The sequence below is a fragment of the Meriones unguiculatus genome, chromosome 17, assembly GCF_030254825.1.
Source record: "Meriones unguiculatus strain TT.TT164.6M chromosome 17, Bangor_MerUng_6.1, whole genome shotgun sequence".
Lineage (NCBI taxonomy): Eukaryota > Metazoa > Chordata > Mammalia > Rodentia > Muridae > Meriones > Meriones unguiculatus.
Genome location: NC_083364.1, coordinates 4,649,639 through 4,793,817, shown reverse-complemented (window position 1 = coordinate 4,793,817; position 144,179 = coordinate 4,649,639). Strand labels below are relative to the sequence as shown.

General features: G+C 40.6%; 1 long non-coding RNA gene and 1 pseudogene across 1 annotated transcript; both read left to right on the top strand.

Moving 5' to 3' along the window:
* Positions 1-85,474: 85,474 nt before the first annotated feature.
* On the top strand, positions 85,475-135,587 carry LOC132648722 (uncharacterized). The gene is made up of 4 exons (XR_009587103.1): positions 85,475-85,583; positions 93,538-93,705; positions 117,584-117,701; positions 131,593-135,587. It is a non-coding gene; the product is annotated as an uncharacterized LOC132648722 (long non-coding RNA).
* LOC132648721 (isocitrate dehydrogenase [NADP] cytoplasmic-like) lies at positions 117,708-125,143 on the top strand (annotated as a pseudogene).
* Positions 135,588-144,179: the final 8,592 nt, after the last annotated feature.

Here is a 144,179-nt window from a genome sequence, read left to right as displayed (position 1 = left end):
ACAAGTTTGGGTGATTGTATGTGTGTGTGTGTGTGTGTGTGTGTGTGTGTGTGTGTGTAAGTGTGCCTTGAAGGACAGGGTGTTAGAGAATCTAAATGACTGAAGTGTTGGGCAGGAGTGCTGTGCAGGCTCCAAAGGGATTTCAGGTGCTTGAGATCTTTCCAGGTGCAATTCACTTGTGCAGATTCCCTAAATACCTCAGTGGCCTGCAGGCCACTGGTATTCAGCTCTGTCTGAGCTCCAGGAGTTACTTGCCTGAACTCCATTGGTAGACCCACAGAACAGTGGTTTCAATGTTGAGAACACTGGCCCTCTATTTCCCACAGTGGGTGCGTGGGTGGGAGGTGTCTGACGTCTGGCTGCTAGCTTAGAAGGACCCTGGCTCTGGAGCTCTGCAGGCACTTGGGGGCGCACTCACTCTCTAGCAGGTCAAATCAGAAAGCACAGGCGGTTCCGTCTGTTCTCTTAGTTTGGGGCCGGCTGGGTCAATGCAGGTGTAGGAGCTCCTTCAGCTCAGTGGTGCTGCAGCTGCTGAACTTAGGAGTCCAGCTGCAGCAGCAGAACTGGGAGGCCAGTCCAAGTGCCTGCTGGGAAGTCCTGGGGAGCCACAACAGTTGTCCGTAAACCTAGGTGGCCCATCTCCTGGTGTACCTGGGTGGTTTGGCAGGTCTGGCAACTTTTTGGCTGTCTGCCACTGGGGGTTTGGCAGCCCATACAATCACTGGCTGGGAGGCCCTGTGGAATTTGTACAGCCTCTGGCAGACCTGGGACCTGGAAGGATGGTACTGTGGATCTGGAATTGACTTGGCAAGGTGGTACAGCTGGCAGCCATGGCTGAGGAACTAGGCGCCCTGCCTCTGCTGTCTCAGTCCCCAGGCAGTAAGTTCTGTGCTAAGAATCTCTGGAGTCTCTAAGAATCTCTGTGGGCCAGCTCCGTGGAGGAGGGGAGGAGGAGGGAGGCCGGAAATGGGGAAGTGCAAGCAATTTGACCATCCTCCGTCCCCAGAGAAGTCCAAGGGTGACCTGAATCTAAATGGTCTCAGCTCATGTGATGTCCCCTCTCATTCAGGAAGCCTCAGTGTTGATTTTCTGGCTTCAGTTACCCCTCCACTCACCAATTTCAGAGTTTCAGATCCTCTGCCTCTTAGGTATGGTGGGCATTGATCGCCACCATCTTGGATCCCTTAGGTAATTAACATCTTTTTTTTTAATTAATTACACTTTATTCACTTTGTATCCCCCCATTAGCCTCTCCCTCCTCTCCTCCGGATCCCACCCTTCCTCCCCCTTCTTCACACATGCCCCTCCCCAAGTCCACTGATAGGGGAAGTCCTCTTCTCCTTCCTTCTGATCTTAGTCTATCAGATCACATCAGGAGTCATCTTCTGTGGCCTGGTAAGGCTGCTCCCCGCTCAGGGGGAGGTGATCAAAGAGCAGACCAATCAGATTATTTCAGAGGCAGTCCCTCTTCCCATTACTATGTAACCCACTTGGACACTGAACTTTCATGTGCTACATCTGTGCAGGGGTTCTAGGTTATCTCCATGAATAGTCTTTGGTTGGAGTATGAGTATGAGTCTCTGGGAAGTTCCCTGTGTTCTGGTTCTGTTGCTCTCCTTGTGTGGTTCCCATCCTCTCCAGCTCTTACTATTTCCCACTTCTTACATAAGATGCCATGTACTCTGCCCAAGAGTTGGCCATAAGTCTCAGCATCTGCTTTGATAGTCTGCAGGGCAGAGCCTTTCAGAGGCCCTCTGTGGCAGGTTCCTAGGTTGTTTCCTGTTTTCTTCTTCTTCTGATGTCCATCCTCTTTGCCTTTCAGGATGGGGATTGAGCGTTTTAGTCAGGGTCCTCCCTCTTGATTAGTTTCATTAGATGTACAGATTTTAGTAGATTTATCCTATATTACATGTCTATATGAGTGAGTATATACCATGTGTGTCTTTCTGCTTCTGGGACAGCTCACTCAGAATGATCCTTTCTAGGTCCCACCATTTACCTGCAAATTTCATGATTTCTTTATTTTTCTTTTCTGTGTAATACTCCATTGTGTAGATGTACCACAATTTCTGCATCCATTCTTTAGTTGAGGGGCATCTGGGCTGTTTCCTGTTTCTGGCTATAACAAATAAAGCTGCTACAAACATGGTTGAGCAAATGTCCTTATTGTGTACTTGAACCTCTTTTGGATATATGCCTAGGAGTATGGCTGGATCTTGAGGAAGCGCTATTCCTAGTTGTCTGAGAAAGCGCCAGATTGATTTCCAGAGTGGTTGTACGAGTTTACATTCCCACCAGCAGTGGAGGAAGGTTCTCCTTTCTCCACAACCTCTCCAGCATGTGTTGTCACTTGAGTTTTTCATCTTGGCCATTCTGATGGGTGTAAGGTGAAATCTCAGGCTAATCTCCCTAATGGCTAATGAGGCTGAGCATTTCTTTAAGTGTTTCTCTGCCATTCTATATTCCTCTACAGAGAATTCTGTTTAGCTCCATACCCCATTTTTTAATTGGATTACTTGATTTGTTGCTTTTTAACTTCTTGAGGTCTTTATATATTCTGGATATTAGCCCTCTGTCAGATATAGGGATGGTGAATATCCCTTCCCCATCTGTAGGCTGTCATCTTGTTCTGACAACAGTGTCCTTTGCTTTACAGAAGCTTTTCAGTTTCATGAGGTTCCATTTATTGATTGTTGATCTGAGAGCCTGTGCTGTTGATGTTCTGTTCAGGAAGTTGTCTCCTGTGCCAATGAGTTCTAGGGTCTTCCCCACTTTTTCTTCTAACAGATTTAGTGTGTCTGGTTTTATGTTGAGGTCTTTAATCCACCTGGACTTTAGTTTTGTGCAGGGTGATAAATATGGATCTATTTGCATTTTTCTACATGTAGACATCCAGTTAGACCAGCACCATTTGTTGAAGATGCTTTTTCTTTTCCAATGTATTGTTTTGGCATCTTTGTCAAAGATCAGGTGTCCATAAGTGGGTGGGTTTATTTCTGGGTCCTCTGTTCGGTTCCATTGATCCACCATTCTGTTTCTATGCTTAAGATCAGGGATGAAGATACCTCCAGAAGATCTTTTATTGTAGAGGATTGTTTTAGCAATTCTGGGTTTCTTGTTATTTCATATGAAGTTGAGAATTTTTCTTTCCAGGTCTGTGAAGAATTGTGTTGGTAATTTGATGGGCATTGCATTGAATCTGTAGATCGCTTTTGGTAAGATGGTCATTTTTACTATGTTAATCCTGCCTAGCCATGAGCATGGGAGATCTTTCCATCTTCTGATATCTTCTTCTAATTCTTTCTTCAGAGACTTGAAATTTTTTCATACAAGTCGTTGACTTCCTTGGTTAGGGTCAAACCAAGGTACTTAATGTCTTTTGTGGCTATTGAGAAGGGTGTTTTTTCCCCCCTAATTTCTTTCTCTGCCCTTTTGTCTTTGGTATACAGGAGGGCTTTTGATTTTTTTTTTTTAGTTAATTTTGTATCTGGCCACTTTGCTGAAGGTGTTTATCAGCTGTAGGAGTTCCCTGGTAGAGTTTTTGGGGTCACTCTTGTATACTATCATATCATCTGCAAATAGTGATAATTTGACTTCTTCATTTCCGATTTGTATCCCCTTGATCTCCTTCAACTGTCTTATTGCTCTAGCAAGGACTTCCAGAACTATGTTGAAGAGATATGGAAAGAGTGAGCAGCTTTGTCTTGTCCCTGATTTCAGTGGGATTGCTTTAAGTTTTTCTCTGTTCAGTTTGATGTTGGCTATAGGTTTGCTGTATATCGCCTTTACTATGTTTAGATATGTGCCTTGTATCCCTGATCTCTCCAATACTTTAAACATGAATGGATGTTGGATTTTGTCAAAGGCTTTTTCAGCATCTAGGGAGATTATCATGTGGTTTTTTTTCTTTCAGTTTGTTAATATGGTGGATCACATTGATGGATTTCCGTATATTGAACCACCCCTGCATGCCTGGGATGAAGCCTACTTGGTCATGGTGGATGATATCTTTGATGTGTTCTTGTATTCCGTTTGCAAGTATTTTGTTGAGTATTTTTGCATCAATGTTCATAAGGGAGTTTGACCTGAAATTCTCTTTCTTTGTTGGGTCTTTGTGAGGTTTAGTTACCAACGTGACTGTGGCTTCATAGAATGAGTTTGGTAATGTTCCTTCGGTAATTAACATCTTAATAAAAAAATAATACCCAGGTTGAAGTTTGCTGCCTTGCTGTAGTTTGACAATGACCCCACACTTTTATCTAAAATTATACAGGATGTCTTTGAAGCTCTTCACACCACAGGTCAAGGTAGAGAAGGTGAATGGCTTTATAAAGAGCTATTTTAGCAAATTAATGGCACAAACACAAACTCACCAGACAAATGATGCTGCAGTAAACCAGCTCTCCTGTCATACAACCTTGCTTCACTAAACTATAAGGATAGCAGCTATCAGAAGCCTACCCCTACCCCAGGAAAAAACTCCAGTAAGAAGAAATGCATCTATTTCTTGTTGGCTGTGAGAACAAGTATAGCTAGCAGTGTCTGCGACTAACTGCTAGGTGGCAGTCAAGGTCACCAACAAACAGTCAGAGCTGAACTGACAGTGGCATTCAATATGTGAGGAAAAGGGGTCCACCGAGAAAACTGTAAACTGTTCCCACATGTCACTGAGTAAACAAAAGCAAAGAGGAAGATTAAGAGTTAACCTGACACTCCAGCCAGGGAAGCAGATCAGAACCTTGCTCTGCCTTCTTCAGAGACGTTTCCTCCTGCAGCAGATGGGGAAAAAAACAGACCCACAGCTAGACTTTATTTACAGCATGAGGAATTGGAACACTCAGCCCTAAACAGGGTGTTTTCATCAAATGCCTCCCCTAAGGGCACAGGAAACCTCAAAAGAGTGTGAGAGCCAGAGGGGATGGACCACACAAAAGAAACAAGGCCTTCTAGACACAGCAGGAGTAACACATGTATGAACTCACAGAGACTCTGAGGGAGTCTTAAGGGTACAGACCTACCTCTTAAGGATAGGCCTCATGTCCAGCAGTAGATTTCCAACCTAAAATGAACTCAGTGCAAAAAGAGGGGGGTGTTAAAATGAAACAGTTTGGGGATGGAAAGATGACTCAGATTAATAGCACTGGCTGCTCTTTCAGAGGACTGGACTTCAATTCCCAGAACTCATGTGGAAGATCATAACTGGATGTACCTCCTGTTCCAGGGGATTTGATGGCTTCTTCTGGCCTCTGGGGCACAAGGGATGCATGTGACACATAGACATATGTATGGGCAAAATACATATATATATATATAATAGTTTGTTTCACTAAACTATAAGGACAGCAGCTATCAGAAGCCTACCCCTACCTCAGGAAAAACCTCCAGTAAGAACGAATGCATCTATTTCTTGCTGGCTGTGAGAACAAGAGAACTCAGTATAGCTAGCAGTGTTGGAGATGCTTGAAAGGTCATATTGGTACCAAGCAGTAAAGATCACGAACAAACACAGTCAGAAACCAACTGACTGTGGCAGCCACCTATCCCTAACTACAACGATCTGCCTGATTGGGCTGGACATGATAGAGAATATGAACCTTCCACTGGCTAACCCCATGATAACCTGTTGGTATAATGTTCTTCTAAAATGTATTCACCTTACCCTTGTTCATTTAAATGCTGATTTCTCACCCCCCCCCGGTTTCAATCCGGATATTGCATTGTGATACTCATTCTAAGCATCCTGTCTCAACTCTTGTGTAAACAGGCCAAAATAAAGTAACTAGACACAATGTTGAGCTGGGAGGAGCCAAAGGACAGGAAAGAGGGAAGGAGCTAGAGGGCAAGAAATGAATGGGAGGAGAAAAGGTGAGAGGAGAGCTAGGAGAGAGAGCTGGAGGAGAGATCTTGGAACAGCATGGAGAGATGGACTGAACCTAAGACATCACTAAATGCAAGTATAATGTAGGAAATCTAAATGTTAGGAAACTATGAGGGCTTGGAGGTTTAGGAGGGAGTAACTATTGCCCAGCATTGTGTTCTAGGTTAACTAAATAAACCCAGTCTCTGTGTGGTGATTTGGTTATACAGCTGTTTAGGATTACTAGCAAGCATTACCAGAAGATATATCAATAGTAAATATTAAATGCCACCTACAACAATAGCCCAAGAAACGAACCAATCTCAATAGAGGTTACCTGAGTGGGTGTTCTGCTTCTACCACAGCACTATACAAAAACACTAGATGAGCAATTTGATGGCTTTTCCTTTCCTGGAATGTCCACCTTCTATCAAGAGTTTCTTTCACTTTCCCTCAATTTCACACTTATTTGTAGTTTTTTTTTTTTTTTGTTTTTTTTTTTTTTTTTTTTTTTTTTTTACAAAAGTTGCCTTGACCATGGTGCCTCTTCACAGCAATAGAATAGTGAGTAAAACAGCCCTTTAAGCAGTTTTTTCATGCTTACAACAATCAATCATATATTAAATCTCGGCTTCCTCTTAGACCTGGAATTTCATCAAACTGCAAATAAGCTCCTACCAGTCTTTCTCTGAGTTACAGCTCTCGAATTCTACCCAGAAGTGATTCTAGTTAATTCTAGTGGCCTTTGAACCCTCCTGTGCATCAGGACCCTATCTAGTACTCCTCACTCCCTCCATCACTAAGATCTCAGCTCTTTTATTCATTTCCTGGTTTAAATATATAGAGACAGCATACCCCACACGTAATCCAGATAAGGTTCAACTCTCTACTCTATCCCAGAGACTCTGAGAGTCTCCCCACAGCCAACCCTTGAGACCTCCTGGGGACTTTAAACTCTTACATAAAAACAACACAAACAGGTGAGACTACTCCTTCAGTGGTGTCCTCCTGCCTCCAATGCCCCATATAAGATTCTGTGGTGGATAATACTCTCTTTGGTGACAAAGGCCAAGTATTGAAATTCCTGCTCTATTGGAATTCACATTGTTGATTTTAGAGGGAGCCCAGATTTCACACCATTGCAACTGCAGCTGCTGTGATGGACATGAACTTCCTCTCTCAACTTCCTCTTTTTGATTCACTGTCTATTCAGCCCCAATTCAAGAAATTCTTCTCTCCAATCACCTAAAGCATGCTCTCAGTCTCAGCCCATCACTTAATAATCCCTAGATCTGCCTAGTCATCTGTATACATGCTGTCCCTGCCCCTCAGAGCATAGATGGAAATTGATGATGCAAATCCTTTACATGAAAAATCATCCCTTTCTTTCTTTTTTCTCTTTCTTTCTTTCTTTCTTTTTTTTCTTTCTTTCTTCTTACTCAATAGTCTAGAAAAAAATTCTATTTCTTGCAAAAGAAGTTATTTAGTTGAGGTGTGTCTACAACATATCAGCCAAAATTCTTGTTAATCACCTGTCTCCTATGCTCCCATCCATCTTTGCATCCTTTCAGTCCATTCTCTTCTAACCCAGTCTCCTTTGTCTCATTTAAACAAGAAAAGGATTATGGCTGTGCATTCATTATTGAGGTTAGGCGAAACATTCTCCAACCTGCTATCACAGTCCTATTAAAAGCCTGTCCTAGAAGCCATCCTTATGTCTGTGGATTTATTGCCTATGCAGACATCTTCAGGTTCAACTAGAATGAGTTTCTTTGATTTATCCACATTTACACTTATAGAAATCTCTGGAAACTGACAAGAGCTGGGACCAGCATCCACTAACTGTTATGACTGGCAGAATTGGGTGGCTTTGTAAGACCCTTAAGTTCTTTTTGTTTGTTTTGGCTTTGGTTATTCAAATGGGCTTTCTCTGTGTACCTGTGGCTGTCTTAGCACTCATTCTGTAGAGCAGGCTGGCCTCGAACTCACAGAGATCCACCTGCCTCTGCCTCCCAAGTGTTGGGGGCTGGTGATCCTTAAGCTCTTAAGGGGCATCACTTTTGGAAGTAGACCCAAGGCTAACTCAAAGAATTTAACCTTTGCCTCAAAGGCAAGCCAACAGATGATACACACACACACGCACGCACGCACGCACGCACGCACGCGCGCATTTGAGAGAGAGTGTGTGTCTTACCATGTGGTTGGGCTGTTCTTTTTTTGTTTTTGTTTTTAATTTGTACCCTCTGTCTCAGCCTCACAAGTTTTGGGTTAATAGGTGTTGTGACACAAAGCCTAATAAATGTGTTATTAAAATCAGTTATGGGTCTGGAGAGATGGCTTAGTGGTTAAGGGCACCAGCTTCTCTTGCAGAGGACCTGGATTCAGTTCCCAGCACCCACATCATGGCTTACAATTGTCTGTACCTACAGTCCCAGGGGATCTGACACCCTCTTCTGATCTCCACAGACACTGGGCACTTATACAGTATTTGTGTATACATGCAGGTATGCACACATATAAAATAAAATAATTTTACAGATTAGTTATATAGTGTATTTTTCTTTTGAGAAAAACTAAATTGCAGCTGACAGAGCAGGCTGTATTGACAGAGCAGGCTCTCTCTGGTGTCAACCGAATTTGCCAACTGTGCGCAAGGTGGAGAGAAGATGGCCCTGACTCTCTAGCCTGAGTCTAGACTCAGCCGCTTGATGTAGAGAACACCATGAACGATGTCTTCCCAGCCAGGGTGTTGTGAAATGCTTTTCTTCTCCTCAGTAATCTCCTTGTGGTCATAGCAGCAGCCCAGGTGTCTGGCATCATACCAACATTCAGTGGACAATTCCAAAGATGATGTCTTTTTGGCTGGGTGTCTGGGGAGCTAATCTTCAGTGCATCGGTTGTTGGAGAAAAATAAAACGAAGTTGCTCTTTTGCTGTGCCCCCAACCCCAACTCCATATCTGCCCCCTCCTATCCTGGAAGGGTGGAAGTCCACTTAGCCTCTTTTTTATTTTATTTTTATTTTTATTTATTATTTATACAGTATTCTGTCTGCATGTATACTTTCATGCCAGAAGAGGGCACCAGATCTCACTATAGATGTGATCCACCCTGTGCTGCTAGAAAGTGAATTTAGTACCTTTGAAAGATCAGCCAGTGCTCTTAATTTCTGAGCCATCTCTCCAGATCTCAAATTGATTATTTTTGAATCATAAAGTTCTGGGACTGATATTTACATATTCTGCATCCAAACCAAACATTTAAATTTCTGGTGCTGTGGAATCAAATCTGGAACCTGTGTATTTGAGGCTAGCACCTGACTGTTGGGGTCCATCCTTAGACCTGAAAGAGTCCTGTTCTGGTTTTCTGGGTACAAATAGTTCTGTATTCATAAGAACCACCCCACACTTGGAAGTGTTCAGTAAAGGTGTGGCCCCACTCTGACACTTCCAAGTACTGCCAGCTTCCAGAGGGAACACATGCTTCCCCATTACAGAGGCCCAAGGCTCTGCAGTCCATCAAGCATCCTCTAGGCAATGAAGGGTCTCTGTCAGGGCCTTGCAGGGTCTGAAGACCCAGGGTTGGTACTCCTGCCATGGGGGGAGGGGCAAGTTGACATGTTGCCTGTTTTTGTCTATGCCATGAACAATTGTTAAGTGGTTGGAAAAAAATGTTGAGAGAAGAATGATATTTAATGGCATGTTTTATATATACATACATATATATAATGTTTTATTATATATAATATCTTTTAATATATTATATAGTGATATAATATGTAATAGTTATAACGTAAAATACAATATATTTGTTATATATATCTATATATTACACCTTATATACAATATATTTATATATTATATTATCATATAGATTATGTAGTATATACTATATAGTAAGTATGTACATATACTATATACAATGTATATATACTATATCCTACATATATTACTATACATAGTATATAGTATGTACTACATAATATATATGATAATATACAATATTATGTAATATATATAATATATGATAACATAATGTGTAATATGATATATAATATATTAAAATGTATACAATATATAAGAATATATTATATATATGTGATAAGTGTCCATAAATAGAATCCACTTGATCCCAGCCCTGTTGTTGATTTATTTCTGTCTCATTTGATACTACTTGTGGCTGCCTTCCCACTCCGATGGCAGTTGTGGGTGGCTATGGTGAGCATTACATGGCTGGAGAACCCTAAAAACAAAAAGTTTTCATGAGCTACTTCCCAAACCTGGTCTCAGAGCTTTATCTCCCTGGGCTCTGCCTCTTCTCTTTCCCCATGGTGATGGTGACATAGTGGCTATCCGAAAAAGCCCGTGGGCCTCAGTCTTGAGATGAGTGTCCCTCGGTGGCCTTGTTAGGTTGATGGTGGTCCAGAAAGGAGGGAATTGTCAGCTTGGGGGACGTCTGGGCTTTTCTCTACTTAGCATAGAAACACTGTACTCTGCTCTTCTCTACTTAACCATGAAACACTGCTTTGTGCTCTTCTCTTCTTAGCTCAGAAACACTGCTTTGTGCTCTGCGCTACTTAGCCAATAAACACTGCTCTATACTCATGAATACTTAGCACGGTAAAACTGCTCTGTGCTCATCTATATGTATCCAGGAAACACTGCTCCATGCTCTTCTCCACTTAGTCAGGAAATGCTGCTCTGTTCTCTTCTCTACTTAGTCAGGAAACACTGCTGTGTGCTCTTCATTATTTAGCCTGGTATTACTGCTCTGTACTCATGTATACTTAGCTCGATAACACTGATCTGTGTTCTTCTGTAGTTAGCCATGAAACAGTGCTCTGTTCTCTTTTATACTTAGTTTGAGAACACTGCTCTGTGCTCTTCTCCACTTAGCCAGGAAACACTGCTCTGTTCTCTTCTCTACTTAGCCAAGAAAGATTTCTCTGTGCTCTTTTCTACTTAGCTCTATAACACTGTTCTGTGATCTTCTCTATTCGCCAGGTAACACTACTCAGTGCTCTTCTGTACTTAGCCCAGTAAGAATTCAGTCTGCACTACTCAACCAGGAAACAAAGCTCTGTGCTCTTCCAATTTAGCTAGGAACCACTGCTTTGTGCTCTTCTCTAATTACTCAGGTAACACTGCTCTGTACTCATGTATATTTACCTTGGTAATGCTGCTCTGTGCTCGTCACAACTTAGCCAGGAAAAACTGCTCTGTGTTCATGTATACATAGCTTGGTAACACTGCTCTGTGCTCTTCTCTACTTAGCTTGATAGCACTCCTCAGTGCTCTTTTCTGCTTAATCTAGGAAACACTTCTCTGTGCTCTTCTTTTCTTAGCCTGATAACACTGCTCTATGCTCATATCTGCTTAACCCAGTATGACTGCTCTGTGCTCTTCTCTGCTTATCTCAGTAACACTGCTCTGTTCTCTTCACAAGTTAGCCAGGAAACACTGCTCTGTGCTCTTTAGCTCAGTAACACTGATCTGTGCTCTTCTTCAATTAGCCAGGAAACACTATTCTGTGCCCTTCTGTACTCAGCTTGGCATTACTGTTCTGTGATCTTTTCTGTTTAACCAGGAAACACTACTCTTTGCTCTTCTTTACATAGCCCAGTAACACTGCTCTGGGCTCTCCTATAGATAGCTCAGAAACACGGCTTTGTGCTCTACACTACCTAGCTCAGTTACACTGCTCTGTACTCATGTATACTTAGCTTGGTAACACTGCTCTGTGCTCTTCTTTATTTAGCCAGGTAACACTTCTTGATACTCTTCTCTACTTAGCCCCATAACAACAGACTCTGCTCTACTCACATAACCAGGAAACAAAGCCCTGTGCTCTTCTCTACTTAGCCCAGTAAGACTGGGCTCTCTTCTGCTGAGCCAGAAAATACTACTCTGTGTTCTTCTCTACCTAATGTTGTAATACTCCTCTGTCATCTTTTCTACTTAGCCCAATGAAACTGCTCTGTGCTCATCTAAACTTATCTCGGTTACAAAGCCCTGTGCTCTTCATACTTATCCAGGAAACACTGCTTTGTGCTATTCTCTACTCAGCCCTGAAATTCTGCTCTGTTTTTATCTATACTTAGCTCCATAACACATCTCTGTGCTTATCTCTACTTAGCTCAGAAACACTGTTTTTTGCTCCTCTCTACTTAGCCCAGTAATACTGCTCTATACTCATGTATACTTAGCTTGGTAACAGTGCTATGTGGTCTTCTGTACTTAGCCAGGAAAAACAGCTCTTTTCTTTTCTCTACTTAGACAGGAAATATTTCTCTGTGCTCCTCTCTACTTAGCTTGGAAACACTACTGTGTGTTCTACTCAGCCCAGTAACATTATTCTGTGCTCATCTATTCTTAGCTCAGTAACACTGCTCTGTACTCTTCTCTGCTTAGCCAGGAAACATTGCTCTGTGCTGTTCTCTACTTAGTCCGGTAATAGTAACACATCTCTGTGTTCATCTCTGCTTTGCCCAGTAACACTGCTCTGTGCTCTTCACAACTTTGTCAGGAAAAACTGCTCTGTCTTCATGTATACATAGTTCAGTAACACTTCTTTATGCTTTTTCTCCTTTTCTTAGTCAGAAAACACTAACACTAACCCTAGCCATAACACTATCTCTTTCAATAACACTTACCCAAACCTTTACTCTCACCCTAATTCTAAACCTAACTGTAATCCTAACCCTAAAACTAACCCTGTGATCAATGTACTGTATTCTAGACAACACTTCCAAATAAGAATGTTTCAAAGATTCCTGATATACCAAGTTTTCAGATGTACACAATCTCCAGAAGCAAATTACTTCATATTGTTATAAATGAACTATTTGTTTGTGCTAAGCCACTACATGTTGCATTGCTTAGAAATGTAACCTTAACCGTAACAATAACCCTTACCTTAACACTAAAATTATCCCTAAATCTAACCCTTTCCCTAACCCTACACTTACCATAACCATAACACTTCCTCTAACCCTAAACCTAACCCTAAAACTAACCCTAACAATAACCCTTACCCTAACTCTAACAATAACCCTTACCCTAACCCTAACACTATACCTAACCCTAACTGTAACTCTAAACCTTAATATAACCTTAACCCTAACCTTAACGATATCACTAATCATAACTCTAATCCTAAGCCCAACCTTAATCCTAACCCTTACCCTAATTCCAACCGTAACATTAACTTGAACCCTAACCCTAACCCTAACTATTGTTAACCCTGACCCTCATTCTAATTCTAATGTGACCCACATGAAATGGGCTGTATTTACTCTTTCACACAGGAGTGATTTTGTACATGCAAGACATCTAACAAGTGCACTGATGTATCCAGACACCTTAAAGAAATGTTTTGTGTGCATACTGTTTTGGTACAAAGGCTTTCTTGTTTTCTGGAAAGATCCAACATGATTTTTTGCTAGAAAACCATAGGCAGAAGTAACAATACCACTGTATTCCATGTACCTGCACATATGATTGTTCCTACAAGTGGTCAAACAGATGATTGGAAAGTGCATTTGTGCTTAGTTATACAATAGTGCATGAAATGTTCATAGATGTATGAAAACACCTTAAAGGAAAGATAAGTACCTTTTTGGAGTTTATTGTTTCTCACAAAGATGCCATTTGGTTAATTGCTTAAACAAGCTTAGGCAGAAATAAATGTACTGTAGCAGCTACTGGCTTTTACATAGAAAGGTTTGTACAACTCTCTTAATGCTAACAAGGTCATTGATGTATGACTATTTATTAAACAAATGTTTGGAGAGTTCAATAATATTTAGTTATAAAAGTGTTCACTTTATCTCCAGAGACACCACGTGGACAATGGCTGAGCAAGTATAGGTAGAGGTCAAAGTACTGTATTCTAGACTATGCTTCCATATAAGAATATTTCAAGGATTCCTCTGATAAACCAAGTTTGTGGATGTATGAAAACTCCTGAAGCAATTGTATTTTATTGTGCTAAGCAACCATATGTTGAATTGCTATCCAATGCTTGGGCTGGCAATATGAATGTGAACCCTAAACCCAATTCTAACCCTAACGCCAATTCTAACACTAATCCTAACCCTAAACTAACACTAAGCATTACCCTAACACTAACATCCCTAATGCTAACCCTAACCATAAACTTAACCCTAACTCCAATACTAACTCTAATCTTAAACTGAATCCTAACCCTAACATTAAACCTAATCTCAATCCTGATAGTAACCCTAACCGTTACTCTAACCTCAAAAACATAACCCTACCCCTTACTCTAAACCCCTAACCCTAACCCTTACTCTAACCTTAAAAACATGACCCTACCCCTAACCCAAACACTAAACATGAGCTCTAAACCTTACCCAAATCCTAACCCTAGCCCAAAACCTACACCTAACTCTAACCCTACCCAAACTTTTACTCAGTCTTCCTAACCCTAATCTTGACCCTAACCTTAACTCTAAAAGTCTAACCCTAAACCAAATCCTAACCCTAAAACCATCCCTATCCCTAACCGTATAAACCTAACCCTAACAGTAATGCTAACCCTAAGGGTAGCCTTAACCCAAAATGTCACTATAACCATAACCCTAATCCTCTAACAATGATCCTAACCATAACCCTAATCCTTACACCTAACCCAAACCTTAACTGTCTAACCCTAACCCTAACTGTAATCATAATGCTAACCCTAAGCCTAACCCTCTAACCATAACCCTAACCCTATCCTAACCATACCTGTAACCCTAACCCTAATCCAAACCCGAACCCTAAACCTAACCCAACCCATCTAACCCTAACCTTTACCCCCTAACCATAACCCTAAACCTACCCCTAATCATAATCCTATCCCCTAATCCTAACCCTCTTACCCTAATCCTAAACCTAACCCTAATCCTAACCCCTAACACTAATCCTAAACATAACACTAAACCACTAACCCTAAACCTAACCTGTTGGTATAATGTTTTTTTTGAATGTATACAGCTTACCCTTGTTCATTCAAATGCTGATTCCTCTTCCCCACTCCCTGGTTTCAATCCAGACAAGCATCACCCCTCTCAACTTTGTGTAAACATGTCAAAATAAAACAACCAGCCACAATGTTGAGCAATGGAGAGGAAGGAGTGGGAGGCAGAGAAGGAAAGAGGAGAGGAGGAGAGGAGAGGAGAGGAGAGGAGAGGAGAGGAGAGGAGAGGAGAGGAGAGGAGAGGAGAGGAGAGAAGAGAGACCCGGGAGGAGAGGCTAACGGAGAGGTCTTGGAACGATGTGGACCGGACCTAAGATTTCACAAAAAGCAAGTATAATGGGTGAATCTAAATGTTAGGAAACTATGAGGGCTTGGAGGTTTAGGATGGAGTAACTATTGCCCAGCATTGTGTTCTAGGTTAACTAAATAAATCCTAGTCTCTGTGTGGTGATTTGCTTATACAGCTGTTCAGGATTAACAGCAGTGTTACTAAAAGATAATTAATAGGGGGCTGGAGAGATGGCTCAGAGGTTAAGAACACTTGCTATTCTTTCAAAGGCCCTGAGTTCGATTCCCAGCAACCACATGGTGGCTCATAACAATCTATTGTGGGATCTGGTGTAGAGGCAAAATGTTGTATAAATAATAAATCTTAAAGAAAAGATAATAGTAAAAATTTAACAACAACCCTACCCCTAACCTCTAACCCTAACTTTAACACTAACTCTAAGACATCTGTAACTCTAACCCATTGAATCCTAACCCTAACACTTAAACTATCCCCTAACTATAAACCTAACCCTTACACTAACCCCCTAACCCTAACTTTAACACTAACCCTAACATATCCGTAACCCTAACGTTTAACCTTAACACTTAAGCGAACCCCCAACTTAACCCTAACCTGTCTAACCCTAACACTAACCCCTAATCCTAACACTAACCCTAACCATAACACTAACACTAAACCTAACCAACCTAAGCCTAACACTAACCTGTCTAACAATAAACCTAACCCTATCGCTAACCCAAAACCCTAATTCCTAACCATAAACAGAACCCTAAGCCTAACAATAACCCTAACGGTAACCCGACTAGGACTCCAACCTTAACTGGAACCCAAACCCAAACTCTAATTCTAACCCTAACCCTAACACGAACCCCAAAACTAACCCAAACCCTACACTTAACCCTAAGCCTATCACTAATCCTAACCCGAACCCTAACACAACCGTAACCCTAAACCTAATCCGATCCAAACCCTAACCCGAAAACTAATCCTAACCCTAACCTAAACATAATCTTAACCCGAAAAACCGAACCCTAACCCTAACCCTAACCCAAAACCTAACCCTAAACCTGACCCTAAGCCTAACCCAAACCCAAACCCTAACACAACCCTAAACCTAAACCTAACTCTAAACCTAGCACAAACTTAATGCTAACCCAAACCCTAACCCCGTTACACACAGCAATGTATCTGATCTAAGTTGAGAAGAAAACAGAGCAATGATATCAAGTGTGGCTGCCTGCAGCCACACTTAGATACCACCTGAGGAGAGGGCTGGGAGATAGAGAGAACAAGGCAACACGAAGAAGGACACCAAGTCATTGATCAAGGTGCCGATTTATCGAAGGGAGAGCCAGCTATATAAAAGCAGGAGAGAACAAGGAACTTCTTTATTGTAACATCCATATGCATCAGCTGGCAGCTCATCTGAGGATTCACTCAAGGTTGCATGGATCACTCAAGGTTACACAGAACCAACTATCTGGTTCCCAGGGTAGCTCAGAGCCTGCTTATCTTGTTCCCAAGAACTATGCAGAGCTTGTCTGTCCCAAGAACAGAGCTCCCTAATACAAAGCTTGCCAAGATCAGTCTTTCAGAGGCTGACTGACTGCCAAAGTCAGAAGGCAAAATTTTATTTACCAGAGACCACTACTCAAGCTCAGCGCCAGATACACACTCCATTTTGGCTAATTCGAATCCACCCTGGCTGCCACAATTCCTCCCTTTCAAATTAAAACAAAAGGACCGTGCCTGTCTTAGGTGGGGTGATTCCAAATAAATACCTTACCCGTCACTGGAGAATCCCGCTTATAGGGAGATTTCCTGTCTTAGGTGAGTACTTATCGATCACCCGTTACCCGTCATTGGCTAACCAGCCCGTTCACAGGAAAGGAGAGGTTAAAGCTGACGTTTGAGCTGGGCAAGCCAAACCCCCATCTGGGGCGAGGGATTTACAGCATGCTGCCGTCCAATGCCAAAAGGACTTTGTGTGTAGTGTCATTAAATCTAACCTGGCGCTGTTGAGCTGAGTGGACACATTTGGCAATTATAAAGATGAATAGTACCAAACCAGCCAAACATACATAAATGAAAATCCAGGATGGATCAAGAAGCTTCTTAAAACGTTCCCAGATGCATGTCAGAAAGGAAGAATCTGTATCCAGTGGCTCCACAACAATTTCCTGTAACTTAGTAAGATCATTAGCAAGTTGAGCAGATAATTGTACATACTCTAAGTCCCATTGGCCCTTAATTAGAGCAGAAAGTTGTTGTCTAGCTAAAGACATGTTAGTAACAGGAAAAGAGGTAAGACAGAACTTACCATAGTGAGGATCACAATAAATTTAGACATGCTTTTTACTACTTTAATTTCTTTAGACAACAAATCTATTTGTTGTTGCAAAACCAAAATGGCTTGATGAAAATGATTATTAAGAAGCAATTGAGTTTGATAAGCAGTAGCTGTGATATTAACTAACTGATTTAATGCTGCAGCAGTAATGGTATTTTGAGAAAGAGCCACTGCAGCCATAACTCCTCCTGGGAGGACGGCTAGAATAGCTGCTGTAACAGCCATAGTAATGCCGAAACCTCTTTTAAATCTAGTAACAGTCATAAGTCCAACTTTATGATAATGATCTGGGGAAACAACTGGTACCCACAAGCTAGCAGATGTTCCAACAATTCCTGCAAAAGGAAAAGTAATATTCCAACAGGAGGAAATTCTGCAAGAGGGTATAGAACACTTAATTTCTGCAGATACCAATGGACTATTAACTAATAAGAAGAAAAAAGGTGGTTTTAAACAAACCTTAGCAGGATAAAGAATAAGATTAACTTTTGGAGTTGCTAATAAAGGTTTGCCTGTAATAGCATTAAAATGCACAGTACCATTTTTTACAATGGACGTATTAAAAAAGCAGAGAGAGAGATCTAATATCCATGCAACTCAACTTTCCGTATAAGTAATATGGGCCCATTACCCATTGACACTTCATAGGCACGCCGTTAGCATCAGCCTCAGGTTCAGTGTGCTGTCTGACCCATAATTCTGGTTTATTTAATGCCTGCAAGGGCTGATGAGGAGATAAACAATAAACCCAGGGTAAAGGAAGACCTACAGAGGTAGAATAAATACTTCCTTTAGAGCAACTAGATAACTCTAACAAAGCAGGCTGATCAGTTAAATTAGAATAGCCAACAGCAACTCAAAGGTCAGTCAATATTAATTCATTCCCCAAATCTGGCTTTAGCTGATAAGTATCAGCATGTTTTCCATAGTAAAGTTGAACACAAAGGAGATAGTTTAACATAAGAATGTCCAATAAGTGAACCAGCAAGTTTAAAACAAACTGAATCAGTAAAATTATAAAACCCAGAAATACCTGTAGAAGTATCTACAGAAGAAAAAGGCAAACCTAAGCTATCATTGCTAGAATACAAGGCAGGAAAAAAAGGTACACTAACATGCACAGGGAGAAGAATAGGGGGGTTGGGCACTAGGGCCCAAAGATTTAATTCGGTCTTCACTGAATGAATCAGCTGCAACAGGATCAGCAATCTCACCACTTGAGGAATGATCTTGGTCCTTGATGTAATCCACTTGTCGCACCAGTCTCTCTGGCAGCCATCGAGCAGCATCCTCATCCTGTGAAAAAACACAAACATATCCTCGTCCCCAAATCAAAACGGGGTCGGGTCCATGCCATGAATTATTTAAAGGATCCTTCCATTTAACCATGGCATAATGGCATGCCATTTTAGGGTGCCAAAATAGTTCAGCCTCAGATTTGCCATGTTTGTCCAAGGTTAAAAAATTCAACATAAAAAGTACATGATTTAATTGAGCTCTGGATGAATGAGGAGGACATAATTTCCCCTTTTTTGTCTTTTGTAAATAAATCTTAATGGTGGCATGGGCACGTTTAACCATGCCTTGGCCCATAAGATTATAAGGAATACCTCTTACATGCTTAATATTTATTTTTTTACAAAAAATTTGAAAAATCTTGTTGGTATAAGTTGGTCCATTGTTAGGTTTAATTGGTGTGGTACACCAAGAACAGCAAAGGTAGCCAAATAATGATCTATAACGTGACAAGCAGCTTCTCCAGAATGCAAGGTAGCAAAAATAAATCCTGTATAGGCATCAGTAGATATATGGATAAATTTTAATTTCCCAAATTCCATAAAATGAGTCTCATCCATCTGCCATAGCTGACCTGGAGTTAACCCTCGGGGATTAACCCCAAGATGAGGTACTGGGCGTAAGACATCACAATTGTTAGATTTTTTAAAACAATTTCTCTGGCTTGTTCTTTGGTAAGGCCATAAGTTAAACATAGGGAATGACTATTAAGATGATGCATTTCATGAGCCAATTGAGCTTTTTGTATGTGTGTTTCTTGAGCCAAGGTTATTAAGGCTTCATCAATAGTCTGGTTACCTAGAACAACAGGTTTAAGGAGGCCAGAATGAGCTCTAACATGAAAATTGCAAAAGGATTATGACGGGCCGGAATAAGTCCTTGATTTAAGTGAACATTTGATTAGCACAACTGGTAGAAAGAATCTGACCTGCTGTTTCAAGCTTAGGAACAGCTTGAGCAATATAAGCACTGTCAGTAAACAAATTAAAAGGCTCAAAAATATGTTGTAAAACTGCGTGGATGGCTACCAATTTTGCAAGTTGAGCAGATAACCCTGGAACTTGAAAAATAACTTTTTGTCCATTGACAGTATAGCTAGCTTTTCCTTTAGCATTACCATCAGAAAAATAGAGCAAGCATTTTTTAAAGGTTTATTTTTAACTATGGTAGAAAAAACATCACTATGTAAAGTAAAAAAATGAATAATCTTATTAGAAGGGTAATGATTATCTAGTTGTCCTGTAAATCCAGCCAAAGAAAGCAACCACTCATCTGAACTGGCATAGAGCCAATCAGTCTGAGCTTTACCATATGGTATAATAATCTTGGAAAGCTCAATTCCAAAGTTCTTGCCTGGGTGTATCCCACCACAATGACTTGGGCAATAGCCTCATAATATGTCAAAATTGCTTTATTGGGACAAGCTGACAAGTGGATCCACAATAGAGGATTAGATTGCCATAACAATACAGTAGGAGTTGACTGTGGTTGAAATACAAGCAATAGAAAAAGAGTGTCTGGATCCCAATACGTCACAAATTGATCTTCTAAACCCTTTTTCACTAACAATTGTAAACGGTGATTAATATTTACTATTGATTTATCTTCTGGTAATGGGGCTGTTAATCATAAGAAGCTGTATACTCAAATCACCATACAGAGACCTGGGTTTATTTAGTTAACCTAGAACACAATGCTGGGCAATAGTTACTCCATCCTAAACCTCCAAGCCCTCATAGTTTCCTAACATTTAGATTTCCCACATTGTACTTGCATTTAGTGATAGCTTAGGTCCAGTCCATCTCTCCACCTCGTTTCCAGCTCTCTCCTCCAGCTCTCTCTCTCCTAGCTCTCCTCTTGCCCCTTCCCTTCCACTCATTTCCTGCCCTCTAGCTCCTCCACTCTTTCCTGTCCTTTAGCTCCTCCCAGCTCAACATTGTGTCTAGTTGCTTTATTTGGAAGTTTACACCAAGTTGAGGCAGGATGCTTAGAGTGAGTATCACAATGCAATATCTGGATTGATACCAAAGGTGGGGGGAGAAATCAGCCTTTGAATGAACAAGAGTAAGGAGTATACATTTCAAAAGAACATTATACCAACATTTCTCCCTTTAAGTCCAATAAAAGGCTCCTTTTCTTTCAATACAATAATAATTATGAAATTATGAAAACTGTTAGGTAAAATCTACATGTGGAATGTCCTGTCCATGTGTATTTAGCAACGTAGGATAAAGTTATCTGATTATCCTATCTATCTTGACAAGTTAAAAGTTCTATACCTAAATCAAGTTTTATCGTTATTGGTATTACCTACATGAAAAGCTTTCTTAACCTCTAAACAACTCAAGGTTAATTGTGGCACTATAACTATTTGGTCTCCAACCCCATCAGAGACTTGAGAAGGAATAAAATTAGTTATTAGAGTAAATAAGAAGTGCATGTTAGCAACTTCCAAAAAATAAAAAATTGACAGAGACAGTTTGCTGCCTGAACAGTCACCCATAACTCTGTGTAACCTTGGAGCATCATCTTCAGCCTTCAGGCTCAGAATATTTGACAGACATATATGTGAAGCAAGAACTGTTTAGGACTTGCTTACCTAAATAGTTTGGAGTTTGGCAGTCTACTTGTCCTGCATTTAAGTTTGCCCATTTTTGGCAGAATTTGTCTGTCATGAAGCGAGGGTATTTTCTTTACTCTAGTGGCTTGTTTGCCACACTTGAAGCCATCTCCATATGGAGGTTCTTTGATGCTCAATATTTTCTTTCAGGTAGGCAGGTGCTGCCAGGAGATGACTTGTCTCATTGTCAAAGAATCTTTAAAATAATAAAGACACTTTTAAATGCCATATTCTGTAGGTCTCTGAAGTTTTTGAAGACTACCTATCTTTATGTAATTAATCTGTATACAAAATCATATCTATCTGTTAAACCTAGGATGAATACTCATGTGATAAATTAGACTAGTGTCTGCCATGACTATAAGTTCAATAAGTAGCAAATAAATTGCATTACCTAATACCTTAACGCATTTTTAATAGCTGTTTAAAAATATTGGAATTAACCATAATTTTCTATCAATATACTAAAGCTTATACCAATGTATTAAAAATAGACTTATTTTTGCATCAATATGCAAAATCCTATACCAGAGTTAAAATTAACCTTATTTGGGAATAACAAATGAAACCCTAAGTTGAGTAGATTCAATAATCTACCTTTTTTTCTATTTCTAGAAGATATCCCTGTATAATCCTTGTTTCTCTTTGAATAAGACCATTAATAATAAACATCTCCCAATGACAATAAAACTTTGTAGCTATAGCAAACAACCAAAAACATACCCAAAGCCCTTTAAGGAAAATTGGACACCGTTCTCTTGGATTTCTTCTAGCTGACACTTTGGGCATGTAGAAATTCTGTAGGGGCCCCAATAAAATTGGGAAAAAAATGGTTAATTAAGCAAGCAATAATATTTGTGGTCCAGTCTTTGAATGTTGAGAAATTTCAGACTTAATAAAAGTCCTCTTTGGTACAGTCTAAAATGCTGGACCAATTAAGATTAGTAGCTTTCTTCAAAGTTCTTTTGGGAGCACAGGCTTTGATGAGAAACAGCAATTGAAGTAGTTGAGGCAGGAACAAGCAGAATGCTGGAACATGCAAGATGCTGGAACAGATGTGTCCATGTCTCAGCATGCTAAAGAATGATTCTGTTAGGTTTGATCCAGCATCTCTGGTGTCCAGTTCTTTTTTTCTACAATCATGTAATTTCTCACAAGCATTATAGAGTTCTAAAATTATAAATGTATGAGATGTGCAGGATGAAACTAAACTGTAAGCCAATTTTATCTATGCAATTAAAAGGTTAGCATAATACATTTTGAGGATATTATAGCCACGGATTTATTGGCCAACTATTGTTGCAGTTTTGAAGACATATTTTATGTCTCAGTTTTAGAGTTGTTCCCAAGTAAAGGGATCAGCAATATAAGTTGCCATTATTATTGAACATACAATCATTATCATGTTGAAATAAAAACAAGGCTGGATAGATTAAAGTATCTTTTTGGGCTCTTGCATGCCTGTTGTATTAGGCCAAGTTGTTACCTATTTCCCTAGAGAAGCCTTCCATGAGAGACAAGATTGTTGCCTTGAGCAATAGAAAATGCATGTTTTAAGGAAACTTTATATAAACTCCTTTTTAATTTAGAATATAAGCATAGTATAAGATACCGTAGGTATCTTGTACCTGTTTTGAAATTTAGCCCTAGATTTTTATATATGTTGTAGCTATTTGTCCCATCCCCTTGTTTATATAGAATGGGTAGTTATGCCTTTGTAGCCAAACTTTATATAAACTCCCTCTTAACCTTTAGCATTTAAATATACCCTAGGCATTTTGTACCTGGGCTTTTCATTTCCTCTTACCTTTAGCATTTAAGCATACCCTAGGCATTTTGTAGCTGGGCTTTAGATTGATAAGCATACCCTAGGCATCATGCACCTGGGTTTTACATTGGTTGTGGCTATTTTTTGGCTTGCCCTTATTTATACAGGATGGGAAGTTATGCTTTTATAGCCAAACTTTGTTTAAACTCCCTCTTACCTTTAGCATTTATATAAACTCTCTTGGCATTAGCATATAAACTCTCTTACCCTTAGCATTTAAGTATACCGTAGGCATCTTGTACCTAGACTTTACATTGATAGTGGCTATTTTATGGCTTGCCCCTTATTTATAGGGTGGACAGTTATGCCTTAATAGCCAAACTTTATTTAAACTCTCTTAGCATTAGCATATAAACTCTCTTACCCTTTGCATTTAAATATATCCTAGGTATCTTGTACCTGGATTTTTACATTGGCTTTGGCTATTCCTTGGCTTATGCCCTTTCTGATATGGGAAGGACAGTTTTGTTTTTAAACATAGAAATATAATTTTTGAGTTTTTAGGACTAAACTAGGTTGGCATGTACTTTGCCATCTTTAAGCCATCTTTTGTGTCTTTTTTACATCAGGCATGACCACCATTTTTCTCATGTGAAAATGTCTCATGTTTAAAAGGATAAGGCAGTTTCCAGAGCAGTGTAACATTATTTCTCGTTACATAACCCTAAAAATGATGTGAATCCCATTTAGATCAGTAAGGACATAAGAATTTACATGGTAACCTTAAGGAACATTTTGTCATTTTGAATCTTAGACTATCTCTGCAAATGGCTAAACAGCAGGAGTTGCCATCCTGGCTTTTATTATGTAAATAAGCTTGATCCAAAAATCAGAGATCTGTCTGTTTCTTTTTACTTTGTGTTGGGAAGAAAGGCATGTGCCTTCACCAACTTGTTTAAATATTTTTTCTCAAATTAACATTGATGTAACTCAAAGCCTTTAAATGAAAATCAAACAAAGAGACAAGAAAATTTTAAGTTTGGGATCAGTTGTGCCAGTTTACACTGTAACAAACAAAGCCCAGTTGGTTATTTTAGTTGATGTTTCAGTGAACTGGCGGACCCTTACCAGAAAGAGCTGGCAAATACCTTGCAGCCAGAGCTTTGAATTTTAGCCATTGTTAATCTAATTATTAGGAAGAGTGCCCCTTTTTCTTATCAGTAACTTAGTATTCCAATCCTTGTCTTTTCCCCCATTTTCTCCTTGAATTTTCTTGGAGAAGGCATGGAGACACCATTAATTGTATTGCAACCAGATCCATGAATATGACAGCCAAAATGAAGCCAAAAGGGATTAAAACACCCTCTGCCATGGCAATTTTTTGTTTTATATGCAGTTTAGGCCAAACTCTGTCTAGAGGTTTGTCTGACTCCAGTTCCTTTCTTTCCTGCCAGGGCTGTGGAGCTGAGCCAAGCTGAGCCAGCCACAGTATAAAGGAGCCATGCTTGTTTACCCCTCAGTTAAACTGCAGCAGCTGCCAGTTTTGTTATGGAAGTCTCAGGTCTGCCCACAGGAGGCTGTCTTTTGCTCCTGGGCCTGTTTAAGAGTCTCTCTTAAAGAGACAGTAATTGACCTGGGAGTTTTTAGGTTTTGAGTTTGGGTTTATGTCTGGGAGCTTATTCCCCCCACCAAATTATGATAAAGTATGATTTAAAGGGTGTGGATACTTAGATTAGTTGGGTGCCATTTGTTGTAAACAGTGATTAATATTTACTATTAATTTATCTTCTGGTAATGCTGCTGTTAATCATAAGAAGGTGTATACTCAAATCACCACACAGAGACTGGGTTTACTTAGTTAACCTAGAACACAATGCTGGGCAATAGTTACTCCATCCTAAACCTCCAAACCCTCATAGTTTCCTAACATTTAGATTTCCCACATTATACTTGCATTTAATGATATCTTAGGTCCAGTCCACCTCTCCATCTCATTCCCAGATCTGTCTGCCAGCTCTCTCTCCTAGCTCTCCTCTTACCCCTTACCTCCCACTCATTTCCTGCCCTCTAGCTTCTCCCCTTTTTCCTGTCCTTTGGCTCCTCCCAGCTCAACATTGTGTCTAGTTGCTTTATTTTGGCCTGTTTACACAAGAATTGAGGCAGGATGCTTAGAATGAGTATCACAATGCAATATACAGATTGAAACCAGAGAGTATGTGTGTGGGGGGAGAATCAGCCTTTGAATGAACAAGGGTAAGGTGTATACATTTCAAAAGAACATTATACCAACAAACAATAATGCATCTCAAGCCTCTGGAATCAATATTCGGGAGGAGGTAGGAGCTGTGTCCCCTTTAAGAATATTTAATAATTGCACAAGTTGTCCAGTAGTTAATTTCAAATATGGCCTAAGCCAATTTATATCTCTGAATAATTTTTGAAAGTCATTACGGGTCAATAAATTATCTTTTCTAATTTGTACTTTTTGATGTTTAATAGCTAGAGGAAATAAATTAAAACCTAAATAACTATAAGGAACTCTAATTTGTACCTTCTCTGGAGCAATTTTTAATTTGGCTTGAGATAAAGCCTCAAACAAATCTATATAACAAGCCATAACATTTTGAGCTATAGGAGAGACTAGTAAAATATCTTCCATATAATGAATGATATAAACAGAAGGCCATTTTTTCCATACTGGACTAAGAGCATTAGCTACAAATTGTTGACATAAAGTAACTTCATAGGTTCCTTGAAGTTAATAGAAGAGAGACTAAAAGCAAATCTATGGCAATCCTCAGGATGCAAAGGAATGGAAAAAAAGCAATCTTTTAAATCTAAAATAATCTTGTATGTGTTTTGAGGACTCCCACTAGGTGATGGGAGTCCTGGTTGCAATGCTCCCATAATTATCATAGTCTCATTTACCTTTCTTAAATCTTGTAATAATCTATATTTTCCAGATTTCTTTTTAATTACAAAAATGGGCATGTTCCATGGTGAATTAGAGCAAACAATATGCCCTGCCTGAAGCTGTTCTTTAACCAAATCATGAGCAGCCTGCAATTTTTCAGTTGTAAGGGGCCACTGGTCCCTCATCAGAGATCCAATCAATCTTTTTTGCATGGGCAGGAGGCTCTACAGTGGCCCCTACTCAAAAGCCCCTAGGCCTTTTCTTTTATTATTTTCCTTAACAGTAATTGGTAAAGGAGCACCTTGAGAATTTTTTCCATTCCTCATCCAGGAAGATGTCCTTGCTTAAGCATTTGTAATGTAACAGCATCACTAGGTGAACACATCATAATTCCCATCTATGATAATATATCTGTACCCCATAAGTTAACAGAGAGGCCAGAAATAATGAAAGGCCTAATATATCCGGAATTGCCCTCTGCATCACACCAAAAAAGCAACTCTGCACTTTGTTCTGTATTTTGGAAATGCCCAATCCCCTGCAGATGAGTAAGTATAGGTTCTTTTGACCAAGAAGCAGGCCATGCCTCCTGAGCTGTGATGGATACATCTGCCCCAGTATCCAATAGCCCATTAAATCTCTTTTCTTTAATCCACAAATCTAATTTTGGTCTATCCTTAGAAATTTGCTGGACCCCATAGGCTCCAGTAGATCCAAAACCCTTAGAACCTCTCTCAGGCTTAGCAACAGCAGTCTTCAGGGGCAATGTCCTGGGGTTGCTCTGATAAGGGAAGAAAGGGGTTTGAGGTGGTCTGAGGTACAAATTTCATTGCCCCATAAACCTGATGTTGGGAGTTGGGGGCCCAAGGCTGGCCCCATTTCCTGTTTCCCTGATTCTGTCCTTGGTCATTTTGTCTTGGGTCTGGAATGGGTTGTCCATCCTTGGCAAATTTAGATTTACATTCATTGGCCCAATGCTTTCCTCACTTGCATCTAGGACAAATACCTGGAGATCGAGGTTGAGATTGCATAGGACAATTTCGTTTAATATGTCCAGTCTGTCCACAATTAAAACAACCTCTTCTTTGCTTATTTCTTTGCATAAACATTTTCTAAACCGTGACACCTTTTAAAGCAGCAGCCATAGCAAATCCTTGCTGGTAAGCAGGTCTAGTGTCAGCACATAAATGAATAAATATACCCAGACAGGTCAGTTTTGGCTCTATAGGGCCGAATGGCAGCTTTACAAGCTGAACTGACATTTTCAAAAGCCAGTTGTTGCAGAAACTGGATTCCCCCTTCTGGATCCCCAAAAATCCTACATGCAGCTTTTAACAATCTGTGCACAAACTCCTGAAAAGGTTCATCGGATCCTTGTTTAATACTAGCTAATGCTGAGCTCATTTCTCCTTTGGAGGGTAATTTTTGCCAGGCACAATGGGTGGCAGCTGTAATTTGAGTATAGACAGCAGGAGGGTAATTAATTTGATTAATTTCCTTCATATTGTCCCTCTCCTAATAACATATCTTGATTCCAGGCAGGATTTCCAGATTGAACATTAAGTGTGACAGTCCTGCAAGAATATTCTCTAAAATCTGCTGACCACAGCAAATAGTCTCCTCTGGACAGTACTGCATGTGTAACAGTCTTCCAGTCTAAGGGAGTCAAGTTATTATCTGCTATGGTTTCAAAAAGAGCTACAGTAAAGGGAGCTGTGAGTCTATATTGTGAAACTGCTGTCTTTAATTCTTTAAGCTGTTTAAATTCAATACTAACATGTTGTCCAATTTTATTACCTTGTGGATCCATAACCTCTACCACCGGATATGCCATTGGAAACTCAGAAAAATCTTCCCCTTTTCTTTTTGCCCTGTCTATAACCTGTTCTGTAGGTGACATAAAATCATGTTTCTTTTTAGTTTGTTTAAATGGAACCAACTCCTTGTAGGATGGTGGGCCTTTGGTTTTAGGAAGAGGCCAGTCAGGATTATGATATTTAACAATCTCTTCCTCTAAGTCAGCCTCATATGCTCTGTATCTAAATCTTCTTCTTCACTAGTATCATCCTCCTGAATTTTTTGTACTGCTTTCTGGGCTGACCCATACAAGGTTTTTTTTTTTTTTTTTTCTCGTTTGAGGTTCCTTTTCCTTTTTAGTCTCAGCAGATCCACCCAATCATCTGGATCAGAAGATCCCTGAGATATTTTTTTATCTTTATGTTGGGACATTTTTTCCCTAACTTCTTGCAAGTGGGCTCTAACTGAGACCATAGACTCCTTAGTATTTGCATCTGATTTTTCTGCCTTAAGAGCCTCATTTGTTAAAGCCCACAATGCAAAAGTTATAGTTCCAGCCCTTTGTCCTCTTATCCTTGTTCCAACTTGGTCCCAAATAGCTAAATTCTACTTTCTGGAAACCAGGGACAAAAATAATCAACCTGGTCTAAAATTTTTTTGCAAAGTTTTTGTTTTAAAATGTACTCCTTGTGTCTTAAGAATCTGTTTTAGGGATCTGATAAATCCCATCCTACTAGTTCCTTGTCCCATGAGGGCCACCCAACTCTTACCTTAGTCAGTTGATTTGTGCATACTCCTGTGGTCTGTATAACTTGCCTCAGCTGATCCTCCATCTCAAATCCCAGGTTTTCAGCACCACCTGTGGCTGCCCACAGCCACACTTGGATACCACCTGAGGAGAGGGCTGGGAGATAGAGAGAACAAGGCAACACGAAGAAGGACACCAAGTCATTGATCAAGGTGCCGATTTATCGAAGGGAGAGCCAGCTATATAAAAGCAGGAGAGAACAAGGAACTTCTTTATTGTAACATCCATATGCATCAGCTGGCAGCTCATCTGAGGATTCACTCAAGGTTGCATGGATCACTCAAGGTTGCATGGAACCAACTATCTGGTTCCCAGGGTAGCTCAGAGACTGCTTATCTTGTTCCCAAGAACTATGCAGAGCTTGTCTATCTTGTTCCCAAGAACAGAGCTCCCTAATACAAAGCTTGCCAAGGTCAGTCTTTCAGAGGCAGGCTGACTGCCAAAGTCAGAAGGCAAAATTTTATTTACCAGAGACCACTACTCAAGCTCAGCACCAGATACACACTCCATTTTGGCTAATTTGAATCCACTCTGGCTGCCACAATCAAGCAACAAAGAGAAAAGTGCAGAAACGTGTTTCCAAGATAAGAACAGAAATGCAAAGATCGACATTAAGTAAGTACAGAAGAACACAAAGCAGTGTTTCTGAACTAAGTTGAAAAGAAAAAAGAAAAGTGATATTTAGCAAAGTACAGAAGAGCGCTGGAAATAGTTTCTGAATCGGGAAGAAAAAATGCAAAAAACAGCATTGTGAACTATGTACAAAAAACTTATAACAACGTTTCTGGACTAAATATAACCCTAACCCTAACCCTAACCCTAATTCTATCCCTAAACATAACACAACTGTAACCCTAACCTTTACACAACTGTATCCCTAACCCTAACCCTAAGCTAACACAGCAGTGTCTGTGAGCTAAGAGGAGAAGACAACAGATCAATGATATCAAGCAATGTAGAGAAAAGCACAGAAAAGCAAGATAGGAACAGAAATGCAAACAACATTGTAAAATAAATACAAAAAAACACATAGCAGCATTTCTGGACTAAATCTACCCCTAAACCTAACCTCAAGACAACCCTAAACATAAACCAAATTCTAACCCTAACCCTAACCCTAACCCTAACCCTAACCCTAACCCTTACCCTAGCACTACCCTAATTCTACCCCTAACCTTAACCCTAGCCCTAACACAGCAGTGTATTAGAACTAAGTTGAAAAGAAAACAGAACAATGATATCACGCAATGTAGATAAAAGCACAGAAACATGTTTCCAAGATGAGAACAGAAATGCAAAGAACAGCGTTGTGAACAAACTACAGAAAAACACATAGCAGTGTTTATGAACAAAGTTGAGAAGAAAGCAGAAAAGTGATATCTGGCAAAGTACAGACGAGCCCTGGAAAGTGTTTCCAAGACTAGAACAGAAACACAAACAAGAACATTGTGAACTATGTACAAAAGAACACATAGCAGCATTTATAGATTAAATCTAACCCTAACCCTAAATTAACCCTAACCCTAAATTAACCCTTAACCTAACCCTAAACCCTAACCCTAATCCTAAACTAACAATAACACTAACCCTAACCCTAACCGAACCCGAACCATACCCTAACCCTAACCCTAATCTAACCCTAACGACTAACACTAACTGTAACCCTAACCCATAAACATATTCCTGACACTAACACTAACCCCCAACCCTAAACCTAACAATAACCCCTAAACTTAACCCTAACCCCTGAGCCTAACCCTAACCCGAACCCTAAGCCTAACACCTAACTCGAATCCTAACCCTAACCTCTAGCTCTAACCCTGATCCTAAACCTAACACTAACTTAATCCTAACCCTAACCCTAATCCCTAACCCTAACCCTAAACCCAAACCTAACTGTTGTTGTTGGTGATTAACATTTACTAATGATTAACTTTTAGTAAAGCTTGCTGTTAATCCTCAACAGTTGTATAACCAAATCACCACACAGAGACTGGGTCTATTTAGATAACCTTGAACACAATGCTGGGCAACAGTTACTCCCTCCCAAACCTCCAAGCCCTCATAGTTTCCTAACATTTAGATTTCCCACATTATACTTCCTTTTAGTGATATCTTAGGTCCAGTCCATCTCTCCATGCTGTTCCCAAGATCTCTCCTCCAACTCTGCTCCAAGCTCTCTTCGCCCTTTCTCTTCCCCACTCATTTCCTGCCCTCTAGCTCCTCCCCTCTTTCCTGTCCTTTGGCTCCTCCCAGCTCAACATTGTGTCTAGATGCTTTATTTTGGCCTGTTTACACAAGAGTTGAGACAGGATGCTTAGAATGAGTATCACAATGCAATATCTGGATTGAAACCAGAGAGTGGGAGGGGAGAAATCAGCATTTGAATGAACAAGGGTAAGCTGTATACATTTTAAAAGAACATTATACCAACATTTCCCTCTTTAAGTCCAATAAAAGGCTCTTTTTCTTTCAATACAATGTCGTAGTTGGTTATTAATATTTACTATGGGCTTAACTTCTGGTAACGCTGCTGTTAATCCTCAGCAGCTGTATAACCAAATCACCACACAGAGACTGGGTTTTTAGTTAACCTAGAACACAATGCTGGGCAATATTTACTCCCTCCTAAACCTTCAAGCCCTCAGTTTCCTAACATTTAGATTTCCCACATTATACTTGCTTTTTGTGAAATCTTAGGTCTGGTTCATGCTCCAAGTCCTCCAAACTCTCTCCTCCAGCTCTGCTCTCCTCATGCTCCCCTCTCCTCGAGCTCCTCCTCCTTCTCGCCCTTTCCTGTTCTCTAGCTCCTCCCCTCTTTCCTGTCCTCTGGCTCCTCCCATTGCACAACATTGTATCTAGTTGCTTTATTTGTGTCCTGTTTACACAAGAGTTGAGACAGGATGCTTATAGTGAGTATCACAATGCAATATCCATATTGAAACCAGAGAGTTGGGGGTGGGGAAATCAGCATTTGAATTAACAAGGATAAGGCATATACATTTTAAAAGAACATTAAACCAACAATACAATAATAATTATGAAATTATGAAAACTGTTAGGTAAAATCTACATGTGCAATGTCTAGTCCAGTATTTAGCAACTTAGGATAAAGTTATCTGTTTATCCTATCTATCTTGACAAGTTAAAAGTTCTATACCTGAATTAACTTTTATCCTTATTGGTATTATCTATATTAACAACTCAAGCTAAATTGTGGTACTATAACTATTTGGTCTTCAACCCCATCAGAGACTTGAAAAGAAATAAAATTAGTTATTAGAGTAAATAGGAATTGCATGTTAGCAGCTTCCAAAAAATAAAAAATTGACAGAGACTGTGTTGCTGTAACAGTCACCCATAACTCTCTGTAACGTTGGAGCATCATCTTCAGCCTTCAGGCTCAGAATATTTGACAGACGTATATGTGAAGCAGGAACTATTTAGGACATGCTTACCCTGTCTTGGCAGAGTTTGGCAGTCGACTTGTCCTGCATTTAAGTTTGCCCATTTAGGCAGATTTTGTCTGTCATGAAGCAAGGGTATTTTCTTTACTCGAGTGGCTTGTTTGCCACATTTGAAGCCACTCCATATGGAGGTTCTTTGATGCTCATTATCTTCTTTGAGGTAGGTGGGGTGCTGCCAGGAGATGACTTATATCATTGCCAAAGAATCTTTAAAATAATAAAAATATTTTTAAATGCAATATTCTGTAGGTCTCTGAAGTTTTTGAAGACTACCTATCTTTATGTAATTGATCTGTATACAGAATCATATCTATCTGTTAAATCTAGGATGTATAGTCCTGTGATAAATTAGACTAGTGCCTGACATGACTATGAGTTCAATAACTAGCAATTAACTTGCATTACCTAATACCTTAACCCATTTTTAATAGCTGTTTAAAAGTATGGGAATTAACATTGACTTTCTATCAATATACTAAAGCTTATACCAATGTATTAAAAATAAACTTATTTTTGCATCAATATGCAAAATCCTATACCAGAGTTAAAATTAACCTTATTAATAACAAATGAAACCCTAAGTTGAGTAGATTCAATAATCTACCCCTTTTTCTATTTCTAGAAGATATCCCTGTATATTCCTTGTTTCTCTTTGAATAAGACCATTAATAATAAACATCTCCCAATGACAATAAAACTTTGTAGCTATAGCAAACAACCAAAAACATACCCAACCCCCTTTAAGGAAAATTGGATACCATTCTCTTGGATTTCTTCTAGCTGACACTTTGGGCATGTAGAAATTCTGTAGGAGCCCCAATAAAATTGGGAAAAAATGGTTAATTAAGCAAGCAATAATATTTGTGGTCCAGTCTTTGAATGTTGAGAAATTTCAGACTTAATAAAAGTCCTCTTTGGTACAGTCTAAAATGCTGGACCAATTAAGATTAGTAGCTTTCTTCAAAGTTCTTTTGGGAGCACAGGCTTTGATGAGAAACAGCAATTGAAGTAGTTGAGGCAGGAACAAGCAGAATGCTGGAACATGCAAGATGCTGGAACAGATGTGTCCATGTCTCAGCATGCTGAAGAATGATTCTGTTAGAATGATTCTGTTAAGAATGATTCTGTGTCCAGTTCTTTTTTTCTGCAATCATATAACTTCTCAAAGCATTATAGAGTTCTAAAATTATAAATTATGAGATGTGCAGGATGAAACTAAACTGTAAGCCAATTTTATCTATGCATTTAAAAGATTAGCATAATACATTTTGAGGATATTATAGCCAAGGATTTATTGGCCAAGTATTGTTGAAGTTTTGGTTGGAGACATAGTTTTATGTCTCAGTCAGTTTTAGAGTTGTTCCCATGTAAAGGGATTAGCAATATAAGTTACCATTATTATTGAACATACAATCATTATCATCAAAACAAGGCTGGATAGATTAAACTATCTTTTTGGGCTCTTGCATGCCTGTTGTATTAGGCCAAGTTGCTACCTATTTCCCTAGAGAAGCCTCCAATTAGAGAGACAATCTGGTTACCTTGAGCAATAGAAAATGCGTGTTTTAAGGAAACTTTATATAAACTCCTTTTTAATTTAGAATATAAGCATACTGCATGTATCTTGTACCTGTACTGAGGTTTAGTCCTACATTTTTAATGTATGTTGTAGCTATTTGTACTATCCCCATTTGTATATAGAATGGGCAGTTATGCCTTTATTGCCAAACTTTATTTAAACTCTCTTAGCATTAGCATATAAACTCTTACCCTTTGCATTTAAATATATCCTAGGCATGTACCTGGATTTTTACATTGTTTTGGCTATCTTTGACTTGCCCCCTTTTTGATATGGGATGGACAGTTTGTTTTTTAAACATATGAATATAATTTTTGAGTTTTTAGGACTAAACTAGGCATGTTCTTTAAGCCTCTTGTGTCTTTTTTATATCAGGCATGACCACCATTTTTCCCATGTGAAAATGTCTCACTTTTAAAAAGATAAGGCAGTTTCCAGAGCAGTGTAACATTATTTCTCGTTACATAACCCTAAAAATGATGTGAATCCCACCTTTAGATCAGTAAGGACATAAGAATTTACATGGTAACCTTAAGGAACATTTTGTCATTTTGAATCTTAGACTATCTCTGCAAATGGCTAAACAGCAGGAGTTGCCATCCTGGCTTTTATTATGTAAATAAGCTTGATCCAGAAATCAGAGATCTGTCTGTTTCTTTTTACTTTGTGATGGGAAGAAAGGCATGTGCCTTCACCAACTTGTTTAAATATTTTTTCTCAAATTAACATTGATGTAACTCAAAGCCTTTAAATGAAAATCAAACAAAGAGACAAGAAAATTTTAAGTTTGGGATCAGTTGTGCCAGTTTACACTGTAACAAACAAAGCCCAGTTGGTTATTTTAGTTGATATTTCAGTGAACTGGCGGACCCTTACCAGAAAGAGCTGGCAAATACCTTGCAGCCAGAGCTTTGAATTTTAGCCATTGTTAATCTAATTATTAGGAAGAGTGCCCCTTTTTCTTATCAGTAACTTAGTATTCCAATCCTTGTCTTTTCCCCCATTTTCTCCTTGAATTTTCTTGGAGAAGGCATGGAGACACCATTAATTGTATTGCAACCAGATCCATGAATATGACAGCCAAAATGAAGCCAAAAGGGATTAAAACACCCTCTGCCATGGCAATTTTTTGTTTTATATGCAGTTTAGGCCAAACTCTGTCTAGAGGTTTGTCTGACTCCAGTTCCTTTCTTTCCTGCCAGGGCTGTGGAGCTGAGCCAAGCTGAGCCAGCCACAGTATAAAGGAGCCATGCTTGTTTACCCCTCAGTTAAACTGCAGCAGCTGCCAGTTTTGTTATGGAAGTCTCAGGTCTGCCCACAGGAGGCTGTCTTTTGCTCCTGGGCCTGTTTAAGAGTCTCTCTTAAAGAGACAGTAATTGACCTGGGAGTTTTTAGGTTTTGAGTTTGGGTTTATGTCTGGGAGCTTATTCCCCCCACCAAATTATGATAAAGTATGATTTAAAGGGTGTGGATACTTAGATTAGTTGGGTGCCATTTGTTGTAAACAGTGATTAATATTTACTATTAATTTATCTTCTGGTAATGCTGCTGTTAATCATAAGAAGGTGTATACTCAAATCACCACACAGAGACTGGGTTTACTTAGTTAACCTAGAACACAATGCTGGGCAATAGTTACTCCCTCCCAAACCTCCAAGCCCTCATAGTTTCCTAACATTTAGATTTCCCACATTATACTTGCGCTTAGTGATATATTAGGGCAGTCCATCTCTCCATGCTGTTCCAAGATCTCTCCTCCAGCTCTGCTCCAAGCTCTCCTCGCCCTTTCTCCTCCCACTCATTTCCTGCCCTCTGGCTCCTCCCCTCTTTCCTGTCCTCTGGCTCCTTTCTGCTCAACATTGTGTCTAGATGCTTTATTTTGGCCTGTTTACACAAGAGTTGAGACAGGATGCTTAGAATGAGTATCACAGTGCAATATCTGGATTGAAACCAGATAGTCAGGTGCAGGAGAAATCACCAACACCTAACCCTAACCCCTAACCCCTAACCCTAACCCTAATCTGTAACCCTAAACCCCAACACTAACCTAACCCTAACTCTAACCTAATACTAACCTTAACCATAACCCTACCCAAATCCTAAACCTAACCCTAATGCCTAACACTAACCGAACACCAGCCCTTAATGCCTAACCCTAACCCTAACATTAACCCTAAGTCCTAACCCTAACTATAACACTAACCACTAACCCTATCCCTAACCTTAACCTTAACCTTAACCACTAAACCCTAATTCTAACCCCTATCTTAACCCCTTACCCTAACCCTAACAATAACCTAACCCTAATCCCACCCTAATCTTAACCCTTTCCCTAACCCTAACCCAACCCTAACCCTAATGCTAACCCTAACTTTAATCCATAACACCTAACACCTAACCCTTATCCTTAACTCCTAACCCAAACCTTAACCTAACCCTAACTCTAAACCAAACTCTAATCCTAACCCTAACCCTAACCCCTAACAATAACAATAACCCTAACTCTAACCTTACCATAACACTACCCTAACTCTAATCCTAATCACTAACCTAACCCTAACGTCTAACCTTAACCCCCTACACTAAACCTAATCCCTAACCCTAACCCTAACGTAACCCAAACCTAACTTTAAACCTACCCAAATCCTAACCTAACCCTAACCTAACCCTAACCTTAAACATAACCCTACCCTAAACCTGACCCTAACCTAACCATAACTCCTAACTCTAACCGTAACCTAACCCTAAACCCTAGCCCTAATCCCTAAACCTAACACTAACCTTAACCTAACTTTAACACTACCCTAAAACTTACCCTAACCTTAACCCCTAACAAATAACCCTAACCCCTAACTCTAACCCTAACCCTAACCAGTAACCTAACCCTAATGCCTAACCCTAACCTTAACCCTAACTTTAACTGCAAACCCCTAACACTAACCAGTAACACTAACCCTAATATATAACATTAACCCTAACCCTACCCTAATCCAAAACTAAACAAAACCCCTAACCCTAACCTAACCCTAGCCCTACCCTAACCCTAATCCTAACCCTAACCCTAACCCTAACCTAACCCTAAGCCTAACTCCTAACATTAACCCGTAACTCTAACCCTAATCCTAACACGTAACCCCAACCCTAACCCCAAACCCATAACCCTAACCCTTAACCCTAACCCCAAAGCCTAACACTAACCATAACCATAACCATAACCTCAACCCCTAAACCTAACTCCTAACCCTAATTCTGAATCTATCCTTTACCCTGACCCTAACCTATAACACCTAACACTAACCCCTAACTCTAACCATAATCCTAATCCCTAACCTAACCCTAACCTCTTACACTAACTCTAAACCTAACCTCTATTCACTAACCCTAATCCTAACCATAACCCTAATTCTAACCATAATCCTAATCCCTAACCTAACCCTAACCTCTTACACTAACTCTAAACCTAACCTCTATTCACTAACCCTAATCCTAACCCTAACCCCTAATCTCTAACCTTAACCCTAACCTAAACCTAACACTATTCATACCCTATCCCTAAACCTCACCTAACACTAACCCTTACCCGATCTCCTAACTCTAACCTAACCATCCTAAACCTACCCTAACCCTGACTCTGACCCTAATCTAACCCTAAGCCTAACTTAACTGTAACCATAACCCTAACCTAACACTAACCCCTAACCTTAACCCTAATTCCTAACCCTGACAATGACCCTAACCATAATCCTAACCACTAACCCCTAATCATAACCCCTAACCCTAACCCCGCACCCTAACCCAAACCCTAACCCTAACAATAACCAAACCCTAACCTTACCCTACCTTAACCCTTTCCCTAATCCTAACCCTAACCCTAATCCTAACCCTAACCCATCCCTAACACTAATCCCTAACCCTAACCCTAACCCTAACCCTAGCCCTAACCATAACCCTAACTCTAACCTAAACCTTACCCTAAAACATAAGTTAACCCTAACCCTAACCTAACCCTAACTCTGACTTTAACCCCTAACCCTAACTCCTAACCAGAACCCTAACACTAACCCTACACTCTAACACTAAACTAACTCTAACCTAACCGTAACACTAATGCAAACTCTGACCTAACACTAAACCTAACACTACCCTAATCCTAAAGCTAACCCTAACCATAACCCTCACCCTAACTTTAACCCCTAATCACTAACCCCTATACCTAACCCTAACCCTAACCCTAACCCTAACTCCTAACACTAACCCTAACTTTAACCCTAACCACTAACCATAATCCTAACCCTAACCCTAACCTAACCCTAAAACTAACTCTAACCCTAACCCTAATCCCTAACCTTAGCCTTAAACTAACACTTATAATACTACTAACTCTAACCCTATCCTAACCCTAACCCTTACCCATAACCGTAACCCTCACTACAACCTTAACACCTAAACCTAACCCTAAAACAAACCCTAACCTTAAACCCTAACCCTAACCCCTAACCCTAATCATAACCCTAACCACTAACCCTAACTCCTAGCACTAACCCTAACTTTAACCTTAAGCACTAATCCTCTACAAACCTAACCCTAACTTTAACCCTAACCTAACCCTAACCCTAAAGCTAACCTAACCCCTAACCATAATCCTAACACTAACCCTAACCTAACCCTAACCCTGACTTTAACCCCTAACCCTAACTCTTAACCAGAACCCTAACACTAACCCTACACTCTAACACTAACCCTAACCTAACCGTAACACTAATGCAAACCCTAACCCTAATCCCTAACCCTAACCTAAACCTTACCCTACTCCTAACTCTAATCCTACCCTAAACCTAATCCTAACCCTAACACTACCCTAACCCTAAAGCTAACCCTGACCTAACCCTAAACCTAACCCTACCCTAATCCTAAAGCTAACCCTAACCCTAACCCTCACCCTAACTTTAACCCCTAATCATTAACCCCTAAACCTAAACCTAACCCTAACTCCTAACACTAACCCTAACTTTAACCCTAACCCTACTCTAACCCTAAAGCTAACCCTAACACCTAACCCTAACCCTAACCCTAACCATAACCATAACCCTAACCCTGACCCTAATCTAAGCCCAACCTAACCCCTAAACTTAACCTAACACTAACTTTAACACCTAACACGAGACCCCTAACCCAAACCCTAACCCTAACTCCTAAACCTAACCCTACCTTAACCCTAACACTAACCCTAAACCGAACCCTAATCCCACCCCTACCCTAACCCTGACCCTAACCTAACCCTAACCCAAAACCTAACCTAACACAACCCTTAACACCTATCCTTAACCCAACCCCCTAACCATAAAAATAACCCTAATCTTAACCCTAACCTTATCTTAACACTACCCTAACCCTAAAGCTAAACCTAACCCTAAACCTAACACTAACAGTAACCCTAACCTTAATCTCTAACCCTAAAACCTAACCCTAATCATAACCATAACCCTAACCGCTAACCGCTAACCACTAACCCTAACTCTTAGCACTAACCCTAACTTTAACCTTAACCACTAATCCTCTATAAACCTAACCCTAACCTAACCCTAACCTAACCTAACCCTAACCCTAAAGCTAAGCTAACCCCTAACCATAATCCTAACACTGACCCTAACCTAACCCTAACCATAACCCTAACTCTAACCTAAACCTTACCCTAAAACATAAACTAACCCTAACGTAACCCTAACCCTGACTTTAACCCCTAACCCTAACTCCTAACCAGAACCCTAACACTAACCTTACACTCTAACACTAAACCTAACCCTAACCTAACCGTAACACTAATGCAAACCCTAACCCTAATCCCTAACCTAACCCTTACCCTACTCCTAACTCTAATCCTACCCTAAACCTAATCCTAACCCTAACACTACCCTAACCCTAAAGCTAACCCTGACCTAACCCTAAACCTAACCTTACCCTAATCCTAAAGCTAACCCTAACCCTAACCCTCACCCTAATTTTAACCCCTAATCCTAATCCCTAACCCTAACCCCTCACCCTAACCTAAACCCTAACAATAATCTAACCCTAAACCAACCGTAACCCTAACCCTAACCTCACTCTAACCCTAACCCTAACCCTAACCCTAACCCTAACTTTAATCCCTAACACCTAACCCTATCCCTAACTCCTAAGACGTAACCTAACCCTAAACCTAACCCTAACCCTAAACCTAACCCTAACTCTAAACCAAACCCTAAACCTAACCCTAACCCTAAACCTAACTTTAACCTAACCCTAACACTAATCCAAACCCTCATCCCTAACCCTGACCCTAAACCAAACCTAACCCTACACTAACACTAACCCCAACCTTACCCTAACCTTAAACATAACCCTACCCTAACCCTGACTCTAACCTAACCATAAACCTATCCTAAATCTAACCCTAACCTAACACTAATCCCTAACCCTAACCCCAAACCTAACCCTAACTACTAACTAACCCTAACCATAACCCTAACCCTAACAATAACCTAACCCTAACCCCTAAAACTAACTCTAACCCTATCACTAACCCTAACCTTATCACTAACCCTAACCCTAACACTAACACCTAATTCTAATATTAACAAAACCCTATCCCTAACCTAACACTAAAGCTAATCTGAACCCTAAATGTAACCTTAACCTAACCCTAAACCTAACCCTAAACCCTAACCCCTAAACATAACCCTACCCTAAACCTTACTCTAACCGTAACTCCTAAACAATAACCCTAGCCCTAACCCCTAACTTTAATCCTAACCCTAACCCTAACCTAACCCTAACACTAACCCTAACCCTAATCTGTAACCCTTACCATAACCCCTACCACTAACCTAACCCTAACCCTAACCAAAACCTTATCCTACGCCTAACTCTAACACTACCCTAACCCTAAACCTAAAGCTAACACTAACCTAACTCTAACCCTAACACTAACCATTAACCCTATCCCTAGCCTAACCTAAACCTAACCCTAACCCTATTCTAACCCTAACCCTAACACTAACCTAGCCCCTAACCTTAAACCTATACCTAACTGTAACCTTAACCCCTAACCCTAACCCTAACCTAAGCCTACCCTACCCTAAAGCTAACTCTAACATTAACCCTAACTCTAACCTAACCCTAACCCTAATCCTAATCCCTAATCCTAACCCTTAATGCTAACCTAAACCTTACCCTACTCCTAACCCTAACTCTACCCTAACGCTAAATCTAACCCTATCCCAACACTAAAACCTAACCCTAATCTTAAACCTAAAACACTAACCTAACTCTAATCCTAACCCTACCTTAACCCTAACCTTAACCCCTAACTTTAACAGTAACCCTAAACCCTAACCTTAACCCTAACCCTTACCCTAAACCTAACCCCTCAACCTAACCCTAAACTAACCCTAACATTAAACCGTAATCCTAAGCCCTAACCTTAACCCATAACCCTAACACTAAAGTAACCCTAACCGCTAACCACTAACCCTAACTCCTAGCACTAACCCTAACTTTAACCCTAACCACTAACCCTCTCTAAACCTAACCCTAACTTTAACTGTAACCTTACTCTAACCCTAAAGCTAACCCTAACCCTAATCCTAAACCCTAACCCTAACACTAAAACCTACCCCTACCCCTAACACCTAACTCTTACCCTAACACTCACCCTAACCTAACCCTAACCAAAACCTAACCCTAACCCTAAACACTAACCCTAATCCTAACCGTAACCCAACCCTAACACTAATCCCTACCCCTAACCCCAACTCTACCCCTAACCATAACCCTAACCTAATACTAATCCTGAAGCGAAACATAACCCTAAACCTAGCCCTAACCTTAACCTAACCTTTACCCTACTCTTACCCTAAACCTACTCTAACACCCTAAATCTAACCCTAACCTAACCCTAACCATAAACTAACCCTTATAAACTACTAACCCTAACCCTCACCCTAACTGTAACCCCTAAACCTAACCTTAACCTTAAACCCTAACCCTAACCCCTAACCCTAACCTCTAACCCTAATCATAACCATAACCATAACCACTAACCACTAACCCTAACTCATAACACTAACCCTAACTTTAACCCTAACCACTAACCATAATCCTAACCCTAACCCTAAAGCTAACCCTAACCCTAACCTAACCCTAAAACTAACTCTAACCCTAACCCTAATCCCTAACCCTAGCCTTAAACTAACACTTATAATACTACTAACTCTAACCTTATCCTAACCCTAACCTCAAATTTAACTCTACTCTAACTCTAAACCTAACCCTCACCCCTACCCATAACCGTAACCCTCACTACAACCTTAACACCTAAACCTAACCCTAAAACAAACCCTAACCTTAAACCCTAACCCTAACCCCTAACCCTAATCATAACCCTAACCGCTAACCACTAACCCTAACTCCTAGCACTAACCCTAACTTTAACCTTAAGCACTAATCCTCTACAAACCTAACCCTAACTTTAACCCTAACCTAAACCTAACCCTAAAGCTAACCTAACCCCGAACCATAATCCTAACACTAACCCTAACCTAACCCTAACCTAACCCTAACCCTGACTTTAACCCCTAACCCTAACTCTTAACCAGAACCCTAACACTAACCCTACACTCTAACACTAACCCTAACCCTAACCTAACCGTAACACTAATGCAAACCCTAACCCTAATCCCTAACCCTAACCTAAACCTTACCCTACTCCTAATTCTAATCCTACCCTAAACCTAATCCTAACCCTAACACTACCCTAACCCTAAAGCTAACCCTGACCTAACCCTAAACCTAACCCTACCCTAATCCTAAAGCTAACCCTAACCATCACCCTAACTTTAACCCCTAATCATTAACCCCTAAACCTAAACCTAACCCTAACCCTAACTCCTAACACTAACCTTAACTTTAACCCTAACCCTACTCTAACCCTAAAGCTAACCCTAACACCTAACCATAACCCTAACCCTAACCCTAACCATAACCATAACCATAACCACAACCCTAACCCTGACCCTAATCATAAACTAACCCTAACCTAACACTAACTTTAACATCTAACACGAGACCTCTAACCCAAACCCTAACCCTAACTCCTAAACCTAACCCTACCTTAACCCTAACACTAACCCTAAACCGAACCCTAATCCCACCCCTACCCTAACCCTGACCCTAACCTAACCCTAACCCAAAACCTAACCTAACACAACTGCTAACACCTATCCTTAACCCAACACCCTAACCATAAAAATAACCCTAATCTTAACCCTAACCTTACCTTAACACTACCCTAACCCTAAAGCTAAACCTAACCCTAAACCTAACACTAACAGTAACCCTAACCTTAATCTCTAACCGTAACTCCTAACCCCAAACCCTAACCCTAACCCCTAATGCTGACCTTAACCTAACCTTAATCCTACCCTAACCAAAACCTTAATAATCCTAACCCTAACGTTAACCCTAAGTCCTAACCCTAAATGTAACCCTAAGTATAACCCTAACCACTAACCGTAACCCTAACTTTAACCGCTAACCCCTAATCCTAACCCCTAACCCTAACCCCTCACCCTAACCTAAACCCTAACAATAATCTAACCCTAAACCAACCGTCACCCTAACCCTTTCCCTTACCCTAATCTTGCCCTAACTCTAATGCTAACCCTAACCCTAACCTCACTCTAACCCTAACCCTAACCCTAACCCTAACTTTAATCCCTAACATCTAACCCTATCCCTAACTCCTAAGATGTAACCTAACCCTAAACCTAACCCTAACTCTAAACCAAACCTTAAATCTAACCCCAACCCTAAACCTAAACTTAACCATAACCTAACCCTAACACTACCCCAAACCCTAATCCCTAACCCTAACCCCTAACCCTGACCCTAAACCAAACCTAACCTTAACCCTTCACTAACACTAACCCTAACCAAACTCTAACCTTAAAAATAACCCTACCCTTACCCTGACTCTAACCTAATCCTAAACCTATCCTAAACCTAACCCTAACCTAACACTAACCCCAAACCTAACCCTAACTCCTAACTCTAACCCTAACCCTAATAATAACCTAACCCTATCCTAGACCTGGCCCTTTCCCTAACCCTAACGTAACCCTAACCCTTAAGACTAACTTTAACCATAAATCTAACCCTAGTCCTATCACTAACACTAACCCTAACCCCTAACCCTAACCCCTAACCATAACCTTACACTAACACCTAATTCTAACCCTAACAAAACCTTATCCCTAACCTAACACTAAAGCTAATCCTAACCCTAAACGTAACCTTAACCTAACCCTAAACCTAACCCTAAACCCTAACCTTAACACTAACCCCTAACCCTAACCCTAAACCCTAACCCTAACCCCTAAAACTAACCCTTACTCTAACCCTAACTCCTAATCAATAACCCTAGCCCTAACCCCTAACTTTAATTCTAACCCTAAACCTAACCTAACCCTAACACTAACCCTAACCCTAATCCCTAACCCTTACCATAACCCCTACCACTAACCTAACCCTAACCAAAACCTTATCCTACGCCTACCCCAACACTACCCTAACCCTAGCTCTACCCTAACCCTAGCCCTACCCTAACCCTAACCCTAAACCTAAAGCTAATACTAACCTAACTCTAACCCTAACCCCTAACCCTCAACTAACCCTTATAATACTCCCAACCTTACCATAACCCTAACCCTAACCCTAACCCTAAACCTAACCCTAACCCTAGCCCCTAACACTAACCCTAAACCTAACCTTATAACTCACTGTAACTCTAACTGCTAATATCGAACCCTAACTTCTATTCCTAACCCCAACCTAACCCTAAAACTATGTAACCCTAACCTAACCCTAAACCTCACCCTAAATTTAACTCCTAACCCCTAACCCTAACTCATAACCCTAACCCCTAACTCTAACCCTAACACTTACCATGGACCCTAACCCTACCCTAAACCTAAACCTAACCCTAACCCTACACTAACCCTACCCCTAGCTCCTAACCCTAAACCTATACCTACTGTAACCTTAACCAATAACACCTAACCCTAACCCTAACCCCTATTGCTAATCCTAACCCTAACCTAACCCTAAAATTATGTGACCCTAACCTAACCCTAAACATCACCCTAAATTTAACTCCTAAAACCTAACCTTAACCCTAATTCATAACCCTAACTCTAACACTTAACCCTAACCCTAACCCCTCACAATAACCCTAACACTAACCATTAACTCTAACCCTAGCCTAAGCCTAAAACTAACCCTAGCCTAACCCTAAAGCTAACCCTAACCCTAAACTAGCCCTAAACCTAACCACTAACCCTAAAACTAACACTAACCATAATCTAACCCTAACCCTAACCCTAACCCTAACCTAACCTTAACCCTAAACTAATCCTAACCGTAACCTAACCCAAACTCTAACCCTAAATTTAACCCCTAACACCAAACCCATATCCCTAACCCTAACTTTAACTAGTAGCCTTAACCCTACCCTATTCCTAACCTAAATGTAATCTTAATCCTAACGCTGACCTAACCCAAACACTAACCCAAATCCTAAAACTAATTCCTAACCTTAAACCTACCCTAAACCTAACCCTAACCTTAAATATTGTAGGTGGAGTTTAATATTTACTATTGATTTATCTTCTGGTAATTCTGCTGTTAATCCTAATCAGCTGTTTACCCAAATCACCACACAGACACTGGGTTTATTTAGTTAACCTAGAACACAATGCTAGGCAAGAGTTACTCCATCCTAAACCTCTAAGCCCTCATAGTGTCCTAACATTTAGATTTCCCACATTTATACTTCCTTTTAGTGATATCTTAGGTCCAGTCCATCTCTCCAGGTGGTTCCAAGATCTCTCCTCACTCTCCTCTCCAACCTTCTCCTCCCACTCATTTCCTGCCCTCTGGCTCCCCCCCTTTCCTGTCCTCTGGCTCCTTTCTGCTCAACATTGTGTCTAGATGCTTTATTTTGGCCTGTTTACACAAGAGTTGAGACAGGATGCTTAGAATGAGTATCACAGTGCAATATCTGGATTGAAACCAGAGAGTGGGAGGGGGTAGGGGAGAAATCAGCATTTGAATGAACAAGGGTAAGTTGTATACATTTTAAAGGAATATTATACCAACATTTTCTCCCTTTAAGTCCAATAAAAAGCTCCTTTTCCTTCAATACAATAATAATTATGGAAACTGTTAGGTAAAATCTACATGTGCAATGTCTAGTCCATGTGTATTTAGCAACTTAGGAGAAAGTATCTGATCATCCTATCTATCTTGACAAGTTAAAAGTTCTATTCTTAAATTAACTTTTATCCTTATTGGTATTACCTATATGAAAGGATTTCTTAACCTTTAAACAACTTAAGCTTAAATTGTGGCACTATGACTATTTGGTCTTCAACACCATCAGAGACTTGAGAAGAAATAAAATTAGCTATTAGAGTAAATAGGAAGTGCATGTTAGCAGCTTCCAAAAAATAAAACAATTGACAGAGACAGTGTGTTGCTGTAACAGTCACCCATAACTCTCTGTAACGTTGGAGCATCATCTTCAGCCTTCTGGCTCAGAATATTTGGCAGACATATATGTGAAACAGGAACTATTTAGGACTTGCCTACCCTGTCCTGGCAGAGTTTAGCAGTCGACTTGTCCTGCATTTAAGCTTGCCCATTTAGGCAGAATTTGTCTGTCATGAAGCGAGGGTATTTTCTTTACCCGAGTGGCTTGTTTACCACATGTGAAGCCATCTCCGTATGGAGGTTCTTTGATGCTCATTATCTTCTTTGAGTTAGGTAGGGTGCTGCCAGGAGATGACTTGTCTCATTGTCAAAGAATCTTTAAAATAATAAAGACACTTTTAAATGCCATATTCTGTAGGTCTCTGAAGTTTTTAAAGACTACCTATCCTTATGTAATTGATCTGTATACAAAATCATATCTATCTGTTAAACCTAGAATGTATACTCCTGTGATAAATTAGACTAGTGCCTGACATGACTATGAGTTCAATAACTAGCAATTAACTTGCATACCTAATATCCTAACCAGTTTTTAATAGCAGTTTAAAAGTATTGGAGGTAACTCTGACTTTCTATCAAGATACTAAAGCTTATACCAATGTATCAAAATACTTATTTTTGCATCAGTATGCAAATTCCTATACCAGAGTTAAAATTAATTTTATTTGGGAATAACAAATGAAACCCTAAGTTGAGTAGATTCAATAATTACCTTTTTTTCCTATTCCTATAAGATATCCCTGTATATTCCTTGTTTCACTTTGAATAGTCCATTAATAACAAACACCTCCCAATGACAATAAAATTTCATAGTCATAGCAAACAACCAGGAAAGAGGGGAGGAGCCAGAGGGCAGGAAATGAGTGGGAGGAGAAGGTTGGAGAGGAGAGTGAGGAGAGATCTTGGAACTACCTGGAGAGATGGACTGGACCTAAAATATCACTAAAAGGAAGTATAAATGTGGGAAATCTAAATGTTAGGACACTATGAGGGCTTAGAGGTTTAGGATGGAGTAACTCTTGCCTAGCATTGTGTTCTAGGTTAACTAAATAAACCCAGTGTCTGTGTGGTGGTTTGCTTATACAGCTGTGTTTAGGACTAACAGCAGAATTACCAGAAGATAAATCAATAGTAAATATTAAACTCAACCTACAACACCTAACCCTAATCAACACCTAACCTTAATCTAACACTAACCTTAAACCTAACCCTAAGCCTAAGCCTAACCCTACCCTAACCCTAAAACTAACCCAAACCCTAATCCTAATCCCTAACCCTAACCTAACCCTAATCTTAACCATAACCCTACCCTAACCTTGACCCTAACCCTACCCTAACCCTAACTTAACATTAACCCCTAAGCCCTAACTCTAACTTCAACCCTAACTCCTAACTCTAACCCTAATTCTAGCCATTACCCTAACCCCTAACACTAAGCCTTAACGTAATCCCTATTCCTAACCCCTAAACATTACCCCTAAACCTAACCCAAACCCTAACCCTAACAATAACCTAACCCTAATCCTACCCTAGACCTAACCCTTTCCCTAACCTGTACCCTAACCCCTAACCCTAACCTAACCCTACACTAACCCTAACCCTAACCCTAACCCTAACTCCTAAAACTAACCCTAACCCTAACTATAACCCTAACCCCTAATCCTATCCTTAACCCCTAACTCTAACCTTAACCCCTAACCCTAACCTTAACCCTAACCTAACCATAAAGCTAACCCTAACCCTAACACTTGACTAACCCTAACGCTAACTCTTAACCTCGAACCCTAACCCTAACCCTAATCCTAACCCTACCCTAACCCTAACCCCTAATCTCTAACCCTAACCCTAACCTAAACCTAACACTATCTGTACCCTATCCCTAACCCTCACCTAACACTAACCCTTACCTGATCTAACCCTAACCTAACCATCCTAACCCTAAACCTACCCTAACCCTGACTCTGACCCTAATCTAACCCTAAGCCTAACTTAACTGTAACCATAACCCTAACCTAACTAACACTAACCCCTAACCCTAACCCTAACTCCTAATCCTAAGTATGACCCAAGCCACTAAACCTAATCCTAACCATAATCCTAACCTCTAACCCCTAACCCTAACCCTTAGCCCTAACCCTGCACCCTAACCCAAACCCTAACCCTAACAATAACCTAACCCTAACCTTACCCTACCTTAACCCTTTCCCTAATCCTAACCGTAACCCTATACCTAGCCCTAACCCCTAAACTATAACCTCTAACCCTATCCCCTAATCCTAACCCAAACCTTAACCCTAACAATAACCTAACCCTAACCCTAAAATAACCCTTACCCTAAACCCTAACCCCTAACCCTAACCTAACCCTAAACCCTAACCCTAACCCCTAACCTAAGCCTACCCTAAATGAAAGCTAACTCTAACACTAACCCTAACCCTAACCTAACCCTACCCCTAATCCTAATCCCTAATCCTAACCCCTAATGCTAACCTAAACCTTACCCTACTCCTAACCCTAACCCTACCCTAACGCTAAATCTAACCCTATCCCAACACTAAACCTAACCCTAATCTTAAACCTAAAACTAACACTAACCTAACTCTAATCCTAACCCTACCTTAACCCTAACCTTAACCCCTAACTTTAACAGTAACCCTAAACCCTAACCTTAACCCTAACCCTTACCCTAAACCTAACCCCTCAACCTAACCCTAAACTAACCCTAACATTAAACCGTAATCCTAAGCCCTAACCTTAACCCATAACCCTAACACTAAAGTAACCCTAACCGCTAACCACTAACCCTAACTCCTAGCACTAACCCTAACTTTAACCCTAACCACTAACCCTCTCTAAACCTAACCCTAACTTTAACTGTAACCTTACTCTAACCCTAAAGCTAACCCTAACCCTAGTCCTAAACCCTAACCCTAACACTAAAACCCACCCCTACCCCTAACACCTAACTCTTACCCTAACACTCACCCTAACCTAACCCTAACCAAAACCTAACCCTAACCCTAAACACTAACCCTAATCCTAACCGTAACCCAACCCTAACACTAATCCCTACCCCTAACCCCAACTCTACCCCTAACCATAACCCTAACCTAATACTAATCCTGAAGCAAAACATAACCCTAAACCTAGCCCTAACCTTAACCTAACCTTTACCCTACTCTTACCCTAAACCTACTCTAACACCCTAAATCTAACCCTAACAAAACCCTAACCATAAACTAACCCTTATAATACTACTAACCCTAACTCTCACCCTAACTGTAACCCCTAAACCTAACCTTAACCTTAAACCATAACCCTAACCCCTAACCCTAACCTCTAACCCTAATCATAACCAAAACCCTAACCGCTAACCACTAACCTTAACTCCTAACACTAACCCTAACTTTAACCCTAACCACTAACCATAATCCTAACCCTAACCCTAACCTAACCCTAAAACTAACTCTAACCCTAACCCTAATCCCTAACCCTAGCCTTAAACTAACACTTATAATACTACTAACTCTAACCCTATCCTAACCCTAACCCTTACCCATAACCGTAACCCTCACTACAACCTTAACACCTAAACCTAACCCTAAAACAAACCCTAACCTTAAACCCTAACCCTAACCCCTAACCCTAATCATAACCCTAACCGCTAACCACTAACCCTAACTCCTAGCACTAACCCTAACTTTAACCTTAAGCACTAATCCTCTACAAACCTAACCCTAACTTTAACCCTAACCTAACCCTAACCCTAAAGCTAACCTAACCCCGAACCATAATCCTAACACTAACCCTAACCTAACCCTAACCTAACCCTAACCCTGACTTTAACCCCTAACCCTAACTCTTAACCAGAACCCTAACACTAACCCTACACTCTAACACTAACCCTAACCCTAACCTAACTGTAACACTAATGCAAACCCTAACCCTAATCCCTAACCCTAACCTAAACCTTACCCTACTCCTAACTCTAATCCTACCCTAAACCTAATCCTAACCCTAACACTACCCTAACCCTAAAGCTAACCCTGACCTAACCCTAAACCTAACCCTACCCTAATCCTAAAGCTAACCCTAACCCTAACCCTCACCCTAACTTTAACCCCTAATCACTAACCCCTAAACCTAAACCTAACCTTAACTCCTAACACTAACCTTAACTTTAACCCTAACCCTACTCTAACCCTAAAGCTAACCCTAACACCTAACCATAACCCTAACCATAACCCTAACCCTAACCCTAACCATAACCCTAACCCTGACCCTAATCTAAGCCCAAACTAACCCCTAACCTTAACCTAACACTAACTTTAACACCTAACATGAGACCCCTAACCCAAACCCTAACCCTAACTCCTAAACCTAACCCTACCTTAACCCTAACACTAACCCTAAACCGAACCCTAATCCCACCCCTACCCTAACCCTGACCCTAACCTAACCCTAACCCAAAACCTAACCTAACACAACCCCTAACACCTATCCCTAACCCAAACCACCAACCATAAAAATAGCCCTAATCCTAACCCTAACCTTACCTTAACACTACCCTAACCCTAAAGCTAAACCTAACCCTAAACCTAACACTAACAGTAACCCTAACCTTAATCTCTAACCCTAACCCCTAACCCTAACCCTAAACTAACCAACAGTAACAACCCTAACCCAAACCCTAATCCTAACCCTAACCCTAAACTAACCAACAGTAACAACCCTAACTCTAACCCTAACCCTAATGCTGACCCTAACCTAACCTTAATCCTACCCTAACCAAAACCCTAATAATCCTAACCCTAACGTTAACCCTAAGTCCTAACCCTAAATGTAGCCCTAAGTATAACCCTAACCACTAACCATAACCCTAACTTTAACCGCTAACCCCTAATCCTAACCCCTAACCCTAACCCCTCACCCTAACCTAAACCCTAACAATAATCTAACCCTAAACCAACCGTAACCCTAACCCTTTCCCTTACCCTAATCTTGCCCTAACTCTAATGCTAACCCTAACCCTAACCTCACTCTAACCCTAACCCAAACCCTAACTTTAATCCCTAACACCTAACCCTATCCCTAACTCCTAAGACGTAACCTAACCCTAAACCTAACCCTAACCCTAACCCTAACTCTAAACCAAACCCTAAACCTAACCCCTAACCCTAACCCTAAACCTAACACTAATCTAACCCTAACACTAATCCAAACCCTCATCCCTAACCCTAACCCCTAACCCTGACCCTAAACCAAACCTAACCCTACACTAACACTAACCCCAACCTTACCCTAACCTTAAACATAACCCTACCCTAACCCTGACTCTAACCTAACCATAAACCTATCCTAAATCTAACCCTAACCTAACACTAATCCCTAACCCTAACCCCAAACCTAACCCTAACTACTAACTAACCCTAACCATACCCTAACCCTAACAATAACCTAACCCTAACCCCTAAAACTAACTCTAACCCTATCACTAACCCTAACCCTATCACTAACCCCTAAACATAACCCTACCCTAAACCTTACTCTAACCGTAACTCCTAAACAATAACCCTAGCCCTAACCCCTAACTTTAATCCTAACCCTAACCCTAACCTAACCCTAACACTAACCCTAACCCTAATCTGTAACCCTTACCATAACCCCTACCACTAACCTAACCCTAACCCTAACCAAAATCTTATCCTATGCCTAACTCTAACACTACCCTAACCCTAACCCTACCCTGACCCTAACCCTAGCCCTAAACCTAAAGCTAATACTAACCTAACTCTAACCCTAACACTAACCATTAACCCTATCCCTAGCCTAACCTAAACCTAACCCTATTCTAACCCTAACCCTAACACTAACCATTAACCCTAACCCTAGCCTAACCCTAAAGCTAACCCTAACCCTAATCCTAAACTAGCCCTAGCCCTAACCACTAACACTAACCGTAATCTAACCCTAACCATAACCCTAACCCTAACCTAACCTTAACCCTAAACTAATCCTAACTGTAACCTAACCCAAACCCTAACCCTAACTTTAACCCCTAACACCAAACCCATAACCCTAACCCTAACCTTAACTACTAACCCTAACCCTACCCTAATCCTAACCCTAAACCTAACCTTAATCCTAACCCTGACCTAACCCAAACACTAACAAAAATCCTAAAATTAATCCCTAACCCTAATGCTAGCCCTAACCCTAGCCCTAACCCTAACCCTAGCCCTAATCCTAACCCTAGCCCTAACCCTAGCCCTAACCCTAGCCCTAACCCTAACCCTAACCCTAAACCCAACCCTAACCCTAACCCTGTTGTAGATGGAGTTTAATATTTACTATTGATTTATCTTCTGGTAATTCTGCTGTTAATCCTAATCAGCTGTTTACCCAAATCACCACACAGACACTGGGTTTATTTAGTTAACCTAGAACACAATGCTAGGCAAGAGTTACTCCATCCTAAACCTCTAAGCCCTCATAGTGTCCTAACATTTAGATTTCCCACATTTATACTTCCTTTTAGTGATATCTTAGGTCCAGTCCATCTCTCCAGGTGGTTCCAAGATCTCTCCTCACTCTCCTCTCCAACCTTCTCCTCCCACTCATTTCCTGCCCTCTGGCTCCCCCCCCCCCCTTTCCTGTCCTCTGGCTCCTTTCTGCTCAACATTGTGTCTAGATGCTTTATTTTGGCCTGTTTACACAAGAGTTGAGACAGGATGCTTAGAATGAGTATCACAGTGCAATATCTGGATTGAAACCAGAGAGTGGGAGGGGGTAGGGGAGAAATCAGCATTTGAATGAACAAGGGTAAGTTGTATACATTTTAAAGGAATATTATACCAACATTTTCTCCCTTTAAGTCCAATAAAAAGCTCCTTTTCCTTCAATACAATAATAATTATGGAAACTGTTAGGTAAAATCTACATGTGCAATGTCTAGTCCATGTGTATTTAGCAACTTAGGAGAAAGTATCTGATCATCCTATCTATCTTGACAAGTTAAAAGTTCTATTCTTAAATTAACTTTTATCCTTATTGGTATTACCTATATGAAAGGATTTCTTAACCTTTAAACAACTTAAGCTTAAATTGTGGCACTATGACTATTTGGTCTTCAACACCATCAGAGACTTGAGAAGAAATAAAATTAGCTATTAGAGTAAATAGGAAGTGCATGTTAGCAGCTTCCAAAAAATAAAACAATTGACAGAGACAGTGTGTTGCTGTAACAGTCACCCATAACTCTCTGTAACGTTGGAGCATCATCTTCAGCCTTCTGGCTCAGAATATTTGGCAGACATATATGTGAAACAGGAACTATTTAGGACTTGCCTACCCTGTCCTGGCAGAGTTCAGCAGTCGACTTGTCCTGCATTTAAGCTTGCCCATTTAGGCAGAATTTGTCTGTCATGAAGCGAGGGTATTTTCTTTACCCGAGTGGCTTGTTTACCACATGTGAAGCCATCTCCGTATGGAGGTTCTTTGATGCTCATTATCTTCTTTGAGTTAGGTAGGGTGCTGCCAGGAGATGACTTGTCTCATTGTCAAAGAATCTTTAAAATAATAAAGACACTTTTAAATGCCATATTCTGTAGGTCTCTGAAGTTTTTAAAGACTACCTATCCTTATGTAATTGATCTGTATACAAAATCATATCTATCTGTTAAACCTAGAATGTATACTCCTGTGATAAATTAGACTAGTGCCTGACATGACTATGAGTTCAATAACTAGCAATTAACTTGCATACCTAATATCCTAACCAGTTTTTAATAGCAGTTTAAAAGTATTGGAGGTAACTCTGACTTTCTATCAAGATACTAAAGCTTATACCAATGTATCAAAATACTTATTTTTGCATCAGTATGCAAATTCCTATACCAGAGTTAAAATTAATTTTATTTGGGAATAACAAATGAAACCCTAAGTTGAGTAGATTCAATAATTACCTTTTTTTCCTATTCCTATAAGATATCCCTGTATATTCCTTGTTTCACTTTGAATAGTCCATTAATAACAAACACCTCCCAATGACAATAAAATTTCATAGTCATAGCAAACAACCAGGAAAGAGGGGAGGAGCCAGAGGGCAGGAAATGAGTGGGAGGAGAAGGTTGGAGAGGAGAGTGAGGAGAGATCTTGGAACTACCTGGAGAGATGGACTGGACCTAAAATATCACTAAAAGGAAGTATAAATGTGGGAAATCTAAATGTTAGGACACTATGAGGGCTTAGAGGTTTAGGATGGAGTAACTATTGCCCAGCATTGTGTTCTAGGTTAACTAAATAAACCCAGTGTCTGTGTGGTGGTTTGCTTATACAGCTGTGTTTAGGACTAACAGCAGAATTACCAGAAGATAAATCAATAGTAAATATTAAACTCAACCTACAACACCTAACCCTAATCAACACCTAACCTTAATCTAACACTAACCTTAAACCTAACCCTAAGCCTAAGCCTAACCCTAACCTAACCCTAAAACTAACCCAAACCCTAATCCTAATCCCTAACCCTAACCTAACCCTAATCTTAACCATAACCCTACCCTAACCTTGACCCTAACCCTACCCTAACCCTAACTTAACATTAACCCCTAAGCCCTAACCCTAACTTCAACCCTAACTCCTAACTCTAACCCTAATTCTAGCCATTACCCTAACCGCTAACACTAAGCCTTAACGTAATCCCTAATCCTAACCCCTAAACATTACCCCTAAACCTAACCCAAACCCTAACCCTAACAATAACCTAACCCTAATCCTACCCTAGACCTAACCCTTTCCCTAACCTGTACCCTAACCCCTAACCCTAACCTAACCCTACACTAACCCTAACCCTAACCCTAACCCTAACTCCTAAAACTAACCCTAACCCTAACTATAACCCTAACCCCTAATCCTATCCTTAACCCCTAACTCTAACCTTAACCCCTAACCCTAACCTTAACCCTAACCTAACCATAAAGCTAACCCTAACCCTAACACTTGACTAACCCTAACGCTAACTCTTAACCTCGAACCCTAACCCTAACCCTAATCCTAACCCTACCCTAACCCTAACCCCTAATCTCTAACCCTAACCCTAACCTAAACCTAACACTATCTGTACCCTATCCCTAACCCTCACCTAACACTAACCCTTACCTGATCTCCTAACCCTAACCTAACCATCCTAACCCTAAACCTACCCTAACCCTGACTCTGACCCTAATCTAACCCTAAGCCTAACTTAACTGTAACCATAACCCTAACCTAACCTAACCCTAACCCCTAACCCTAACCCTAACTCCTAATCCTAAGTATGACCCAAACCACTAAACCTAACCCTAACCATAACCCTAACCACTAACTCCTAATCTTAACCCCTAACCCTAACCTTAACCCTAACCTAACCCTAAAGCTAACCCTAACCCTAACACTTGACTAACCCTAACGCTAACTCTTAACCTCGAACCCTAACCCTAACCCTAATCCTAACCCTACCCTAACCCTAACCCCTAATCTCTAACCCTAACCCTAACCTAAACCTAACACTATCTGTACCCTATCCCTAACCCTCACCTAACGCTAACCCTTACCTGATCTCCTAACCCTAATTTAACCATCCTAACCCTAAACCTACCCTAACCCTGACTCTGACCCTAATCTAACCCTAACCTAACCTAACCCTAACCCCTAACCCTAACCCTAACTCCTAATCCTAAGTATGACCCAAACCACTAAACCTAACCCTAACCATAACCCTAACCACTAACTCCTAATCATAACCCCTAACCCTAACCCCGCACCCTAACCCAAACCCTAACCCTAACAATAACCTAACCCTAACCTTACCCTACCTTAACCCTTTCCCTAATCCTAACCCTAACCCCTAACCTATAACCTCTAACCCTAACCGTATCCCCTAATCCTAACTCTAACAATAACCTAACCCTAACCCTAAAATAACCCTAACCCTAACCTCTAACCCCTAACCACTAACCCTAACCTAACCCTAAACCCTAACCCTAACCCCTAACCTAACCCTACCCTACCCTAAAGCTAACTCTAACACTAACCCTAACCCTAACCTAACCCTAACCCTAATCCTAATCCCTAACCCTAACCCCTAATGCTAACCTAAACCTTACCCTACTCCTAACCCTACCCTAATGCTAAACCTAACCCTACCCCAACACTAAACCTAACCCTAATCTTAAACCTAAAACTAACACTAATTTAACTCTAACCCTAACCTCCTACCCTAAACCTAACCTTAACCCCTAACCTAACTCTAAACCCTAACCCTAACCCCTAACCTAACCCTACCCTACCCTAAAGCTAACTCTAACAGTAACCCTAACCCTAACCTAACCCTAACCTTAACCCATAACCCTAACACTAACTGTAACCCCTAACCCTAATCCCTAATCCTAAACCTAACACTAACCTAACCCTAACCCCACTGTAACCATAACCTAGCCCTCTCACCCTAAATTTAATCCCTAACCACTAACCCCTAACCCTAACCGTAACCCAAACTCCTAACCCTAAATCTAACTATAACCCTAACACCTAATCCTAACCCTATATATATCTAGTAAGATGAATTCTTTGCCTATTATAATATAAATATAGATTTATACTATAATATGCAAAGAAATGTTTCATTTTACTAGATACATAAATAGGTTCATTATCAGTCTTAAGTTGTAAAGGTATCCCCAAAATTTCCATTATTTCCAATAAATGTGTAATTACACAATCAGCCTTTTCGGAACTTAAAGCAGTTGCCCACTGAAACCCTGGGTATACATCTATGGCATGGTGTACATACCTTTGTTTTCCAAATTCTGCAAAATGAAACACATCCATCTGCCCTATCAAATGTCCATCCTATGGGCTTAGAGTTGCTCGGAGTGTTTCGGATGTGGAAGTATGTTATGGGGACATGCTGTTGAAGATAGAGGCTATCCCAGTAGCATGACAATGCCAAGGACCCTTGTCCTGCATTCAAATTCAGGGAGACCCCAGGATGGATGGACCATACATGGTCAGTCACGCAGACTTCTGTGTGTCTCACACTGTGATAGTTGTTGACACAGTCTAGGGAGAAAGAACACAAGAGATGAAGTGTTACCAATGTGATACTAGAATGGAAAGATAAGGCTTCCCAGAAATCTCCCCCAAAGGCTGTGCAAGGCTGATTAACTGCAAGTGCAGAGGCTTGGAGAAATGGAAGCTGCCTTAAGATCTGACCAGCTGAGTGCGTACACGAGGTAGAGGCTTGAGGCTGCCATGAGGCAGGGACACAGCAGGTTGCTCCTCCAACAGAGACTCTCTAGGACTCTGAGACTCTTCAGGACATCTATCACACCCTCACAGTGTGGCATGTGGTGGTGAGTGTGGGCTCCAATGTGAATGGTCGCCTTGAAGGAGCAGGCATAGATACGCAAGAGGTGAGTCCTTAGGGCAGAGCTGGTGTCAACAGAGGGCACAGCTGCCTCTGGAGTCACTCCAAGGATGTGAGTTTCCAGGCTTTGTTCTGAGTTGGGTCTGAGGACTCAAGCAAAGTAACCTGTGATAGCTTTGACATGTGTGTGGGTGTGGGGCTCTTGCCAAAGGATGGCAGGAAGGAGAGTTTATGTTTATTAAATAAACATAATAAAATATTGTAGGTTACAGAACAGAAGGAACTTACTATATGGTGGTCAAAACAGCTTCTAAAATCCAAGTATAATTTGCCACGAGCGTAGAAGTCCAGTTGCTCTCCAACTAACAAGAGCTTCTGCTCTGTAAGACAGGAGGCCAGGCTCAGCCAGAGTCTCAAGTGGATTGGTGTCACAATGGCTCCTTGTGATGCCAGAGCAAGGAATGGACCAATGATCACTAGGCACATCCCATCCCCCTGGGTTCCCTCACATTCTGTCCTCAGAGACAGGAAAGCTGGTCTTGGGCATTGGGGCACTAGGGGCCTGAGGAAGCTGGTTACACTCAAATGTCTGTCCCCAGTGATGACCAGAGACCCACCTCTTCCTGCTAGGCCCACTGTCCAAGGTCCACAGTTTCCTCCAGGTGGTGCCACCTGGTTGGAACAATGTTCAAACACTTGATTCTTTGTGGAACTTTTGACACCCAGACCTTAAGGAGGACACAAACACACACATATTCCATCTAGACATGATACAACTAGCTGTGCCCTGACTGAGAGTCCTTCAAGGGTCAGCTGATGGACCTTAGACAGGAGGTCGTAGTGAAAGTCAGGAAAATCTGATAAAGGTGAAAACGTGGCAGTTAGAAAAGCTAGAAAAGTAGAGGCAGGAGGTTCAGTTCAAGTCCTCTTTGGCCACACAGGGATGCTGAGGTCAGCCTGTGCTACAGGAGACCCTGCCTCACCAAATAAAAAGGCAATAGCAAAGAGAAGATGAGAAAGGACTGCTTTTGTTTTCTGCATGACCTAGATTCCCAATGCTTCAAAAGTTAATGGTTGCTGTTAGACACGGGGCATAGTCACAAGTGCGTGTGACAACAACGCTTGAGGATGGAGGGCTGATCAGCCAGTTCCATGCTCCTGAAGCTAGGCTGCTGTCACTTCCCACCAAAAATCATCAGTTTTACACATTAAATGGACCTCACAGCACCCACCCAAGCTACAGCACGTACATCAGAGAAACTGGGTGGAAGTTTACAGGAGGTCAAGAAGGTGTTCACAGCACACGTCTACACATCACTCACTTGAGCACTGGCTAGCAAGTCTAGTTAACTAAACCATCACACAACGAAAGGGAGACGCAGGTACACCGATCAGCAATGGGCACCAAAGCGTAACTTGACAGTTCTGTAATCAGATATTAGATTTTTGAAAGTCACAGACAATAGTCCCTCCTCATCACCAACACCTTCGTAAAACAGAAAGGAACCTGAAGGGCTTTGTTGCTGGACCATGAAGGTTCTCGTACCCACTGCCTTTCCCCAAACATGAAAAGATTAAGGAAGAGTAGGGAAGAGTGCTGCCATCAGGCTGTAAACTGAATAAAGAAATACTTCTTAAATATATGCTTAACTGAAACCTAGGCAGTTGGTGCACATAAGAGGGATTTTCCTTGGTTGAAAATCAAGGAAGTGGAGACTCATCCTAAGTCTGGATATTTTGAAGCAGAAGACCCACCCTAAATGAGCCAAACCTTCCAAAGGTGGTCCAAAAAGACACAGAAGAAGGAAGCTTTTGCTTTTCTGTCTGCTTGTTGTAACTCTCACTGGCAAGTTTAAGTGTTTCGTGCCCTCCATTAGCTGGTATCAGAAGCTGCTTCTGGATTCCAATGTGCACTGAAAGTTGGCAGTTCCCTGGGACCCTCCCTGGGACTCCAGCACCAGATTGGGGTTGCTGAGACATCATTGTCTTAGTTTCTTTTTCTATTGTTGTGAAGATATGACAACAGCTGTTTATAAAAGAAAAGTATATAAATGAGGGTTTGCTCACAGTTTGAAGGGCTAATCCAGGACCATCACAGTAGGAAGCCTGGCAGGAGACAGGCAAGCAGGCATGGCAGGCATGGCACTAGAGCAGTAGCTAGGACTCTACATCTCCATTTGTAGTCACAGAGAGAGGGAGACAGAGACAGAGAGAGGGACAGAGAGGTAGAGACAGAGAGAGAGACAAAGACACTCAGAAAGAGTGACAGAGAGAGCCTGGGCCTTGCACTTTTGAAACCTCAAGGCCCACCCCCAGTGACACACATTTTTCAACAAGGATACACTTCCTAATCCTTCCTAAAGAGTAACTAGGAGCCAAATAATCAAACTCAAATATATGACTCTTCAATGGGCACCTGCACTCTCATGCATAAAATCATTCTCAGTGTCCCAGAAGACAGTGAGTTAATATATTGAAAATGAGCAGGAAAAAATATTGTTGGACTGTGATGGCGTGCTTTTATTTCCAGCATGTGGGAGGCAGAGGCTGGTGGATATGTGAGTTTGAGGCCAGCATGGTCTACAGAGTGACATTCAGGACATCCAGGGCCCTGCAGAGAAACCCTGTCTTGAAAAACAAAAACAAAACAAAGCCAAATGCCACCTGAATTGTCCACACAGCAAATCATCCTTCTCGGCTGTGGGTGATGGAGCTGTAGCCAGGTATTCTGTTTTCTTCCTGACCTTTAAAAACACCTGTTTTGATAAGATATGAAAGAAATAGAAGTTGATTATTTGTGCTGCTGGACGTTGCCAAGTCAAGGTTCAGACACCAGCAGATTCTGGGTGACATGAAGGCTGCTTTCTCCATCTAGTATGTTTCTATGTGTGTTTTCTCACATGGCTAAGAGAGGAATTTAATTCAGTTTTTCAAGATCTTATAAAAAAAACCCTGCACATTATAACTCTTCAAAACCTAGCCTCACTTGAATGTAATGTTTCCCTCTCTAAGGCCCATATCTCCAATTCCTGTGACTTAATGCTAACTCCAAGCAAAAGGAGCCTTTCTAGTCACTTCAGGATTGGCTCCTTATCATCGGGAACCCCAGCCATAAAACAGCTGAGGGAGTTCTTGGCCATGGAGGATCTTCTAGAATCTGGATTCCCCAGCTCAACGTGGTAGCTAAATATATATTCCTGTACAAGGCCTTGAAGGAACCAGAGGGTTGAAACATTAGAGAGAATCCTGGAAACTGACACATCCATGGACATCCTAGAACAAGCACATCTGTGCAATTTAGCTCTGGCAATTTCTGACACTGCTAAACCCTTTGTCTGTTTGTGCATGAGTGATAGGGACTAGCACTGGGAGTTTATTATCTTACTTGTATTGTATGTGTAAGTTGTCAGCTCCAAAAGAAACTCTCTTTCCCTAAATTCCACAAGGGACAAATGGCTCTCTGCAGTGCCTATTAGCACAGCAAAGTGCACGTCCATCTTCAGGGTCCTTCAGCATCACAAGTACCTGTTACACATTTCAAAGTCCATGTATCCCCCTAACCTTTCTCACCTCCTCCCCTCCCCTTAACTCCTTCCAGCTCACAAGCTTCCCTCCCCTCCACCACTTATCCTCCTTATAATCCTGCTACGTTGGCTACTTTCTATCTGTCTGTCTGTCTGCCTGCCTGCCTGCCTGTCTCTGTCTGTCTCTGTCTTTCTTTCTGTCTCCCCCTTCTCCCCCTCTATTTTTTTCCTCTGTGCTCTACTCCTGCTTCTATCCCTGACAGGTCCAGTCTGCTGGCCATGTTCAATCTACTACTTTCTCTCTGTGTTCTGGACTCTTCCAGATGCCTCTGGATGTTCTCTTCTTCTATGCACAAGTACTTTTCCTTTAGCCATATCATGGAGGGGTCTGTCTGTATGTATATGTACCATGTGCATGCATGGTGCCTGTGAAGGCCAGAAGAGAGTGCTAGATTCTGTGAAACTGGAGTAACAGATGGTTTTGAGCCATCATATGGATTCTGAGAAGTGCACCTGGGTCCTCTGCAAAAGCTGTGAGTGCACTTAACTGCTAGCCAGCTCTCCAGTTCCTTAGCACTGGATGTTTCAACACAAGTTTTGGGGCCTCCCAACAACCGGTATAATAATAAAGATTCTTTTCAGGCTTAATAGAGAAACGTTAGGACAGATTTCAGATGGAATATCTTGTGGTCACCCTTGTCATTTGCAGTGGGAGAGGCTGGCACACGACAGCCAGCTTTCACAGGGAGGAATCTCTGATCTCAGCGGTTCAGAGATGGTTCAAGATATGTTATCAAGTTATAGCTAGGGTTGCTCTGTGCCTGATTGGCAGGCAGCTGATCTTACTTACTGCCCCACCTTCGGGTTTCCACACAGGGGGAGTTCAGTTGCTTAGTGAACATGGGTTATAAGTGTATCACTCAGGTTGCCTTAAGCCAGGGGTGGAAGAAGCTGTGGAGGAGTGTGTCTAATCCCCTCTGTGGCAGCAGACATAGCACTTAACCAGGAATTTCTGTGTGTTCAGCACCTGGCTGCTCCCATAATAACCTGTCCTGTTGGGTTTTATGGAGGCTTTATTACGTTGTTTGCTAAAGATCAGCTCGTCTTTAGACCTTTGCCTGCTCCCCTGGGATTGGCTGAAAGTCCTAACTCTGATTTACCTTGAGCAGCCCCATCCTGAAGCTACATGGGACTGCCAGCAACCAGCTGATAAGCAACCAAAAGACACATCTCTACAGATCCTAGGAAATGCAGCAGTAATTAGAGCAGAGAAATAATTCATAATCTCAGAAGGCACTTTGAATCTCCAGCACTAAACAGGGACAGCCTTTCGAAGGTCAGATACTGGAAAAGTTAACAAGATGTCCTATTTTCTTCCTGCTCAAATTTTCCCTCTTATAGTCTGACAAAGATCGCCAGGGAACCTATTGTTGTTGTTGTTTTTAACCCCCAGAGTTGCCCAGTTTAGACTCCTGTGTCAGAGATTCCAGGCAGTTTGTTAGTAGAGCAAAGTATTGAGTGGAGCTTATAATTTAGGGGACAGACGTCAGGGTGAGACAGAGAAAAGTTGCCCTCACACAGGATGAGATTCTGAGGGAGAAATGGACTCTCCATATTCGAATCATGGAAATTGTCTCAGGCAACCACAGAGCCCAAGACAACAGATGTAATGTCAGTGTGGCTGGAGACTCAGGGATCAGGCATAGCAGCAGGTGACATCACCACCCAGGAGACCCAGGGAGCTCAGACTCTAGGGAGGGCCCTTGGTGGTGTCACACTCGCCAGAACAGGAGAGAGAAAATGCTCAGGTAGGGCAGGGACCCCAAAGCAGCAGTCCTCAGATTCTCTTTGCTGGAGGCCAGGATGCCAGAAGAGAGGCCTGTTTCTTTGTCATCCCCTAAATGAGCACCTCTGCCTAAAGGCTGTATGTGACTGCCACAGACCGACCCAGTTGGGTCCTGCACCCGTGGGAAAATCAGAGGTTTGGATATCAGGTAGACACAGGTTAGGCAAATTTGACAGACAGACGCACACACCAGAGAGTGTTTGAATCTGCTGCGATTTACTGAAGTCAAGCTAACACTTATATAGTGATTACATAAAGAAGCACCTTGAAGTTGACATGCTTCCCGGAACATTCAGACTTTTACCAACAATAAAAGTTTACATTTTAACTGAAAGGGCAACCTGATATAAAGCAGTGTCTACACAAAATCTTGGCCTAAAAGCTTTTAATCAAAGCAAATACAAAACTTTAAACTCTTGGCTATTTATGCAGTTTTATCGCTACTAATTAGTGAGGGGAAGGCCAGGGACTGTTAGGGCCCTCTGAGCCAAATTGGCTAAAGATTTACAGTCCGGGAATTCCTCCTGTTTGTCTTGCTAAGGATTTACTATCCAGCTTAGAGATAAGGCACCAAGGGGGACATGCTCGAGCCAGTTTGTCCATAAAACTCATAGTATAATATAAAACCTTCTGACCTCCTATGTTTGCCTATCTTTTTTTCTGCCTCATCATAAACACCTGTGTTTGGTAATGGTTTTGTAGTAGTTTTACTGCAGTGGGGATATCCAGAGCATTTATCTTGACAGATCCTGATTAAATATTTTCTTAAGAAAGACCTAAAACTCTTGCCTCTTTATTACCTACAATGTCTGGTTTTTCCACAAGCAATTCCTGATAATGAATCTGATTTATTACCTCTCTTAAGATTTTATTTTCCTTCCACTCTTATTTGCTAAAGCTTTTAGTTATCAGAAATGTGTTTCCTTGAATAGTTAATTGTGCTGTTCCAAGAATCATAGAGAAACAGCAAAAAAAGCTCATCAATCCAACCCTGCAATCGAGGAAGCGTGGGACTCCCAGAATACATCTTTTTGGCTTAGGTGGCCATAGTGGGGTACTTTGCCAGTGACCTCCAGGGAGCCTATTCCCGAGGGAAACGTATCTCCCATCTAGTAGCACAATCTTTTGATATGCTACACTGATGACGCTGGAGTAGGTGTGGCATGTGACTAAGTGACTGATAGTGGGAACCTTATTTGGGCCAATTGGATTTACCAGCAATCCCTGTTCCCAGCCCCCTCTTAACCCTTCACCTCTCACCCTCCAACCCACTACCCCCACTGCTAACTCCGGTGTCTCAGTGTTACTATGCTGTGAGGAAACACCATGACAAAAGTGACTTGGAGAAGAAAAGATTGATTTGCCTTATGCTTTCACATCACTGTTCATCAGTGCAGGAAGTCAGGGTAGGAGGCAGAGGCCGATGTAGAGGTCGTGAAGGAATATAGCTTGCTAGTTTCTCCTCCCAGATTGCTCAGCCTGCTTTCTTAGAGCATGCAGGACCACTAGCCCAGGGGTGGCACCAACCACAATGGACCCTCCAACAACAATCAGGAAGAAAATGCCCTACAGGTTTACCTACAGCTCAGTCTTAGTGCAGGCATATTCTCAATTGAGGGTTCCTCCTCTCAGACGAATTTAGCTTGCATCAAGTTGACATAAAACTAGCCAGCACACCCAGGTTTTGCCATAGGTACTTTAAAAAGCCCCCACACCAGCAAATTGATTGTACCCTGCTCCCCAAGTCCCTTCTGTGGTGGTTCTAATAGGAATGGTCCCCCATAGACTCATGTGGTTGAATGCTTGGCTCATAGAGAATGGCACTATTAGGAGGTATGACCCTGTTGGAGTAGGTGTGGCCTTGTTTGAATAAGTCTGTCACTGTGTCAGTGGGTTTAAGGTCTCCTATGCAGAAGCTCCATCTAGCATGGAATCAGAGCCTCCTCCTGGCTTCCTGCAAAAAACAGTGTCCTTCTGCTGCCTGTGGATCAAGATGTAGAACTTTCAGCTCCTTCTCCAGCCTCATGCCTGCTTGCATGTCACCATGATTCTTGCCATGGTGATAATGAACTAAACAACCAGCTGCAGTGAAATGTTTTCCTTTGTAAGGGTTGCAGTGGCCATGGTGTCTCCTCACAGAGATAAAAATATATAAAAAGTCAGAGGTCCCTGGAACATCTTTCTCAGGGAGCGAGGCTTCAGCAGAACCAGCTGGCGTGCTGACACTGACTCTGCTCCTGGATCCCTGCTCTTCCTCTTCTCTGGTCAACCTGACAATTTCATACCCAGCTGCAAACCCTTTATTTTCCATCTCTAGTGTTCCCAACATCACTTTTCCAACTCCAATGTTTAATGCTAATATCTGTTCATATTGCATCAGTATAGGTTTTAATCCTATTTTACATAAGGGAATACTGCTACCATGTTTTACCCAAACTCATTTCCTGATTAGTGATGATAGAAGGAAAAGTTTACTAGATGCCATAGAAATTGGGCGGGGGGGATGCATGGGGGAAGGAATGAAATAGCATGCGGATTGCATTGAGATTAGACAGAGGCAAAGGTAGCAAAAGAGAGTCAGAAAGAGGGACTGGACAGTTTTGTATTCCAGTGGGTAGATGTTTATGGCATCTTTGCGTTTTTGAATGTTGGGAGTATTCATGGTTAATAAGGCAAAAAGGTCTGGCCATAAATACACTGAGTATCCAGCAGGAGCCACCCAGTCAAGTCAGAAGAGATTGGTGCAGTATTTCATTTTGTTTTTTGAACTTAACTCAAGCTAGAGTCATCTGGGGAAAGAGAACCTTACTGAAGGATTGCCTTCATCAGATTGCCTGTAGGGGAACCTGTGGTTCATTTTCTTAATAAATGATTGATGTGGACTCACAACTACCTGTAACTCTGACTCCATGGGCTCTGACACTTTCATCTTCTGCAGACAACTCCACACATGGGGCACATACACATACAGACACTTACACATGCAAAGGTATACACACTCACACACACACAGGCACACCTACACATAAAAATAAAATAGATCTTAAAAATAAATGAATTAAGCAAAAAAGGCAAGTTGAGTGATTTTAGTTTCCAGTGTGTCTGATAGCATTGCCTGTTGGATCAGTGGAAACTTTACAATAAAATACAAATCCTCTCCAAGTTTTGTTTTCTTTTACCTCAGTAATAAATGTAAGAGCTGGAGGGTGGGAAGAAGTGCTGGGAAATGTCTTCTGGATGTGACAGCATCACTGAACTGAGCTCACTGAAGCTCTTGTGACCTACACAGGAGCAAGGAAACAGTATATATAAGTCAACATTCCTGCTAACACTCCCATGCCCGCCCATTCCTTCAGATGATTCATGGCTGCAGCAATCCATGATGATAATCCTGTGGCTAGTCCTGCGTCCACTCCGGTAGAATTTACTGTGACAATGGCCACTCTCAGCTGCTCCATCGTAGTATCGAATTCTCCAGTCCAATTACCTAAAATATAGCTCGACAATTGTTTAGACAGATTTGTAGCACAGGAAAAATTCTCATGTTGTATGCTAGTGACACAAAGTCCAGCATACTTTCATTGACAGCCAGGTTGAGCGATTTGCCATAGGGTATCAATTTGCTCCTGGTGTTGGTCTCCTTGGTTTGCCTGTGGTATATATGCAAGATTAGAGTCTCACAACAGAGTGATGCAGCCATGATCATTCAGGCCTTTATAGCCATTGAAGCAGGACATTCTCCCCAAGCATGGTTGGATACCATAAAAAGCTAAAATGATACGCTCAGGATGCGAGGCTAAGCACTGCACTCAGGGTCAGCCGCTTTGGACCCAGAGAAGAGCATGTCTGATTGCATGCGGGTTGATGCCCCAGGTCCCGCCTCTGAGAAAAAGGTATCCGGTCTGATGCTCTTTGGGTGGATGACACCTAAATGAACATCTGTACAAAGTCCCAATTTATTTCTAATATCAGAGATCAGACCTCTACTCTTGCCTGATGCGTCTAAAACAAAAAGGGGGAACTGTAGAGAGCTGCGGAATGCTATGCCTTAAAGATGGAGCTGGTTTCCGCCTTCCACCTTCCCGATGGTGAGTGCTCTCTGTCACGAACAACTCCACATTTGGCTAAGGCCGAGGATCTGGCTTGCTTCCATGTATGTGGACCTATCTGCATTGCCCCCGTGGCACGCCTGGGTTGGCTACCCAGAGGCTATTTAAGCTGTGGGCTGGCTTTCCCCGGGGTCCGAGGATTGTTCAATGTTCCTGAATAAACTGCATTGAAAAAAAAAAAATAAGTCAACATTCCAATAAGCAGCATGAACTGGACACTGTGGGTTATGAAGAAAGGAAAAAGGAGAGGAGGTGAAAGGTTGAAGAGGACATGTTGGAGAAGCTGGGGGTCAATGAGGTCATTGGGAGTGAACATGATCATGGCACATTGCCTATATGTATGAACTTGTCAAAGAATAAACAAATGCCAGTCTATTTTAAAAAGGCCAATGTAGAGGACACACTTGTCAGCACATTACTTGGGAGGCAGGAGCTCGGAATTCACTATGAGTTTGATGCCAGCCTGGGCTATAGAGTGAGATCCTATCTAAAAATATTTCAAAATATCACATGTATCTATGACTGTATGTATCACCTACCTATTTATTTATTTAGCAACATGGAGCTCAGGCTGGCCTTTAACTTCATATGTGTCGGAGACTGGCTTTGCCCTCCTAATCCTCCTCCTCTACCTTCTAAATCCTGGGATGAAAGCATGTGGTAGCACCCCAAGTGTGGTGGTTTGAATGAGAATGCCCCCATAGGCTCATGTAGGCCTCATGCTTGCTAGGCAGGAGCCCTCCTTCTGAGAGATATCCTCTTAAAAATTAATTTGTTTAAGCTGGATGTGGTGGTACACATCTTTTAAATCCCAGCACTCAGGAAGCAGAGGCAGGTGGATCTGTGTGAGCTCAAGGCTAGCCTGGTCTACATAGGGAGTTCTGTGACATGGAGAGCTACATGGAAAAACTATGTTTCAAAACAAAATCTTGGTTAGCAGTGCTGGAGATGGAAGCTAGGCTTTAGCTATGCAGAGCCTCACCTATGCCATATAAGTACTATATCACGAAGCAATACTCTCATGTTTATAGGAAGGAAAGCACAAACTAAAGCCCTGACATTTGGGTCTTCTGACATAGGCATCTGCCCCCTGCTAATATTGAAAATTACTCACAGGGACTCTGACCCTCAGCCCAGTGCTTTTCTAGTAGCTTATGTACATCTGACATTCTTTCTACTTAGAAGGTAATAGCTAGTACATACAAAGTACATTTCTGTTTTTGAGATAGGCTGGCCTCATACTCCATATGCAGATAAGGCTGACTGTACATTCCATATTTCAAACAAATTGTATGTATGTATGTATGTATGTATGTATATATGTATGTGTGTATGTATGTACATATCGATGATCTATCTATTGATTTCTCTATCTATCTACCTTCCTACCTATAAATCAATCTATCAGTCACCTTTCCATTTCCTGTCTACACATAGGATCTCTTGTAGCCCAGGCTTGCCTATAACTCCATCAGTAGTGGAGGATGACCTTACATTCCTGATCTTCGTGCTTCTACCTTTATCTAAGTGACTATCCAGTACTCAGCCCTAAATGGGACATCTGTGGCACTCCTCACCTTCCCAAGGCTCAGGGAATTTGATGGAAGAAGGGGTGGAAAAGAATTTAAGAGCCTGAGGATTGACAGGAGTTCTGGGAAATGCTGCTTTCTGGCCATTGTACTCATGAATTCACTGAGGGTAGCCCTTCCAGATCTTTCTGTGTTAGTTGCTTGGAGTCACACAGCCCAGGTAATAAGTAGCTGAGGCTTTGACCTCCTTGTTACCGCAACAAACACAAACAAAAGCAAAACAAATCCAACAACAGACAAACAAACAAAAAACCCACCCAAACACAACCCTGTTGAGCTAGCAAAAGTGGGTTTTACCACTGTTCACAACTGGCTTTCAGACCAATTTGCTTCCTGGAGGAAGGCTTTTTGCTGAGTAAAATACTAAAATGGGGACCCAAAGGGGATTAAAAGGGTCTTTAGAAATATGAAAGGCTCCACGTCCTCCTTAATCTCCACACCTGTGTGAAGTGGTTTAAGCGTGAGTAATGGACTAAAGGGACGACAGCAGGGCATTTGTAGACTCTGACAGGTTTATCAACTGTGTTTTCCTGCAAACCGGAACTTGGAATGCTTTCTGCTCACTGCTCTCTGCTCACTATGTTCTGGAGGATGTGCAAGAGAAATAAAGTTGCCTTGCTCTTGCCCTAGGCTCTGTCTTTCTAGTTCTCCTGACTGCTACTTCTGTTCACAGTTTTGGGGGTATTTTTCTGGAACTATTTTACCTCTATAATATTTTATGTATATATAATCATACATTTGAACATTTGTTTCCTTTTTGCAGCAGGCTCTCATGTAGCATAGGCTAGCCTCTAACCTGCTCCTACTTCTCAAGAGCTGGGATTACAGGCACGTGCTACCATGCCCAGCTATATGGGTATATTTATTTTTAAGAAGGGAGGAGGGGTTGAGAAATGGCTCAGCAGTTAAGAGATCTTGCTCTTCTTGCATAGGATGTGGGTTTGGTTCCCAGAACCCATATAGCAACTAACAACCATCCATAACTCCAGTTTTAGGGAATCCACTATCTTCTTCTGACCTCTAAGGGAACCAGGCATACCCATGATACACAGACATTATTTGAGATAAATGTTTATGCAATAAGAGAAATCTAAAATACAAAAATGATCAGTGTCAGGCATGGTGGTATAAGCCTTTAACTCCAGCAGAGTTCAATAGATCTCTGTGAGTTTGAGGCTAGTCTGGTCTACATAGTTCAAAAATACAAAATAAAAATTCCAAAGGATTGGCAACATAGCTTGAGAGAGAGAGAGAGAGAGAGAGAGAGAGAGAGAGAGAGAGAGAGAGAGAGAGAGGAAGAGAGAGAGAGGAAGAGAGAAGAGAGAGGGGTGGGGTCATAGCAGAGAGGGAAAAGTAGTCTTCCCTCATGGGGGCTTCCCATTGGTTACCCAATGCCAGGTGACCAGCGCTGAAATCACTTACATGCAACACTGACCAACTCAGCAGACTGAACCTGTGTATCTGTGCACACACACACACGCAATTACAGAGGAGGAGGTCTGGATTTGGGGAGAGCGTTGTGTGAGGGGGTGCATAGGGCAATTTTAAGAGGATTGGAAGGAAGAAAAGGGAATGGAGGAAAATGATATAACTTTAATTTTGTTAATAATACTGCCAGGTGTGGTGGTGGATGCTTAAATCCAGACCTTTACAGGGCAGAGGCAGGTTGGTTTTGGAGTTCAGGGCCATCCTGATGTACATAGTGAGTTTCAGTTCATCTAGGGCTACATAAATGAGACCCTGTCTCAAAAAAAGCAAAAATAAAAGCAAACGACAAACAAACAAACAAAAAAGAAAACAAAACATGGTAGGTCTTGCTCATAGGATATGGTTAAGGTGTGGAGGCAAACACATTTAGCCCTGAAAGCCTAGGTACAAGGGACATTATACAGATCGAGCATCCTTAGGAATACATGTTTACCATATAAGTATAGGCATGCAATAGCAGTGAAAAGAGAGGCCATGAATTCGAAGGAGACGGTTACATGGGAGGCTTTGGAGGAAGGAAAGGGAAGGGTGAAATCTTGTAATTAAGTATATTATAATGTTAAAAAGAAAAGGTGCAGGCAGGACAATCATGAGTTCAAGCCTGAGCTTCATATTTAGAGGCCGGAGAGAAGGTTCAGCCTGTAAGAGACTATCGAGGTTCAATTTCCTGCACCCACAAGTCGCCTCACAACGTCTGTAACTCCAGTCCCAGGTGATCTGGCCCTCTGTCCTGACTTTTCGGGCACCACGCACACATGTAGTTTACAGACATAAGTACAATCAAAATGACCTATACTCTTTTAGAAAAAAATGTGCAGAATTAGTGTCACTGCCTGATTTGGTGTCACTGTTTACACGTGCGGTAAAGTGTTGTGGATCTCTACCAAGACACCAGCAATTGGCACAGATTCAATGCGTGAATGGACAGATATCCTTGCTCAGCTTAATATAGGGAACTACCAATCCCAGCGGGCTGTGCGCGACGCTTGCGGCCCGGTTGACGCTAGGGGGCGTGGCAACCGAGGGCGGGGTCGCGCTGCGGGGTGCTGGCGCGGCGTCCGCTGGCTAGGCTGAGGGATGGAGGGTTTCTCTGAGTGAGGGCAGCGTGACAGCGCCTTACGATGGAGCGGGCGAAGATGGCGGAGGAGAGCCTGGAGACGGCGGCGGAGCATGAGCGGATCCTGAGGGAGATCGAGAGCACAGACACGGCCTGCATCGAGCCCGCGCTCAGGTACCGGGGCGGGGCCGGGTTGGCTGGCGCAGGCCGAGGGCAGCGGCTGGCTGTGCGGAGAGCCGCGGGTGTCCGCCTCTTGGGCGAGGTCTCCGCTGTCTCTGGTCGGCAGCTCCTCAGCTGGGAGCGGGCTCCGGCTCTGCCCGCGGTGGAACTGCCCATCGCAGCGCCTCCGAGAGTGTCCTGGCTATCTCGGTCCTGGGGAAGTGTCCTCCACCTTTTCTCACCTGAGGGCCCAGCTGATGAGGACGACCCGGCCCCGGTGTCGCCTGCGGACCTTGCCAGCACCTGGACTTGCTCATTCCCAGAGCTTCCAGCTGCACTGCCCGTGGAGATGTCAGAAAGTACCCGGCCTTTCTCAGCTCAGTTACATTACACTTGTTACACACAGCGCAAGGCATTGTGGGAATTGATGGACACCTACAGCTATGGAAGCCATTGAGCAGTCACACCGCTGGGGTTCAGTTACTGTTCCCCTGTATCAGTGGAGGCACCGGAGGAGGGGATGACTTATGGAAGGTCGCAGAGGAAGGGAAATGGGTTTCTAGCTCCCAGCTCAGGCTCTCTGTACTTGTCTCTTTTTTTGTCGTGCTGGGGATGGAACCCTGTCTTGCAGTGTGCCAGGCAAGACCTCTTCAGTTGAACTGTGCCCAGCCTACTGAGTCTTCGCTCCTTCTGTTCTGCCTTAGTTGGGGAGTACCATCTGCTGCACTTGCTGTTGAAAGTTACTCACCAGCCCAATTTTGAACTCCTCCCACCCCACCAGTGCCTTGTGTCCTAGAACTAGTTCCCCCTGGTCCTTTCCTGTGGTCCTTTCTGGTCTCCGTGCATTCCACGTGTTGAAAATCACCTTACCCTCCCTGTACAATATTGGATCAGTGCTCCTTCCTCCAGAACTCATGACTAATCGTTGCTTACATTTTCGTGGGGAGAGTTGTCCCGGTAAAGAGTGATGAAAGGTTGGAGACTTTTACTTTTAGCTTCACTTGCACAGCTTTCTTTCTAGACGCCATTGTTGGTGCCAGACAAGTTTTCTCAGTGTCCTTCCTAGAAAGAACTGTTCTCAGTTTGTCTTTGTTCCTTCCTCCCACCCCTCCTCCTTTTTTTTCTTTTTTTCCAATGCTAAGGATTGAACCCAGGGTCTCTGGGTTCAATGCCACACAATGCTTCGTTACTCAAATGAAACCTAGTCCCCATCACTCCCAAGGTGATTTTTTAGCACCCTCCACCCTTTTTGTGTTTCAGTTCTTTCACACAGTTACTTCCCTCCCCTCTTTGTATCATGACCATGACCATGGTCATGCTCCTGTCATTTCTTATTTTCTTGTGTTGTGAAAGGCTAGTGATTTTCATTTCATAATCCTGTATAAAAGCCCAGTGTCACTCACTAATATTCTCCTAAATGTGTTTTAGTGGATATTACTGTTTAGCTTTCAGTAACTAAAGTGTTGTTAAAGTGACTGAAAATGTTAAGAAACTTGGCTGGTAGCCTGGCTCAGTGGCTAATCCCAGCACTTGGGGAGGCAGAGGTAGAAGGATCTCTATGAGTTGGAGGCCAACCTTGTCTACAAAGTGAGTCCAGGACAGCCAGGGCTACACAGAGAAATCCTGTCGAAACAAACTAAAGGGGGGAGGGGGAAGGAACTTGGCTTGCTGGATTGAGGATTTGTGATCAGCAGAGTTTTAGGAAAGATTCGTTACCATTCATGTTGTCTTGAGTTGCTTGTGGTTTTTCAGTTGCTGTTGTTTCATGTAATAAATAACTTTGAGTATCATAATTTTAGATTACTGTGATTTAGTATGTTAATCCTCAGTGAAATATTAGTACATTTTATTTTTATTTATTTATTTTTTTTGAGAGGAGACATAGTTTCCTGTATCTCAGGCTCTCCTCATACTTGCTGACTAGCTGAGAATACCCACACTTCCTAAGAGCCGGGATTACAGTCCAGTGTCACTATGCTTAGTTTATGTCGTGCTAGTGATTAAACAGGCTTGCTGCCTGGTAGGTGAACATCTGACTAATTGAGCTACATGCCCAGCACCAGGAGTATGTATTTGTATAAATTTAATTTTGGTGTTTAATTTTCTTGGCTTCAGTAATGCATTCATTATAATTTAAACACTTTAGCCACTCTCCCCAAATTTTCTCATTTTTCTTCTGGTTCTGTGGGAGTACATGAATTAAGAAGTCTTACTTTATAGTGACATTGTTGACAACAATAAAAAAAAATCCAGGAGCTGATACAGGACTCTCTCAGTTTTAGATGCTTTTCCTTGCTATATTGTGAGAGGTTTTTGGATTAAAAATTTAACAGTCATGAATGTATGTATATATATATATATATATATGCATATATAAACACACATGTTTGTGTACACACACACACACACACACACACACACACAAGCTGATGCCATAGCACACTGTGGAGGTCAGAGGACAATTTATAGAGTAGGTTCTCTTCTTCTGCCATGTGTGTTCAGAGGATTGATATCAGGTTGCTTGGCTTGGCAACAAGTGCCTGTACCTGCTGAACCAGAGACATTCTGTCTCTGGCTCAAAGATTTGGATTATTTGTTAATTTGGGTTTGTGAGATGGTTTTTCTCATTATGTGGCTCCAGCTGCTCTAGAACTTACCAGGCTGTTCTTGAACTCACAGAGACCTTCCTGCCTTTGCCTCTCTAGCCGGGATTAAAGGTGTTTACCAACCATACCCGGTCGAGAACTTCTTTTTTTTTAATTTTTATTTATTAAATACTCTGCCTGTGTGTGTGGGCCTTCATACCAGAACAGGGCATCAGATCTCATTATAGATGGTTGTGAGCCACCATGTAGTTGCTGGGAATTGAACTCACCTTTAGAAGAGCAGACAGTGCTCTTAACTTCTGAACCATCTCTTCAGCCCGAGAACTTCTTTTAAGGCTGTTGCATAGAGACACAGCTACACTTAAATCCATGGCTGAAGAGAGTCCTCTGTTCATGGAGGTCATCCTCTTCAGTACAGCAGTGAACAAGGAAGGGAACACCTGCTTAGCTAGGCATATAAGCCCAGGTCAACCCTGGTGATCAATGGGCTACAGATGTCACAACCAGATTACCCTCATGTCCCAAGTACTAACATTCTGACTCTATATCAGTTATGAACAATAACTCAATGTTTTCAAATCCCATGTCTTTATTTCTACTCTTATCAGATTATTTAACCAATAGTAGTAATTTTCTTATTTTAATGGATGGTTCAGAGCATTTAGCATTCACTCTATTTAAGTTTTGCTTTCAATTTCTCCTTCCTTCCTTCCTTCCTTCCTTCCTTCCTTCCTTCCTTCCTTTCCTTCTTTCCTCTCCCTCCCTTTCCCTCCCTCCCTCCTTTCCTTCCTTCCTCTCCCTCCCTTTCCCTCCCTCCCTCCTTTCCTTCCTTCCTTCCTTCCTTCCTTCCTTCCTTCCTTCCTCCCTCCTTTCCTTCCTTCCTTCCTTCCTTCCTTCCTTCCTTCCTTCCTTCCTTCTTTCCTTCCTTCCTTCCTTTCCTTCCTCTCCCTCCCTTTCCCTCCCTCCCTCCCTCCTTTCCTTCCTTCCTTCCTTCCTTCCTTCCTTCCTTCCTTCCTTCCTTCAATAGTAGTCATTTTTTTATTTTAATGGATGGGTCAGAGCATTTAGCATTCACTCTAATTATATTTAAAGTTTTGCTTTCAATTCCTTCCTTCCTTCCTTCCTTCCTTCCTTCCTTCCTTCCTTCCTTCCTTTTTTGGTTTTTGAAGACAGGGTCTCTCTGTGTAGCATTGGTTTTCTTGGAACTCACTCTGTAGACCAGGTGTGCCTGGGGCTTTTACATTTTTTTTTTTTTTTTTGATACAGGGTCTCTGTAGTCTCGGCTGTCCTGGCGTTGCCTTGTAGACCATGGTTGGTGCCCTTGAACTCACAGTGATCCGTCTGCCTCTGCCTCCTGAGTGCTGGGGTTTCAGACATGCACCACCACACTGGCGCTTTAACATTTTTAACTTGAATAATGAAATACTTGGCTATTTAACAAGTATCGTGTAGTTGGGTGTGGTGGCTCATGCCTGTATCCTGGCACTTAGATGGTGGAGGCAGGAAGGTAGGGAGCTCAGGCTTACCCTTGGCTGCATAGCCAAGTTCAGGTCCATTCTGGAGTGTATGAAACCCTGTCTTAAAACAGTAGCTTCACTGAGATAGAATTCATATCACATTGGATCCACATATTGTTTAAAGTGTGTAACTGAATGACTTGCGGCATATTCATATTTGCAACAGTCACCGTAGTCTAATTTAGAGCTGTTTCCCAAGAAACCAAATATTCTGTAAGAGTCACTTTTCATTTTCTTCCTCTCCTTCATACCATTCTCATTTTCCTTTACTTTTGTTGTTCAAGGCTGTCCTTGAACTTGTTATATATATAATATATGACTTTGAATTCCAGATCTCTTTGTCTCCACCTCCTCAATGCTGGGATTACAGGCGTTCCCCACCATACCTAGCTTCCTACTTGCTTTCTTTATGGGTTTAGCTGCTTTAGACATCTGAACATTTAGTGTAAATGGACTATACGAGAAATTTTTTTGTTGCTCCTATGGTAATGTTTTCAGGGTTCATCCATATGGATGTGTGTTTGTATTTCATTTCTTTATTGCTGAATAATACTCCATTTTATGGGTATATTTGTATCACATTTCATTTGTCCGTTCAGTTGGTGCATGTTTTGATCATTTCCATTTGAATTTGTTAGGAACAGTGTGCTACATCCTGTTTTTTGTATGGACATGTTTTCATTTCTGGGCATCAGCCAAGCAGTTGGAGTCATTGTGTTGCTTCCCCAAGGCAGCTGCAGCGCGTTCCAGATGTCAGTGGTGTAAGTGCGGTTTGGCTGTCTGCTTGACTGACAGCTCTTTTGCTGAAGGAACTAGAGCAAGGGAGATTGTAGCAGCTGCCAATTAGGAAGTCAGATTGCCCTATTCTCCAAGATTTTCACTTATACAAAAATAGACATTAGAAGGATGTTTCATTTTTATCTTTGAGACAAGGTCTTTGGTAGCCTAGGCTGGCTTCAAAATTGCCATATAACTGAGGCTACCGTTGAATTGCTATATACTCCTGCCTCTAACTCCCTTGAGTAAGAACCAAAAGAATCTGTCATTAATACCAATACTGATTTTAACAGTTTCGTAGTGTTTTACAGTTAGAGCAGCTGGCCAGCCAGAGACAGTCCTGTTGTCAATTTTAAAAGGAAGGAAGTATATGAAAGCCTTTTAGTAGATTCTGATAAAGTCTATCCTTGGCAGTCATTGAAGGAAAAAACATTACAAATTATTTATTTTTATAATAGTAACTTTTACTAACCTTTTATATTTTAATTATAATGATTGAAATGATTATTATTACACGTGTATGATACATGTGGGGTGCCTGCATGCCATGGAGCATTATTGTGTGTGTGATGCGTGTGGGGGTGCACTTGTGCTATGGAGCTTGGTCAGGGGCAGCTTTGTGGAGTTAGTTCTCCTTCTAATTCCAGACACTGGTCTCAGACCATCAGGCTTCAGCAAGTGCTCTTAATTCCCCCCAAAGCCATCTTGCCCTTGTGCTTAAAAATATTTTTAAAATTACATTTTATCTATTTATTTATTTGTTTGTGTGTTTATGTGCCACAGTGCATGTAGGTATATGAAGATCAGAGGATGACTTGAGTTAGTCAGTTCACTCTCTCTGTCAAGTGGGTCTCGAGGGTTGAACTCTGGTTATCAGGCTTGGTGGCAAGTGTCTTCAAAACCTATTGAGCCATCTCACTGCCCTTGAGAATTTTATTTTTTATTTTTATTTTTTAATTTTATGTGTATGTCTGTGTTGCATCATGTGTTTGGCCTGTGGAGGTCAGAAGAGTATGTCGGCTCTCCTGGAGCTGGAGTTACAGTCTGTTGTTAGTGGGTGCTTAGAATTGAACCTCATTTCTCTGGAAGAGAAGCCAGTTTTCTTAATGACTAGGCCATCTTTCTAGTTCTTCCTCAATTTTCTGTGAATATCAATATTCATAATTTGTCTTGCTAAGCCATCTTGCTCTCCACTTTATATAGTTTCTAAGTAAAAACTGTAGAAGAATAGACTTTATAGATCCGGTGTTGTAAGTTTTATAGTCCTTTTATGTCTCGTGCATGTTGATGTTCTGGTCTTATGGAATAGAGCACCAGTTTCTTCCTGTGTATTCCCTGTCTAGTCTCATTCTTCCCATTTGCACCATAGGCCTGATAATAATAATAATAATAATAATAATAATAATAATAATAATAATAATAGGTTTTGCCTTATTTATGAGACAGAGTTTCTCTGTGTAGCCCTGGCTGTCCTGGAGCTTACCCTGTGGACCAGGGTGACCTGTAGCTCAGACTCTGCCTGCCTCTGTCTCTCAAGTACTAGATTTAGAGGCTGTGCCAGACTTCTGTTAGCATCTGCATTTTTAAAACTTGTCATTTTTTTTTCTTTTTTGAAAGTTGTGTCTTTACTTTTTTTTCTTTATGCTGGTGCTTGCTTTTGTATCTTCCTTCTACTTCCTATAATGTAGAACTTTAAAACACACATTGTTTGGTAAAATATTTAAGCAAGCAAGCAAACAAGCATCACCACTGTGAAAACAATGTCTGTTTCCTGGGGAAGCTCTGCTGCTAATAAACAGTAAAATTCTAAAGTTTCTGGTATGAAATGTGATCTTGTCAAACAATATGAATGTATAAAAATAACAGACAATGGACCTTACTGGTTTTGGTATGGACTTTGATTTAAGGAGTAGCATTTATGGAGCCTGTTTAGGAAAAAAAGGTAATAATAGAGCTAGCCAAATGTTTGGGTTTGTGTGAGGTGAAGGAATTTTATGATGTTTGTAAAGAAGAGCTGTAAGTGGAGTCCTTAGCATTGGAGAAGCAAAAGCAAAATAACAAAAAACCCTCCCCAAGAAAGCAAAATCCAAAACCCATACAACAACAACAAGAAACACACACACACACACACACACACACACACACACAAACACACACACCAGAAAGGTAGGATGGGAACAGCTCTTGAATTCCAAAGAAAAATAAAATTGAAAATATTCAACGAGTCATGGTGGTACATACAGGCCTGTAATCTCAGAACAGGGGAGGTGGAGGCAGTTGATTCTCAAATTTGGATGCAGCCCAGGTTGCATATATAATTCTAAGGTAGGCTGGGATACATAGACTGTTTTCTTCCCACTGGCAAGAAAGACATTGAAAATAGATGTGGATCTGACTGAATGTATCTCTTGGGTTTTGAATCATTTGAAATGACTATAAACTCACATGTAGTTGTACAAAATAATTCAAAGATTTTCTGTACTCTTTACTCAGTTTCTTTCTTTCATTGATAACATCTTACAAAAACTATAATTATAATGTCAGGTCCACAGTATTGACATTGTACCTTTACAGTCAAGATTCACATACTTTATCACTATAAGGAACACTCAGGGTACTTTCTTACAGCCTTACCATTTCTCTCTGCCTGTATTTCCTTTTCTAGTCCTGCCAACCACTCATGTGCTTTTGTATCAGGTTGTTTCTTTTCTTTTGTAAAATTGCTATATAATTTTCCATAGTATTCCTCTATCACAGTTTATCATTTACTCACAAAGATATCTTGATTGTTTCTGGGTTTTGGCTGTTATAAATAAAGCTCTTGTATAAACATCTGTGTACAAATTTTTCTGTGAGCAGAGATTTCCAATTATTTTGGTCTATCTAGGAGTTGAATTGCTGGTCTTACAGAAACTAGCTTGTTGCCAAGGGTTCTAATTTCTTTACATCTTTACCAGTATTTGGTGTTGACATCTTCAGAAAATTTGGTTATTCTGTTATATATAAAACAGTATTTCATTGTAGGTTTTTATTTTTTATGTTTTTGGACTTGCCTTATGTAGCTGAAGCTGGCTTTGAACTCCTGATATTCTCTTGCTGCCACTTGAGCTACTGCATCTGGCTGCATTATAGTTTTCTTATTTATTCTCCTTGTTAAATATCTTCTCTTTTCATGTGCACTTCTTTTGTTTCATTTTAAAAGCTTTTGAATTTGATTCTTTGTGAATTTCACATTGTGCAACTCAATCCCACTTATGTCCTCTTCCTTCCATATCTATCCTCTGTCCTTGTAACCTCCTCTTCTAAAGAAAACAAACAAAACCCAAAAATAAACAAAAAGGAAAACCAACCAAAAGAAAAGCGTTTCGCAGGGGCGGCTGCAGTGTGACAATGTCTGTCACACAGTATACGCTCTTGCCCAACAGCTTTACTTGCAAATGTTCGTTGTAGTGTGTCACTGGTCTGGTTTGAGGCCTTTGGCTTCTGCTACACCTTCAATATTGGATCATCACTGGGACTCCTCATATCTTGTTGGAGATCCTGCAGCTTTGGTTCTGTAGGACCAGCCCCTTCACAAAGCTCGAGCAGTTCATAAATGGGGTAGTTATTAGGCTGTGTTCACTCGAAGTCCTGGCCTGGGTGCTAGCTGAGTTGGTCTGCCTGCCAGCTGTGCAGCCATACCACCAGGGACAACCCTGCTTTGCCCGGGTGAGGGATAGGACCAGCACATGCCACCAGCCCTCCTGCCCTCCCTTCCCTCCCACCAGGACCAATGCTACTGTGTTTCTCTGTGGAAGTGTGGGCCCTCCTCTCTCGAGTGCTGCAGATGAGCAGCAGTTCTTTCACATTCATGCCCTTAGGGCTGGCTCACCCTAGCCCTTGCTGCCAGGGCCAGTTCCACTAGCTGTCCAGGCAAGGTGTGGAACCACTCTCCCCAGTGCTATAGCCATTGAGGGTCAGGACCAGCTCTCCTGCTCTTGGGGCCAGCTCTCTGTCACTGTACAGGTAAGGGGTGGAGCCAGTTCTGCTTAGTCCTTGAGCATCAACTTGGCCCCAGGCAGTAGTCCATACCAGGGATGTCCACATGTCCTTTGGTGGTAACATGGCCCACAGACTTTGCCACAGCCCCTGCTGCTGCAGGGCCACAGACCCGGGCATGGCCCTTGGTGCCAGGCCATCACCATTGCCTTAGGTGGTAGTGAAGGCTTCTTATTTCAGGCTGTTCTCTATCACTCTCTTGTCTCCAGTTCTGCCTCTCTTTACAGTGCTCCAACCATTCTGCTTCTCTTTCCCATTTCTCCATCACATACTAGCTCATGATAGTGTTACCTGTGCCACATCAGCTATGACATCTATTTTTGAAAGGTAGTATAAATTAAATGTTTGTTCAACCCAAAGATTTCAAAGCAAATATATCCCTGGCTAAAGTTAAACACAGCACAGAAAAACCGTAATTCAACCCAGAGTCGTCCAGTCTCATGGTTTAATCACCACTAGAAACAACCAGAGAGATTAGCCAGTGATGAGAAATAAACCCAGCAGGACATGTCAAGTCAACTGTGGGTCATCATTTTGCAGGTACTGCTCTTCCTGGGCTAGAATGCAGTTCTGGGAGTCACACTAACTTACAAAGTGGTTGCCTTTCTCAGAGGAAGAAGGCATAGATCCATTGGCATTTCTGTTTTTCTGGCTTTGTTGGTGGACAGTGTAATTCACCAGTTTTCAAGGAGGAAAAACAGCAATACCTTCAGGTCTCCAGTTCTGCCTCTCTTCAGAGCACACAAACCACTTGATTTTTTTTCCTCTCTTCCATCTCTTCACCACCGGTTTGCTTCTTTCTCTTTTGTCACTCCACCATCTACTTGTTTGCTTCCATTGTTCCTGGCCCAGCAAAGGTTAGGTTGCTCTTTTGTTTTATATATCAAGGTTTCTTTCATTCAGATGCTCTACCACTAACCAGTCTAGTACATATTTTATTGAAGATGAGCAGAATAGTTTTTTCCTGAAAGATGGAGTTTTCAAGTATAAGCGCCTATATGTGTGACTAGTGCTGAATCAGAAAGTGGGTTCTTTTCAGTAGTTAAATGAAAAAAAAAAATGTATTATCACTAATCATCAGAGAGAAGAAATCAAAACTGCAATGAGATATATTTTTACCTCATTCCTGTTCAGATGGTAATGAAAAAGAAAAAAGAACCACAGCTTTGTGGTACACACCTTAACCCCAGCACTTGGGAAGTGGAGGCAGAGGCAGGAGAACCAAGAGTTCCAGGGCAGCCTTGGCTACTTAGTGAGCTCAAGATCAGCCTGCACTATACAAGTCCAAGTCTTAAAACAAAACAAAACAATAAGGTAAGTGTTGGTAAGGATATAATGAAAATTTCTGTAGATTGCTGGTGAAATTGTGCCTTGGTACAGCCATTATGGAAAACAGTATGGAGATTTTTCAAAAAAGTAAAAGTAGAACCAACAGGATTCACCAACAGATGAAGATAACGGGGTGTTTACAAGCATGCATGTGTATGTTCAGTGGAAGACCACTCATACTTATTGAAGGGAACCCTGTCATTCTGACAACATGACCTAATCTGGAAGACATACTAAATGAAATAAACCTAGAACAGAAAGACAAATACTGCATGTTCTAACTCATACATACAGTCTCAAAAAGTTGAACACAGAAACAGGCTAGAATGGTCAGAGGTTGCCTGGGGAGGGGATAAGGAGATGTTGGTTACAGGATACAAAGTTTCAGTTAGTCTGAGTCTGTTCTAGAGGTCTATTATGCAACATGACTACTATAAAAGATAATGCAGCTCTTCAGAATGGTCCAGTGATTGATGTACCATCACAAACACCCCCTAACAAAGTTAGGTGGTAATAGAATTGAATAGAAAACCCCTTGTAATGGAATTGTTTACTTTCATACCAAGAAGATTGAGAAAACACCAGAATCCGCATGTGGTGTGTGCCCATTCCATCTTTGAGGGGTATGTGCTGTGAGACACAGTCTTTATGAGAGCGTCTAAAACAGAAGAACAGTTCAGCAGGGCCTGTGGTGAATCTATGTATGATAAATGCATTCATGACAGGATTCAGCATGCTTTCCCTACTGAGGATCAGAAATCACTGTGAAAGTATTGTACCCCAGAATTAGAAAGCTAAATAACTATAAAGTCTTTTTAAGGAATAAGAAAAATCTATACTTGGAACTTATAATAAAAAGTGTTAAGTATGTGAGGTGATGGCTGCTTACCTTGACTTAGTCATTTTGTAATGTTTAGCTACATCATGACACTTTCACTGTAAATTTATCTGTCAGCTATACTTTAATAAAGCCAAGGAAAATTGAAAAAATTAAAAGCTTGTATTAATCATCATTAGAAAAAAAGGAGACAGTGGCTTCTAATTCTGGCAGATTAACAGGGTGGGAAAATTCAAAGTCATGATTTGGACATCATGTCCTAGAATCTGCCCTTGTTATAGGGTTATTAAATAAAGCTAGGGCTTTATTATTAAAGTCAATTTTGAAAAAAAAATCTCATGATACAGGTGTGTGTTATTACACTTGATTTTGAACTTTTGAATCTTTGGTAGAAATCTTGAAGTGATTAAAGCAGAACTTTGGGATTTTTTCTTATGTTTCACAGTGTTTTCTTTTTCACGTAAGCTGTTGTAGGAGATGGAAGTCAAGCTTACCATAGCAACCCATGTTGTTTTCTCTTTGGTATTTCTATTATGTACAGGTTGGATATTTTTATAACTTTTCTTTAAACACTGTGTGTTAGAATGTGTACATAAGTTTTATATTTTCATCACTCTTCTTCTAACATTAGCAAGCTGTGCTATCCATATATGTAACATATGCTTAATATATATATATGATATGTATATTATATATATTTGTATTTGCAGACTTGCTTCATTATCAGTAGCTTATACTGTGAAAGACTGAGCAACAATTACATTTTTCTCCCACGGAAGTTGCCTTATATGCATTTGAATTCCCTGTCTTTGCTCTCAGTAGTAACTTACATGGCCAATGGCATATTCTTCAACTTTGCTTCAATCCCAGGATCATGCCCCATTGTCAAGGGAATTCATAAGTGTGTCCTGGACTTTCTAGTCAGCCACACTAAAGGTACATGCTTTCTCTGAAAAAAGTGGTTTTCTTCATCATTCTTTCCTTGTCAGAGGGCAGTTTGGATTATTGCTCTTCACTTTGATGTGGTCTTGGAATTTCTTCTTGTCATTGGACTTCTTACAGAAGCCTTTATTTAAAACAAAATGTTTAAATCACAGTATGGCTTTTTCTCACATCATTTTTTTCATTCAGTGCCATGTCTAGTAAGTTATGTTATATTATTTTTTATGTGAATGTATGAGGAGTTATCAAGAAGGTAGTGGACATAAGAAGGTTCCTTGTGCCTCATTGCATTTGCAACAACTTGTTTTCAGATTTCTTTTTTTTTTAATTAATTTATTTATTTACTTTTAAAATTTATTTTTATTTTTTATATTAATTAGAGTTTATTCACTTTGTATCCCAGCTGTAGCCCCCTCCTTCATTCCCTCCCAATCCCACCCTCCCTCCCTCATCTCCTCCCATGCCCCTCCCCAAGTCTTCTGATAGGGGAGGTCCTCCTCTCCTTCCATCTGACACTAGCCTGTCAGGTCTCATCAGGATTGACTACATTGTCTTCCTCTGTGGCCTGGTAAGGCTGCTCCCCACTCAGGGGGAGGTGATCAAAGAGCCAGCCACTGATTTTCATGTCAGAGACAGCCCCTGTTCCCCTTACTATTGGAACCCACTTAGAGACTGAGCTGCCACAGACCTACGTCTGTGCAGGGGTTCTAGGTTATCTCCATGAATGGTTCTTTGTTGGAGTATCAGTCTCAGAAAAGAGCCCTGTGTCCAGATGTTTTGGTTCTGTTGCTCTCCTTGTGGAGCTCCTGTCCCCTACAGAACTTTCTGTCTCTCCCTTCTTTCATAAGATTCCCTGCACTCTGCCCAAAGTTTGGCTATGAGTCCCAGCATCTGCTTTAATACCCTGCTGGGTAGAGTCTTTCAGAGGCCCTCTGTGATAGGCTCCTGTCCTGTTGCCTGTTTGCCCCCTCTTTCAATGTCCATCCTGTTTGCCTTTCTGAGTGAGGATTGATCATCTTACCCAGGGTCCTCCTTCCTGCTTAGCTTCTTTAGGTGTACAGATTATAGTATGCTTATCCCATATTATATGTTTAATATCCACTTATAAGTGAGTATGAATCACGTGTGTCTTTCTGCTTCTAGGATAGCTCACTTAGGGTAATCTTTTCTAGTTCACACCATTTGCCTGCAAATTTCATGATTTCCTTGTTTTTAATTGCTGAGCAGTATTCCATTGTGTAAATGTACTACAATTTCTGTATCCATTCCTCGGTTGATATTTGATTTTTGGCAAAGAAGCCAAAACCATACAGTGGAAAAAAGACAGCGTCTTCAACAAATGGTGCTGATATAACTGATATCTACATGTAGAAAAATGCAAATAGATCCATATTTATCACCCTGCACAAAACTAAAGTCCAGGTGGATCAAAGACCTCAATATAGAACCAGACATACTAAATCTGTTAGAAGAAAAAGTGGGGAAGAGCCTTGAACTCACTGGCATAGGCGACAACTTCCTGAACAGAACACCAACAGCACAGGTTCTAAGATCAACAATCAATAAATGAGACCTCATGAAACTGAAAAGTTTTCAGAACAAAATGACAGCCTACAGATTGGGAAAGGATCTTCAACCCTATATCTGTCAGAGGGCTAATACCCAGAATATATAAAGAATTCAAGAAGTTAAACAGCAACAAATCAAGTAATCCAATTAAAAAATGGGATACAGAGCTAAACAGAGAATTCTCTGTAGAGGAATATAGAATGGCAGAGAAACACTTAAAGAAATGCTCAACATCCTTAGCCATCAGGGAGATGCAGATCAAAACAACCCTGAGATTTCACCTTTCACCCATCAGAATGGCTAAGATAAAAAATTCAAGTGACAACACATGCTGGAAAGGATGTGGAGAAAGGGGAATGTAAACTTGTACAACCACTTTCAGATTTCTTTTCAGTTTGCTACCTGAAGTTGAATGTCACAGTTACGAACAGAGCTGTTTTCTTCTGGATTATATGGTCCATGAAGAGAAGCACAGGTGATTATTATTTTTGTTTCCTTTAGCTACTGTGTTTTCTTTGCTCTGGGCTCCTCCTTGAGTTTTTATTTTTGACCTTTTTTGAAGTTTAAATATTATATGCCTAATTGTGGTGGTTTTTCGTTTTGTATTGCCAGTTGAATAACATGGGCTTTGCTGCTCTTGAATCTGTAGTTTAGTATAGGGAATTAATCTGGAAACTCAGTTGTTTCTTTGGATTGCTCCTGCTCCCTCTACTCTCCTTTTCCTCTGGTATTCTTCAAACATTGGTTTTATCTTTCATTGTTGCCTCACTGATCTTGATCTTTTATTTTAATAATTTTCCTGCTTGTCTTTTAGCTTTAATTTTTTTTTTGTTGTTGTTCTATCTCAGGCTCAGAGGTTTTGTCCTCTGCTAGTCTGCTAATAAGCCCATCAAAGGCATTCTTGTTTGTTCTAATGTTTTTGATCTCTGGCAATTCTTTTTTGTTATTTCTTAGAAGAATATTTTTCTATATGTTTGTGTTCATGTGTGTTACCTGCTTTTCAGTTAAAGCTCTTCTCACAGCAGTCATAGGTTTAAAATGTTTCTGGCTTTCCAAAGTAAGGGGAACAAGGACTATTTCTAACAGGATCTCAAGGGCAGGCTCTTTGACCTCCCCCCCTCCAGGGGAGGAGCAGTCCTGTTAGGCCACAGAGGAGGACTTTGCAGCCAGCCCTGAAGATACCTGATAAAACAGGGTCAAATGAAAGGGGAGGAGGTCCTCCCCTATCAGTGTACTTGGAAAGGGGCAGGGAGGAGACTAGGGAGGGAGTGTGGGGTTGGGGAGGGAATGAGGGAGCGGGATACAGCTGGGACACAGAGTTAACAAAATGTAACTAAAAAGAAAAATAAAATTAAAAAATAGAGAAAAAAATGTTTCTGGCCAACATTTTTACTGTAGTCTGCTCTGGGTCTGCTGTTTCTTCGTTTTCTTTGAACTGTATTGTTGCCATTTACCATGCCTTGTAATTTGCTGTTGTATCATGTTAGAAGATTTCCTTAATTTTTAAGGTAGCATAAAATTACTGTAGTTACTTATCATATTCCTTCTTCAATGAATATTACCATTATCCTTATGTCTTGGTTGTTGAAATAGCTCTGTGATTCTCATGTAAGTTCTTTTGCATATAAGTTCGTCTCCTAGTCTTTATTTTGAGGAACCGGAATGCTGTTGTCCTTAGTGGGGAAGTTTTGCCTTCTCACTAATAACACCCAAGATTGCACTTTATTTACTTTCTTGCCAATACTTTTTGTTTTGGTTCTTCTTGATAAGTGATGCTCCTAGTGGGTATGAGATGCTGCCTCTTCATGGCTTGGGTTTATATTTCCACAATGGTTGGTTAATTGGTTATTTTGTCTCATTACTGTGGCATAGTGCTTGGTATGAATCATTTAACACGAAATTATTCGCCTTTGCTCTTAGTTTTAGAGTTTTCTTTCCATCATAGTAGGGATGATGTGGAGGAACAGAGATTTTCACAACATGGTGTGCAGGAAAGTACAAAAAGAAAGTACAGGAAGAGACTGGAGTTAGGATACTTAGCATCTAAGAATATGCCTCAGTGACAGTCAGGCCCCGATTCTTCTCCTTTACCTCTATCACATAATGACTTGATCCTGGCATAAATCCATTTATTAGGGAAGAACTCTCAGGATCTAATCCTCTTTGGAAATACCACCAAATAGACTCCTAGATGTTTGCTGTATTGGTATTTTACTCACCTCTTAATTCAGTCAAGCTCTTGGCCAGTATTACCAAACATAAGCAATGATTTGAGCATCTTTCACATTCTTGTTTGGAGAAGTTCCTATTCAAGTCCTTTGTTCACTTTTATTGGTTTTTGTTATTGAGTCACAGGGCTTTCTTAGATTGTGGTGTTGATCCCTGTGAGATACATGAATTACAGGTATGTTCCCACCCTCTGCATTATCTTTTAATCCCATTAGTGTTTGCTCTGATGTTTAGTGGCTAATTTACCTTTCTTAATATAAAAATGTGCCAAAACATTATAATCATACTTCACACTGAAGGACATCCTTGGACTCCATGGATTCCTACAAAAAATGACCTTAGGTATGACAAAAAATAATACAATTCTGTGCAGAGTTCATAAAAGTAGCTTTTTATGATCATCTTGTGATAATTTTTCTCTTTTGAACACTACTTTCCCCCCTCTCTTTTGTTTATGACATTGGAGATGCCAAATGTCCAGATGAAGTGTCTAGAGCGGCGGACTCCTGGCTGAAACATGCAGTTGCTTTGCAGTCCTTTTCAGGATGGTATTTGGAGTCTTAATATCTTGATTTTCCCATTTCTTTGTGCGTCACCTGTCTTTAGGCATTGGACACAGAATAGACTAACGATTCCATTCCACTCTGTTGTTATGTTCGTGTTTGTTTCTTCGAAGGAATGAGGGGTTGATTCGAGATCGATCATTCAGCAGTAAGATCTAAGGAGTGGAGTAAGGCTTAGAAGTGGAAAGAGAGCAGAGGGATCAGTGTGGGCTCTAGTTCCAGGGGAGTCTGGACCCTGTGAGGCTTCCTGAGAAGGTTTGTGGAGCGAGCTATGGGAACAACAAATTGGTGGCACCTTTATCTGTCCTGAGTGAGGGCTGCCTCATTTACAGGTTGTGCTTCATGAGTGCCAAGTTATTTCTTACGGTGTTAGAAAAGCCCTCGATTTGGCAGTTGAGGTCCCCGAGGTTTTGGTCACTTTCTTCTGGATGTGTAGTGCAGATTGCTGATGAAGCCAGAATGAGAGGTGAGGCCTAGAGGGTCTGCAGCAGTGTCTTGTGTAAATGCACCGTGCTCGCTGCTGCTGCTGCTGCTGCAGTGCTTGGCTTCTAACGTGTAGCAGCAGAAGCTGCTCCAATGCCTGTGCATCTGAGTATGCCTCTAGGAAGCTCATGCTTCCACAGTAGACAGTGATGCAGGTTCCTGTTATCTTCAGAGGAAGGCAGCTGGGATATTTTGCTTTGTTTTAGCTGAAGGTCTTCATTTACAATATCTTTTTCAATCCGGGTGGTACTCCTAGGTAGATTTGATAGTTGGTTTTTACTAGATAAGACTGTTCCAGAAAAGCAAAGCAAACCTTACTTGGTTATAGAATCAGCAAATTTCAAGGTTTGGGCTTAAAGACTATTTATTCCACAAAACTTAGTGCATTTAATACTCAGCCTTTTTACAGTAATTATAAGGGCTCTGCAGCTTCCAAGTTTAAAGCTCCTTCTTTCAGTTCTAAGGTGTGTATAATGTAAACCACTAGAGGTCAGTGTTGTGTTGCTAAACAGAGATGCCTTTGGGTTTTGAGTCTTCCTTTTGAACTCTGAAGTTGTCTTGTGAGCTGGGACTTGCATTCCACAAGAGGCCTTTATTTAATAGTGTGTATAAAATGCTTCATAGGAACTCCGACATTTGACAGTTAATAGTGACGTCTTAGGTTCACAGTTCACATTAGGTAATGCCGTGGCTATGGGCACAGCCCCCCACTGCTTTCTAGTAGCTTATCCTTGAATTTTAGGGCCAGGTCACATTCTCATCCAGACTCCATTTGTCCTCTGCTGCATGCATGTAGTAAACCTGTATCTCAGTTGGACTCTGTGTGTGGTAGGTGTCTGCACTGGGGATTCCTACAGCGGCAAAGCTTTCCTTATTTTCAAATTGAGACACATTGTTTTAGTGTTTTTATGCTGATTTCACCCGAATATCCAGCAGGCTTATGATACTCACCTTAATGATTCTTCATTTATCCTGTGATTGGCATGTTCTCTGTTCTGAAGCTAGCTCTACTATTTAGCCATCAAAACCAGAATACTTTGAATTGTTCTCATTTCTTTTTCTCTCTATCATGTTTAGCATTCATATCAACAAATCAGATATCTCTGGTTGTACCTTACTTGGTTCTTATCATTGTTTTTTTGGGTTGTTACAGTGATCTATGTTGCTTTTCCTGCCTTTAGTCTAGTTTCCCACAGTTGATTACTCTCTGTACCTAGATGATTTCTCTATATTGTAAAGCAGACCTTGTAATTCTCTGTTCACATTCCGTCATTTCTCCTTTGCCTCCTCAGCATTGAAATTGCTTCACATGGTATTCAATTAGGCATTTGATACATATTTGATGGAGAACAGAAATATAGAAAGTACCATTTGAGTTATATATAAGGGACACTGCTTTCTTTTCATTCTCTCCCTCCCTCCCTCTTTCCCTCTCTCCCTCCCTTTCTCCCCTCTTTCTGTTCTTGTTCTACCTCTTTTATTAATACTTTTTAAAAGACAGGGTCTAATGTATCCTAGCCTACCCATGAACTTGCTATGGTCCTTCTATTTTCACCTTCCAAATACTGGCGTTACAGGTGTGCTGCCATGCCTGGTTACAGAAGACTTTCTATAGGAAAAACTTGTTTGAATTTTGGAGAAAATGTTGGGTTCAGTCATGTTATCGGGTAGAGATATAATGTGAGTATGCAAGTGGAAAGTCCCTCATGGTTTAGGATTTGATCCGAACCAAGTAGAAGAGGCTACTGATATTTCTTTTTTTCTTTTTTTTTAATTTATTTAATTTTATGTGCATTGGTGGGAAGGTGTCAGACCACCTGGAACTGGAGTTAAAGACATTTATGCTGCCATATGGGTACTAGGAGTTGAACTTGGATCCTTTGGAAGAGCAGACTGTGCTCTTAACCACTGAGCCATCTCTCTAGCCCCCTGATCTTTCTATTATGTGGAATATAATTAGCTTTTGGAGTTTGGTCCTGTACTTCTTAACCTTCACTCTTAATTTGCTTGAAGAAGTTTGCATATACATTGTGATATCAGAAAATACGAACAATATAGGAAACTGGAGATGTGCTCGTAAGTTGTTGAACAAGAAAAGAGAACAAGAGTTGAGGAATTCTCAAGGAAGAATAGGTATGAATGGCAAAGTGAATTAAAGTTATTCACTGAAAGAATGGGCAGGAAAAAGTGAAAGACACTAGTGCTCAGGGCTCATGGCCACTATGTGCCTTGTTCTTCCTTCCCCATAGCACAGGCTGAGTTTTAGGAATTAGCTGGTTGCTGCTGCAGCTCTGAATTTAAATGTTCTTGGTAAAGAACATGTTAAGAAAGAGCTCTGAAAAGTTCTAAGTGGAATTTTTCATAAACTTGAATGTTACATTTTCATGGTATGTATTTTGAAAGATGATGAGTTGAATGGACTTCCATATTGGTAATATCTGAGTATTTATGTGATTGTTCCACATGGCATTTTGTAGTTCTGCCAGTTCCTGCATGGCAAGTTTTCTGCTAGACCTTTTACAGACATGGAAATGTGGTTTTTGCTTGCGCCACAAGCACAGACTCTAGGGCTTTAGAATGTAACACAAAGCCCTGTGACTTTAGTTCAGAGCTCACTCCTTCATCATAGTGACTGGCCAAGACTGTCTTGTATTCCCCTAAATTGATAGAAAAACTATATGTCAACATCAACAATAAGAACAACAAAAACAAAAGCAAAAAAATTATAGAAAAAAATCTAAAGTTACTTCCCTAGGTACTTTTGGATTTGTATGGTCTTCTGTTTAATGTCAATATCTAGTGTGGTTCCTCTGGATTGTTTCTGCTAAACTGTCGGTTTTTGATTGTGAAAGAACACTAATTGGTTGGGATTTGTTGTGAAGACATACTTAAGAACATCTTTGGCTTTCGTGTTCTGAAAGAAGGTAGAGGAAGGGAACAAGCAGTCACTCTTCCATAGAAGATTTGTTCTTTGGAATAGGAAAGTGTGGAAGTTCTCCATTCTTTTTGTTTCCTGAGTCCTTGGTCCTTGGTCCTTGGTGTGTGGTCTGCAGCAGATCAGTGCAGGAGGCTGTCTCACTGAGAGGTGTAGAAAGGATGCTGTACTTAACTTGAGTTCACAAATGCTTGTGTTTTGTATAGACCCAAATTGTTTGTGGTTGCCTGCTCTAGCTTGGTTTGTTATTGAAGCCATGGATTTGGTGTAAGTGAACCCAGAATGCAGAGAAACAGTTTGTGCATTGATTCAAATCTCTGGAATGTAGAGACTTTTTATTTTGTTTTGGTTGAAACTAGCCCACATAGTTCAAGTTTTTTGGTTTTGCTATTGTTGTTTCATTTGACCAGTGCCTTAGCTGACTTATAATACTGAGAATTATCTTGAGATCCTTAATCACATTTAGATTCAGTGACATATATTTTCTCATGAACTAATTTCAACTTGGCATTGAGGAGAAATATATTGATTAATATAGTGATATTCAAGAAGTCATGAACTCAAGTCTTGCACCTTGGCATGATATGGAAAAGCAAAGTTTAATGGAGAAAATTTTCTGGATTAAACAAATTACCCAAGTTTTCTATCTATCTATCTATCTATCTCTCCCTTTCTCTGCCTGCCTGCCTGCCTGCCTGCCTCTATCTATCTATCTATCTATCTATCTATCTATCTATCTATCTATCAAATATCTATCTATCTATGTATCTATCATCTGTTGTTTTGAGACAGGGTTTCTCTGCATAGCCCTGGCTGTCCTAGAACTTGCTCTGTAGACCAGGATGGCCTTAAACTCACAGAGATCCACCCTCCTCTGCCTCTGGGTGCTGCGAACATAGGCATGCGCCACCATGACATGGCTACCTAAGTTTCTTAGTGATGGTGTCATTCCCATTCTTTTTTCTTTTTTCATGTGTGTAGTATGTGTGTGCATTTACCTGTGCTTGTGGAGGCCCAGCATTGGTGTTGGCTTCTTCCCTCATTATTCCCCACTGTATGTATTGAGTCGTAGTTTTTCACTTGAGCCTAGAGATGCTGATTTGGCCAATCTCACTAGCCATATTGCTCCAGGGATGTCCTGTCTCTGCCTCTCAAGGATATGCAATATGCATTGTATATTTTGGTGTGGTCACCAAACCCTTATTGTGGAAGACATTTGCCCTGTTCTTGGCTGTTGGTATAGTGAAGAATGAAGGTCTGGAACTTAGGAGCTCATACTTGAAACTTCTCCTTATTGCTCATTGGTGTTGTGACTGGAGCAAACCTTTTGTCTTAACCTCAATTTTCTGAGAGTGGCTAAGTTCACTTGTAGCTGCTCTGTATGGTTAGAGGTTTTAATGTTGACTCTGGATGGGACATTCTCTTTCTCTTTGGGTCTATTCAAAGTATAATATCATTTTAATTAACTTTTTTAGGTGAGTGTGAGTGTATTTTCAATTCTGAAGAGTAAATCCTTCAAAATTACTTTCCATAGGCTATATTCGCTAGTTCAAAACACTTCCTGAGAAAATGTGTTTTAAGGTAATTCATCCTCTTGACTAATTTTATTGGTTTCATATCCAAAACTCTTGTTTTTTAAATAATCCCTATGCTTAAGTTTATTGCCGTTAATTCCAAATTGCTGTCCCATCTTCTTTTATCATTTTTGGTTTCAGTATTGCCTTTCTTTGTAGGATATCACCACTAGGCATTTGTACCACACTCCTGAACATGTAGGTGAAAATGGGATGGGTAGAGTTGTTACTGGTTGTTTAGCAAATACTTACTTTAAAAGGCTTAGGATAGTATCAACAAGGTTTTTTTTTCCTGTGTTGGCTTTGAAAAGGGCTAATACAGGATAACTTCAGGACAAAGGCTCATACTTTAAACTGAATTTGGAAGTGCAGACCTGGAATCCCAGCACTTGAGACATGGAGAGGCGTTCCTCCACATCAAAACAAATTTGAAAGCAGCTATACAAGACCCTGTAAAAAACAACAACATGTATGCATTACTATGCTTATTTTACTTTTAGGTCTAAAAATTTATATGTTAATAAATCTTTTTTTTCCTTTAAGGTATTGATTTGTTAAAAAATAGTTCATTGGAAGCTTGAGGTTTTTTTTCTTCTAATTTTCATTATTTTCTGTATTTATTTTTAAATCTCCTGGGCCCAACAGCAAAGAAGCCTGGATAACATTGTGTTGCAACAGCCTGAAATAAGTAGCAAGAGAAAATCTAAGAAAGATGTTTATACAATCATTGATGCAGAGATGGAGAGCACAAACCCGAGGTCTGAACAGGATTCAGGAATTCTGGATGTTGAAGATGAGGAAGATGATGAAGAGGTAAGAAATACTCAAATTGGGGAAATGAGACAGTTCTCAGGTTCAGTATGTGATGTTGAAATGTGCTTATTCACATAATAGCTGTGTGACTTTCAGATGAGCTGTAGTGTTAAAGTTAATTGAGCCCTGAAGTAAAGAAATTGAAGCTGCACAAAGGTAATTTACATTTTAAATGTATCATTATTTTGATTCCTTACTGATGGGATACTTCATCCAGGAATGGAAGAGGGGTGTTGGCCTGACTCAGGGCCCTGTTAGTAAGTCTGAGACAGTCTTTTAAGATCATGGCATTTTCATAGAAGTAGACCCTATGCTTTGTTCCTACTTAGCTGCCCATTACCCTCCTCTGTCCCTAACTCCCTTCACTGGTGCCTTCTTCTTCAAATAGGCCCCTGCTAATTTTCACTTCATCTATATCTGTATTTTAAAGTCTGGATGCTACATGTGATGAGAGCAAAAACATTTATCTTTTTGTGTATGTATCATTTAATACAATGAATGAAAGTAAAAAGAAAAAGAGCCAGGTGTGGTGGCACATGCCTGTAGTCCCAGCTCTTGGGGAGGCAAAAATAGGAGGATCTCTGTGAGTTTGAGGCCAGCCTGGACAGGAAAGGTTACATAGACAAACCCTGTGTCATTAAAAGACAGAGAGAGAAAGAGAGAGAGAGAGAACTTCAGGAGGGGAGTTAGAAAGAAAAGGAAGGAAGGAAGGAGGAAGGGAGGGAGGGAGGGAAGGCAGGAAGGCAGGAAGGCAGGAAGGAAGGAAGGAAGGAAGGAAGGGAAAAACATTTTCTTGATTTTAAAAGACTCTATTTCCCACCACCCTTTCCCAGTCCTCGTGAACTTGTTAGTTCTCTTTTATTTGCTGCCGTATATGTGTGTATACACAAACATATGCATTTATAAAGATTGAATTCTAGAGAGGAGAGAAAATATGGGATTATCCATCTTTCTGAGTTTGGCTTGTTTTGCTTAATCTCCAAATCTGTCTGTTTTCTTTAAATAACACAATTTCATTTTTATGGCTCAATAAGTTTCCATTATTTAAATGCATATTGCATTTTCTTTATCTCTTCATGTGATGATAGACACTTAGGTATATTCCCTAGCTTGACTGTTATGTGTAGTGTCTCAGGAAACCTCTGTGTGTTTATTTACATTGCTTTAGGTATATATCTAGCAATTATATTTCTGGATCATATGGTAGTTCTGTTTTTAGTTTTTTTTTTCCATATTGATTTCCAAAATGGCTAGAAAAGTGGTGGGTATTGATGAATTCCCGCATTGGCACCAGCTCTTATTTTCTTCCTTTCAACTAGCAATACTTTTTTTCAGATAAACTTCATTGGCTATAATGCTAATTTAAAAAGCTGTTTGTATATATTTGGGTTCGCATGCATGTATGATTGTGTGCATGCATGCTTGTGGAGGTCAAAGATCAGCCTGAGGTAATTGTTTCTCAGGAGTCACCCACCTTGTTTTATGAGACAGACTGTTTTTTTACTAGGACCTGGAAATCACTGATCCAGCAAGGCTGGCTAGCCAGCAATCCCCAGAATTTCCCTATCTCTGTCTCTTAGCCATGGGATTATACACCCGGACCACCATGCCCAGCTTTTTATACAGGTGTTGGGGATGGAACTGAAGACCTCATGCTCGAACAGTAGGCACTTTGCTTGTTAAGCGGTTTCCACAGCCCTTGTTTATTGGTTTAATGAGAGCCATTGTTACAGGGATGAGATGGAATCTCACTTTATTTTTTATTTTTCCCCCCCAGCAGCTGAGGTCATTGAACTTTTCTTGTACCCATTGGCTCTCTCAACTTCCCTTTTGAGAAGTGTCTTGTTTCTTTGGTGTGCTCATTTACTAATTGAATTTTTTGTTTAATTTCTGAGTTCTTTATGTATTAAAAATACTAAAAGTGTTTCACCCTTGTCACTGTAGGCCAACTCTTCAAACTTGGATCTCAAGCAATTCTGTTTGTCAGTTCTTTAAATAATCTGCTCAGGTATTAGAGACCATTTTGTCCTTGCCTGTGTTCCCATCCAGCTGTTTCAGAGTTTTAGGTCTATCGTTAATGTGTTTTTTTTTTTTTTATTAAGTTTTGGATGGATTATATGTGTGTGTGTATGCAAGATTAGAGATATATCAATAATTCTCTGTTTAGTTCTGTTTCCCATTTTTTAATTGGATTACTTGATTTGTTGCTGTTTAACTTCTTTAGTTCTTTATATATTCTGGGTATTAGCCCTCTGTCAGATATAGAGTTGGTGAAGATCCTTTCCCAATGTGTAGGTAGTTGTTTTGTTCTGATGACAGTGTCCTCTGCTTTACAGAAGCTTTTCAGTTTCATGAGGTCCTATTTATTGATTGTTGCCTGTGCTGTCAGTGTTCTGTTTAGGAAGTTGTCTCCTGTACCAATGAGTTCCCGGATCTTCCCCACTTTTTCTTGTAGCAGGTTTAGTATTTCTGGTTTTATATTGAGGTCTTTGATAAATTTGGACCTTAGTTTTGTGCAGGGTGATAAGTATGGATCTATTTGCATTTTGCTGCATGTAGCCAACCAGTTAGACCATCACCATTTGTTGAAGATGCTATCTTTTTTCCATTGTATGGTTTTGGCATCTTTGTAAAAAATCAAGTGTCCATAAGTTAGGAGCCTGCCACAGAGGGCCTCTGAAAGACTCTGCCCTGCAGACTATCAAAACAGATGCTGAGACTTATGGCCAACCTTTGAGCAGAATGCAGGGAATCTTATGAAAGAAGTCGGAAATAGTAAGATCTGGAGGACAGAAGCCCCACAAAGAAAGCAACAGAACCAAAAAATCTGAGCACAGGCGTCTTCCCTAAGACTGATACTCCAACCAAGCACCATTGATAGAGGTAACCTTAGAACCCCTGCACAGATGTAGCCCATGGCAGTTCAGTGTCCAAGTGGGTTCCATAGTAATGGGAAGAGGGACTGTCTCTGACATGAACTGACTGGCCTGTTCTTTGATCACCTCCCCCTGAGGGGGGAGCAGCTTTACCAGGCCACAGAAGAAGACAGTGTAGCCACTCCTGATGAGACCTAACAGACTAGGATCAGAAAGAAGGAAAAGAAGTTCTCCCCTACACCAGTGGACTTGGGGAGGGGCATGTGTGGAGAAGGGAGAGAAAGGAAGGGATTGGGAGGGGAGGAGGGAGAGAACTACAGGGGGGTACAAAGTAAATAACGTGTAATTAATAAAAAAAAATTTAAAAAGGAAAAAAAGGATTAGAGATATATTCTTGTTTCATCCCTTTATATGAAAATGCCAAGTTAGTACCATTTGTTGAAGAGGCTGTCATTTTTCTCCCTGTGGTTTTCTCCCATACCTTTGTTAAAATTTAGAAGGCTGGAGCTCTGTGAATTTATTTATGGTTCCTCCTTTCTGTTCCACTGGCCGTTGTATCTGTGTGCTAATACCATGCTGTTTTTATTGGTGTGTTTCAGTAGTGTTTCTTTCTTATGGCTTAGTAAAACACCATTGTGTATACACCCATTTTGTTTACCCAGATGTTATTTATTTATTTACCTGTTTGGTCTCACTTTGTAGCACAGGCTGACTTAGACCCAGTATGTAAGTAGGCTAGCCTTGAAGTTGTGATGATCCTCCTACTTCAGCCTCCTGAGTGGTGAGTCTTCAGGCATGAGCTACCTTGTGAAATTACATTACACAGTAAGGAGATAGCAGATGGATTGATTTTTATTAATGAAACATATTTAGATTTAAATATAATGAGATTCTAGAGCATTGCTAAGAAAGTTCTGAAGGAAACAAGTGTCTGTGTAGTAAGAGGTATTTTAGGGGTCTTGTTATATATCCTTAACCTCTTAGAATAGTCTTGTGTTGCTGCCAAGGAGAGAATTATATGAGTAGCTTAAGTAGTACACATCTTTCAAATACCCTTACTTGTTGTTAGAAACGCAATGTTTTTGAAAAGAAAAATAGTGACATTTGTGATTCTTATTAACGACTTATGTAAGATATAAAACATTTTTTTCCCTAAATGCAAACACTGGCCTAGATTAGGTTTTGTTTGTTTGCTTGTGTAGTAATTGGAAAAATCAGCTTTGGTGTCAGACTGTTCAAGTTCTGGTCCATCTGCATTTTCATAAAAATATTACCATCTGTTTTCTTATCCGCTCTGAAATGGCCCCTGCATGTGCTTAGTGCCTTTTTGTCTCCTCTTTAAAAATTCTCTAAGTAGAACCAGGGACCACTCCGTTCTCCTGCTGTCCTCTCTTACACTTCTTGTCTTTTCTGTAGCCCTGTCATCTCTGAACTGCCCAAGAACTCTGAACTGTCACCCTCTAGCTTTGAAATATAAGGGAAGTTGCTTAATATGAGGGAGCTTGAGTCTTAATCTATCAAATAAATATAGTAGTTTCTAATCTATAGGGTTATACAACTATGTGATACATAAAATATAGTCAACAAATTCTAGTTTTGTCTTATTTTCCTTGCTTTTCCTTGCTGGCTTTCATTGTGGTTCATTATTATTATTCTTTATAGACCTAAAAAAGTCAAGTTTGTCTGTTTAAACTGTTTTGAATGACAAATAAATGTCCAAGTCATCTATAAAATATTAGCATTTAAGTTTGATTGAATGTCTCAGACTATGTTATGTATACAGCACTGTTTTCATTATTTGTAATATTTAACTGTGTATAGTAATTATTGTTAGTTAAAATGTATATTCTATTAGGGTGTGTTTATTATGCACATAAGTTAGACCAACAACTAAAATGCTTGAAAGCAGCAAGGCTTGGTGGTAAAGACATGTAATCTTAGCTACTAGGGAGCTTGAAGTAAGATCTCAAGTTCAAGCCTTTCTGAGTTGTAGAATGGGGTCAAGGCCCTCTTGGAAGATTTAGTGAAGCACTGTCTGAAAATCAGAATAAAAAAAAAAAAGGCTGGCATTCTAGCAGTATGTTAGAGTGAATGCCGTGCGTGAGATGCTCAATCCTGAGGATTGACAAAGAAGCCTGAGAGTTTCATTCCTATCTGTATGGTACTTAGGTAAATTACATAAGAGGGCATTAGAAGAATATACTACGAAGGTAATATTCTAAAATGACCCCACATCCCAGTCAGACACTAGTCCACATTAGAGAGTTGCTGAATGAGCTCTTAGAACAAGAATTCAGCACTTCACTTTCTAATGGCATCCTATCTTTAAACAAGAACAACAACAACAACAACAACAAAAAACCCAAAAAATCTCCCTATCCTATAATTATTTACTTCTCAGTTTGAATCTTCTTCAAGTGCACATTCCTAATCACAAACCTCATGTAGAGAATTATTTGTTTAGATGTCTCCAAACTGGCTTCTTGGCATAGTTCTTGCATGTTGTGAATAAATTCTTGAGATAAGGTCTTTCATGACCTACTGTGACGTTCTGACCTTCATTCTTGTCTTTCTTCAGCAGACCTCATTGAGAGCAGCATAGTTTTTGAAGTAACTTGGAATCCAAGAGCAGAGTAACTATAGCATAGGTGCCTAAGGGCAAGGTTCTTAGTCTATTTGTGATCACATATTACCTTGAGAGTTTGATGCACACTCAGCATCTCTTCCTAGGAAGATGTGTGCATTCATGTGAGGAAGTAAATTCAAGGATTTAGGAAGTGCATTTGACCGTAGGTGCCAAGTGAAGAACCCCTATATTAGAACATGTGCTTAGGACTCTCTTGGGAATCACATTAAGATGTAGGTGGAGATGAACCTGGGAGAGCCTGCATTCTTACCGAGGTTCCCTGTTAAGGTGGTGTCTTTGGACTCTGGATACACTTTGAGTTATAAGGCTGAAGAGAACCTTGACAAAGCTTTTTAAAGTGCATAGTAGAAGCTGTTCACAAAATGCATTGAGTTTCATTTTGAATTTTCTATTAAGATGTTTAATTTTTTTACTCTGGCAGTAAATACAGTATTTAGCCATGTGTGTGCTTTTATTTGTAACTTCAGCTTTTGGGAGAGGAAGACAGACAGATCAGGAGTTTAAGACCCACCTTAGCTCTACAGTGAATTTGAGGCCAGCCTGGGCTACAGGAGACTTTGTCAAGAACAAAAACAAAAAACCCCTAACTAAGCAACCAAAACAAACAAACACACACACACACACACATACACACACAAAACAAACAATTGTACCAAAAGAAAAAAAGGGAAATAATTTAAAAAAACAGTACTCAAAGGAGAATTATATTTTACTTTTAAAACTCTGTTACTTATAATATACTATCAAGATTTTAAACAAAATTATATAGTTCTAATTTAATAAATTTGTGTACCTTATTTTTCTCTTTTTGTGGTTGGTGTATGCATGCATATGTGATGTGTACATGTGAAGGCAGACGTTGCTAATGTGTGCCTTCCTCAGTTGCTTCTTATCTTATTTTTGGAGACAGTCTTCAGTGAACCTGGAGATCACTTATGCTGCTTTAGCTAGTCTAGATAGCCATTAAGCCCTAGGAATCCTCTTGTGTCTGCGTACCCAACCCTGGGATTATAGGCATGCATCACTTTAGCACTTTACTGCCTGAGTCATTTCTCCAGCCTCTTTTCTACGCTTTAATGGACATATGTATAATATGTTCTGAGTAATGACATTTTAATGTGTTTACTATGTCTTTTCTTTAATGACGCCTAGTTAGGAAATCAGGGAATGAAATCAGTAGGAAAATCCAAATACCTGCAACATAGCTATTCATACACAGAGAGATAGTTAATAAATTATTAAAGTTAAGTTTGTGCTAGAATGGGAAAAGCTGACCAGCTTGGGGAAGTAAAGTATGAAGCCTCAAGTTTGTCATTGTGATGAAAACCAATTATCTTGTTAAAACAACTGATAGTCAGTCTCACTCTCCCCAGCTTGTTGGCTTGTGATGGAGTTAGCCTCTTACTACTGAGCAGGGTCATAAAGAAAAGTATTTTTTAGTATCATTTCTTTGTGTTTTATTTTGTTTTTGGGAAAGCTAATGAATGGGTCATGATCAAGATATATTTTGCCTAGCTAGTCATATGTGGTATTTAACCATTTTTAACAGACAACTTAAGTTGGTTTTTAGTGAACAGCTGTGTTGTAGAGAGATTGCTTTGAACCTGCAATAGACACAATGAGATATATGCAGATAGTAATTCTTCTCTAAATGCCCTTATAGAATTTTTTTAAGATTGAGACTATCTTTGTAATCACATATTTATCAGAAATACTTTTTTGGGATTATTTGAATTAAAATACAAAGAAGCTTGAAGCTTATATCATGCCTGTGCAGAGGTAGACCATGATACCTCTTGAGAGTGGGGCTAGTGTGAGCATAACATCATCCTGTAGAACGCTCTGTCTTAGTGCAGACAGTGCTGCACACTTGTAACTGTTTTTTTTTTTCAATGCAGTTTATTCAGGAACCTTGAACAATCCTCGGACCCCGGGGAAAGCCAGCCCACAGCTTAAATAGCCTCTGGGTAGCCAACCCAGGCGTGCCACGTGGGCAATGCAGATAGGTCCACATACATGGAAGCAAGCCAGATCCTCAGCCTTAGCCAAATATGGAGTTGTTTGGGACAGAGAGCACTCACCATCGGGAAGGTGGAAGGCGGAAACCAGCTCCATCTTTAAGGCACAGCATTCCGCAGCTCTCTACAGTTCCCCCTTTTTGTTGTAGACGCATCAGGCAAGAGTAGAGGTCTGATCTCTGATATTAGAAATAAATTGGGACTTTGTACAGATGTTCATTTAGGTGTCATCCACCCAAAGAACGTCAGACCCGTCCGATACCTTTTTCTCAGAGGCGGGACCTGGGGCATCAACCCACATGCAACCAGACATGCTCTTCTCTGGGTCCAAAGCTGCTGACCCTGAGTGCAGTGCTTAGCCTCGCATCCTGAGCGTATTGTTTTAGCTTTTTATGGTATCCAACCATGCTTGGGGAGACTGTCCTGCTTCAATGGCTGTAAAGGCCTGAATGGTCATGGCTGCATTACGCTGTTGTGAGACTCTAATCTTGCATATATACCACAGGCAAACCAAGGAGACCAACACCAGAAGGCCTGCTAACGCTCCCATGCCCGCCCATTCCTTCAGATGATTCATGGCTGCAGCAATCCATGATGATAATCCTGTGGCTAGTCCTGCGTCCACTCTGGTAGAATTTACTGTGACAATGGCCACTCTCAGCTGCTCCATCGTAGTATCAAATTCTCCAGTCCAATTACCTAAAATATAGCTCGACAATTTTGTTTAGACAGATGTGCAGCACAGGAAAAATTCTCATGTTATATGCTAGTGACTCAAAGTCCAGCATATTTTCATTGACAGCCAAGTTGAGCGATTTGCCATAGGGTATCAGTTTGCTCCTGCACGAGGTCAATCCTCTGATTGAACACCATCAAGCTTCCTTTTAGTTGAGCATTAATTCCTTTATGTACAACTAAGGCATGAGCTACATTGGCTAAATGATTGTTCAGGGTCTGAGCAGTCTGCCCAGTATGACTCATGGCTAATGCCCCGGTGGTAGCTCCAACAGCTGCCACTGAGATGGTAGTAACAATGGTGGCTGTAGTTCCAAGATCCCTTTTCTGTCTGAAGAGAGTCATAGCGTGAGGGGCATCAACGGCACAGGCACGCAGTGAGGCATGCGAGTAACCAGGGCATACCTAAATTTACTAGCATTCCAGCATTGGGCAAAAAAGCAAGTATCATTACCACGATTACTTGGCTCTATCTGGCTAATAATGAATAAAAATGGGGGATATAGACAAACAAGTGTGGGCTTATAGGAAATATTATGAGAAGCCTTAACCCCCTCGTTGGAACATCCTGCGTCAGTTCTAGAACTAGCAGTGGTGGTATCTGAGGTCTGAGTAGGTTCAGGAGACCATTGCCCCCAGGGGCGAGACGTGCTCCATGCCAATTGACTAACTCCATGTTTTCCTCCACTTTTGAAAGTCATTTAAGGTTCTTAAATTATTTTTTCCCTTTTTTTTAAATTTTTCATCAATTACACTTTATTCATTCTGCATCCCCCCATAAGCCCCTCCCTCCTCCCCTCCCAGTCCCACCCTCCCCCCTCCCTCTGCTTGCATGCCACTCCCCAATTCCACTAATAGGGGAGGTTCTCCTCTCCTTTCTGATCTTAGTCTGTCAGTTCACATCAAAAGTGGCTGCATTGTCCTCTACTATGGCCTGGTAAGGCTGCTCCCCCCCAGAGGGAGGTGATCAAAGAGCAGGCCAATCAGATTATGTCAGAGGCAGTCCCTCTTCACATCACTATGTAACCCAATTGGACTCTGAACTGCCCTGGGCTACATCTGTGCAGGGGTTCTGGGTTATCTCCATGAATAGTCCTTGGTTGGAGTATGAGTCTCTGGGAAGTTCCCTGTGTTCAAATTTTCTTGTTCTGTTGCTCTCCTTGTGGAGACCCTGTCCTCTCCAGCTCTTACTATTTCCCACTTCTTACCTAAAATTCCATTCACTCTGCCCAACAGTTGCCCATCAGGCTCAGCATCTGCTTTGATAGTCTGAAGGGCAGAGGCTTTCAGAGGCCCTCTGTGGTAGGTTCCTAGGTTGTTTCCTGTTTTCTTCTTCTTCTGATGTCCATCCTCTTTGCCTTTCCGGATGGGGATTGGACATTTTAGTTAGGGTCCTCTCTCTTGCTTAGTTTCTTTAGATGCACAGGTTTTAGTGGGTTTGTCCTATGTTGTATGTCTATATGAGTGAGTATATACCATGTGTGTCTTTTTGCTTCTGGGACAACTCACTCAGGATGATCCTTTCCAGATCCCACCATTTACCTGCGAATTTCATGATTTCCTTATTTTTCATTGCTGAGTAATATTCCATTGTGTAGATGTACCACAATTTCTGCATCCATTCTTCAGTTGAGGGGCATCTGGGTTGTTTCCAGCTTCTGGCTATTACAAATAAAGCTGCTACAAACATGGTTGAGCAAATGTCCTTTTTGTGTACTTGAGCCTCTTTTGGATATATGCCCAGTAGTGGTATGGCTGGATCTTGAGGAAGCGCTATTCCTAGTTGTCTGAGAAAGCGCCAGATTGATTTCCAGAGTGGTTGTACAAGTTTACATTCCCACCAGCAGTGGAGGAGGGTTCCCCTTTCTCCACAACCTCTCCAGCATGTGTTGTCACTTGAGTTTTTGATCTTGGCCATTCTCATGGGTGTAAGGTGAAATCTCAGGGTTGTTTTGATTTGCATTTCCCTAATGGCTAGTGAGGTTGAGCATTTCTTTAAGTGCTTCTCTGCCATTCGATATTCCTCTACAGAGAATTCTCTGTTTAGCTCTGTTCCCCATTTTTTAAGTGGAATACTTGGTTTGCTGCTTTTCAGCTTCTTTAGTTCTTTATATATACTGGATATGAGTCCTGTGTCAGATAAAGGGTTGGTGAAGATTCTTTCCCAATCTGTAGGTGGTTGCTTTGTTTTGATGACGGTGTCCTTTGCTTTGCAGAAGCTTTTCAGTTTCATGAGGTCCCATTTATTGACTGTTGCTCTTAGAGCCTGTGCTGTTGGTGTTCTGTTCAGGAAGTTTTCCCCTGTACCAATGAGTTCTAGGGTATTTCCCACTTTTTTTTCAAGCCGATTTAATGTGTCTGGTTTTATGTTGAGGTCTTTGATCCACTTGGACTTCAGTTTTGTGCAGGGTGACAAGTATGGATCTATTTTCATTTTTCTACATGTAGACATCCAGTTAGACCAGCACCATTTGTTGAAGATGCTATCTTTTTTCCATTGTATGGTTTTGGCGTCTTTGTCAAAGATCAGGTGTCCATAAGTGTGTGGGTTTATTTCTGGGTCCTCTGTTCGGTTCCATTGATCCACCATTCTGTTTCTATGCCAGTACCATGCAGTTTTTAAAACTGTTGCTCTATAGTACAACTTAAGATCAGGGATGGAGATACCTCTGGAAGATCTTTTATTGTAGAGGATTGTTTTAGCAATTCTGGGTTTCTTGTTATTCCAGATGAAGTTGAGAATTTTTCTTTCCAGGTCTGTAAAGAATTGTGTTGGTAATTTGATGGGCATTGCATTGAATCTGTAGATTGCTTTTGGTAAGATGGCCATTTTTACTATGTTAATCTTGCCAAGCCATGAGCATGGGAGATCTTTCCATCTTCTCATATCTTCTTCTAATTCTTTCTTCAGAGTTTTGAAATTTTTTTCATACAAGTCTTTGACTTGCTTGGTTAGGGTTACACCAAGGTACCTTATGTCATTTGTGGCTATTGTGAAGGGTGTTGTTTCCCTAATTTCTCTCTCAGCCCTTTTGTCTTTTGTATACAGGAGGGCTACTGATTTTTTTGAGTTAATTTTGTATCCGGCCACTTTGCTGAAGGTGTTTATCAGCTGTAGGAGTTCCCTGGTAGAGTTTTTGGGGTCACTCTTGTATACTATCATATCATCTGCAAATAGTGATAATTTGACTTCTTCCTTTCCAATTTGTATCCCCTTGATCTCCTTCAACTGTCTTATTGCTCTAGCAAGGACTTCCAGCACTATGTTGAAGAGATATGGAGAGAGTGGGCAGCCTTGTCTTGTCCCTGATTTCAGTGGGATTGCTTTAAGTTTCTCTCCGTTCAGTTTGATGTTGGCTATAGGCTTGCTGTATATCGCCTTTACTATGTTTAGATATGTGCCTTGTATCCCTGATCTCTCCAATACTTTGAACATGAATGGATGTTGGATTTTGTCAAAGGCTTTTTCAGCATCTAGGGAGATTATCATGTGGTTTTTTTCTTTCAGTTTGTTAATATGGTGGATCACATTGATGGATTTCCGTATATTGAACCACCCCTGCATACCTGGGATGAAGCCTACTTGGTCGTAGTGGATAATATCTTTGATGTGTTCTTGGATTCGGTTTGCAAGTATTTTATTAAGTATTTTTGCATCAATGTTCATAAGGGAGATTGGCCGGAAATTCTCTTTCTTTGTTGAGTCTTTGTGAGGTTTAGGTACCAAGGTGACTGTGGCTTCATAGAATGAATTTGGTAATATTCCTTCTGTTTCTATTTTGTGGAATAGTTTGAAGAGAATTGGTGTTAGCTCTTCTTTGAAGGTCTGGTAGAATTCTGCGCTAAAGCCATCTGGTCCTGGGCTTTTTTTGGATGGGAGACTTTTGATGACCGCTTCTATTTCTTTGGGGGATATAGGACTATTTAATTGATTTACCTGGTCCTGATTCAGCTTTGGTAAGTCAAATCGATCAAGAAAATTGTCCATTTCATTTAGATTTTCAAATTTTGTGGCATATAGACTTTTGAAGTAAGTCCTAATGATTGTTTGGATTTCCTCAGTGTCTGTAGTTATATCCCCCTTTTCATTTCTGATTTTGTTGATTTGGGTGGTGTCTCTCTGCCTTTTAGTTAGCCTAGCTAAGGGTTTGTCGATCTTGTTGATTTTCTCAAAGAACCAGCTCTTGGTTTCATTGATTCTTTGAATTGTTTTATTTGTTCCAATTGATTGATTTCAGCCCTGAGTTTGATTATTTCCAGCCGTCTACTCCTTCTTGGTGTGTCTGCTTCTTCTTTTTCTGGGGTTTTTAAGTGAGCCATTAGGGTGCTTGAATGAGCTGTCTCGAATTTTTTCTTGAAGGCACTTAGTGCTATGAACTTTCCTCTTAGCACTGCTTTCATTGTGTCCCACAAGTTCCGGTATGTTGTGTCTTCATTTTCATTGATTTCTAGAAAGACTTTAATTTCTTTCTTTATTTCTTCCCTGACCCAGCTGTCATTTAGTAACAAGTTGTTCAGTTTCCATGTGTGTGTAGGCTTTTTGTTATTTCTGTTATTGTTGAGGTCCAGCTTTATTCCATGGTGATCAGACAAGATACATGGGATTATTTCAATCTTCTTGTATCTGTTGAGGTTTGCTTTGTGACGCACTATATGGTCTATTTTGGAGAAGGTTCCATGAGGTGCTGAGAAGAAGGTAAATTCTTTTGTGTTTGGGTGTAAAGTTCTGTAAATGTCTGTTAGGTCCATTTGATTCATGACCTCTGTCAGAGACATTGTTTCTTTGTTTAATTTGTTTTGTTGACCTGTCCTTTGTTGAGAGTGGGGTGTTGAAGTCTCCCACTATTAATGTGTGGGGATCTATATGTGCTTTAAATTTTATCAATGTTTCTTTCACAAATGTGGGTGCCCTTGTATTTGGGCATAGATGTTCAGGATTGTGATGTCTTCCTGGTGGAATTTTCCCTTGATGAGTATGAAGTGTCCTTCCCCATCTCTTTTGTTTAATTTTGGTTGAAAGTCTATTTTATCAGATATTAGAATGGCTACTCCTGCTTGCTTCTTGGGTCCATTTGCTTGGAAAGTCATCTTCCAACCCTTTACCCTCAGGTAATGTCTATCTTTGTGTCTTAGATGTGTTTCTTGTATGCAACAGATTGCTGGGTTTTGTTTACGTATCCATTCTGTTAATCTGTGTCTTTTTATTGGAGAGTTGAGTCCATTGATGTTGAGAGAGATTAATGACCAGTGGCTGTTAGATCTCTTGATTTTGATGTTGGCTGTGGTCATACTGTTGTGTGCTTGGTTGCTTTTTGTTTTACTGAAGTGAGGTTATTTATTTCCTGTGTTTTCTTGAATGTAGCTAGCTTTCTTGGGTTGTATTTTCCCTTCCAGTGTCTTCTGTAATGCTGGATTTCTTTGTAGGTATTGTTGAAATTTGTTTTTGTCATTGAATATCTTGTTTTCTCCATCTATGAGGACTGAGAGTTTTGCGGGGTATAGTAGCCTTGGCTGACATCTGTGTTCTCTTAGGGTCTGCATGATATCCGTCCAGGCCCTTTTGGCTTTCATAGTCTCTGTTGAAAAGTCAGGTGTGATTCTAATGGGTTTGCCATTATATGTTACTTGGCCTTTTTCCCTTGCAGCTTTTAGTATTTTTTCTTTGTTCTGTATACTTACTGTTTTGATTATTATGTGGCGGGAGGATTTTCTTTTCTGGTCAAATTTGTTGGGTGTTCTGTAGGCCTCATGTATTCTAATTGGCCTCTCCTTTAGCTTGGGGAAATTTTCTTCAATGATTTTGTTGAAAATATTTTCTGGGCCTTGGAGAAGGGAGTCTTCTTTTTCCTCTATACCTATTATTCTTAGGTTTTGTCTTTTCATATTGTCTTGGATTTCTTGGACGGTCTGTGTCAGGAATTTTTCGGATTTAACATTTTCTTTGACAGATACATCGATTTCTTCCATTGTATCTTCTACACCTGAGATTCTTTCTTCCATCTCTTGTAGTCTGTTAGTTATGCTTATCTCTGTAGTTCCTGTTTTCTTCCCTAGATTCTTCCTTTCCATTATTTCTTCCATTTGTGTTTTCTTTAATTTTTCCAATTCTATCTTCAGGTCTTGAGTTGTTTTGTTTACTTCCTTCACCTGTCTGATTGTACTTTCCTGTTTTTCTTTTAGTTCCTTCAACTCTGTTTCTATCATTTCATTCAGTGTTTTAAGCATTTCCTTTCTAAAGGCCATAAACTGTTTGGCTGCAGCTTCCTCTATTTCTTTACGGATGGCAATATTCTGTTTGAGTTTATCTTCCTCTATGTCTTTACGAATCTTATTTGTTTCCTCTGTTATCATCTTCATGAGCATACTTGTTAGGTCATCTTCTTGGATTTCAGTTATGGTGGGGTATCCAGGGCTACTTGCCCCTGGGTAACTGGGTTCTGGAGATGCCATATTGCTCTGTCTTTTGTTGCTTGAGCTTTTACGCTGGCCTCTACCCATTGTGTTATCTTAGGTGTTTGGGGTTATTTTCTGGTGGTTCCTGGGGATCCTGTGGTGGAGAGAATCCCCTTTGCAGAAAGCTGGTTTTTCCTGAAGGATGTCTTCTCAGCTTTTTGGGTATAGTCCCTGGATGGCTGGTGTTTTTTCAGGAGTTGCTCACCTCAGGGATATAGACCTGAGTGGTAACTGTGGTCTTTGTTAGTCGAGAGGGTTCTCCTCTCACCCAGGGAAGTCCTGAGGGCAGCTGCCCTGTTTCTGGGTTTCTTGTTGCAAATTTAATGATCAGCTGCTGTGACCCAGTTGGACATCAGGTGTGCCTCAACTGTTTGTGCCTGTGTCTGGAGCACAGCTGAGTGTTGGCGCCTCGGCCCCACTAGACTGCTAGACTTTTTTCTAGGGAAGGATTGGGTGATTTAGGTCAGTAGTTTCTTTTCTTCCCCGTGGATTCTCTGGAGACACGGACTCCCAGTGTCTTTTTTTGCCCTGGTGCACACTGCTCAGTGTCCGCCAGCTGGCTGGCCACAGAAACTGCCTGTGCCTGGAGCACAGCTGTGTGATGGCGGCTCAGACTCCGCCAGCTGTCTGGTGCGCAGAAACTGCCTGTGTCTTCCTTTGCAGCTTTTGGGAGCCTGAGTGCCTCCCTAAGCTGGGTAATTTTCCGGGGACCTTTTCAGGTTGGGGGTGAGCTGAGTGCTCTGAGATCAGACCCGCTGTTTCTATCTCCGGCGGCGAATCAGGCGCGCAGGCAGGCAGGGCTCTGTGCCGGAACCTGGGTCCCCGGCTCTGGCTCCGGGCTGGCTCCTGGGGTGCCCGTGGAACCTGAGTCTTTTCCAGGGGATGTCTGGGTGACCTAAGGCCGGTCCCAATCGTTTCCTGTACCCTGGGGTTATCTCTCGACTGAAAATTACAGTCTCTGATAGTGTGGTGCACACGGTTCAGTCTGGGACCGTGACCAGAGACACTGGCTTGTGGCTCTGGGCTGGGGCTGGGGCTGGCGGCTGGCAGCCAAGTGTCTGGCGGAACCGGGATCTCTTCTGCGGTTTAGCCGGGTGAGTTAAAAGCTGATTGAATCCCCCACCGTGGGGTATCCTCTCACCTGGGAAACACAATGACTGTGTTTTATGGCCGAGAGTTCTGATTGCTGGTCACTGTGCTGATCCTGCTGTGCTGCTGCTCAGAATGAGAGTCCTCCCGGCGCCGCCATCTTGCCCCAGCAAGATCCACTTGTAACTGTTATGACGACGTAATTATGTGCTTTTAAAAAGAAAGGTGAAGTGTAAGTTGGCATCCTTTTTGGTATCTTGTATTTGCATGCACATAAATAAAACCCAATACTTTTCGGAAATATGGAAGCATTGAGTATGAAATAGTATGAAAGAGCAAAGTCTATGATTTCCTTTTTCTCCAGGTGCTCAAGAGCTTCTGCAGTCTTATAAGGCCTTATTAGTGCCACATATAGGACATACTTCATATTCCAGTTTGTAGCTCTTATAATTTGTGCATAAGCTGTTAAGGATCAGGATTATCATGATATCCACACTAAATGAGGTAAAGCCAGTCCAAATAGAATACAAGTCAAATTAATGTTGCCTGAGTGGTTCACGTGATTCATGCTAGCTCTTGCAATTCTGACTCTTCCTTTAAAGCACAGATCCTGGTAGTTAGGAAGCAGAGGCCAGCCTAGTCTACAGAGTGAGTTCCAGGCCAGCCAAGGCTACACAGAGAAACCCTGTCTCGAAAAACCAAACCAAACCAAAACAACAAAACAAAAAGCGCAGGTACCAGGAAGAACTGCTAATTCTCTTACAAACTTCATGCAGCTAGAACCTTTAGGGATGTACTGATTGTGGTGAGAGCTGGGGTTGTTAAATCCAAATGGACTGAGAATTAACAGCCAGACATTACCTTTTCCAGTCCTTGTTGGTATAATGTTCTTTTGGAATGTATACACCTTACCCTTGTTCATTCAAATGCTGATTTCTCTCCCCACTCTCTGGTTTCAATTTAGACATTGCATTGTGATACTTAAGCATCACCTGTCTCAACTTTGTGTCAACATGCCAAAATAAAGCAACCAGCCACAATGCTGAGCAATGGAAAGGAAGTAGGAAGAGAGGGAGGAGCCAGAGGACAAGAAGGTGTGGGGGGAAGAGGAAGAGAGGAAGGCAGGAGAGAGTTGGAAGAGCAGAGCTGGAGGAGAGGTCTTGGAAAGATGTGGAGAATGAACCAGACCTAAGATTTCACTAAAAGGAAGTATAATGTGGGAAATCTAAATGTTAGGAAACTATGAGGGCTTAGAGGTGTAGGATGGAGTAACTATTGTCCAGCACTGTGTTCTAGGTTAACTGAAGAAATCATAGTCTCTGTGTGGTGATTTGGTTATACAGCTGTTTAGGATTAACAGCAGCTTTACCAAAGGATATATCAATAGTAAATATTAATATTTTTCCACAACAAGGCCTAGAGGTCAGAAGTCAAAGACGAAGAGTTCTGTATGTTGCTTCTCCTAGGCAATCTTCTCTTAGCCCTCTCATTATCTTTCAGAAATCCATCAGCTTCTCCTCACATTGCTTTTGTTTTTGTGCACTTGTTCTTGTGTTTTTTGTCCTTTTTGTAAGGACACCATCCTGACTTCTTAAACGCTATTTGCCTCTTTAAAAGCCTTGTCTCCAAATAGTGATATTGGGAAATAGAGCTTCAACATAGGGATTTGGAGGGAAGACAGTTCAATTCTTAATACAGTTTAACTGGAAAGTCTACAAATAATACATATTTAGGAAGTATAAATTCTGTTGCTTTTTGCTTTTGCAGAAAATTATACAAGTTTATCCTGTTTTCTTCTTTTAAAAATAATGATACTTCAGTGCCAACATGTTTATTATAAAACAGCATTGACAGGAAGATTACACAAATTTGTTAGTAAGGTAGAGTGAAATACAGGATATTTCATGTTCACTAATTCATGAACCAGTTCTAGGCCTGTACAGTGCTTTAAATAATTTTAAATTGGCTGGGCACTGGTGGTGCACTCCTTTAATCCTAGTACTTGGCATCCAGATTTCTGTGAGTTCAAGGCCAACCTGTACTACAGAGCTAGGATAGACAGGGCTATGCAAAGAAAGCATTTCTTGAAAAACAAGCAAAACAGACAAAAAATTAAATTAATAGCTGTGTTAGTTTACTATTTTGACAAAATATCTTGATAGATAGTTTTAAAGTATGCAGTGTTTATCTTGAATCACACCTATGGTTGACTTTCTTAATTTGGGGCCGGTGAGAGCTTGGTACATAATAGGACTTAGCATGTAGTAGAACACATAAGAGGGAGGCAGAGAAAGGAAAGGAAGTCAGGAAGAGAGTGCACAATTCAAGGGACCAGAGTATCAATATCCACTTCAGTAGCATACCCCTAGTGACTAACATCTTTTTATGCTCACAGCCTGAATGAAGCCTTACTACCTTCTAACAGTCCCATAGGCTGGTGACTAAGTCTTTAGCATGCAGGCTTTTAGAGAACATCTGAGTCAAAGCAGTTATCCTGTTTAAACTAAAAAATAAATAAAATAAATAAAGTAAGTTTCCCCGGGCTGTAGAGATAGCTGAGAAGTTAACAGCACCTGTTTCCACAAAGACCATGGCCACTAATACTGTCTGTTGACTGGTAAAAGTCTTCTAGGGTCCAATTACCAAAGTGTCTGCTTTGGCAAGGTTCCAGGGTCCAGGGTAGGAGCTGGGACCGGCTGCAGAGTTCCCCTGTTCACTCCATCTCTTGGGTCACCCAGCTGATGGCTCAGGCAACTGATCATGAAAGAGGATTGAAAGAAAAAGAAATAGGGGAGGGAATCCATGATCCTTCTCTAAGTCTAGGGACTGGCTACATTGCTACTAAGGAGGAAAACTTTTAACTGGCCACTTTTTTTTTTTCTTTCTGCAACCAGGGCTGTAAAAATAGCTTCTTGCCAAAACTTCTGCAAGAGGTTGTGAAAAAACAGTTCTTTTTTTGGGGTGGGGAGGTGAGAAGGGGGATCAGCAGTTATGCTCCAGAATAGCAGAGCAATTTATTCTACAAGACACATATGTCATCTTTAATTTTTTTAAATTCATTACAGTTTATTCACTTTGTATCCTAGCTGTAGCCCCCTCCCTAAGTCCCTCCCAATCCTGCCCTCCCTCCCTCCCTTTTCTCCTCCCTTGCCCCTTCCCCAGTCCACTGAGAAAGGGGCTCTTTGGTCTGAGATTAGCTCCTGCATAAGCACGAGGAGCCACGAGGCCTCCACAGGCTAAAGTAAACTTTTCCTGCTTGTCCTAGGTCAGTAGTCAGATCCTAGATCGCTGCTAATTTGTTTGTAAATCAGTAAGAAAAAGAAAACGGGGAGAAAGTAAGCAAACACCACTCAACACACACATGCTCAAGGAAAAAAAGTAGAGAAGAGTCAAAAATTTAACTTCTTAAAGTATTTCTGTGCCATTCGATATTCCTCTGTTGAATCCTCTGTTTAGATCTGCATCCATTTTTAAATTGGATGACTTGATTTGTTGCTGTTGAACTTCATGAGCTCTTTATATAGTCTGGATATTAGCCCTTTGTCAGATACAGGGTTTGTGAAGATCCTTTCCCAGTCTGTAGGCTGTCCTTTTGTTCTGACAGCAGTGTTGTCACCAGGAAAATGCAAATCAAAATGACCCTGAGCTTTCACCTTACACCCATCAGAATGGCTAAGACCAAAAACTCAAGTGACAACACATGCTGGAGAGGATGTGAAGAAAGGGGAACCCTCCTCCATTGTTGGTAGGAATGTAAACTTGGACAACAACTTTGGAAATCAATCAGGTGCTTTCTCAGACAATTAGAAATAGTGTTACTTCCAAAGTGGTTGTACCAGTTTACATTCCCACCAGCAATGGAGGAGGGTTCCCCTTTCTCCACAACCTCTCCAGCATGTGTTGTTACTTGAGTTTTTCATCTTGGCCATTCTCATGGGTGTAAGGTGAAATCTCAGGGTCAATCTGGCGCTTTCTCAGACAATTAGGAATAGTGCTTCCTCAAGACCCAGCTATACCACTGCTAGGCATATACCCAAAATTTGCTCAAGTACACAATAAGGACATTTGCTCAACCATGTTTGTAGCAGCTTTATTTGTAATAGCCAGAACCTGGAAACAACCCAGATGTCCATCAACGGAGGAATGGTTACAGAAATTGTGGTATTTTTACACAATGGAATACTACTCAGCAATCAAAAAAGAAGAAATCATGAAATTTGCAGGCAAATGGTGGGATCTAGAAAAGATCATTCTGAGTGAAGTATCCCAGAAGGAGAAAGACAAACATGGAATATACTCGCTTATATAGACCTAAAAGATATGATAAACATAATGAAATCTATACACCTAAAGAAGATAATCAAGAAAGCAGACACGGGGTATGATGATCAATCCTCATTTAGAAAGACAAATGGGATATGCATTGAATGTATGACAGGAGTCTACCGCAGAAAGCATAGAAAGCATCGGAAAGACTCTACCTAGCAGTGTTCCAAAGTAGATACTAAGACTCATAACCAAACCTTCGGCAGAGTGCAGGGAATCATATGAAAGAAGGGGAGTTTGATGTGGAAAGGATAGGAGCTCCACAAGGACCAAACATATCTGGCCACAGGGTCTTTTCTGAGATGGACACTCAACCAAAGACCATGAGAGGATAAAACCTAGAACCTCTGCTTGGATGTGACCCATGATAGCTCAGTAATCAATTGGTTTCCCATAGTAAGGGGAACAAGGACTATTTCTAACAGGAACTCAATGACTGGCTCTTTGACCTCCCCACCTCCCAAGGGAGGAGCCACAGAGGAGGACTTTGCAGCCAGTCCTGAAAATACCTGACAAAACAGGGTCAGATGAAAGAGGAGGAGGTCCTCCCCTATCAGTGGACTTAGAAAGGGACAGGGAGGAGATGAGGGAGGGAGGGTGGTATTGGGGAGGGAATGAGGGATACAGCTGGGATACAGAATTAACAAAATGTAACTAATAAGAAAAATAAAATTAAAAAAAAAAAGAAACCTTAAAAAAAAAAAAAGAAATAGTGTTACTTCAAGATCAAGCTATACTACTCCTAGGCATATATCCAAAATACGCTCAAGTATACAACAAGGACATTTGCTCAAACATGTTCGTAGAAGCTTTATTTCTAATAGCCAGAATTTGGAAACAACCTAGATGTCCCTCAACTGAAGACTGGATACAGAAATTGTGGTACATTTACACAATGGAATACTGCTCAGCAATTAAAAACAAGGAAATCATGAAATTTGCAGGCAAATGGTGGCAACTAGAAAAGATCATCCCGGAAGCAGAAAGATACACATGGCATATACTCACTTACAAATCGATATTAGACATACAATATATGATAAACAGACTAAAATCTGTACACCTAAAGAAGCTAAGCAAGAAGGAGGACCCTGGGTAAGATGTTCAATCCTCATTCAGAGAGGCATATAGAATAGACACCAGAAGAGGGTGAAAACAGGGACAGGAGCCTACCATAGAGGGCCTCTGAAAGACTCTACCCATCAGGGTATTAAAGCAGATGCTGAGACTCATAGCCCAAACTTTGGACAGAGTACAGGGAATCTTATGAAAGGGGGAGATAGAAAGACCTGGAGGGGACAGGAGCTCCACAAGGAGAGCAACAGAACCAAAACATCTGGACACAGGGCTCTTTTCTGAGATTGATACTCCAACCAAGGAACATGCATGGAGATAACCTAGAACCCCTGCACAGACGTAGGTCATGGCAGCTCAGTCTCTAAGTGGGTTTCATAGTAAGGGGAACAGGGTCTGTCTCTGACATGAACTCAGTGGCTGGCTCTTTGATCACCTCCCCCTGAGAGAGGAACAGCTTTACCAGGCCACAGAGGAGACAATGCAGTCAGTCCTGATCAGACCTGATAGGCTAGAGTTAGATGGAAGGGGAGGAGGATCTCCCCTGTCAGTGGACTAGGGAAGGGGCATGGGAGAAGAGGGAGGGAGGGAAGGATTGGGAGGGGATGAGAGAGGAGGCTACAGCTGGGATACAAAGTGAATAAATTGTAATAAATAAAAAATTTCAAATAAAAAATTATTAATTTAAGAAAAAGAAATTTAATTTCATCCTCGTTTATTTTTTGGTTACTGTATATGTACTCAGAAAAGTCATTACTTCCTAGTCAAGAAGACAGTTAATCACAAAAATATCTGAATTGTAAAATACAACAGTTTACATGTTTTAAAACTGAAAATATGGTGGGAATAGTATAAAGGTTCTGTTATTTTGAAATTATTTGCCTCAGTTATAAACTTTTATTTATTTTTTTTCAGATCTTCAAGAAGGTGTCCTTTATATTTTCAATGCTTATTAACCCCTCTTCACCCTCTTCTAAGAGACTAATAATCCCAATCATGGGATATACTTCTGCCCTCTCCTTTCCTGTTTAAAATACACTATTCTACTTTTCTCAGATGGACCAGCTTAATTCTATAGTTCTTTGCTTTAAGAGTTTCTTAATAGCGGGGTGTGGTGGCACACACTTTTAATCCCAGCATTCAGGGAGGCAGAGGCAGGTGGATCTCTGTGAGTTCGAGGCCAGCCTGATCTACAAAGCAAGTCCAGGACAGCCAAGGCTATACAGAGAAACCCTGTTTCTGGGTAGGGGGTGGAGAGAAAGAAAAAAATGAACAAAAAACAACAACAAAAAAGAGCATCAGATCTTTAGAGGAGTTTTCTGTGCACCCATACATACTGGTCACCCAAACCTCCACTTACTAAAATGTGCTGCTTATCTTCACTCTGTTAAATCATCTCTGAAAGAACAGGGTACCTACATTACTTTCTTCTCCCTGAATTGAGCCACTGGACAGAAAATAACAAACTTTATTGTATTTATTATTTTTCTAGAGAATAACATTTTAAACATTTCATTGCAATAGTGACCACATTTAGAAAATTCAGCTTTGAACAGTAATGTCACTGCATAAGCAGCCAAATCCCCAGTTGTTTCACTTATGCTCTGCATTATTTTCACATTTTCCTTCTCTCTCCAGCCAAGCATGTATCACAAATTTCATTTATTTTTTTATGTGGTTTTAATTTACCTTATAGTATTTTAGGGTCTAGAGATAGTATTTAAGGCTAGGGGTAGCCTTAGGAGTTTAAGCTTTTGAGTATAAATTTGGTTCAAAGGCAAAATTAGATGAGGAGATGTATGGAGTAAAATTCCATCTCCATCCCTCTGCTTTGCTCCCTTGTACTTAGCCTTTGTATACCAGCATTAATGGTTTGTATATGTGTCTTTTATTATTCCTAAGCTTATGTAGCACAATACATAAATATTTCCGGGCCTGAGACCTTCACTTCCTTCTTTGCCTGTCCTCAAGGGAAGGAGTCATAGAGCCAAAATGCCCTTTTTATAGGGGTAAAAAGGGGGTACACACTTTTCTTGGCACAGCCCAGAGCCCACAAGTTGTTCTCCTCCTGCCTGGGGGCTGCTTCGCAGCAGCCCACAAAGTCAGGAGGGGCTGGAGACTAGAAGTGTGCCTGGAATGGCACACCCAGGGAACAGCTGATGGCTAGTTTAACTTTACTTACAGAGAACAAAGAATATGTACCCCTAGGGAGTGGTTAGGTGCTACAAGAGGGAATGTACATAATTGGCTGAAACTAGGCATTTCCAGGATGCTTGCTTGCATCCTGGAAACCAGATCAGGTCTGGTTTGGGGGAGATAGCATGGAGCTTTGTCAAGTGTGGCTAGGGGAATCTATAATGTAAAGGCACTCTCCAGATGAAGTTATGCAGAGAGCAGGGCACCCTGCCGAGGGGAGGGAGTTCAGTCTTTAGCACCAAACTGGACATGGCTATCCGGTCCAAACAAGAGCTGCAACCTCAACCAGCAGGGCACCTCCAGCAGTTTGCTGAGTGGAAACTATGCCAGGGCCTTTGTTGTTGCCTTATTTAGAGGAGCTAAGTGGGGACAACTCCCAAAAGGCCCAGCTGTGTGACAGGCAGTGCCCTGCAGCCCACTTCTTAGAGCCCAAAGCTAATTGGCTTCTGTTTATTACCGCCCAGTGTGACAACAAAGAAGACTCCAGGGAGATAAAGAGTCCCACAGAGGGAAGGAGAATGCTTTCTGCCTGGTGGCCTCCACTAAGGACACCTTGTCAGGAAGCCACTGCAACATGAACAGGTAAGCCTGTTCCTGGAAGATGGAGGTTCACTGCAGTTGGTGCTGTGTTGAAGAAACTGAAGACCCTTTTGATTGCTCCAATCTGAGTCTGTGGTCTTGCTTTCCTCACACTAAACAAAGCTGATAATTATGTCTAATCCAGCCCCACTTTTGATAGCTGTGTCAGGTTCCAGTGTGTAACCAGAGACCAGTAACCAGGCAACACATCTCTGAGCTCTGTTCTTCCCAAAGATGATCTCTCCCTCTAAATATGATACCCAGATATTGCAAGCTACTATTTTAACAGTAGCTGATAAGCACATAAGGACATAAAATTACAAGGACTAAGGAAATGCACACTTTGAGTTTGTAGGTGATATCCCTAAGTTCTTGGGTGTAGACATATTGTGGGCTTAAAAAGTATCTGTGCTTCCACCACCCAGTGATCCCTCTAAAGGAAGAGCACAGGACCACAGCACACCACCTCCCTCTCTGATAAATGGTCCTCCAGCCAGGTAAGGTCCCAAGTATTCATTAAAGCAAATAGCTTAGTATCAGGCATGGAGGCTTTTCCATTGAGAAGCACTTCAGCACAGACCCCCTTTTCCTGTGCTGAAATACTTCTCACTCTCCCTGATTGTACACAGAGAATTTTTAAGGGGAGATTAATGGTTCCACACAGCACATAACAAACTGAAAGACTGGGGAAAGATGTGGAGCACCTCTGAAAGTCGAAGATGAAATTGGAGAGCAGAGGCACACAGGCCCATTGTGCTGGGGATCACCTGGAGGATGTTGAAGGCCTGCACAGGAGGGAGCAGATACTCAGGGCTTCTGCAGTCCTCTGTGCATTCCCAGGGACCAGGGAAATGGGAATGAAGGGACTTTGCCCCAAAAATATTTCTCTTTAATGCATAGTGTGTTTTCTGTGCATTTGTGAGTGCATTAAATAACCTTCCTATCTAGAGACAGTCATAACTGCTGCCTAGTGTTGAACACAAATGACATTTCAGGGTGTTTGAAACTGTAGCATGACAAGAAAATACTGGTGGTTTCTGCTGAGACAGACGCATGGGTTTTGCTAAGATGACTCCAGCTTAACCATTCTTCTGATCTTTGCCCTTGCTTGTAACTGGAGGAAATATTCCCATGAGAGCTGAGAATGGGTGAAAGTGAAGATGGAATTCTTTGCCCACAAAATTCATGGACCTCCATATTCTTGAGGAATGTATACAACTTACTCTTGTTCATTCAAATGCTGATTTCTCTACCCTACTAGCTGGTTTCAATTTGGACATTGCATTATGATGCTTATTCTGTGATGCTGTCTCAAGTTTGTGTAAACATGCCACCATTTGTTCTCTGTATTGCCAATAAAAACAACCCGCCAATGCTGAGCAATGGAGGGAATAGTGTGGGACATCCTGGTCTGGAAGGGAGGAGAAAGGAGCCAGTGAGAGGAGAAATCCAAGAGAAGAGAACCTGGAAACATCAGGAGAAATGAACTGGACCTAAGATATGACTAAAAAGCAAGTAAAATTGTTGTAAGGTACATTAATATTTACTATTGATACATCTTTTAGTAACGCTGCTCTTAATCCTAAACAGCTGTGTAACCAAATCACTATGATTTATTTAGTTAACCTGGAACACAATGCTGGGCAATAGTTACTCCAGCCTAAACCTCCAAGCCCTCATAGTTTCTAACATTTAGATTCACCCATTCTACTTGCTTTTAGTGATATCTTAGGTCCACTCCATCTCTCCACCTTGTTCAAAGTCAACTCCTCCAGCCTTCTGTTCTCCCAGCTTCTCTCCTGCTGCTGCTTCTCCTCTGCCTCCCACTCCTTCCTGTCCTCTGGCTCCTCCTCTCTCCCTCCTATTCTTTCCTCTCCATTGCTCAACATTGTAGCTGGTTGTTTTATTGTGGCATGTTTACACAAAGTTGAGACAAGTGATGCTTAGAATAAGTATCACAATGCAATGTCTGGATTGAAACCAGAGAATGGGGGAGAGAAATCAGCATTTGAATTAACAAGAGTAAGGTGTATACATTCCAAAAGAACATTATACCAACATATAATGTGGGAAATATGAATGGGAGGAAGCTATGTGGCCTTGGAGGTTTAGGGTAATTATTGCCCAGCATTGTGCTCTAGGTTAATTAAATAAATCCTAATCTCTGTGTGGTGATTTGGGTATACAGCTGGTTTAGGAATAGCTGCTGTTTAACTAAAAGGTAAATCCACGTGAAATGTTACTAATCATCAACAGCCTCAAATTTAAAATTTCTCGCTGTCCCGATTGTCTGGCAGAGCCTCTGAGAGCTGACTGCCGTGCTGACACTGGGTAGTGAAGGAAAGCAGGGCGCTCTTTCTGGGAAAGGTGGTCCATGGGTTAGCATCTAGGCCGCCGGCCTCTAGGTTGCTGAGCAACTTGACAGGTAAAGGCAGCAGCTGCCACCTCTCTGCCTGTCCTTCTGTCTCCCTCCCCACTCTGTATTCTCTTCTCTCTTATGCTGTCCCAAACTGTGTCTCATTTTTTCCCATAATAAACTTTCTTGTACCACACCTGTTGTGTAGCATGTAATTTATATATCACAACACCATGAACCTCTGGGATTCTACTTCTGAGTTTTATAACCACAGGAGGCCACAGAGCTGATATTGCAGCTAGTAGGCTCTTAGAGAGAGCCTTTGGTCTTCTTCACTATGCAAACTTGCAACAATGAAGAAGGAACAATCATATACCCATGATTATATTTAACGACACAATTTGTTTTTCATCACACATAATGAATGTAAAAAAATAGATACTTTGCAGTATTATATAAATTATACACTGTACCACAAGTTTGATGCAAAGAGGTTTATTTAAGGGCAGAGTGGGAAAGAGATGGAAAGACAGTGCGAAGGCATAGGAGAAGAGAAAGGGGGATGGGTGGAGTGCCCCAGGAGAGAAAGTCAAGATTGAGGGAGCAGTGACAGACAGGTCCTTTATATCTGGAGCTCCACCTGGCTTTTACCTGGTAGTGGCAGGTGATGACATCAGAGCTTGCTAAGCAACCTAGCCTAACAGACTGCCTAGACTGTTTCTTTTGTCAGGGTAATGGTACAGGGCCATGGAACATACACATTGCAGGAAAGTCCTCAGCTCCTGCCATTTTCCTTGGCTTATCTTCACCGAGGGTGTCAACAGGCAGTGAGAAGAATACAGAGGCTGCCAGGAGAAGAAAGGAAAGGGCCAGATCATTAGGACTAGAGCAATTGAGCAGCTGATGGAAAACCATTAGAATGATCCAAAAAGTAACAGATACCAGGTTGTCATTTAGTTTGGGTGGGTTTTGGTCATTAATTAATTAATTGGCTTTACTCCAGATCATAGCTTACCCTTCCAGACCCTCCCTCTCACCTCATCTCCCCCTTTTCCCCTTCCCTTTTCCACAGTGAAGGGAGGCCTCTTATGGAAATCAACCCAAGCTGAGTCATGTAGCTTTTTTTCTTAAAGGGAATTTATTCTTTTGTAGTGTAAAAAACTGTTAATGGTTTCATAAATATGCAAATCAGACAACAACTGAATCCACCCACTGTCAAGAATGAGTATTGAATAAATATAGCTAAATTATAAACATCTTTTCCAGGGGAGGGCCTGGAGTTTTATATCTTTCTTTGTTTTTCCGTGAACATGCATGAATTTAAATTTAAATTCATGATCTTCCACATCTTGTTTCCTATGTTTCTTACCAATTAAGCAGCAGTTAGTGCTTTGGGGACGCAAATTTTAAAACCAGAATTCAGCTCAACTTATTCTTGGTAAATGTCGAGCACAGATTAGTGGCAGTGTGACCACTGCTCCTCCCCTGACAGTCCGCAAAAGCATGAAAAATGTGACTGTTACTGCTCCGCAGCCTCAATAGGAAGGTGGCACTGGCACAGTTATCAGACTTGCCTTTTAAAAGACAAAATCTGTGAGAATTTATGTCAAGGAGTGACAGCGCTTGGTTCAACTTGCAGCTAGTGCAAAGCCTTGAGCTGCATATTATTTGGTGTCAAGATTAGTGACAGGGAGCTATAGCCAAGGAGAATTGAGGGAGTTGTGGAATGGGAAGCCTCAGTCCAGAAGTCCCAATCTGTGGAGTTATGTGGTGAAAGGCTTGACATAGCCTGGCAAGCCATATTGCTATGTTGGAAGACAGCAGATCTGGAGGCCAGCACTGCCTGCTGCTCTGAGAAGGATGTGCTGTCCTCTACCCATATTTCATGTGGAAGATGGAAGAGGAAGACATGACCAGAGCACCCAGCCAATCCACCAAACGTCCCATCTGTCCCCATGATGCCAGTAACAGGAGCACAGCTACCTAACCTGCCCTGCACTGAGTGAAGACTTCCTGGGACACAGAGAACTAAAAGCCATGAGCATGTAAAGTGGGAGTGAAGAGATGTTAAGGTCTGCTGCCAATGTCTCTCTCTGCTTTAACAAAGTGGAGGGTTTGTTCTGCCCAGTTCACGAACCCCAAAAGACCAGGAATAAACAGACTCCGCTGTAAATGCATGAGGTTCTTCTTTTTATAAATCATTACAAGCTGCAGCTTTGTCCTATACCCCACACTGCCAAAGCGGTGAGAGCCAAGCGCCGCATGCTCAGGTTAGTTGGGTGATTTAAAGATTCTGGTCCCTCCCAGCATGCCCAAGGCAGGGGTGATTCCTGCCTGGCAAGCATCTATTGGTCAAAATGCTACATTTTGAATTGATTGCCTAGAGGAAGGTCCCCAGACCATTAATGATCTGGTGTCCCTCCCTAGGGGGATGGGCCAGTTTCCTAGCAACTGTATCTCCAGTGAGTGGGGAAAGAATGCAGTAAGGCGGGTTCTTCCCCTCAGGGCATTCCTGGACTTCTCCACCCACCTAGTTCAGGCCTTAAATATTAATAATAGCTGCTGATTTTTAATGTTTTCTTGTCTTAAGTTCAGGGCAGGATCTTGGAAGGAATGCTGAATCCCTGTTTGCTTTATCTCTTGGGTGGTTGAGCTGATGGCCCAGGCCACTGATCATGATTAGAAGAAGAAAGAGGGGAGGAGGACAGGATTTCTTCCCTAGGACTAAGGACTGGCTACAGTGCTGCTAAAGAGAAAATTTTAAACTCACTACCTTTTTTTTTTTCTTTCCTTCTCTGAAGGGAGTTATAAAAACAGCTTCTAATCAAAACTGCAGGGGGTTGAAAAAGGGGCCTCTTTGATCTGAGATCAGCTTCTAAGCAGGAACAGGGCTAGGTGGAGGCCTCAGCAGGTTAAAGTAAACTTTGGCTTGCTTATCCAAAAAAGGGTGATAATTAGGTCTTGAATCTACACACTTATTTGTGAATCAATAGGAAAAGGAAAAGAGGAGAGTAAGTAAGCACTGACCACTCATGCACACAAGCTCAAAAAAAAAAAGGGTGGATGAAGTAAAAAACTTCAACTGTAACAAACTCTCACAAACTTACATGTGACAACGGTGTTGATCTTAGCCAGCATCTCCTGAGAAACTGCAGCAAGTTTAGGCTGCTGGTTCCATAGTATCAGGCCATGTGCATATATAGGCAAACAATTAGACTATAGACCAGTACATATTCATACACACATTCAATGGATGGTACAAAAGGAGCTTTCAGGTGAAAGAAATCAACTTTTAAGTCATACTACAGGTCTTTTGTATGAGAGGCTCTGCATTGAGTCCAGGAGAAGGGAGAAGGGAAGGATTTTATTTTTCTTTCCCTGGTTTGTGAAATGCCTAATCCTGATAAACTAGGGCAGCAAGTTAAAATTATATACCAATTTCATTTAAGACTCTTAACGATGTTAAGTAGGCTTCTTCTCAGTATGGACAGACTGCTTCTGTTACATTGTCTCTCCTTGAGTTTATCTCTGGAGATACATTTGTTCTCTTTGATTCAAAGATTCTAGCAAAAGCTTGTCTTATTGTGGTTGTGTTCTGCCCAGTTCACGAACCCCAAAAGACCAGGAATAAACAGACAACGCTGTAAATACATGAGGTTCTTTTTATTGTAAATTACAAGCTGCAGCTTGGGCCCACACACCCCCACCACCGAAGCAGTGGTTGCCGAGCCCCCCACCCAGGTTAGTTGGGTGATTTAAAGATTCTAGTCCCTCCCAGCATGCCCAAGGCAGGGGCAATTCCTGCCTGGCAAGCATCTATTGGCCAAAATGCTACATTTTGAATCGATTGGCTATAGGAAGGTTCCCAGGCTATTAATGACCAGGTGTCCCTCCCTAGGGGGATGAGCCAGTTTCCTAGCAACTGTATCTCTAGTGGGTGGGGAAAGAAAGCAGTGAGGTGGCTCTTCCCCTCAGGGCATTACTAGATTTCTTTATGTACCTACTTCAGGTCTTAATAATAGCTGCTAATTTATCTTTTGGTCTCTCAAGATAACCTACACATCAAAAGATAGAAGCCAAAAGGTGGCATACATGGTACGTAATTTTGAAGAAGGTGGTGTTGTCCTGGGCATGTATAACCAGGACAAATTAGTTGAAGATTTTGCACACAGTTCCTTCAAAATGGCTCTGTTCAAGGGATGGCTTCTGTATCTAAACACCAAAAACAGGATTCTGAAGAAGTATGACAAATGCTTCAAAGTTATCTTTCATGGGATCTATGACAAGCAACACACTATTCCAGTTTGAAGCTCAGAGGAGCAGTGTGAGCACAGGCTCATTGATGACATGGTGGCCCAGGCTGTGAAATCAGAGGGAATGCTTCATCTGGGACTGTAAAAACTATGATGGCAAGGTGCAGTCAGACTCCATTGCCCAGTGTTATGGCAACCTTGGCATGATCACCAGTGTGCTGATTTGTAGAAGCAGAGGCTGCCCATGGCACTATCACACTGCATGTACCAGAAAGGACAGGAGACATCCACCAACCCCATTGCTTCCACTTTTGCCTGGCCCTGAGGCTTAGCACACAGAGCAAAGCTTAATAAACAATATTGAGTTCAGCTTCTTTGCAAAGTCTGCATTGAGATTACTGAGGCTGACTGTGTGACGAAGGGCTTTGCTGCTTGCATTAAAGTGTTGGTATAATGTTCTTGTGGAATGTATACAATTTACCCTTGTTCATTCAAATGCTGATTTCTCTACACCACTATTTGGTTTCAATCTGGACATTGCATTGTGATGTTTATTCAAAGCATTGCCTGTCTCAAGTTTGTGTAAACATGCCACCATTTGTACTCTGTATTTTCAATAAAACAAAAAGCCAGTGCTGTGCAATAGAGAGAATAGGGTGGGACATCTTGGTCCGGAGGGGAGGAGAACAAAGCGAGTGTAAGGAGAGGAGAGCAGAGATCAGCAGGACAGGACTTGGAACCATGAGGGGAGATGAACCAGGCCTAAGATGATTAAAAGCAAGTATAATGTTGGAAATTCTGAATGGGATGAAGCTATGCAAGCTTGAAGGTTTAAGAAGGTGTAAACATTGCCCAGCATTGTGCTGTAGGTTAATTAAATAAATCCTAGTCTCTTTGTGGTGATTTGGGTATAAAGCTGGTTTAGGAATAACTGCAGTTTAACTAAAAGATAAACCAGTGATAAATATTAATAATCAACAACAAATAGCATACGAATGTGTGGCAGAATTTACAGTACTCAAGTAAGAATTTACATAGAAAGTAAAACTATAGAGCTGTTTTTTAGTTCTCTTCTTTAAAAACAAAGCAAATGCTGTTCCCAAACTAGGAGCTCACAGATTCTTGATTAGACAGACCCCCTGCAGAGCCCCAAGGTCTCCAGCAGGCTGCAGAAAAAACAAAAATTGATACATTCAAATCCCAGAGAGGCAGTGTCTTTAGGTACAGAATAAAAAACAAGAGAGCTTCTTAAAGCCAGACTTTGCTAGCCAAGGCAGAAAATTTAATCCCTTTGAGAAGGGGTTCTTGCTCATCTGAAGAGCAAACATTTGTGGACCCAATAACTTCCCAGAGTGAGGAAGGGGTCAGGATCCAGTGAGGGAGGCAGAAAAAAAATACCTCTCCCTAGAAACAGGAGCCAGAGATAGACTTAGAAACCTCAAGCATCTGAACTGGTAAGGTCTGAAAGGGAAGCAGGGTCTAAAAAAGTAAAGTCCTTAGGGAAAGATTTTGAGATTAAAAATGATAATTTTCCATTGTATGGTTTTGGCTTCTTTGTCAAAAATCAAGTGTCCATAGGTGTGTGGATTCTGGTTCTTCTATTTGGTTCTGAAAGGGTTAGACTAACTTTGTAACCTGTATGTCTTCTAAAGCCTATAGTTTTGAGTTTTAGGTTCAGGTTAAGCTAAAGCCTCTTAGTACCTTTCCAGAGAATGAAAAAATGTGACCCTATCTATGAGGACAGATAGAAAAAAAAAAAAAAAAGGTAAGCAAGCAATGACCTTCACTCAGCAAAAAGAAAAACTCCTGTCTTTGAGATAGCATTTCTTAGCAATGAACCCAGACTTCTTCTGAGTAGCTTTTGACCTGCAGCCAAAAGTCCACAGCCCCTAATCTTCAAGGATGAGCTAACCACCCCCACCTTAAATTGCAGCTGCATCCACACTTGGCAGGACTGGCCAAGCTTGAGCACCTAAAACTAACCAATTATCTTACTTTATAGCTTCCTCATCCAATCCTAAATTGTCAAGACTGCAACTTCAAATTTCCCGAAATTTTTCTTTTAAAAACCTAAAGGCCTTTGTCTCCCGGTGCCACTCTTTGCTGACCAGCAAGGGTGACCCCATTGTGCAATGGTTAATAAACCTCTTGCTTTTGCATTGAGTCTTGGTCTGGGGGAGTTTCTGGGAAGGGCGCGATCTTGAACTCCTCAGCTGTGAGACCCCAGGTCTTACAGTTCCATTGATCCACCCATTCTGTTTCTATACCAATACCATGCAGTACTAGTGCTCTGTAGTACAGCATGAGATCAGGGATGGAGATACATCTAGATGATCTGTTGTACAGGATCATTTTGGTAATTCTGGGTTTTTTGTTTTGTTTTGTTTTTCCATATGAAGTTGAAAATTGTTCTTTCAAGGTCTGTAAAGAATTGTGTTGGTATTTTGATGGGAGTTGCATTGAATCTGTAGATTGCTTTTGGCAAGATGGCCATTTTCACGGGAGATCTTTCCATCGTCTGTTATGTTCTTCAATTTCTTTCTTCAGAGACTTGAAGTTTTTTTCAAAAAGGTCTTTCACTTGCTTGGTTAGAGTCACACCAAGGTACTTTATGTCCTTTGTGGCTATTGTGAAGGGTGTTGTTTCCCTAATTTCTTTCTTGGCCCTTTTGTCTTTTGTATACAGGAGGGCTTCTGATTTTTTTTTTTTTTTTTGAGTTAATTTTGTGTCCAGCCAGGAAACAGGACAGGAGCCTACCACAGAGGGCCTCTGAAAGAATCTACCCAGCGGTGTATCAAAGCAAATGCTGAGACTAATAACCAAACTTTGGGTGGAGTGCAGGGAATCCTATGAAAGAAGGGGGAGGTAGGAAGACCTGTAGAGGAGAGGAGCTCCACAAGGAGAGCAATTGAAACAAATTATCTGGGCACAGGGGTCTTTTCTGAGACTGATAGTCCAACCAACGATCATTCATGGATATAACCTACAACCCCTGCTCAGATGTAGCCAATGGCAGCTCAGTATTCAAGTGGGTTTTCCAGTAAGGGGAACAGGAACTGTCTCTGACATGAACTCAGTGGGAGGCTCTTTGACCACTCCCCCATGAGGGGGTAGCAGCCTTGCCAGGCTGAAAGGGTTAGACTAACTTTGTAACCTATATGTTTTCTAAAGCCTATAGTTTTGAGTTTTAGGTCCAGGTTAAGGCAAAGCCTCTTAGTACCTTTCCAGAGAACGGAGGAATGTGACCCTATCTGTGAGGACAGATATAAAAAAGGCAAGCAAGCAATGACCTTCACTCAGCAAAAAGAACAACCAGACCCTTGTCTTCAAGATAGTGTTTCTTAGCAACGAATCCAGATGGCCTCAATCCTTCTTCTGAGTAACTCCTGACCTCCAGCCAAAAGTCTACAGCACCAATCTTCAAGGATGAGCTAACCACCCCACCTTCAATTGCAGCTGCATCCACACTTGGCAGGACTGGCCAAGCTTGAGCACCTAAGACTAACCAATTGTCTTTATAGCTTCCTCATCCAATCCTAAATTGCCAAAACTAAAACTTCAAATTTCCCACATTTTTTCTTTTAAAAACGTAAAGGCCTTTGTTTCCCAGTGCCACTCTTTGCTGACCAGCGGGGGTGACCCCATTGTGCAATGGTTAAATTAAACCTCTTGCTTTTACAATGAGTCATGGTCTGGGGGAGTTCCTGGGAAGGGCACGATCCTGAGCTGTGAGACCCCAGGTCTTACAAGGCCACAGAGGAAGACAATGCAACCTGTTGAGACCTGTAAGCTAGGGTCAGATGGAAGGGGAGGAGGACCTCCCCTATCAATGAACTTGGAGAGGGGCATGGGAGGAGAAGAGGGAGGGAGGGTGTGGTTGGGAGGAAATGCGGGAGGAGGCTACAGCTGGGATACAAAGTGAATAAACTTTAACTAATATAAAAACAAAAATTTAATAAAAAATATAATTTTCTATGTTGAAAATGGAGGAAGACACAGTGACACAGTGCTTCTGGATACCGTTTGAGTTTGTTTCTCTTTGCATACAAATAATTTTTCACTGATGATTTCAGTTTTGTATATCCTCTTTGGAAAAGGTCAAGATAAGACAGACTTGAAGAAAGAAGAGACTGAGAAAATAGATGCTAAATTAAAGGCCATAGAACAGAGGTTGGGGGAATCATTGAATCAAAATAGAGTCCTTCAGAGCAATCCAATCTGGTACTTACAATAACACCAAAAGAGGTGGTTCCAGCTGAGAAAAATCCACAGAGGCTTGAAGATACTGCAAAATGGCAGCCCATTCAGATGCTGGAGACAGAGTCTTTAGCTATAGGCCAAATTGGTCAGACTGGATATTATATGTATATTCTTAAAGTTCAGTTACTAGATAAAGATCTATATGCTAAAGTAGGAATGCAAATCCTGTTTAGTGTTGTCTTGGATAAAGATCATACAGTGGCTGGTTTGCTCCATTTTACAGAGTTTGGAGAACTGAAACACATGCACCATGCCATAGATTCATATCCAGAATTCCAGTGGCCTTTTGCCTTAAATTCTGGAGAGCATGATCCTAAGGTTACATGTTTGTCAGAGATGGTGAATGTTTTGGAAAAGCCCTTGCAAATTGGGATTTGCCAATTTTAAAATGTTTAAATGAGATAAATAGCACACCTGCTAAGACACAGTGGAATTTAGAAAGGACTGCTGAATTAGAACAGCATATAAAGTTCTTAATTCCAAAATGGAGAACAGGGAATGTTTTAGGCTGGGGAAGAGGTTTTGTATATATTCATACAGGAGAAGAGAAATTATGGGTTCCATCAAAACTAATAAAAATCAGATATGACAGAGGAAGACTGCCTGAAGATCTTGGCCACACACAAGAAGAGAAAAATCAGGAAGACTAAAACAGAAATGTAACATAAAGTGCTGATCCCTTTACATGGGAACAACTCTGAAACTGACTGAGACATAAAAATGTCTCCAGTCCAAACTTCAACAATACATGACCAATAAATCCTTGGCTACAATTTCCTCAAAATGTATTATACCATTCTTTTAATTGGCATAGATAAAATTGGTTTACAGTTTAGTTTTATCCTGCACATCTCATACATTTATAATTTTAGGACTGTATAATACTTATGAGAATTTGTATGTTTGCGGAACAAAAAGACTGGATACCAGAGACACTGGATCAGACCTGACAGAATTCATCCTTTCAGCATGCTGAGAAGTTGACACATCTGTTCCAGCATCTTGCATGTTTCAATATTCTGGTTGTTCCTGGCTCAACTGCTTCAATTGCTATTTCTCATCAAAGCCTGCTCCCAAGAGAACTTTGAAGAAAGCTACTAATCTCAATTGCTGCAGCATTTTAGACTGTTCTAAACAGGACTTCTATTAAGCCTAAAATTTCTTAGCATTCAAAGACTAGACCACAAATGTTAATGTTTGCTTAATTAACCATTTGTCTTAATTCCTTTGGGCCCCCTTATATGATTTTTGCATGTCCAAAAAGTCAGCTAGAAAAAATTCATGAGAGTGACGTCCAATTTCCTTTAAAGGGGGTTGGGTAGGTTTTTTGCTGTTTTCTGCGGCTATGAAAATTTAATGTTATTAGGAGATGGTTATAAATTATTAGTGGTCTTACTCAGAGAGAAAACAAGGTTAGACTCAGGGATTTCTCTCTTGCCCTTTTCTTTTCTCTATCTTTCCTTCTTAGATAAGGAGAAAAGGGGTTGGAAAGAAATAATGGGGAATACAGGGATATCTTATAGGAATAATACAACAAAAGGTAGATTGTTGAATCTACTCAACTTAAGGTTTTATTTGTTATTTCCAAATAATATTATTTTTAACTCTGGTATAGGATTTTGTATATTTATGCAAAAATCTATCTTTAATACATTGGTAAATTTTAGTATATTGACGCAAATCCAAGTTTACTTCCTATAATTTTGAACTGTTTAAGGTATTAGGTAATGAAAGTTACTTGCTAGTTAATCAACTCATAGTCATGTCCGTCTCTCGTCTAATTTATCATAGGAGTATACATCCTAGGTTTAACAGATAGATACGATTTTGTAGACCGGTTGATTATGTAAAGATAGGTAAGTCCTCAAAACTTTCAGAGACCTACAGAATATGAAATTTTAAAATGTCTTTATTATTTTAAAGATTTTTTGACAATGAGGCAGGTCAATAATAGCTAGAATAAACAATAGCTAGAGTATGGCTCCCTATAAGGATGAAAAAGAAACTCACTTCCGCTGCTGTTGGTTAGTGTGAGTACTGGGGGCTTTTGTGTGCAGATGTTGTACCATGTGTGGGAGAGCTCACACAGGACTGCAACAAATAATATGTGTAGTTAAAATGCACAGCAGCTATGTTTGTAAAGAGCATCTATGTGTCTAATATAATAAATGTATTTTTAAATCCAGCGTAGACTTTCAAATCTAGAAAAAGTGCAGACTGGAGATTTATGCTCTTTGATTTCTCTTCGTCCTGTGGCCCACCCTAAGGATTATCATACCCCAGATAGCATACTTCATTCATGTACAATAATGGAAGCTGCATTTTCTGCTGGCATGTTGTATTTCTTTACACTTTTTTATAAAAGTGATTTTCCAGATATTGATATTAAACACTATTCCATTGCAGTCCTTCTAAGCTGTTAATTTTAATTAAAACTGAGTGCTAATGACTCTTATAAAAAATTACAGAGGGGCCTGATAAGCCATATTGAGATTCTTTTTATCTTTTTTTCAGACCATCAGTCACCTGATGGTTCATGGAGAGGCAGCAGTAATTACTGTCAAGCAACTAACATACAAGAATGTTAATTCAGCATGCCAGACAGCTATTTTAGTTCCTGTCAAAGATTAAAAACTGATAGTGCTCTTGTATATACTGCCAAGTCTTTTCTTTCAAGAGAATTCATTCAAAAAAAATTGACAGCAATATGCTATAACCCACATCACTTGCATTCCATATAACTGTCAGCATCAATCTTTGGGAAGAAGCAATGGACAACTGAAATATTATTTAAAAATAAAGGAGAGGAGAAGCATTATATGGCTATCCCTAATAGTATTGTATCTTTTATTTTTTTTATACTTATTTTTTTAAACTGGGAAAGGACAGTCTACTGCTACAGAAAATTTCTTGGGCCCTCCTGAACAAATTCATAATCATGGTCCTTTTGAGAGTTGTTATGTCATATCATTGGAACTGCCCAGATCGAGTAATGGAACTGAGCTTATGTTTGTTTTTTTCTCAGGGTGTGGAAAACTCAGGTGGATACCTGAAAGACTGACTTGACCCATGGAAGATGGACGAAGAAGGCCCAAAGTGTCTGCGGGGGCTAGACCTGAAGAAAGTCAAGTGAATGGGGGTGGTGGAGTCACTGAGCCATGAAAAAGAGTCTCCTTGTCAGCAATGATTCAGATGAAGAAACTAGTGACTGAGGGAAAAGAGTTGGTGAAGTCTTGGTGGAAGGGTGTTGCTGTTCCTTGCTGTGTTGTCTCTATTGAATACATTGGTTACTGGTGATCATACTGTTCCCTAGGCAAAGATGGTCACATGACAACTGAGGCACTCATGTTCAGGCTTTGCATGATGAAATATTTACTATTCAGCACTGAAATTTAGATAAATTTCCCTCCTTCATTGCTGTGCAAAACCTATCAAAGATTTTTGGTCATTATTTTTCTAATTTTAATTGGACTCTAAAATGTGGTCCATAGGAATTTCTTTGGGATTTTTTTTAGTTGGTTATGCGGAGAAGCATTACAGCTGATTTGCTTCTGCATGTCTTCTTTGAATTTTGACTTGTATACTTTGAATTAAGAAGGGGAGGGCCTGTGGGGAATTATGGTTTTGGCCTGGCATACAGTTGGCGTGAGAAGAAGCATGTGCCATTGGACTTTTAGTTTAGAGACCTTAGCTTCTGACGCATTGTGTCCCTTTCAGTGTGTCCCAACACTTAAAGAACTCCCCCAGACACTTGAACATTCAGGCTACCTGTGTTCTCTGTCTTCCCTAGAAGTCAGGAAAACATAGAGAAGCTTGGCAAACATGTAATTAATTAGACATTAATTCTGTGTACCCTTAGAGCTTGCAGATGTCATTGTATCCTGGCAGTTACAATTGTATTCTCTCTGGAAACCTCCCATCATATCCTGCTTCTGATAACGATGTTAAAACTCTTGTTGCATGCAATAAACTTGTCACATCCCTAATTTTCATGTAGCCCCTCTGACCTGTGCCTAAAAGATGAAATTTCCTTTGACCATAATCAGGTATCCCTGGCTTGGTAAGTAAATGCTGATGTTTACACCAAGACAAAGAACTTTTAATTCCACTAAGGCTTGCTGAAATTTACTGATTCTATTTTGAAGCCCCAACCCCTTCTCATTCACTGCCCTTTCCTAAATTAGTCACCCACCTCCACATACATCATGGTAGTCAGAACAAAGGAATTATTAAAATAGAATAGGCATATATGAAGAAATGACTCAGGGAGTAGAGGCTAGCACATAGGCACATGAATCTGCATTTAAATTTTCATCTCCGACCTCCCCCCATAAACTCCGGGTCCCGTACCCCTTTTCACAGCTACCCTTTTTTTCCAACTGGAGAATGACTTTCTCTGCTATTGGAAACAAACAGTAACTTCTGCTGAAGGCAGACTAGTCTCTTTCTGCCTTCTCCCTTTTTATATTGCTTTTTAAATATGACAGCATCCATGGAGTTAAACCTTCCTACCCACCTCTGAAAAGCCCACCTCTTCAGTCATACCACATAAGAGACTGCAGATGTCCAAACTACATCAACTACTTCTCACTTACACTCATGGTGTTTAGGATGGTACTAGAATAAGAGTCTTTAACATCCTCTGTTTTTATAGAGCCGTAAATTTTCTTCACAGTTACTGAATATCCAAACATGGTTTCTATGAACAGGTTCAAAGTCTTTACCTGACCTTACTTAAAATAATATCTCTACTTCCATTGTCAATTATCCATGACTTCCACTTCCGTAAGAAAGACATTTTTTCTCAGTGAATTATATAAGATCCATGTTAATCTGCTGTTGAGTTTTAGAAACTCCATCTTACATAATGCCTGTTGCTAAACTGAACTCTCCTTGTTTGCCTCTGCTCCAATGCATTATACGCATTAGAGCCTATAAAACATCTGGTCAGTCTCTCACATCCTGTTCCTGAGATCTATGTTTCTAAACAACAACTACTTACCAATTAAGCATTTGCAGTAAGAGGCTTCATTTTTAACAAAATAATGAGATGTAAAAATAGAGTTTCTGCTGTCACTCTAAACCATGAAACCTCTTCTGAAAATCAGACCCTGATTAAGTGATGCTTGAAAGACAATGTGATTTCATAAGGTTCAGTTTACACAGAGAATATAAAACAATCTTCTGGAGTTCAAAGACAAATCAATTACATTGAATTTATTTATTTATTTATTTTTAATAAAAAAAGGACAAAATGAATACAACATGGCTGGAAACAATGATACATCTTCAACACCAGCACTTTGAATGTGTGACTCAGTTACATCTATTCAATAGGCCATAAGATTACAGAATTATATTGTATAATCCTAAATTGATTCTTACATGACCTTATGAAAAAATTCCCAATTCTGGTTATATATTTTGTACAATATGAACTATATTCTTTGAAATTCATTTGTTATATGGTGCTTTCAGATTTGGAACCCATATTTACTTTTTCAGAAAATCCATTGAGTATTCCAATTTGATTCATATGTGGAATGCTTGTGAAATAATAAATGCCATTAAACTCTGGAGTCTTAAATTCTTCAGTAGTAATATGTTGCTGCAGTTAGCTATAGCATTATTTTTTAACATCTATGGAGAGAACTGTTGAAATATTTCTAGGTATTCAAAACTTAGGTTTTGAATACTTTGCTGGTAAGTATTTGTGACTTTTATCTTAAATTAAAACACATGGAGCTTGGTTTATAATGCCATATTTCTATTATATTAAAACCCCTTGTGTATTTATGAAAACCATCACTTTATCAATGGATTTTCTCTGTTTTATAGTTTGAGCTAAATATTTATCAAGTTTGTTTTCAGTAGAATCAAATCTCTTTTGATGTCTTGTTTTTCCTTTTTTTCCTACTTTGGTGATCATGGAACTCTAATCATTTTTTTTCTCAAGATATTTTCTCAACTTACTTCTCAACAATCACAACTTAACTTCTTTGCTTCTATTATTAGCGTTTTGTTGTTTCTTTTCTACTGTACAATGTATGCTTCAAGTATAGAATTCTATCTCTGACTTAAGGTGTATAATGTGTGTTTCATTAACTAATTTATGTAAGCATAACCCTTCTTTTAAAAGAAATATGCTTTCCTTATTCTACAATATTAAATCAGTGATATTTTATTTTTAAAATTGTTATCACATTTTACCCTACTTTCACTTTTTTAAAAAATTTATTGATTGATTATATATACAGTGTTCTATCTGCATGTATGCCTGCAGGCCAGAAGAGGACATCAGATCTCATTATAGATGGCCATGAGCCACCATGTAGTTGCTGGGAATTGAACTCAGGACCTTCGGAAGAGCAGACAGTGCTCTTAACCCCTGAGCCATTTCTCCAGCTCCTACTTTCACTTTTGTATATAATCACTAATAGAAAACAACATACATTTTTTAATATATTGTTTGAATTGAGTGATTGACATGCTCTGATTCTGTGCATATTGAATGTTTATGTGCCTACCATATAGTTAAAGTGCAGCGGAGGAATGTTTGTCAAAAGAATATTTTATTTTCAATCTCTCTCCTAGTTCTCTCTTCTTTCTCTCTTCTTCCTTTCCCACACATGATCCTTCCTGTATCCCTACCCACCCACTTTTCCTCCATCCACTTCTGATGTCTATTGTATTTCTCCTTCTAAGTGAGATTCAAGTGTTCTCCCTTGAGTTCTCCTGTCACTTAGCTTCTTTGGGTCTGTGGATTGTAGCATACTTAGCCTGTATTTTATGGCTAATATCCACTTACACCATACATGTCTTTCTGGGTCTGGGTTACCTCCCTCAGGATATTTCCTAGTTTCATCCATTTGCATGCAAATTTCATGATGCCCTAGTTTTTCATAGCTGAGTAGTAATCTGTAGTGTAAACATAACATTTTCTTTATCCATTCTTTCATTGAGGGACTTTCAGGTTCTTTCCAGTTTCTGACTATTACAAATAAAACTGCTATGAACATAGTTGAGTGAGTATCCTTGTGGAATGGTGGAACATCTTTTGGATATAGGCCCAGGAGTGGTATAGCTTGATCTTGAGGTAGAACTATTTCTAATTTTCTTGGAAATCACCAAAATAATTTCCAGACTTGTATAAGTGTAAACTCATTTTAGGAACGTCTCTGGTATGAGCCAGACACATAGGACAAGGAACACTTCCAGGAATCTCTGTGACCCTAACTAATACTCCTTAGCAACAGTTGATATGGAACCTGAAATGGCCCCCTCCAGTAACCACACAAGACTTCCACTGAAGAGATGTGAACATAAACCTACCCACTAAACCTTCAAACCAAACCTAAAATTTGTCCTGTCTACAAGAGGTGCAGAGTAATGAAAGAACAGAAGTTGAGGGAAAGAGCAACCAATGACTCGCCCAACTTGAGACCCATCCCCAGACACTATTAGTGATATTGTTATACTTGTAGACAGGAGCCTAGCATAACTGTCCTCTGAGAGGCTCCACCCAGCAGGTGATGGAAACAGATACAGAGACCCACAGCCAAACTTGACACAGGACTTGAGGAACCTCGTGGAAGAGGGAGGAAGGATTGAAGGAGCCAGTGAGGTTCAGGACACCAGAAGAAAACCACCACAATCTCCAAAAATCCTGAGAGGAAAGGAACAAACATCCACCTTAGAAAGATGGCTCAGAAATCAGCTCCTAGATACATAATCATCACAAACTCAGATGCCTAGGTGATGACATAACAGTACAATCAATAACATCTGTCTACACTAGAACCCAGCTATTCTATTGCAACACCCTCTTAATATTCCAACATATCTGAAGCACAAGTAAAGGATATTAACACAAACTGTAGAGATTGTAGAGGTCCTTGAAGAGAAAATGAATAAATTTCACAAACAAATCTAGGAAAACACACAAAAAAATGGAGGAAATAACTAAATCTCTTAAAAAAAAGAAAAAAGAAAAAGTACTAACTAAATAAACAAAAATGTTCAAAATCTGAAACTGGAAATAAAATCAATAAAACACAAACTGAGGGAATTTTAAAAAATTAGGAAAAGCTAAAGACAGCCTTAAGTGGCTACCCTCACAGAAAGAGCATCTTGCTGAATACATCCATATCATCCATATAAATGAGACAAAGAATTGGGAACACGGAAAACAGGTAAACTTTTAAGATCTGAGAATAAAAAAGATGAACAAAAACAAAACACTGACATGCAAAAAATATCAGATATACAAAGATAAGTGTGGAGTACAAAGTTGCTCCCCAAATTTCATGGTGGCAGTCCTGTTGTGAAATCATCTGCATGAAACAATCAAGACTTGTCTAGCAGCATTCCAGGCACTCAGTAGTCTCTGCATTCAGCAACATCGACTCTTCTCACAAGCACATTTAGACTTAAAGAAAGCCTAGAAGTACCAGCTCATTCTTAGATTAAATTATCCACACTCTAATATCATAACACTGAAAATATTTAAATAGTCTGGCACTACAAGTATGACAAAAGAAGATTATCAAGTTCCACTGTCATATGAAAAAAGCAAAATGAGTAACATAAAAGTTACTACTTTTTCTTTGAAACAAAAAAAGGGAAAAGATGCTTGAAGAGATTTGAGAATGGAAAACAGGGAATGTGAAAAACAAGTTTTAATCTATAAATCCTTTAAGTCACAAGAATTCTGCACTAGTACAATGAATACTTGGACTTACTGTATGTGAACATCCTGAAAATAGCATGGGTTCTTTGTATCAAGAACATTGTTCCATGTGTAATAAACATGAGGAGGAAAAAATGCGCCAGTCATCACATCTCCTTGATGGTAAAAACCTTCCTTTATGGTTATGTAGCAGTCATTGTCAGAAAAGGCCCAGACAAAATTGGGAATATACAAGAGCCAGAAGATAAAAATCCAGAACATCATATTAACATACATACAGACTCAGCCATAAGACTAGTGAATACAAATTTAACAATGTCCAGCAGGTGTAATTCACCTCAAGTTTTGTGAACATGTGTGTTTCTCACTTTGTTAACGAGTGTAGCTGTCACACTAATCACCCCAAGTTCTTCCTGACACTTCCTCCGCTGCCACTGAGAGTTATAAAATTCTTTCTTCCCTTAGGCTCTGCATCTGGGGTCCTGTATTTTGTTTGAAAACAAGTTGGAAAATGTTTCGGATCTTCTAACCACAGGCACCATGATTTCAGCCAAGAATATAGACAGCTGTAACTTCAGGGATCAACTTTCTGATTGGGCTGTTTTGGCCAAGTTTGAAGCAAGGAACTTTTCATATGAAAACACCTTCGGCTGATGAAAACATGCTACAGCAGAGGTTACTGTGATAAGGGAATCAGGAGAAGGCCTGAAAATGTTCATGCCATGCACACACAAAGACAATAAGGGGATCATGCTTTTTCAATCCAAAGACAACCAATGGAGTCTACTGACTATAGGTGCCTCAAAAATTTCTTCTATTACACATTTGCACATGTAGAACAATATGATGAGTGCACCCAGCACAATCAGCTTATTGGTCACTTTGGAAAAACAATATTCCTGCTGCATTCCTCATTTCCAAATTATCTACCTAAGTTCAGTAAAAATAACCAAGTCCCCTGTTTACTTTCTGAGATTTGAGCTACTTGACTCTTAGTCTTTTTTTTTCCCCCATGCTGGGTTAATCTTTGAGTAGAAGCATCATTGTAATTCATTCCTGCACCTAAGTCAGTGTCTTCACCAACTGCTTACCATGTTCTGAAATCATTAAGGTGTGTGAGAAATCCTTCTTCATTCTGAAAAAAAGTATAACAATTTAAAGGCATTACAGTGTGTTCTTTCACCTAATAGTCTGAGGGAAGCTATATTGAGTAGAATTCTATTTTCCAGCAACCCCTAGTTTAGGACAGTGAATGTTCTGTGTATTGTGATGTGGTAATGAAAGAATAGCCCCTAAAATAAATTGACTCATCTAAGAAAGGATGGATGAGTAGAGTGACAAAAACACAAAACGAAACAAAAAGTACTATATTAAGAAATGTTAACAGGTCAAAGAGAGAGAGAGAAAGAGAGAGAGAGAAGGAAAGAAAGAAAGGAAAGAAAGAAAGAAAGAAAGAAAGAAAGAAAGAAAGAAAGAAAGAAAAGAAAGAAGGAAAGAAAGAAAGAAAGAAAAAGAAAAAAGAAACCATGGCTTGTTGGGACTTTATTTTTTGTTTCAGATTAACAACATGCAATGAGTATGTAATAGCAGAAACTGTCTATAATAAAACTGTATGTAATGAAAAAACAGAAAAACCTGGTGTTCAGTATGTCACATTTCAGTGCAATCCTGGATAATAAAGCAAACCCGTGTTTCAATCAATGCATAATTGCCCCTCCCTTAGACACAGAGAACTCAGCCAGAAGAATAGGCAGTTTTTTGACAAATTATTCAACAATACTCTTTGATTCAGGATATCCATGACACTTAAACACATGGATTTGAGAAAATGTCCTGGTAACAGGACTGGGCTGAAAGAGTCTGGTAAATGGAATTTTGCCTCCTGGCCTTGGCAGATATGGGTATAATCTAAAGTTCCATTTCTCAGAACCTGACCTTGGCAATCTTTGCAGTGGGGTGTTCTGAGTCTGAGAACTAAATAGCAAGCTCCGTGCAACTCTGGGAACCAGATAGCAAACTTTGTGTAACCTTGAGTGAATCCTCGGACGCCTTGCCAGGTGATGCAGATGAGTTGTTACCGTGAGAAAATTTGCTTGTAAGCCTTTGCTTTAAAAGTGTTTTTTGCAAGTTCAGTAAACTGGGACCTTGATCAGAAAATTATCTTGGTCCTCATTCTTCACACCTCTGTCCCTATCAGTTTCCACTCCCTCTTTCAGGTAGACCCTGTTCCACTAGCCCACAGGTCAGGTCACTGGGCAGTAAAATTTTTTTTATTCTTGTTATTTTCTGACAAAAAAATATTTTTATAATGTGTGAAGTGATTATAAAAATACAATCACTTTATTGATGATACAGACATCATAATATGAAAAGAACATGAAATGCAGAAAATTAGTTTCTCACACATATTTAAGGATAAACACTGAAGCAAAATAAGTTAGTTACTTAGTAAGCAGATGGTATTGACTGGAAAAAATAGGCTCCTGTCCCGATTCTTTAATGTGTAACGGTGCTCCCTTGAGTTCCAAGTTTTAATCTCTAGCTAGAACAGTAAACTATGCCAATATTATACTTATTTTCATATCGGTCAATTTCTAAGTTATAAGAGTAAAATTAAAATATACGTCTACACTTCCCCTTGACATGTATTTCTCTCGGGTCTCACTCAAAACTTCATACAACAATAGACCCTTTAGAAACTAAAACTGGAAGACCCAGGGAATCTGGAGGCACCACGCATGACTGAAAGATAATGACAACATGCCTTACTAACAATATTTAGTGGCCTTATCCACATTTGAGACAACCCCTAGTTTAGGCCCACTCTACACTGCCAGAAGAAACTTTTTGGAGATTCTTTTTTAAAAGTTGAAAGCCATGGGCTGTAGCCAAGAAAAAAAATTACCTGAGTCAAGATTGTATCCTTAAATACCACACAGAGTAAATCATGGGTCCAACACTGTTGTTGAAGAAATGATTCATCACTTGAAGTCACTGGCTGCTTTTCCAGAAGAGTTGGGATTTATTCCCAGCACTGGCATGGTGACTCACAACTTTCTGTAACTACAGTTTTGAAGACTCAAATGCCTATTTATGGCTTCTGCAGGCAACATGCATGTCATGTTTAAATGTTTTTAAATGTGTTTAAATGTTCCCAAGACTGGAGTGAATTCCCCCATTTTGAACACTGTAAACACTTGTGGTGAAAGATAAAAGGTGATTTGAAAAAAATAGAAACCAATAAGTGAACTCCCAATGCAGAAATTATATAATTATGTTTTAACTAATCAATAACTAATTTTAATACAAGTAAAACCAAGATTAAATGTCACCTGCAAATATTTTAAATCCCATGTTAATGGTCATTAATGAGAATGATCAGAAGAAATTAGAGACAACGAATTCAAATAATGAGTACAAATATGGTCAAAGTACTCAAAGAACAAGAAGACAAAAAAAAATTTCATAGGGAAGTCAATCTATAACTTGAAAATAAAGTTTGACTTTCTAAAGAAAACCTAAACTGAAACTGTAAGACCTGGGGTCTCACAGCTGAGGAGTTCAATCGCACCCTTCCCAGAAACTCCCCCAGACCAAAACTCGTTGCAAAAGCAAGAGGTTTATTAACCATTGCACAATGGGGTCACCCTTGCTGGTCAGCAAAGAGTGGCACCGGGAGGCAAAGGCCTTTAGGTTTTTAAAAGAAAAATTGCGGGAAATTTGAAGTTTTAGTTTTGGCAATTTAGGATTGGATGAGGAAGCTATAAAGTAAGATAATTGGTTAGTCTTAGGTGCTCAAGCTTGGCCAGTCCTGCCAAGTGTGGATGCAGCTGCACTTTAAGGTGGGGGTGGTTAGCTCATCCTTGAAGATTAGGGCTGCGGGCTCTTGGCCGGAGGTCAAAAGCTACTCAGAAGAAGTCTAGGTTCATTGCTAAGAAATGCTATCTCAAGGACAAGGGTCTGGTCCTTCTTTTGCTGAGTGAAGGTCATTGCTTGCTTGCCCTTTTTTTATATCTGTCCTCACAGATAGGGTCACATTCCTTCACTCTCTGGAAAGGTACTAAGAGGCTTTAGCTTAACCTGGACCTAAAACTCAAAACTATAGGCTTTAGAAGACATATAGGTTACAAAGTTAGTCTAACCCTTTCAAAACAATGCTGGAAAGCAAAACCCAATAGATTGAATATAAACCTCTAAACAAGGAAACACTAACAGGATTGACCATGCTAAAAACAGAGATTTAAAGATAGAAGACCAAGTAGAGGAGCTGAATCAATCAATAACAGGCAAGGAGAAACTTAACAGTGTATATGAATGGAGCGTGGGATAGTTTGGGGATATCAAGAAAAGGTCAAATCTCTGAATTTTGATCATAGAAATGTAAGACCTGGGGTCTCACAGCTCAGGAGTTCAAGATCGCGCCCTTCCCAGAAACTCCCCTAGACCAAGACTCGTTGCAAAAGCAAGAGGTTTATTAACCATTGCACAATGGGGTCACCCTGCCGGTCAGCAAAGAGTGGCACCCGGAGACAAAAGCCTTTAGGTTTTTAAAAGAAAAATTGCGGGAGATTTGAAGTTGCAGTCTTGGCAATTTAGGATTGGATGAGGAAGCTATAAAGTAAGATAACTGGTTAGTCTTAGGTGCTCAAGCTTGGCCAGTCCTGCCAAGTGTGGATGCAGCTGCAATTTAAGGTGGGGGTGGTTAGCTCATCCTTGAAGATTAGGGGCTGTGGACTTTTGGCTGCAGGTCAAAAGCTACTCAGAAGAAGTCTGGGTTCATTGCTAAGAAAAGACAAAGACAAGGGTCTGGTCCCTTTTTTTTTTTTTTTTTTTTTTTGCTGAGTGAAGGTCATTGCTTGCTTGCCTTTTTTTTTTTATATCTGTCCTCACAGATAGGGTCACATTCCTCCATTCTATGGAAAGGTACTAAGAGGCTTTAGCTTAACTTGAACCTAAAACTCAAAGCTATAGGCTTTAGAAGACAAACAGGTTACAAAGTTAGTCTAACCCTTTCAGAAAGAGAAGAAAAATTAACAGCAAAGGCATAGAAAATATTTTCAGTAAAGGTATAGAAAAAAATTTCCCAAAACTAATAAAAGTGATACCTGCCAAAGTACAAGAGTACTACAGAACACCAAATACGCAAGACTGGAAAAGAATTCCTCCATGATCTATTACAGTTAAGACACTAGAAAAAAAAATTTAAACAATGGTATTGAAAGTTGTATTGAGAAAGATCAAGTAACTTATAAAGGCAAGCCTTTTAGAATAATACCAGATTGACAAAAGCTTTAATGTCAGAAGAAAATCAAAAAATGTACTCTAACTCCTGAAACATCAGTTTGTGTGTATAAAGAAAGCCCTACTGAGAAAATTAGGAGGAATGCTAATCTTCGATCTGAAATGAAAAATAAACACATCCAAGATGTCACACGTGAAAAATGAATATTGTCAGCACAATCTGCATTTATTAAAATAGATCCAAGAAAACTGCATTAAATAAAATAAATGATAAGAATCAATGTACATCTTTCAATAATAAGTATATTACTGGTCTCAGTTTCTCACCAAAAACACACAAACTAACATAATAAGAAACAGGGTCCAGGTGTTTTCTGCCTCTAAGAACCTCTCCTCAAAAACAAACAGATACCTGCAGTAAGTGGCCAAAAATGATTCCAAGCAAATGGAACTAGAAAACTACCATTCTTTTTTAAAAATTATTTTATTATATTATGTTCTTTTAAAAAATTATTTATTTTTATTTTATGTTATTGTATGTCTGTGTGAGGGCATCAGATCTTGGAGTTACAGACCGCGGGTACTGGGAATTGAACCCTGGATTCTCTGTAAAAGCAGTCAGTTGTCTTAATCCCTGAGCCACCTCCCCAGTGTCTATAGGTATTCTAATGTCTGATAAAATGTACTTCAATCTAAAATTAGTCAATAGACTGAAGGTGGCACTTCATATCATACTCTTTTAAAAAATATAGCAAATGCAAATTCACTCTTTCATAAAAGAGTCAATCACAGCGTTGCCAGGACAACCTGGGGCTGGAGATACCGCCCTTTTTTTCTTTGGCAACCTTCCTTTCCTCTCTCCGGCTGCACAACATCGTGCACTTAGGAGCAGGCGTTTCCTGGCAATTAAGGCTTTGCCAGAGACATCCTGGGTCTAGAGGTCCCGCCCTTTCTTGACCCTTAGGTGATTCTTTGAGCTGGTAAACAACGAGGGAGGTGGAGAGAGTACAGGAGTTCTGGCTCCTGTTATATACACACATGTGTTATGGTATACATTATATACGTTAAATGTGTGTGGTTTGTATATGTTACATGTATTAAGATACGTGTTTTACTCATGTGTCCCTGGGAAGATAAAGTGGGGGCAGGGTGGCCGAGTTCCACCTGGTGTTCTTGCTCATTTTATGCGGGTGTTTACATTATGGTATATATTATATATGTAAAATATATATGAATTATATACATTAAGTATATATAAATACATGTTTTACCCGTGTGTGCCTGGAAGATGGAGTCAGGGCAGGATGGATAAGTGGGACCACAGTTTTCGCTCACGTTTTGCATCCATATACATTATTTTATGTATTATATATGTTAAATGTAGATATTATTACACACATTAAATGAATATAAAATACGTATTTTACTTGTGTCCTTAGAAGATGGAGTAATGGCTCTATGGCCACGCAAACTTATTCTATGTACGTATATATGTTAGTATACATATTATACATGTTAGAATATATTAATTTATAAACATTTATATATAAATATATATATAAATACATGTTTTGTGCATCTGTCTCTAGAAGAGGAACTTAATGGCAGTCTGGCAAAGCAGCCCAATTGCTATTGGCACATATATGTCGCCCCATGCTATCATGTCACAGAATCAGTGGTGG